Here is a 144,179-nt window from a genome sequence, read left to right as displayed (position 1 = left end):
CGATCTTCTAGCTTAGGGAGACTTCGCTTCTCCCAGAAGGCACCTGGAATATGCAAATTAGCCTCCTGAAGCTTGAATCCCTGGTTTGGTGATGCTTTCGAAGCAGCTGGTCCCGGCTGTACCCAACGATCTTCTAGCTTAGGGAGACTTCGCTTCTCCCAGAAGGCACCTGGAATATGCAAATTAGCCTCCTGAAGCTTGAATCCCTGGTTTGGTGATGCTTTCGAAGCAGCTGGTCCCGGCTGTACCCAACGATCTTCTAGCTTAGGGAGACTTCGCTTCTCCCAGAAGGCACCTGGAATATGCAAATTAGCCTCCTGAAGCTTGAATCCCTGGTTTGGTGATGCTTTCGAAGCAGCTGGTCCCGGCTGTACCCAACGATCTTCTAGCTTAGGGAGACTTCGCTTCTCCCAGAAGGCACCTGGAATATGCAAATTAGCCTCCTGAAGCTTGAATCCCTGGTTTGGTGATGCTTTCGAAGCAGCTGGTCCCGGCTGTACCCAACGATCTTCTAGCTTAGGGAGACTTCGCTTCTCCCAGAAGGCACCTGGAATATGCAAATTAGCCTCCTGAAGCTTGAATCCCTGGTTTGGTGATGCTTTCGAAGCAGCTGGTCCCGGCTGTACCCAACGATCTTCTAGCTTAGGGAGACTTCGCTTCTCCCAGAAGGCACCTGGAATATGCAAATTAGCCTCCTGAAGCTTGAATCCCTGGTTTGGTGATGCTTTCGAAGCAGCTGGTCCCGGCTGTACCCAACGATCTTCTAGCTTAGGGAGACTTCGCTTCTCCCAGAAGGCACCTGGAATATGCAAATTAGCCTCCTGAAGCTTGAATCCCTGGTTTGGTGATGCTTTCGAAGCAGCTGGTCCCGGCTGTACCCAACGATCTTCTAGCTTAGGGAGACTTCGCTTCTCCCAGAAGGCACCTGGAATATGCAAATTAGCCTCCTGAAGCTTGAATCCCTGGTTTGGTGATGCTTTCGAAGCAGCTGGTCCCGGCTGTACCCAACGATCTTCTAGCTTAGGGAGACTTCGCTTCTCCCAGAAGGCACCTGGAATATGCAAATTAGCCTCCTGAAGCTTGAATCCCTGGTTTGGTGATGCTTTCGAAGCAGCTGGTCCCGGCTGTACCCAACGATCTTCTAGCTTAGGGAGACTTCGCTTCTCCCAGAAGGCACCTGGAATATGCAAATTAGCCTCCTGAAGCTTGAATCCCTGGTTTGGTGATGCTTTCGAAGCAGCTGGTCCCGGCTGTACCCAACGATCTTCTAGCTTAGGGAGACTTCGCTTCTCCCAGAAGGCACCTGGAATATGCAAATTAGCCTCCTGAAGCTTGAATCCCTGGTTTGGTGATGCTTTCGAAGCAGCTGGTCCCGGCTGTACCCAACGATCTTCTAGCTTAGGGAGACTTCGCTTCTCCCAGAAGGCACCTGGAATATGCAAATTAGCCTCCTGAAGCTTGAATCCCTGGTTTGGTGATGCTTTCGAAGCAGCTGGTCCCGGCTGTACCCAACGATCTTCTAGCTTAGGGAGACTTCGCTTCTCCCAGAAGGCACCTGGAATATGCAAATTAGCCTCCTGAAGCTTGAATCCCTGGTTTGGTGATGCTTTCGAAGCAGCTGGTCCCGGCTGTACCCAACGATCTTCTAGCTTAGGGAGACTTCGCTTCTCCCAGAAGGCACCTGGAATATGCAAATTAGCCTCCTGAAGCTTGAATCCCTGGTTTGGTGATGCTTTCGAAGCAGCTGGTCCCGGCTGTACCCAACGATCTTCTAGCTTAGGGAGACTTCGCTTCTCCCGGAAGGCACCTGGAATATGCAAATTAGCCTCCTGAAGCTTGAATCCCTGGTTTGGTGATGCTTTCGAAGCAGCTGGTCCCGGCTGTACCCAACGATCTTCTAGCTTAGGGAGACTTCGCTTCTCCCGGAAGGCACCTGGAATATGCAAATTAGCCTCCTGAAGCTTGAATCCCTGGTTTGGTGATGCTTTCGAAGCAGCTGGTCCCGGCTGTACCCAACGATCTTCTAGCTTAGGGAGACTTCGCTTCTCCCAGAAGGCACCTGGAATATGCAAATTAGCCTCCTGAAGCTTGAATCCCTGGTTTGGTGATGCTTTCGAAGCAGCTGGTCCCGGCTGTACCCAACGATCTTCTAGCTTAGGGAGACTTCGCTTCTCCCAGAAGGCACCTGGAATATGCAAATTAGCCTCCTGAAGCTTGAATCCCTGGTTTGGTGATGCTTTCGAAGCAGCTGGTCCCGGCTGTACCCAACGATCTTCTAGCTTAGGGAGACTTCGCTTCTCCCAGAAGGCACCTGGAATATGCAAATTAGCCTCCTGAAGCTTGAATCCCTGGTTTGGTGATGCTTTCGAAGCAGCTGGTCCCGGCTGTACCCAACGATCTTCTAGCTTAGGGAGACTTCGCTTCTCCCAGAAGGCACCTGGAATATGCAAATTAGCCTCCTGAAGCTTGAATCCCTGGTTTGGTGATGCTTTCGAAGCAGCTGGTCCCGGCTGTACCCAACGATCTTCTAGCTTAGGGAGACTTCGCTTCTCCCAGAAGGCACCTGGAATATGCAAATTAGCCTCCTGAAGCTTGAATCCCTGGTTTGGTGATGCTTTCGAAGCAGCTGGTCCCGGCTGTACCCAACGATCTTCTAGCTTAGGGAGACTTCGCTTCTCCCAGAAGGCACCTGGAATATGCAAATTAGCCTCCTGAAGCTTGAATCCCTGGTTTGGTGATGCTTTCGAAGCAGCTGGTCCCGGCTGTACCCAACGATCTTCTAGCTTAGGGAGACTTCGCTTCTCCCGGAAGGCACCTGGAATATGCAAATTAGCCTCCTGAAGCTTGAATCCCTGGTTTGGTGATGCTTTCGAAGCAGCTGGTCCCGGCTGTACCCAACGATCTTCTAGCTTAGGGAGACTTCGCTTCTCCCGGAAGGCACCTGGAATATGCAAATTAGCCTCCTGAAGCTTGAATCCCTGGTTTGGTGATGCTTTCGAAGCAGCTGGTCCCGGCTGTACCCAACGATCTTCTAGCTTAGGGAGACTTCGCTTCTCCCAGAAGGCACCTGGAATATGCAAATTAGCCTCCTGAAGCTTGAATCCCTGGTTTGGTGATGCTTTCGAAGCAGCTGGTCCCGGCTGTACCCAACGATCTTCTAGCTTAGGGAGACTTCGCTTCTCCCAGAAGGCACCTGGAATATGCAAATTAGCCTCCTGAAGCTTGAATCCCTGGTTTGGTGATGCTTTCGAAGCAGCTGGTCCCGGCTGTACCCAACGATCTTCTAGCTTAGGGAGACTTCGCTTCTCCCAGAAGGCACCTGGAATATGCAAATTAGCCTCCTGAAGCTTGAATCCCTGGTTTGGTGATGCTTTCGAAGCAGCTGGTCCCGGCTGTACCCAACGATCTTCTAGCTTAGGGAGACTTCGCTTCTCCCAGAAGGCACCTGGAATATGCAAATTAGCCTCCTGAAGCTTGAATCCCTGGTTTGGTGATGCTTTCGAAGCAGCTGGTCCCGGCTGTACCCAACGATCTTCTAGCTTAGGGAGACTTCGCTTCTCCCAGAAGGCACCTGGAATATGCAAATTAGCCTCCTGAAGCTTGAATCCCTGGTTTGGTGATGCTTTCGAAGCAGCTGGTCCCGGCTGTACCCAACGATCTTCTAGCTTAGGGAGACTTCGCTTCTCCCAGAAGGCACCTGGAATATGCAAATTAGCCTCCTGAAGCTTGAATCCCTGGTTTGGTGATGCTTTCGAAGCAGCTGGTCCCGGCTGTACCCAACGATCTTCTAGCTTAGGGAGACTTCGCTTCTCCCAGAAGGCACCTGGAATATGCAAATTAGCCTCCTGAAGCTTGAATCCCTGGTTTGGTGATGCTTTCGAAGCAGCTGGTCCCGGCTGTACCCAACGATCTTCTAGCTTAGGGAGACTTCGCTTCTCCCAGAAGGCACCTGGAATATGCAAATTAGCCTCCTGAAGCTTGAATCCCTGGTTTGGTGATGCTTTCGAAGCAGCTGGTCCCGGCTGTACCCAACGATCTTCTAGCTTAGGGAGACTTCGCTTCTCCCAGAAGGCACCTGGAATATGCAAATTAGCCTCCTGAAGCTTGAATCCCTGGTTTGGTGATGCTTTCGAAGCAGCTGGTCCCGGCTGTACCCAACGATCTTCTAGCTTAGGGAGACTTCGCTTCTCCCAGAAGGCACCTGGAATATGCAAATTAGCCTCCTGAAGCTTGAATCCCTGGTTTGGTGATGCTTTCGAAGCAGCTGGTCCCGGCTGTACCCAACGATCTTCTAGCTTAGGGAGACTTCGCTTCTCCCAGAAGGCACCTGGAATATGCAAATTAGCCTCCTGAAGCTTGAATCCCTGGTTTGGTGATGCTTTCGAAGCAGCTGGTCCCGGCTGTACCCAACGATCTTCTAGCTTAGGGAGACTTCGCTTCTCCCAGAAGGCACCTGGAATATGCAAATTAGCCTCCTGAAGCTTGAATCCCTGGTTTGGTGATGCTTTCGAAGCAGCTGGTCCCGGCTGTACCCAACGATCTTCTAGCTTAGGGAGACTTCGCTTCTCCCAGAAGGCACCTGGAATATGCAAATTAGCCTCCTGAAGCTTGAATCCCTGGTTTGGTGATGCTTTCGAAGCAGCTGGTCCCGGCTGTACCCAACGATCTTCTAGCTTAGGGAGACTTCGCTTCTCCCAGAAGGCACCTGGAATATGCAAATTAGCCTCCTGAAGCTTGAATCCCTGGTTTGGTGATGCTTTCGAAGCAGCTGGTCCCGGCTGTACCCAACGATCTTCTAGCTTAGGGAGACTTCGCTTCTCCCAGAAGGCACCTGGAATATGCAAATTAGCCTCCTGAAGCTTGAATCCCTGGTTTGGTGATGCTTTCGAAGCAGCTGGTCCCGGCTGTACCCAACGATCTTCTAGCTTAGGGAGACTTCGCTTCTCCCAGAAGGCACCTGGAATATGCAAATTAGCCTCCTGAAGCTTGAATCCCTGGTTTGGTGATGCTTTCGAAGCAGCTGGTCCCGGCTGTACCCAACGATCTTCTAGCTTAGGGAGACTTCGCTTCTCCCAGAAGGCACCTGGAATATGCAAATTAGCCTCCTGAAGCTTGAATCCCTGGTTTGGTGATGCTTTCGAAGCAGCTGGTCCCGGCTGTACCCAACGATCTTCTAGCTTAGGGAGACTTCGCTTCTCCCAGAAGGCACCTGGAATATGCAAATTAGCCTCCTGAAGCTTGAATCCCTGGTTTGGTGATGCTTTCGAAGCAGCTGGTCCCGGCTGTACCCAACGATCTTCTAGCTTAGGGAGACTTCGCTTCTCCCAGAAGGCACCTGGAATATGCAAATTAGCCTCCTGAAGCTTGAATCCCTGGTTTGGTGATGCTTTCGAAGCAGCTGGTCCCGGCTGTACCCAACGATCTTCTAGCTTAGGGAGACTTCGCTTCTCCCAGAAGGCACCTGGAATATGCAAATTAGCCTCCTGAAGCTTGAATCCCTGGTTTGGTGATGCTTTCGAAGCAGCTGGTCCCGGCTGTACCCAACGATCTTCTAGCTTAGGGAGACTTCGCTTCTCCCAGAAGGCACCTGGAATATGCAAATTAGCCTCCTGAAGCTTGAATCCCTGGTTTGGTGATGCTTTCGAAGCAGCTGGTCCCGGCTGTACCCAACGATCTTCTAGCTTAGGGAGACTTCGCTTCTCCCAGAAGGCACCTGGAATATGCAAATTAGCCTCCTGAAGCTTGAATCCCTGGTTTGGTGATGCTTTCGAAGCAGCTGGTCCCGGCTGTACCCAACGATCTTCTAGCTTAGGGAGACTTCGCTTCTCCCAGAAGGCACCTGGAATATGCAAATTAGCCTCCTGAAGCTTGAATCCCTGGTTTGGTGATGCTTTCGAAGCAGCTGGTCCCGGCTGTACCCAACGATCTTCTAGCTTAGGGAGACTTCGCTTCTCCCAGAAGGCACCTGGAATATGCAAATTAGCCTCCTGAAGCTTGAATCCCTGGTTTGGTGATGCTTTCGAAGCAGCTGGTCCCGGCTGTACCCAACGATCTTCTAGCTTAGGGAGACTTCGCTTCTCCCAGAAGGCACCTGGAATATGCAAATTAGCCTCCTGAAGCTTGAATCCCTGGTTTGGTGATGCTTTCGAAGCAGCTGGTCCCGGCTGTACCCAACGATCTTCTAGCTTAGGGAGACTTCGCTTCTCCCAGAAGGCACCTGGAATATGCAAATTAGCCTCCTGAAGCTTGAATCCCTGGTTTGGTGATGCTTTCGAAGCAGCTGGTCCCGGCTGTACCCAACGATCTTCTAGCTTAGGGAGACTTCGCTTCTCCCAGAAGGCACCTGGAATATGCAAATTAGCCTCCTGAAGCTTGAATCCCTGGTTTGGTGATGCTTTCGAAGCAGCTGGTCCCGGCTGTACCCAACGATCTTCTAGCTTAGGGAGACTTCGCTTCTCCCAGAAGGCACCTGGAATATGCAAATTAGCCTCCTGAAGCTTGAATCCCTGGTTTGGTGATGCTTTCGAAGCAGCTGGTCCCGGCTGTACCCAACGATCTTCTAGCTTAGGGAGACTTCGCTTCTCCCAGAAGGCACCTGGAATATGCAAATTAGCCTCCTGAAGCTTGAATCCCTTTGTCTAAGTTCTGGGACCTTTACCTTCAAAGCGTTCTTTTTCTATAGTCTTGCCTATTTCCATCTTTTTCTTCTGTAGCCTGAACAAGTACTAAAGGTACCGTCACATTAAGCGACGCTGCAGCGATATAGACAACGATGCCGATCGCTGCAGCGTCGCTGTTTCGTCGCTGTGTGGTCGCTGGAGAGCTGTCAGACAGACAGCTCTTCAGCGACCAACGATGCCGAAGTCCCCGGGTAACCAGGGTAAACATCGGGTTACTAAGCGCAGGGCCGCGCTTAGTAACCCGATGTTTACCCTGGTTACCATTGTAAATGTAAAAAAAAAAACACTACATACTTACATTCCGGTGTCTGTCGCGTCCCCCGGCGTCAGCTTCCCTGCACTGTGTAAGCGCCGGCCATAAAGCAGAGCGGTGACATCACCGCTGTGCTACGCTTTACGGCCGGCCGGCGCTGACACAGTGCAGGGAAGCTGACGCCGGGGGACGCGACAGACACCGGAATGTAAGTATGTAGTGTTTGTTTTTTTTTTTTACATTTACAATGGTAACTAGGGTAAATATCGGGTTACTAAGCGCGGCCCTGTGCTTAGTAACCCGATGTTTACCCTGGTTACAAGTGAAGACATCGCTGGATCGGTGTCACACATGCCGATTCAGCGATGTCAGCGGGTGATCCAGCGACGAAATAAAGTTCTGGCCCTTCTGCTCCGACCAACGATCTCACAGCAGGATCCTGATCGCTGCTGCGTGTCAAACACAACGATATCGCTATCCAGGGCGCTGCAACATCACGGATCGCTATCGTTATCGTTCTAAAGTTGCTCAGTGTGAAGGTACCTTAACACTTTCTTTCTCAAGATATTTCTCTCTTCTTCGCGCATCTTGTTCTTTATCTACTGGACATTGTCTCCATTGTTTTATTTGTTCCTTCAGAAGATTTATCTGCATTTTCATGCCTTCTAATTGTTCCTCCTTCAACAGATTTTTTAATTGTAGGTTTTTCTTTCTGATCATCTATTTATTAGCTCCCCCTTCTGAGAGCTGAGTTATGTCTTCCTAAGATGTGGGTTCATATACACTGATTGTGTGTGCCTTGCATGAGAGATGTGCAGGTGGTTTACCTTTGCTTTATATAGTCTATAACACACCGCCATCATGCCGTCTGCTATCAATAGTCCTTTCACTGCATAAGCCTGCAGATGTTGTATACTCCACCAGCTTCTAAGGGAGAATGGCTACTTACATACATCTATATATATACAGTTAGGGCCAGAAATATTTGGACAGTGACACAAGTTTTGTTATTTTAGCTTTTCACAAAAACATGTTCAGAAATACAATTATATATATATAATATGGGCTGAAAGTGCACACTCCCAGCTGCAATATGATAGTTTCCACATCCAAATCGGAGAAAGGGTTTAGGAATCATAGCTCTGTAATGCATAGCGTCCTCTTTTTCAAGGGACCAAAAGTAATTGGACAATGGACTCTAAGGGCTGCAATTAACTCTGAAGGCGTCTCCCTCGTTAACCTGTAATCAATGAAGTAGTTAAAAGGTCAGGGGTGGATTCCAGGTGTGTGGTTTTGCATTTGGAAGCTGTTGCTGTGAGCAGACAACATGCGGTCAAAGGAACTTTCAATTGAGGTGAAGCAGAACATCCTGAGGCTGAAAAAAAAGAAAAAATCCATCAGAGAGATAGCAGACATGCTTGGAGTAGCAAAATCAACAGTTGGGTACATTCTGAGAAAAAAGGAATTGACTGGTGAGCTTGGGAACTCAAAAAGGCCTGGGCGTCCACGGATGACAACAGTGGTGGATGATCGCCGCATACTTAATTTGGTGAAGAAGAACCCGTTCACAACATCAACTGAAGTCCAGAACACTCTCAGTGAAGTAGGTGTATCTGTCTCTAAGTCAACAGTAAAGAGAAGACTCCATGACAGTAAATACAAAGGGTTCACATCTAGATGCAAACCATTCATCAATACCAAAAATAGACAGGCCAGAGTTAAATTTGCAGAAAAACACCTCAAGAAGCCAGCTCAGTTCTGGAAAAGTATTCTATGGACAGATGAGACAAAGATCAACCTGTACCAGAATGATGGGAAGAAAAAAGTTTGGAGAAGAAAGGGAACGGCACATGATCCAAGGCACACCACATCCTCTGTAAAACATGGTGGAGGCAACGTGATGGCATGGGCATGCATGGCTTTCAATGGCACTGGGTCACTTGTGTTTATTGATGATGACATAAGAGCAGACAAGAGTAGCCGGATGAATTCTGAAGTGTACCGGGATATACTTTCAGCCCAGATTCAGCCAAATGCTGCAAAGTTGATTGGACGGCGCTTCATAGTACAGATGGACAATGACCCCAAGCATACAGCCAAAGCTACCCAGGAGCTCATGAGTGCCAAAAAGTGGAACATTCTGCAATGGCCAAGTCAATCTCCAGATCTTAACCCAATTGAGCATGCATTTCACTTGCTCAAATCCAGATTTAAGACGGAAAGACCCACAAACAAGCAAGACCTGAAGGCTGCGGCTGTAAAGGCCTGGCAAAGCATTAAGAAGGAGGAAACCCAGCGTTTGGTGATGTCCATGGGTTCCAGACTTAAGGCAGTGATTGCCTCCAAAGGATTTGCAACAAAATATTGAAAATAAAAATATTTTGTTTGGGTTATGTTTATTTGTCCAATTACTTTTGACCTCCTAAAATGTGGAGTGTTTGTAAAGAAATGTGTACAATTCCTACATTTTCTATCAGATATTTTTGTTCAACCCTTCAAATTAAACGTTACAATCTGCACTTGAATTCTGTTGTAGAGGTTTCATTTCAAATCCAATGTGGTGGCATGCAGAGCCCAACTCGCGAAAATTGTGTCACTGTCCAAATATTTCTGGCCCTAACTGTAATTGTTTCCAGAGCAATACAAAGAAAAGAAAAAAACCCCGCACCGCTGCTATATAGTTGGATTCTAAAATAGCAACAACCCAAACTGATCAGAGAGCCAAATACCTTACGGGGTGCAGCTTCCAAAGTGCAACATAATAGTCCAACAAAAGAAGAAAAAAATGAAGTGCACTTACCCGTATATGCTGGTCACAATACTTTATTCGGACATAATACAAAAAGTGCAGGGAGGGATGTGAAAAAAACGGCCATTGTCCGCTTTTTTCACATCCCTCCCTGCACTTTTTGTATTATGTCCGAATAAAGTATTGTGACCAGCATATACGGGTAAGTGCACTTTATTTTTTTCTTCTTTTGTTGGACTATATACATAATTGTCTAAGGGTCACTTCCGTCTGTCTTTCTGTCTGTCTGTCACGGATATTCATTGGTCGCGGCCTCTGTTAGTCATGGAAATCCAAGTCACTGATTGGTCGTGGCAAAACAGCCATGACCAATCAGCGACGGGCACAATCCGGAAGAAAATGGCCGCTCCTTCCTCCCCGCAGTCAGTGCCCACTCCGTACTCCCCTCCGGTCAGCGCTCACACAGGGTTAATGGCAGCGTTAACCGCGGTGTAACGCACTCGGTTAACGCTGCTATTAACCCTGTGTGACCAACTTTTTACTATTTATGCTGCCTATGCAGCATGAATATTAAAAATATCTAATGTTAAAGATAATAAACAAAATAAAAAGTAGTTACATACTCCCCCTCCGGTGGCCCCCGGATCGAAGCGGCCGGTTACCGATGCTCCTCGCGACGCCCCGGTGACCGCTGCATGCATTGCAGTCTCGTGAGATAATGACGTGTGGTCTCGCGAGACCGCTACATCATCATCTCGCGAGACCGCAATGCAATCTTCAGACCGGAGCGCGCGAGGAGCATCGGTAACCGGCCGCTTTGATCCGGAGGCTCCGGAAGGTGAGTATTGTTATGAATAGGTAATGCAGAACCACAATGGACCTTGAAGTTCAGAGCACACAAAGTGACCTGACAATAAGCAAAAAACATAGGACGAGCTCTGAGACGTGGGAACTCTGCTGACCGCAATCCCTAATCCTATCACACCACACTAGAGGTAGCCGTGGATTGCGCCTAACGCTCCCTATGCAACTCGGCACAGCCTGAGAAACTAGCTAGGCCTGAGGATAGAAAAATAAGCCTACCTTGCCTCAGAGAAATTCCCCAAAGGAAAAGGCAGCCCCCCACATATAATGACTGTGAGTTAAGATGAAAGTACAAACACAGAGATGAAATAGATTTAGCAAAGCGAGGCCCGACTTACTGAATAGACCGAGGATAGGAAAGATAGCTTTGCGGTCAACACAAAAACTTACAAACAACCACGCAGAGGGGCAAAAAGACCCTCTGCACCGACTAACGGTACAGAGGTGCTCCCTCTGCGTCTCAGAGCTTCCAGCAAGCAAGAAAAACAAATTAAAGCAAGCTGGACAGAAAATATAGCAACAAAAGTAACACAAGCAGAACTTAGCTTATGCTGAGCAGACAGGCCACAGGAACGATCCAGGAGGAAGCAAGACCAATACTAGAACATTGACTGGAGGCCAGGATCAAAGCACTAGGTGGAGTTAAATAGAGCAGCACCTAACGACTTAACCTCATCACCTGAGGAAGGAAACTCAGAAGCCGCAGTACCACTTGTGACCACAGGAGGGAGCTTGATCACAGAATTCACAACAGAGTATGTAACTATTTTTTATTTTAATTCTTTTTTTAACAGGGATATGGTGCATACTACGTGACTGGCCAATATACTATGTGGCTGGCCAATATACTATGTGGCTGGGCAATATACTATGTGGCTGGGCAATATACTATGTGGCTGGGCAATACACTATGTGACTGGGCAATATACTATGTGACTGGGCAGTTTACTACGGTACGTGGCTGGGCAATATACTACGTGGCTGGGCAATATACTACGTGGCTGGGCAATATACTACGTGGCTGGGCAATATACTACGTGGCTGGGCAATATACTACGTGGCTGGGCAATATACTACGTGGCTGGGCAATATACTTCGTGGCTGGGCAATATACTATGTGGCTGGGCAATATACTATGTGACTGGGCAATATACTTCGTGGCTGGGCAATATACTATGTGGCTGGGCAATATACTATGTGGCTGGGCAATATACTGCGTGGCTGGGCAATATACTTCGTGGCTGGGCAATATACTATGTGGCTGGGCAATATACTTCGTGGCTGGGCAATATACTTCGTGGCTGGGCAATATAATATGTGGCTGGGCAATATACTATGTGACTGGGCATGGCTGGGCAATATACTACATGGGATGTGCAATATACTATGTGGACATACATATTCTAGAATACCCGATGCGTTAGAATCGGGCAACCATCTAGTCACTCAATAAAGCTGTATAGCAGCACAGAGGCTAGACGGCTCCATGTGTGCAGAACATACCAGACCTAATCCTCCTCCCTAGCATCTCCTTGGTATTGTGTGCTGAGTAATTCTAATATTTGGGCACTGTATCACTGTGTCCTATCTGAACTCTATAGCACTTTGACCCTGTTATGTGATTGATTTTTTCTGACATTATTTTTGGCCCTTTATGACCATATGTTTTGGAGAGTATTAGGGCAATTTTAGGGTATTTTCAAGCAAAAGAATTACAGAATTGCAAAAAAAAAAAAACTCTATGGCAGAGATCTGAGGCAGACCTAATTTCTGCCACATATTTGCTGTTTCTTTTTCCTTCTTATAGAAAGCGGGAAGGAGAATCTCCGCTAGGTATGGGAACAATGGTCTTGTAGGCCCATCTGTGATTTTCTCTCATGGCTCGCACAGACAGAAGAACACGAGAACGAAGCATTGTAATGCTAAAGACAAAGCCTGCTCATCCTGCCGAAATACAGCAGGATACCAGCCATTTTCCCTCCATGGGCTTTTGTCTGTATATACATTTTTGGCACCGAAAAAGAAGAGTTTTGCCAGAACAGACGTCTATTGTAGAGGCACCTGCCTTACTGCAGATGGGAGAAGATCCCATGGGCAGCTAATTTTTTTCAACTCCATATTTCTTGTTTTCTGCTCGAAAATAGTAATTAAGTACTTGCATGTAGGGATGGGCGGACTCATGAATGTCCGTCGGGTTTGGCCTAACTTAATAAAAAAGGTCGGTACGGGTGCCAGAATGGTACCCAAACTTGATCCAGAACCCAGACCCTATTCAAGTGAATGGGGGGCTCCCACGCTGTCATTTGTGTTGGAAACACCGGCTCTGATTGGTGGTAACCTTACTGGCGTTACCACCGGTCACAGCACTGCGGTTCCCATTCTGTCACACAGAGGACAGAGTGTGACCGGTGGTAAAAAGGTTACCACCACCAATCAGGCGTTGGCTGATTAGTCTGACCCTGCAGCCCTACTCTTCATCTTCTTATTAGCTTACATTTGGAAGTGAACTACATGGTGACCATACTGGTGGCTCTCCACGTCACCTGGTCCACAAGGGTCCACACCTGGAGCTGGACCACTGCATCAATTATATATCACACTGACATCTTTATTACTATGCACAGGTGCCGGCTGGTAAATACTCTCATCAGCGTCGCCTTTTCTCACTGCTATCAGCGAGACCAAGAGTACGCTGATGAGAGTAATGCTACACAGGATTTGTTTGTAGTCTTTAACTCTGGAAGCACAACGTCTGCATAAGAACTGCAGATACAAAAGGTAGGAGAATTTTAAGCAAGAGCAAAAAAAGAAGAAAGCAGATGCACTCACCAGATGCAGTTGCAAAGCGTCCTTTATTTCAGTGCCAACCGGCACATAATTCACGGCACGGGGGAGAGGGAAGTGGACAGGGAGAGTGTGACTGGTAAGACGACGGCCGTTTCGCGCTGCCTGAGAGCGCTTCTACCTGTCACACTCTCCCTGTCCACTTCCCTCTCCCCCGTGCCGTGAATTATGTGCCGGTTGGCACTGAAATAAAGGACGCTTTGCAACTGCATCTGGTGAGTGCATCTGCTTTCTTCTATTTTTGCTGGATTGTCATGGACTATTTTTTCGCAGATAGCACCTCCTGGTTCATTTCTTAGACTGCTATACACATCGTTGGTGTGCCACCGGTTTTCTCTAGTTTTAGGGCTGTGCCGCTCTCTTTCTCTTTTTGGTCCTCGAATTTTAAGCAAGACTATATGCAAAGGTCCATGAAACAAGGATGCAAACAATTTGCTTCCATTTTTCATCAGCATCTTACGGTTTGTTGCCAAATAAAAACATGTGACCTTTCAGGTGTCTTCTTATCGATTTTGAAGCAAATTGGATGCAATTAGAATGACACATAAGAAAAAAAATCACTCAAATTCTCTTGGATGGTAACACTCACCCTGATGAGTGAATGTAGCCAAAGGTCAAAGAGTGACATCTCTCCTTGTGGAGAGTGACATGTTTGACATGCCAGTGTAAGGAGACTTAGAGGCCATGCAATGGGCCTATAAATCTCCTTACACTAACATATCAGGCATGTCAGTCTCTACAAGGAGAGACATTTTCCCTTACAGCCCAGTCAGAGACCTCTAATATGGCTGAATCACATCTAATTGTGTAATAGTATGCAGGTACTGAGTGTGTCACCACGGAACAGACAGACCAACAGTTGAGGGGTTTATTAACAGGAATCAGGTTCTCCGCACAGGGAGGAAGCAGTAGAATATAACTAACAATAAAACAGTGCAAAAATATGGGAGTCAAACAGTGTAACAGAAGTAAGCAGGATTTCTTGAGAAAAGAACACTTATCAGTCTGATGAGGACTTGCTTGAAGGGTCATCTTCTCCCACGTAGGCACCGAGAAACAGCTGCACTTGTCGTCCCTCTGTTGTCCGTGGGCTGAGTAGTCTCTAGGAATCCGCTGCCTGGGGTTTTGATGTGGTATGCACAGTCTCTGAGTCTTTAGCTTTTACAGCACAGACTATCCTGGAGAAACGATGGTCAGTTTTATTATTAAGTCTCTTACCAAGAATCAAGGGCTCTGCACTGATACCGTGGGTACCAGGGGTTACAGTCCCTGCACTGATACCTTGGGTAGCTGGGGGTCACAGTCTCTGCACGGACCAATGTGAGCCTGATACCGTGAGTACCAGGGGTTACAGTCTCTGCACTGATACCGTGGGTGCCAGGGGGTCACAGTCTCTGCACGGACCAATGTCTCTGCATGGGTCTCAAAGCGCCCCTCTCCAGTCACAGGAGAGTCCGCTTTCATGTACTCACAAGATGCAGTCTTTCTGGGCAATCTCCCTGTATTTGTCCTCTGACCGGGAGCTCTCTCTCTCTCTCCCGGAGCGTGCTTTTCCCGCTCTCAGCCCGGCTTCCTTCCAGGCCCAGTCTCTTAAACCTGCACCCTGGGGAACCTGTAGCACAGCTCAATGGTTCCAGGCACGGAGCCGAGAAGGTAACCGCCCCCGGACTCTTCTTGTGCTTCACCTCCTTACAATTGCACAAAGGAGAGGCAACACCCCAAAACATGTGTCTGCAAATTGAGATACTGATTTGAGATATATCTTAAGATATGTGGCAAGGCTCGCTAATGGGTTGATATTGACTTTTAGGATTGCAATTTCCAATAGGTGGCTGTAAAATGGCCAAGAGCGGTAGTCATGAGCAGGCATACAAATGCTCACTCACATATAACAGAGCAATGCACCGGGGAGTGTAGAATGGGATAAAACCAAAATAAGAGGAGGGAAGGGAATTATTACACTAACAAACCCACGCAACAGTCATAGATAACTCTTCCAAACTCCTCATATAAGTACCAAAACCACCTCTTCTCCCAGCCATGCTGCATAAGCTATCTCTGACAATGTGTGTCAGTCAGGACCCATATTATATAGAGGATAGGAGTGGCTAACCAGGCTCAGCTGAGAGCTCAGACTCCCAGAGCTCCTAACATGGCCAATTAACCCCTGTTCTGCCAAAAGAAATAAACACTATTTAAAAAGAAGGTGAAGTGCTTCTTTTCAGCCCAGGAGTAGGAGCAATCAGACACTGTGGCCTTCTGGCTCCTCTCTGTTGTGGTAACCCATTGACATCAGTATTCAAGTTACTCAGTCCTATGTACTATACACTACTCATATTGAATGTTAACCCTTCATACTACTTAAACACTGCACCTTACCATAACACAATACATGTGTAAAAACGCACAGAGCCACTAAGCAGAAACTCCAAATTTTGTAGACGTTTTGAGTTTTTGAGCCCCCGGAATCTTCAACCAAGAGCCATCAGAGTTTTCTTTCACAAAATGACTTGAGATAAATGCCAATGGCATTTTTTTTTTTTTTTGCTGGAGCGGCATTTTTTCACTCCAAACCCTGACGTGGAGTAATGACACCAGACGGATCATGTGCACTGAATGGTTGATTTGACATTTTTGTGCTATTATGTCCATTTTCTTGGCATTTTTGCGATACTTACAGATTTCGGTAGCCTAAAAAAAAAGTTTTCTTTTTCTTTTATTTTTTTTTTCAATTAAAAAAAATTCTGACAGATACAGGTTTTGTGGCCGCATCTCCCGCTGCTGCCCGCATGTTCTTCGGCCATGTATCTGTTTATTTTCTCTCTGCGGGACTTGTATTTCTTTGCAGTCAGCAGTTTTAATACTGACAGATTTCAATTAATTTCATCTCCTCCCTTACCCCGGTCGTGCTTCCTCCACACGCACCGACTGCTGCCAGCGTTCAGGACATCCCAGAACATCGGCCCCCCCCGGAGCAAATAATATCAGGCTGGAACAAAAACACTGCAGCCTCCCATAGTTCACATCCTGTGAGGCCGCGGCTGCGGCACAATGGTGACACACAGAGCAACGTCACATACAAATCTCTTCATGTTTTTTCCCGTCATCTTTGATGAATAGCAATCACGTCAAACATCTGTCTGAACTTTTTTCATTTCTATTCCCCCAATAGATTCAAGCCAATGGCAGCCACATTAGTTGTCAACCACCTATTCCCGTAAACCAGTCGTAGGGCTATGTTCACACAACGTTTTTTAATGCGTTGAAAAAAATTCTCGTTTTTGGATGCGTTTTTCTTTTTCTCCGAAGTGGCGTTGAAGAATTCTGATTTCAAATTTTCTGCACCGAAAATGTCTTCATTTTTTATTTGACATCTGTTTTTATCGCTGAGTTTCTTGTCTCTTTTTGTTTTGTCATGTTTACACTAAATTTGTTTTTTATATTTCCTGATATTTGACCTTGATAAAGCAGTCATATAAGAATAATCTTTAGCATTTCTCTACCAAAATTTCTGTTTTTTTTTTTTGTTTTTTTTACAATTGTTTTTATCGTGTTTTTGATGCTGCAATTTTTGTCTCTTTTTGGTGTGTCATGTTTTAATTAAAGCTGCTTTGTTTTTTTTTTATACTTCCTGGTATTTTACTTTGACAAAACTTTTATACAGTCGTGTGTGGATTACAGGTGTTTTTTTGTGGATTTCCACACTGACAACACACATATGTTTTTTTACCCCCAGATTTTCTGCGTCTGATGCAATTTTATGGGAAAAATTTGCAAATAAACCTCAGTGTACCTGCCAGAGAAATTGATATGCACCGAAGATCAGTTTACGCAGTGTACAAAAGAGCTCTATAAATCCCATCCGCTGTTCTAGAACTGTAAGACACTGAAGTTTTTGTGCAGAGAAAATACCAAAAACTCATTGTGGTAAGTGTGATATTAAATTTTGAACTACTTCTAGAAAAATAGTGGGGTGCATTACACATTACACACGTAGTATGTACAAATACACATAACACATGCATATACATAGCCTTTTTTATACATTTGTTTAGATAACCAGACGGTTTTCTTTTTTCCATCTCCACATTTTGTTTTTACAGAGGTTTTATTGTTTTACGAGATGAGCTGCAATTTTTTTTTCAGCACCATTTTGCCAAACATGCATGTAATCGTTAGATATTCATTTTTGTTAGGCCGGTTTCACACGTCAGTGGCTCCGGTGCGTGAGGTGACAGTTTCCTCACGTACCGGAGACACTGACTCACGTAGACACATTGAAATAAATGTGTCTCTGCACATGTCAGCGTGTTTTCACGGACCGTGTGTCCGTGTGCAAAACACGGAGACATGTCAGTGTTCGTGGGAGCGCACGGATTACACGGACCCATTAAAGTCAATGGGTCCGTGTAAAACACGTACCGCACATGGATGCTGTCTGTGTGCAGTCCGTGTGCCGTGCAGGAGACAGCGCTACAGTAAGCGCTGTCCCCCCAGCCTGCTGCCATATCTTCTCTGCAGCAGCGTTCGCTGGATAAAAGATATGAAAAATCCTTTTTTTTTTTTCTTTTTTTAGTGTTTAAAATAAAGATCCCTGTCCCCAACCCCTCCCACCCCCTGTGCGCTCGCCCGCTGTTAATAAAATACTCACCCGGCTCCCTCGCAGCTTCCTCTCAGCGCCAGCTTCTCCTGTTTGAGCGGTCACGTGGTGCTGCCGATTACAGTCATGAATATGCGGCTCCACCTCCCAATTATTTGGACGTGTGAGACTGGCCTTATGGGCTTAACGAAGATAAAAAAAAAAAAAAACAATCAATCCAATTTTTTACTCAATCTACCCTTCAGCATAAATAATTTGTTCACTGAATTGCATGGGTTCTTACAATTACAGGGACATCAAATATCTTCATGTTATTTACTGGTTTGTGATGTTTATTTTTGTTTTTTTTAAGTGCATTGTAAAAATGAGATTTTATTTTGTGCTAGTACATTTTGCTTGCGAAAAATAAGATCTTTAGATCTTTAGGCAAAGAAAATTCTCTTATACTTAGAAAATACTGCCTGTGGCTCACTGTTAATGTTTCTGCCTACCATTCTTAGAGATTTTGAGTGGGCAAAACTAAGCTATCAGAAATCCAAATAATTTATTTACAACAAATAAATAAATGTATCTACCACACACGTGGATCAAGGATAATAATAATAATAATCTTTATTTTTATATAGCGCTAACATATTCCGCAGCGCTTTACAAGGATCATGGACCCACTGTGCCACGAGCCTGGATTACCTAGAAGGGGTGTGGCTAAGCGACTTCCTGGTTTTCACTAGAGTTCCTGATGGTGGAGTTAGGATTAAACTGCAGTCTCCTAGGCAGTCCCCTGTACTGCAGATGCTGACCCTAGGGGTTAGGATCGCAGACATGAACACCAGCTTGGAGTCACTGGCAGGACAGGATTCGGACACTGTTCAGACAACACGGGTTCTGGGTCATCGTGCAAGATGGACACTTACTCGGAGTCACTGGCAGGAGTGGTTTTGGATACTGGACCAGGCTCAGACAGTACGGACTCTGGAACAAAAACCAAGATAGACACTGGTGCTGGTTCAAGTACCTCCTGAACGGTTTATGGTACAGGTACTGCCGGTGCGGGTTCAGGTAACACTAGTGTGGCTTCAGGATTAGGTACCGCCGGAGCGGCCTCAGGTTCAAGTACCGCTGGTGTGGCTTCAGGCTCAGGTACTGCCGGAGTAAATTCAGGGTTCAGGTAATGCCGGAGTGGTGCCAAGTTCAAGTACAGCCAGAGCTGCTTCAGGGTTCAGGAACCACAGGTACAGCTTCAGGGTTAAGATACCACAGGTGTGGCTTCAGGGTTTAGGTACTGCAGGAGCGGCTTGAGGGTCCAGGTACCGCAGGTGCAGTTCCAGGGTTCAGGTACCGCAGGTGCAGCTTCAAGGTTCAGATACTGCAGGTGCAGTTTTAGGTTCAGGGGCCACCGATGTAGTTCCAGGTTTAAGGAACCACCAATGTGGTTTCAGGGTCAGGTATCACCGATGTGATTTCAGGTTCAGGGACTGCTGATGCAGTTTAAGGTTCATTACTAACTAACTCAAGGACAGGGACCTAGCAACATACTGGTTGGTCCCTACACACAGTAGGGAAACTACAGTGGTTGCTCAGGCACCTCCTAACTGGGGAGTGTGCCTTATATACTTGATGCCTCCCAGCTATTGGCTAAGGGGATTTCCAAAGTGGGGTCACTGCCCTTTAAAGAATCAGAGAGCACAAGCACTAGACATGCTGCCAGGAGACCTGCGTGGCTTTTGCAGTCCCAGAGCAGCAAAAAGCCAAGCAGGGAACGGAGACACTGCCGCGCGGCCGGGGCATGGGTATGTTGGTGTCCTTGCCAGAAGGAGGAACGCAGAACATGCAGGGATACCGACATTAACGTTATAGTATCTACTGAACAGAGAGAGAGACCGAGGGCCCTTTCTGCCTCCAATCTCCTGAGAATGACATTTAGATCATTAGGTAGAGAAAATTCTCTTATACTCAGCAATGCAACTTGCGTTAATTTTTCTGCTTGTCTTTCTTAGAGGTCCTGAGTGAGTAAAACTAAGCTACAAGAAAATCAAACAATTTATTAACAATAGATAAATTTATCTTAGCAGAGAGAGAGAAGCAGAGGGCCCCTTCCTCCTGCCAATTTCCTGAGAATACCATTTAGATCTTTAGGTAAAGAAAATTCTCTTATACTTAGACAATGTAGCCTCTGGCTCACTGTTAGTGTTTCTGCCTACAATTCTAAGAGGTCTTGAATGGGTAAAACTAACTTACAACTGAGAAACCATCAGTGAGTTTTTTATGTCTTTTTTTTTTTTTTTGCTCCTCTCTGCTGATTTATGACCACAGAGAGACAACATCAAAGTTGAATGTGCAGAGAAAGACATGTAAAAATTATCACATTATTAATGAAGCCCAACTGTAAAAATAATTTTTATAACTAAACATATGCAATTAAGCAAAAAAAAAAAATCCCAAAAGTGGAAAAATCCTTTAATGAGGGCTTGGAGGTTTTAGAAATTTAATATTTGGACTTTTGTCATTCCCGATTTCCATAGAGAGTTTATATATGGGATTACCACACCAGTAAAAACAAGAAAAATATTAATGTGGCTATGGAACTTTTTGAAAGCCTGTAAATTGCAAGATCCTCACTAGTATAACATTTAGGATCTCATGTGACCGGATGGCGTACGCATTGAGCGCCGTCTCTTCTGTCGCACGGCAACATGTCGGATACACCCCAGGACACATAGCAGGTTTATGCTATTTATTTCTACACTGTAGAAGACCCAGTAATTCGTAGCCTCCCTACCGCCTGACAAAACTGCAGAGGCTGTGAAACGCGCGTCGAGGTGCCAGCAGCAGTGCATAAGCTTTCCTCCATTATGACCACAGGTAATAGATCATTTATCTGACCTCGAAAACCAGCATTTATGATTGCTAAGGCCCTACTTTTTATGGTGCATTTGGCGCTTTATTTTCTGGCTTTATATTATGAGCCAGCAGCAATAACTTTGAAATATGAGGATGTACTTGCCTGCTGAATAGTTTCTGTATCACTTTTCCGTTTGACAAATGAACAGTTATTTTATGTACTATATTACTATGTCTCTAATATTTCAATAAAATTTTCTATTCTATATTATCTATATGTTCCTTCATGGTCGTTTATAGGTTATCTAACATTTAGGAAACGTCTAGTTTTTGGAGCGGAAAATCAGGGGAAAAGTTTTTGAGGACAATTTGTGAAGTTTCCGCTCAATTGCTATTCAGAAAACTCATTAAAAATACCCAGTGAACCCATTTAAAGGGGTTGTCGAGAATTGAACATGGTGATGATCTATTCTTAGGATTGATCATCAATTTCATGCCAGTGATGGTTTGACACGCGGCACCTCCGCTGATCAGCTGTTATAAGGGGGCACGGGCCAGAAAAACACAGTATACGGAATCGGGATAGCACAGCGCCGTTCACTTTGTAGTGGCCTTTTCTGGGTACTGCAGGTCAAATCCCTTTGAAGTGATTTCCTTCTTTTTAATTCAATCAATACTGGACAAAAAAACCCTTTTCCATATATAAGCATGGAGAAAGAAAGAATTCTAAAAGGGTTATCCCCTCCAAAAAAAATAAAAAATAAGTTAACCCCATGAGATAGGGATAATATGCTGATTGCTGGTGGTCTGACCAATGAGACCCCACCAATCAGCAAGTTTTCTGTTATCCTTTGGAAATAGAGACTAACTTGGTATTTTTTAGGAGTAACCCTTTAAATGTTGGCAAATGGCACCTGCAGAGCATTTCGTGTTTTTCTATGATGACTATCGTGCTGGGGGGCCGGCTTTTTGGAAGGTGCATGATGTAACCCAGGATTACTGATATCCAAAATGATCTTCAGAGGTGAAGAAACTCCTCCAGGTGCTGCATACAAAGGCTGTCAGTGCCCTGAAACGCGTCGACAGCAGGCAGGCGCAGCATATGGCATGTGCGGGAAACCCTATATGATACAATACCTATTCACTGGCCTTTAGAGCACAGCACCTGACATAATATATTCATAGCATTAAACCACCTGCAAACAATGGACACATTGATAACTAGAGTCAAGCCTTCAGAAGAACCTGATATTAATCCCTGGACAAATCCCTATTTTATAAGCAACCGCTTCTCAAATAGTCCAATATGTTGCAGTTGGCTTTCTTCACTGTTTCAAGGTGTGGTGGGTAATGAGGAGGAATCTTGCCTGACCCACATAAAGGAGCTGTATAGAAATGAAGAAAAAAAAAAAGTCTTTTTTTTTAGAAACAGCGCCACACCGGTCATGTGGATGTATCTGGTATTGCAACTCATCTACATTAAAGTGCAAAAGTCAGGGCTGCAAAATCACATAGAGCTTTTGGTGCTGTTTTTTGGAAAGTATTGATTTTTCCCCATCTTGTCATATGCTCAGGTTTTTTTAAAGTTTTTTTTTTTTTTATTAACTGCTTCAGGTTTCCAAAAACGACATTTTTCAGGCATTTTCTGCTCCATGTATTTTACTATACCAGGCAATGGGAACGCTCAAAAGCGTCCGGAAGACCACCGGATTTTCTTTTAGGAGCATTTTGCCATCGTCTTTGCTTGAAAGAATGATAGCGGTTCAATAGAGGTAAATAAAACGACAGTAAAAAAAAGACTTTACAAAAATCATGGGAAAACCCTCCCAATGAACCACCAGGAAAAGAGCCAAAAAGCAATATAAGGCCGGTTTCACACGTCAGTGGCTCCGGTACGTGAGGTGACACTTTTCTCACGTACCGGAGACACTGACTCACGTAGACACATTAAAATCAATGTGTCTCTGCACATGTCAGCGTGTTTTCACGGACCGTGTGTCCATGTGCAAAACACAGAGACATGTCAGTGTTCGTGGGAGCGCATGGATTACACGGACCCATTAAAGTCAACGCTGTCCGTGTGCAGTCCATGTGCCGTGCAGGAGACAGCGCTACAGTTAGCGCTGTCCCCCCAGCGTGGTGCTGAAGCCGCCATTCATATCTTCTCTGCAGCAGCGTTTGCTGGAGAGAAGATATGAAAAATCATTTTTTTTTCGTGTTTAAAATAAAGATCCCTGTCCCCACCCCCCTCCCACGACCTGTGCGCCCACCTGCTGTTACTAAAATACTCACCCGGCTCCCTTGCAGCTTCCTCTCAGCGCCAGCTTCTCCAGTATGAGCGGTCACGTGGTGCCGCCGATTACAGTCATGAATATGCGGCTCCACCTCCCATAGGGGTGGAGCCGCATATTCATGACTGTAATGGGCGGCACCACGTGACCGCTCATACAGGAGAAGGTGCGGCGCGGAGAGGACGCTTCGAGGGAGCCAGGTGAGTATTTTAGTAACAGCGGGCGGGCGCACAGGGGGTGGGAGGGGGGTGGGGACAGGGATCTTTATTTTAAACACGAAAAAACAAAAAAAGGATTTTTCATATCTTCTCTCCAGCAAACGCTGCTGCAGAGAAGATATGAATGGCGGCTTCAGCACCAGATGCAGGGGACAGCGCTTATCTCTAGCGCTGTCTCCCTCCTGCACGCTCCGTGTGGTACCCAGTCGGCACATGGGCGGCACACGGCTGCCGCACGTGTGCCACACGGATGGCCTACGTGAGCTCACAGACACATGGACACGGATAATTCCGGTACCGATTTTTCCGGTACCGGAATTATCTGGACATGTGAGACTGGCCTAAAAGACACTTCAGGAAGAAAAACTCCAGAATTTCTTGAAGAGGCTTCTGCTGGAAAAACCGACCAGTTCGCCTGAGTTTATTAAGAGATGTCATGTGCAAGAGTGAAATTGGATTTTTGTTTCTGTTTTGCAAGGGTTTTGCATATCTAGCCCAAGTTCTTACACCCAATATTACAATTAAAAACTTGTGAAGAAAAAAAAATTGCACCAAAAAAATTCATGGAGCAGCATCAGTAAAGGGTATGTGCACACAGAGGATTTTTATTGTTTTCCGAGCAGAAAATGGCTATGTGTACATGGCGTCGTTTTCAGGCGGTTTCTGCTGCAAAAACCAACTCAAAACCTGTTTCAAGGAAAATTTTTTCCAACTCCCCAAAAAACTTTTGTGTGAACCAATGTAAAGGAGTTGTTCATCCCTTAATGTTTTAAAAGTCCAAAAATTATAGTCCAAAAATTATTTTTTTTTAAAAACAAGTATAGTCCTTTATTAATCCCCTGCCTTTCCTCTTCTGTCTGTGCTCATGTTCCCCACTGGTCCCTTGTCTGAACTTCAAAATTGTGAAAATTTCAAAAATGGAAACTTATTTATTTTTTTCTATCAGGACAAATTACTGGATAATGAACTGATTGTATAATTATTTGTCAAAAGCTGATGATTTTATTTGGTATAATTAGCAGAACGCACAGCGGATGGTTGATCAGGTCTTGTGGCTACACAAAATATGGAGGGGAGCAGGAATGCAGTCGTTGTGTGTCCAGATGTCAGCATTTGGGGAAGTTTGTGAATAGCTCAGTGGTCAGCGGTCAGTGTCCACAAACAATACTTAACCGCTTCACCACTAATTAGACCATTGTATTGTAAAGGGGACAGAGGCGCATCCTTTTTTTTTCTCCGAAAAAGTGTGAGTTGACCATTATCCTGTAGCCTCAAGGGTCAAACCTCTTTTGTCCTAGAATCCCTAAAGAACCTCCCACCGGGTTCGGGTCGACAAGATTCTCAACTACGCCATAGAAAGCCGGTCAGAGAACCCATTATCGCATTATAGTATTTATGTATCAAATAGTCTACGTAAAAAAAGCACTGATTTTTTTATTTTTTATTTTTTTTCCCCTTCTTCCAAGAGCCGTAACTTTTATTTTTCCATCCCCTTAGTGGTATGAGGGCTTGTTTTTTTTTTTTGCAGGATGATTTGAACTTTTGCACGACCCCATTAATTTTATCATGTGATGCATTAGAAATTGAGAAAAAAATCCAAGGGCGTTGAAATTGCAAAATAAAAGTGCAATTTCACAATTGTTTTTGTTTTTCTTATTTACCATGTTCAATATACGGTAAAACTGGCCTGACAATATGATTCTACAAGTCGGTACGAGTACGCAGATACCAAACATGTATAGGTTTTTATCATTTAAGTGGTGAAGAAAAATTCCGGTAAAGAATAAAAAAAAGAAAAAATTTGCGTGTGTCGCAATTTTACAAGGCCGTTAATGTTTTCATTTTTTGGACTCTAGGGCTGGGTGAGGGCTTATTTTTTTGTGTTCTGAGCTGACGCTTTTATCGATACCATTTTGAGGTAGATGCGATGTTTTGATTGCCTCTTATTGCATTTTATTGCAATGTTGCGGCAGCCAAAAAAAACAACTATTTTTTGTTGTGCTCTTGGAAGAGAAACCGCCCATGTGCATGCAAAGTCCGGAGAGTTTTCAAAGCTGAAGACTCTTCGGGAAATTCTAGAGTTATTTGTTTTCCTGAAGCATCTTTTTGTTTTGTATTTTTCTGTCGTTTCCTGAACATTTTGCAGCCCCTTTTGGTTTGTGTTTTTCCGGGTTTTTTTTGTGAAGTTTTTTTTTACTGTCATTTTTTGAATAATGTAGAAACTGCTGGAGTGTTTTTAAAGCATAAACTATGGCAAAAGGCTCCAAAAAAAAAGTCTTCTTTTGAGCTTTGCATTGTAAAGAACAGAATGTTTTATGAGCAGAAGACTCCAGAAAAATGGATCGGTCACTTCTTTTAACCGATTGGTGTTTTTACCAGGAGCGAATAAAATATATTACAAATTCTTTTGTATGGATTTTTGGATAGGTTTTTCAGGCAGTTTTTCAGGAACCACCTGAAAAAGACATTTTTCCTAGACGAAACTGCTTCAGCAAAACGCAAAAATCCACCCGAACAACGAACATGTCAGATCTTTTACGGGTTTTCAGAGCACGTTTATTAGGCAATCCCACATGTGTTGTGAGTGTCGCGTGACTTGAGCATAGTATTCGAGCCCGACGAAATGCTCGATTAGCACCCGACCATGCTCGGAAAACGCCTTATCCGAGCATGTTGGCTCATCACTAATCGTTGCCTTTTATAAGGCCATGGCCATATTGCAGCCATGGTGAAAATCCCAAAAAAAAGTTTGTGCGTAAAATATGTGAACGCTGTCTCATCAGTTTAGGTAACGAGCACCAAACGACTTGTTGAAAAGTCTATCGTTATGGTCCATTTAAAGGGCGCGTCCATTACACAACACCAACCATGCCCCATAGACTTCATTATAGTCAACCTGATCTGATGGGCTCCGCTGGTGTCCATCTGGTAAAGAATCAAGCACCGTTGCTGCTTTCTGTTTCTTTGAGGGTCATTTTTCTTTAAAAAAAAATGCTGCACTTTTTGGGTTGAGCTTTTTTTTAGGAGCTTTTGAAACTCTTCAAATCCTCCACAAAAAATGCAAAACTCTTCAAAAACTTCTGCTCACTTGCAATGAGTCTTTTTGACTATTTTTTTTTTGAGTGTCAACTTCTAAATTATTTTTTTTATTTTCAGGATTTTTGACATTTCGAGAAGAATTTGGAATCCTCCCGATCAGTTTCCGCTCCAAAAACCTCAACAGGAAACCTTCTTGTGCGCGTAGCCTTTTAGAGCTATTTTGATGGGAATCTGCAACAAGGTAAGTAAGCAGCTAGCTTAATGTGAACTGGGTTTTACCTTTTACTGTATTTTTTTCCATAAAAAAATAATAATGGAAAAACTCAAGCATAAATCGGCCTGTGTGAACATAGCCGATTATTTAACAAAGTGTATTGGCAAATATTTTCTTATTAGAAAATTCTGTCGCAAATGCACTGGCCTTATAGACGGCTGAATGGATGAGATTTTTTTTTATGTACCCGGATGATTTCTTTAATGATTTTTGATGCACAAAACGCAATTTCACTAATCCCCCTTGATGCTCAAGATCTTTTCAGCTCATTCAGGTGAATTAATCCCATTAAGGGCCAGGACTATGTTGTAACACTGCACTTCTGATGCTATAAGTACAGTGCAGGGGTGCAGATGACACAGGAACAATCGGCACACAGGAGACATATGCGCAGGCTTTGTGCTACCTCCATTCTTATATTCTTATTCATTACAGCTGTCTCGGATGTTCCCCGCTCCTGTCTCTTTCCGCCTCTGCCTCTCACATGTTGCAGCTTTGTTTTCCCTCTATCTTCGCCCCCCTTTTCTCCCATCCTTTTCTGTCCTGTTTTGGCTTTTCTCTGTCACTTATGGACAAGTGGCTGCACCTGTGACTCCGAAAAAAGACATTTGTTTCCTAAAGCCCCCTCCCAGCACGACAGCGCTGATCGTATTTGCAGCAGGCGTGCAATTTGCTGTGTTTTTATTTTCCATCCAGGGAAGACAATTGATAAAGGACAGAAATTATATGCCGGATTTAGGATTTTTTTTTTTTTTTGGATGATGGGTTGGTGGGTCGTCGCTTATTTCTTTTACTGACTATTCCAAGAACATTTTATTTCGGATGGCTGCCAAAGACACAGAGGTCCCTATATAAAAATAACTAAATAATAAAAATAAATATATACATTCTAGAACGGAATCTATCTATCTGTCTATCTATCTATCTATCTATCTATCTATCTATCTATCTATCATAGAATGGTAGAGTTGGAAGGGACCTCCTGGGTCATCTGGTCCAACCCCCTGCTCTAAGCAGGATTCACTAAATCATCCCAGACAGATGTCTGTCCAGCCTCTGTTTGAAAACCTCCATTGAAGGAGAACTCACCACCTCGCATGGCCGCCTGTTCCACTCATTAATCACCCTAACTGTCAAACAGTTTTTTATAATATCTAATCTGTGTCTCCTCCCATTCAGTTTCATCCCATTGCTTCTAGTCTTTCCTTGTTCTAATGAGAATAAAGATGATCCTTCTACAATGTGACAGCCCTTGAGAGATTTCTAGACAGCTATTCAGTCTCCTCTGAGTCTTCTTTTTTACAAACTAAACATTCCCAAATCCTGTAACCGTTCCTCATAGGACATGGTTTGCAGACCGGTCACCATTCTGGTCGCTCTTCTCTGAACTTGCTCCAGTTTGTTGATGTCTTTTTTAAAATGTGGTGCCCAAAACTGGACACAGTATTCCAGGTGTGGTCTTGACCAAAGAGGAGTAGAGGGCAATAATGACTTCACGTGATCTAGACTGTATGCTTCTGTTAATACATCCCAGAATTGCATTTGCCTTTTTTTGCTGCTGCATCACACTGTTGACTCATGTTCAGTCTGTGATCTATTAGTATACCCAAGTCTTTTTCACATGTGCTGTCACTTAGCCCCATTCCCCCCATTCTGTATATGCTTTTTTCATTTTTATTGCCCAGATGTAGTACTTTGCATTTTTCCCTGTTAAAAACTATTCTGTTTGTTGCTACCCACTGCTCCAGTTTATTTATATCTTTTTGAATCCTCTCTCTTTTCTAGTATTAGCTATCCCTCCTAGCTTTCTGTCATCAGCAAATTTAATCAGTGTACCCTCAATTCCTTCATCTAAATCATTGATAAAAATGTTGAACAATACAGGGTCCAGGACAGAGGATGTGCAGCCATTTACGACCACTCTTTGGGGCCGATCACTAAGCCAGTTCTGAATCCACCTAACAGTTTCCTTATATACATAAATATATATTATAGGAAAAAGTGTATTGTAAATATATATATATATATATATATATATATATATATATACACTAAAATAATAAAGACTAAAGAAAAAAAAATATATACAGTAATAAAATAAAAATACTTATGTAGTAAATAATATATATATATATATATATATATATATATATATATATATATATATATATACATACAATGCCTACAAGTAGTATTCAACCCCCTGCAGATTTAGCAGGTTTAATAAGATGCAAATAAGTTAGAGCCTTCAAACTTCAAACAAGAGCAGGATTTATTAACAGATGCATAAATCTTACAAACCAAAAAGTTTTGTTGCTCAGTTAAATTTTTATAAATTTTAAACATAAAAGTGTGGGTCAATTATTATTCAACCCCTAGGTTTAATATTTTGTGGAATAACCTTTGTTTGCAATTACAGCTAATAATCGTCTTTTATAAGACCTGATCAGGCCGGCACAGGTCTCTGGAGTTATCTTGGCCCACTCCTCCATGCAGATCTTCTCCAAGTTATCTAGGTTCTTTGGGTGTCTCATGTGGACTTTAATCTTGAGCTCCTTCCACAAGTTTTCAATTGGGTTAAGGTCAGGAGACTGACTAGGCCACTGCAACACCTTGATTTTTTGCCTCTTGAACCAGGCCTTGGTTTTCTTGGCTGTGTGCTTTGGGTCGTTGTCTTGTTGGAAGATGAAATGATGACCCATCTTAAGATCCTTGATGCAGGAGCGGAGATTCTTGGCCAAAATCTCCAGGTAGGCCGTGCTATCCATCTTCCCATGGATGCGGACCAGATGGCCAGGCCCCTTGGCTGAGAAACAGCCCCACAGCATGATGCTGCCACCACCATGCTTGACTATAGGAATGGTATTCTTGGGGTCGTATGCAGTGCCATCCAGTCTCCAAACGTCACGTGTGTGGTTGGCACCAAAGATCTCGATCTTGGTCTCATCAGACCAGAGAACCTTGAACCAGTCAGTCTCAGAGTCCTCCAAGTGATCATGAGCAAACTGTAGACGAGCCTTGACATGACGCTTTGAAAGTAAAGGCCCCTTACGGGCTCGTCTGGAACGGAGACCATTGCGGTGGAGCACGTTACTTATGGTATTGACTGAAACCAATGTCCCCACTGCCATGAGATCTTCCCGGAGCTCCTTCCTTGTTGTCCTTGGGTTAGCCTTGACTCTTTGGACAAGCCTGGCCTCGGCACGGGAGGAAACTTTCAAAGGCTGTCCAGTCCGTGGAAGGCTAACAGTAGTTCCATAAGGCTTCCACTTCCGGATGATGCTCCCAACAGTGGAGACAGGTAGGCCCAACTCCTTGGAAAGGGTTTTGTACCCCTTGCCAGCCTTGTGACCCTCAACGATCTTGTCTCTGATGGCCTTGGAATGCTCCTTTGTCTTTCCCATGTTGACCATGTATGAGTGCTGTTCACAAGTTTGGGGAGGGTCTTAAATAGTCAGAAAAGGCTGGAAAAAGAGATAATTAATCCAAACATGTGAAGCTCATTGTTCTTTGTGCCTGAACTACTTCTTAATACTTTAGGGGAACCAAACAGAATTCTGGTGGGTTGAGGGGTTGAATAATAAATGACCCTCTGAAAAGACTTTTCACAATTTAAAAAAAAATAAACAAAGAAATAACATTCTTTTTTGCTGCAGTGCATTTCACACTTCCAGGCTGATCTACAGTCCAAATGTCACAATGCCAAGTTAATTCCAAATGTGTAAACCTGCTAAATCTGCAGGGGGCTGAATACTACTTGTAGGCACTGTATGTATATAGTAAAAACATAATTTATATACATATATACAATTTTAGTTTAGAAAAATATACCATATGCATATATATATATTGTTTTCTACTACATATATTTTTTATTATATATTATTATTTACTATATATTATTATTTACTGTATATACAGTATATATTTTTTGTTATATATACACCGTATATATTTTAATTTATTCTTTGTTCTGCAAGTTTGAACTTGTTTTGCCTGACTTTGTGTTTTAGATATGCCATTTTAGACTTTTCATTTTGGCTTTGAACCAAACACCAAATCACCAACATGCAAAACAAGGAGATGGAACGCCATGTCCCAAAGACACTTATTAACCTTTTCTGTTAAAATTGTATTAATATATATATATATATATATATATATAATGCATTTATGTATACTCTTACTTTTAACGATTTACTCTGTACTATTTTAGGTGAATTAATTTTAAAGTAATTTATTTTTTTAGTTATAATTAAAGTGAATAAATGCAGAAAATAAAAAAATTATTATTATTATTATTTTTTTTTTGGGGTCAGAATAAATAAAAAAATGCATGTAATAAAAAAGTGCCACATAAACAAGGCCCCTAATAATGACCCTAACCTTTATCTCCCCGGATCTAATATTGGGCAATTATATATTCTTTTTTTAAGACCCCTTTGTGGGTATGTATTATTGCATTGCCACCCATAGAATATCCTAATTTTTCATATTATGATGAGAAGAATACTCCGTCTGGAGCACGGCAGGAAAATTAGCCTATAATGGGGCGGCGGACTAGGCAATACTCTCTGGACAATTTTAGCCTTTGATCAGTATGAAAAGTCAAAAGTCATGACAACCATATTGTGCTTTGTAAAATATTGAATTAAAAAAAAAATAAAAAGGACAAAAAATAAAAAATAAATATTACAAACAGAAAATAGAACTTAAAAAAAAATACAAATGAAATTAAATTTATCATGGATTTCCATTATTATTATTACATTTTTCAAAATCTTTCAATAATATCTTTTTGAAAAAAATAAAAACTAACGATAAATACAAAATAATAATACAAAAATAAAAGTAATACAAAATATAAATATATATTAATAATAGTAACTCGCTATTCTATTCTCTTCAAGGTGATTATGAAAAAAATATTTTTCTTTCTACAACATCCACATTAGTGAATTTTAGATTTTATACCAAGTGGAAACCACAACACAGTGTTGGATCAGATACCGACAGAGCCCAGTGGAGTTTATTAATTTATGGGGATTTTATCAAATGCAACTGAGACTGATTCATTGTGGAATTCTTTAAAAAAAATCCAGATAAAAAAAAATGTAATCAAATCTGCAGCATCAGTCAATTTTTGTTGTGAATTTTTTTTTAAAAAACTTCATTGACTTTACCCATAAATTTGGTATCAAAGTTAATTAACTAAGCAAACAGGAAGTTTTCAAAACAAATACTGATTGCGGGACCTTGGCTGTGTTCACATCTTGGACAACCTGTTCTCAATCTGAGTGTTTGCCCCAGTTAAAATAAAAACACTTATAGTCTCTTCCCATGCCGGCGCTGATCTAGCTATGTTGACACTCGCGTTCCCGGGGCTCATATGATTTTGTTACATTGTGAGTCCTGCGCCCAATCAGCTCTGACTTTACTGTCCCCAATTTCGGAAGAATTAAACATCTGCAGCCCTGACTTCCTGTTGATGTTCGATTTGACCCAAGGCGGGGACAGTGAAGCCGGAGCTGATTGGGCGCGGGGCTCGTGTGACGTAACCATGTCACTTGAACACCAGTAGAACGAATGCCACTTGAATGGCTCTTTTGGCCAACAACCATCTTGGGCATCTTTCCTACATACAGTATCATAGAATGTTAGAGTTGGAAGGGACCTCCTGGGTCATCGTGTCCAACCCCCTGCTCAAGCAGGATTCACTAAACCATCTCAGACAGATGTCTGTCCCGCCTCGGTTTGAAGACTTCCATTGAAGGAGCACTCACTGCCTCTAGTGGCAACTAGTGATGAAAGAGTGTGCTCATTACTCGAGATTTCCGAGCATGCTTGGGTTTTCTCCGAGTATCTTGGGTGTGCTCGTATATTGTGTTTGAGTCCCCTCAGCTGCATGATTTGCAGCTGCTAGACAGTCCGAATACATGTGGGGATTCCTTAAAGAACAGGCGATCTCTGCATGTGTACAGGTTGTCTAACAGCCGTAAATCATGCAACTGCGGGGACACAAACATAATCTACGAGCATGCCCAAGATGCTCGGAGAACACTTGAGCATGCTCGGAAAACTCGAGTAATGAGCACACTCGCTCATCACTGGTGGCAACCTTCGTTCAGCAGATCGCTCCTGTGTTCCCTACGAAAGGTTGCCGCTGAAATCACCCATGCCTGATCACTGTCTCCCTCGACAATCAGTTGGCCCATGCCCTCATTCACATTGGACTGTTGGCCATACCGGTAGCATATTAGTACCGGTAGATATTAGTCTAATATCTATGGGCAGCTTTAAGCATCATTCACACATCCTTTCATTGTAGATATTAAAAAATGAACCAAACTCTTCCTAGATTCAATGTTCATCCATTTTTGGTACGTGTATCCATTTTTTACCTACAGTGTGTCATCTATTTTTTCTAGTTTCTGAAAAAATTTTAAAAATACAAAATTCTACTTCCTAAGAAGTAAAAAAAAATAGATGGCATATGAATGAAACCTGGATGTTGTCCATGTGGAGTCTTATTTATTCATGGACTTGTTGATTTGAATGGGCGAGTTTGAGCCATAACTTGGATCAAAAATGGACAGGTCTACATTTTTTTGTTGTTGTTGTTTTGGCAGACACTTGATCTGCTAAAAAACACGGACATGTGAACGGCTCTATAAACTATCATGGGTATGTTTTCTATCGGTGCAAAACTGGCAAAGGACACAGGCATGAAAGTGACGTCTTAATAAGATCTTAGGTTTCTAATTAATGTCAATTAAGACGTTCCAGGTAACCGCAAACTGAAATGCGAAAAGGTATTTATGACTGCCCAGATCTGAGAAGCTGTGTCAGAACAATGGCTAAAACTATCAGAAGCCAAGAAAGACAAGGAAGAAATGCAAAGGCTTTAACCATTAAACTTAAACAAAAGGACATCCAAATGTGGTCCTTTGTGACTGGGCCTCAGTGCTAAAGTGGTGCTCTACATAACAAAGCAGGGGTGCTGTCAGGCTTCATGCCATCCCAGTGTAAGAGATCCCATTGTATTACGCCTTCTGTGACATCCCATCCCCCTCTGTACCTTTTACAATAAGTGCTGCCTGAATTCCCTCCCATTGCATGATATATGGGGTTGTCACTCCTTGGCCAAATTAAGTAGCTGGGATTTTCTATGCCTCTGACACACTTCAGAACAAAGCAGTCTCCCCCCATTCTACCTTCTACAAGTTATTACTGTCTTTCCTGAAGGCTGTTGTCCTTCCATGCTCCCAAAGAGGCCCATCTGCTGTCAATAAGATCAGAAATGGCCTCCTACTCGCTCACAATTTTATGCATTGCCGGGTCAATCTTTGGTAACTGGCTAAGGCCAATAGTTTGGTCCTGGGAACACATTGTGGAGCATATGCAAAGTGTCCACTGCTTTTCACCTCCGGAAGATTGATGCACAATATGTTTCCTAAACTTTTCTTCTGAAGTGAGAATTTCTCTCAACCCACCAGTGTTCAACAGCCTGAAAATTTTTATAGAAGAGCAGGAGCTTAATTTAGGATGTTCAGAAACTAAATGTCCAAAATTTACAGCTTAGTGAAAAGAAAAATAATTATTATGTCGTTTTGTGTCTGCAGTTCCTGTGAACATCTATAATTATAGACCACAAACCACCCTTGGTACTTGCCCTTTCAGATAACAATCCTTTTTTATATACATAGATAGAAATACAAATTCAGGTACCCTATAGCAAAAATTTGAATTGGGGTCCTGCCATGGCTCCCCAATGGGTGTGGCAAAGGGCACCCCCATCTAACCGCCTAGATGTCATGGACGGTCGTTGTTCAACACAGTATCAAGGGGTTACATTTCTGCGATCAGGGCTAGCTTCCATCACAGAAGGTACTGGAAGGCATCTGCTGTGTAAAACAGCCAGCACCTGTTGAGTTTATGGAGCAGGCTTAGCCAGGAGTGGGATTCAAATTCTTAACAACTGCTTCCCAGTTTTTGTTCATAAACTATGCCCATTTTAAAGCCACACCCATTTCCTTGCACACTTTCCTCAACTACAAAATACAACTAACATGAGCTAAAAGTAAAAGCGCTTTCCAATTCTTGCCCTGCATTTACCTCCATGTAAAGCCTAATTGCCTCCTGACCACAAATCCTGGGCCCCTTGTTGTAATAATGTCCCCTATCCTGAACCTCTTCCTGTACTTATGTCCCTTCTTGGGCCCCATACAATGCCCCATCTTGGGCCCCATGCAATGTCCCATCATGGGCCCTATATAATCTCCCATCCTAGGCCCCAAATAATCTCCCATCCCAGGTGCCATATAATATCCCATTCTGGGCCCTTTTTAATCTCCCATCCTTGGCCCAAAATAATCTCCCATTCTGGGCCCTATATAATTTCCCATCCTGGGTGCCATATAATCTCCCATCCTGGGTGCCATATAATCTCTCATTCTGGGCCCCATATATTTTCCCATGCTTGGCTCCATATAATCTCCCATCCTGGGCCCTATATAATCTTCCATCGTAGGCACCATAGAGTCATACAATGTTAGAGTTGGAAGGGACCTCAAGAGTCATCGTGTCCAACCCCCTGCTCAATGCAGGATTTATTAAACCATCTCAGACGGATAGACAATTGTCCAGCCTCTGTTGAAGACTTCCATTGAAGGAGAACTCACCACCTCTCGTGGCAGCCTGTTCCACTCATTGATCACCCTTACTATCAAAAAGTGTTTTCTAATATCTAATCTGTCTTCTCCCTTTCAGTTTCATTCCATTGCTTCTCGTGTTTCCATGTGCAAATGAGAATAAGGATGATCCCTCTACACTGTGACATCCCTTCAGATATCTGTAGACAGCTATTAAGGCTCCTCTTAGCTTCTTTTTTGCGAGCATAATATTCCCAGATTCTTCAACCATTCCTCATATGACATTCTTTTCAGTCCGCTCACCATCCTGGTAGATCTTATCTGAATTTGCTCCAGTTTTTCAATGTATTTTTTAAAATGTGGCACCCAAAACTGACACAGTATTCTAGATGAGGCCTGACCAAGGAGGAGTAGAAAGGATAATTACTTAATGTGATCTAGACTCTATGTTTCTCATAATACATCCTAGAACTGTATTTGCCTTTTTGCTGCTGCATCACACTGTTGACTTGTGTGTAGTCTGTGATTTATTATCATACCCAAGTCTTTTTCACATGTGCTGTTACTTAGTTCTATTCCTCCCATTTTATAGAAGTAATTTTTCTTGCCCACATGTAGAATATTGCATTTCTCCCTGTTGAACATCATTCTATTATTCACTGTCCATTGTTCAAGCTTATCTAGATCCTTCTGAATCCTTTCTCTGTCTTTACGTGTATTAGCTATCCCTCGTCTGCAAATTTGATTAGATTACTTTCAGTTCCCTTACCTAGATCATTTATAAAAATGTTGAATAACACTGGGGTCAGAACATAGCTTTGTGGTTTCCCACTTGAAACACTCTTCCAATTGATTGTGCAACCATTTATTACCACTCTTTCAGTACGATCACTCAGCCAGTTATGAATCCACTTAACTATAGCCTTTGTCAATCCAATACTTTTTCATTTTTCAATAAGGATAGTATGAGATACTTTATCAAATGCTTTGCTGAAGTCGAGATGTACTATATCTACCACATATCCCCTGATCCACCCAGTCAGCGATTCCATCAAAGAAGGAAACTAGATTAGTCTGGCATGACATGTCTGCTACAAACTCAAGCTGGCTCTATTTAATTACTGTATTCTTATCCAAGTACTTACCTACATGCTGTTTAATAATTTGCTCAAATATCTTTCCTGGTATAGAAGTAAGGCTCACTGGCCTGTAATTTCCTGGCTCCATCTTCTTTGCTTTTTTGAAGATAGGGAAATTTACCCTTCTCCAATCTCCTGGGACATCCCCTGTTCCCCAGGATTGATCAAAGATTCTGGCTACTGGTCCTGCAATTTCCTCTGCTATCTCTTTCAGTAGTCTAGGATGTAATTCATCTGGACCAGGAGATTCCAAATCATTTAAATTAGACAAGTGTTCCCTCGCCATCTCTCTGTTTATGGATAGTGTGGATTCTTTTATTCCTTCAATGGCACTGTGAAGATTAGTTGATGTTACAATTGCTTTCTTAGAGAACATACATGCAAAATAGGAATTAAAATTTTCAGCTTTCTCATCATTTTTGACCCTCATTTTGATAATTTCCTATCCTGGTCCTCATATAATCTCACATCCTGAGCCCCCATATAATCTTACATCCTGTGCTCCATATAATCTCACATCCTGGGCCCCATAAGTCTCGCATTGATTCTGCAATGATTTAAAATATAAAAAGTTCTTCTTACCTGTCCACAGTCCAGCATCGGCTTCTTTCTTCCTACTTTATTTGTGGTGCCAACGCTCCGGCGCATGGTGGTGAGTCTGACATCATACTCTGGCGTCATGTATGCTGATGTCAGCTGCTGCTGAGTTGGTGGCTATTTTAACTCTTGCAGTGCAGGAAGGGCTTCCTGCACTGCAATATGTTCACTGAATGCGTATTCGATGATGCATTAATTTGAAACTAGCGGGATGGCCCTCGGAGCCGATCGAAGCACTGCATCCTGCCGGCTTGGAGAACTAGCTGCAATTTTAATGTTCGATTCCCCCGAACCAGTGGGAACTGGCTCAATCCCACCCTTGGGCTTAGCTCTTGAGCCAACTTTCTACAAATCCTGCAGACTTCTGAAACACACATACAGCAGATATTGGGAGAAGTGGGCGAATTCCAAGCAAGGGGAAGGCAATTCACCACCAGGCAAATCCAGCTCACTGGCTTCAGGTGCCTTTTATCTGTTCACTACCATTTCTGGACATATAATTGAAAGGTGCCATTCAAAACTACAACTCATCCCACAAAAAAACAGGCTCTCATATGGCTGTGTTGACTGAAAAATGAAAAAGTCATGGCTCTTGTAAGAAAGGGAGGGAAAAATGAAAAATTGCCATGTTGACAAGTTAAAAATAAATGTCTGCAAGGGTCCATTTTAAAAAGGTCTACAAGGTCATAATGGTCCCACAAAAGCAAGTGTCGTAACGAGAACATTTGTGCAACTTGTCTACAGTACGTCTATGGAAGTCAAGTTGTGTTTGGTTTTGGACCAAAAATCCAACAATATGGAATTTTCTGGAATTGCCCCATTCAAAGTCGTGGTAGGTCCCAGGTTGCAAAGCTTCCCAATTGCAGCGGTGGTAGGTCACTTGGTTACAAAATTACTCAATAGAATTCATATCACTGTGTATCACTAAAAATATCAGTTTTGGGCAGTTGCTTAGCTATAAGGGTGCAGAGGTAGCAATGTCCCCATGTCTTGATGTCTAATGGGACCCAAAAAGTCCTTTGAGACATATGGAGACATTGGTATTAGAAATTACACATGGTAGGTATGTCATTTTATAGATTTTGCATTGGTTCAGAAGCTACACTTCAAGAATCTCCTAATATTTTATTATTTATTCCATGGCGCTTTACATGTGAGGAGGGGTATACATAATAAAAACAAGTACAATAATCTTAATCAATACAAGTCATGACTGGTACATAAGGAGAGAGGACCCTGCCCGCGAGGGCTCACAATATATATATTAATAAAATATTATTTGAGGGACATATTAACTTATTAATACTGTTTTTTTAATTGCTGATTTCCCCTGTAGCTTTGTCTGGTATATTAGCCCCAGTTACAGGGAAATTCAGCCTTTGGCTGCATAGCAGCGCAAACTGGATCTCCTAGGACCCAGCAGCTCTTGTTCCTTCCCTACACCCAGTGATCATATGATACGGAGGTAGAAACATGGTCAGCGCTATTGCTTTCTAATCTGTATGCATAAGTGCTAGTTCAGCTTGTGTGAACCGTGATCGCGATGGAAAGCATGATAATAAACCATCAAATATAAAATCTCAGATACAGATACCATAATAATAGTCCTCGGAAACCATCCAAAAACTACTTGGGATAATACCCTGTAAAGCTTCCCAATAGCATAGAATACATGACTTGAAGCATAAAAATCACAAAAAAGGTGATACTGGCCCCCCGAGGAAGCCAAAAGCAAATCGCACGTCGGGGCGAGTGTGTGAACCTATGAAAAAGGATATGGGTAAGTATATATAATTGGAACACTTCTTCTTCTTGCATGAAGGGTTTCTTACTATGCGGTCTGAGACCGGTTTTGAATTGAGGGATATGTGTTTCCCCATACCCATGTGTTAGTAGGGGACTGTAGCCGCTTTGGATATTATGCACTGGCACTTTATTATTGTAATATTGCTGGTTATATTGAAAAAATCTTCCTCTGCTCGATTACTTCTGTGCCCATACCCTGTTTCTGTGGTGCAACACATTCTTTCATGGGTGCACCTGTACCGTGTATTCAAATGGCTCTGTTTGTGATACTATAATATTCTATAATAATAAACCATGTCTGATTTTTTGTGAGTAGTCCGGCTGTGTCCCTGCATCCACAGCTGCACAATCTTATGTAAGCTACTTACTCGGCATTGATATTTTAGAATGTCAGTGCAGATCAGGTTCGTACATAGAAATAATGGGGCCCATAGCAGAAGTTATAATTGCCCACCGCCCCCCCTCAAAAAATAAATATATTTGGCGGGGACACAGAAGAGCATATCTCAACTTTGCAGTTCTTACAAAGTAATTTTCCCCCTACTGAAGCCCTAGATTCCCCTTTCGTTGCATCAATATTGCAAAATGCCAACCAAAGTACCCCCCAAACACAGTATGATACCTCCATAGTGAATTTCTCCACAGCACCCGCCACACACACAGCATGATGAACCTTCTGTACCCTACTGACCCAACTCAACTTCCTCAGCAAAATTATGGTGACCCCAACAGAGTATAATCCCACAACTGTGACCCCCCACATAGCCCTCTATGCAGTATAATGGGCCTATATATAGCATAATGGTGCCACACCTCACAACACTGTATAATGACCCCCACTAGCCAAACAGTGTAATGACCCCCAACCAGCCCTCCATACAGATGATGGAGCCCACACAAACCTTCACACTGTATAATTTCTTGCATACAGTATAGTGGCCCCACATAGCCCTCCGTAAAGTATAAATGCTTTCACATAGCCCTTCAAATATTAAAATGGCCCCACATAGCGCTCCAAATATTAGAATGGCACCCACATAGCCCTCTATAAAGTATAATGGGCTCTATAGTCCTTCATATAGTATACTGAGCCTCATAATCCTCCATATAGTATAATGCACTCCCAATAGTCCTCCATACAGTATAACACAACCCACAGTCCTTCATATAGTATAATGCACTCCCCATAGTCCTACATAAAGTAAATAGGTAAATTGAGATCAGTAGGGAAAGATTAGCTCTTTAGACGAAGACTAGATCATGTTCCTTCCCTCTGTTCTTTCCATTGCCTCAGTGAAACTTGATGAACATGTCTTTTTTAAACTGATTCGTAACTGTAGCGCACCGCATTCCGGTAGCCACTGCGGAGACACTAGTCTCCTTCTATGCCGTAGCACACGACATAACAGTGTAGGTCCTGGCTAGGTGTGTATACTTGTACTGTGAGGGCATCACACCTGTGCAGGTCGCATTTAGTCGGTGGTGTGGCTGGCCAGGACCATGTGTTTTACAGTTCAATGAGAGAGACTCCTGTCTCGTCAGTCACTTCTCTTCAGGATCACACTATCCCTCTTCCTTAGTCTCCTCTCACTTAGTGTCACCCTTCTATGTAGCTCTGCTCACTTTACTCTCCAAACCCTATCTAACTAACAAGAACTCTATCACTTTCCTTAGCACTAATCCTGTCCCATTATGGGCTACTTCCAAACATTATGTCTGCCTACCCCTATACTATATAATACACTATAATACCTTACATTATCACATCCGACATTATACATTGCTTACAATACTACTACATACTGTACAAAACCACATAATTCTTATGACACAATATACATACTAAAACACATGGCATAATACACATTACAAAGCGATTGGTGCCTTCAGGGGCAGGAATGTGACAGCACAGTCCACCATCCTTACATAACTACAGAAAAGAAAATTAATTTTAATGCAACGAATGAGGCAAATAAAAGGCTTGAAAAAATGTAACACCTTAACGTCAATTTGTGGAAAGAATTACATAAGATAAGAAAGGATGACCTACTTTGTAGGATACCTACTTAAGGGTAAGACAATGGTGGTACCAAGACCTACCACACAGAAATTTACGTCTACAAGGGCAGCATTTGTCTCTTCCTCTTCTGATGTCATCCCTCGTTTTTGCCTATTATCCCACAAAAATATGGCAGAACGAATTCTGTACTTTTTCAGCATCCCCACAGCTCAATAGCTCTGGCCTATGGACCTTTGAGGGCAACACAACTTTCAGCCCATTTAGAGAAAAAGCAAACTGAACAGCCAGACATTTCTGGGCGAGAGAGGAGAAAGGAGGCTTAAATACGCTTGTCGAGGTACAAAACCTCGCTTAAAAGAAAATTAAAAGTTTTTTAAGTTGCTGTCTGGTTTTCATTAGAGTGAACGTTTTGTCCAGGACCCGGAGAGAAAAGAAGGGGTTTACAAAAGAGGCCGGTGGGGAAGCGTGTCAGTGTCATTACTCTTCCCCCTTGCTCGGATTAGGACTGCTGTCCTGTGCCCCTTTGAACAGATGCAAATATCCATTGAGGGCGAACTCAACAGTTCAGACAGACAGGACCAAAGCAAGGAAGCGTGGAAGAAACATTCTCTTTATTTTTCTAATTTCTCCTTTCTTAAATAGCCCTAATCCAATTTTGTTTGTGTTCTGTCTTGGCTCACTCTACCATCATCATCTGCTATGGATACTGCTTTGGTCTTCACGCCTCGCTTAACCCTTCCAAGACGGACTGTACAATTCAGCTCTGCGCTAATAAATAAATGCATAGATTACAAAGGGATTACTTCTCTTTTTTTGTGGCAAATAAAACTTTTTAAAATGCAGTGATTTACAAAAACAAGTAAAGAATTTTGAACCTCAAATTTTTTTCCTACTTTTTTTGATACTTGAATAACCTTTTATATACAATTACTTAAATTTTCGACTCTTTCAATTACTTGCGTCGAGAACCGATCCAACCACTTTTTTGACCCTTGAAATGTAACTGGAAAAAAAAATGACATGATCACATACTGTTTATCCCAATAGGCAGATAAACTGGCCATAGATATTTGAGGGAAATCTGCCAATCCAAGAACAATTGCTCGTTCACACAAAGTTTCTTTCAGCTTCAGCCAAAAGATCGGCGCCCTATACCAGTGTTTTGCACCTGCACTCCTCAAGCGCTTGCAACCGGTCAAATTTTAAGGATATCCCATAGAGCGAGCACCTGTGCTAGCTATAGATGTATTGACACCGATACCGAATACTCTTCCCAATCCTCATTGACCTGTTGTGGGTACTTGAAGATATCATTTGGGAAACACAGTCATATACTAAGTAGCTGACTCAAAAAGTATTGTTTGCTTGTCTAAATGCATTTGTCTCCAGCCAAAAGTCTGAAACCGACCTAGCGTATCCAATGAATTAGTGGATATTCAAAGACCCTGATCTTTCCTTATCCACATCTGTTAGGTTTTGGTCTCAAAAATGGTGATTCACCAGAAGATGCTAGCAGAATTTGAATAAATTAGTTAATACGGTACTTGGGTTTGGATCATTTCAATAATCAAGGTTGGTCCAAAGCTAGGTATTGAATAAAAGATTGTCCCAACTCCATATCCTTCCGTATTTAGATTGACCGAGCATGGAAGTTATTTCCGTATGAAGATAAGTGGTGGCCAGAAATCTCTTACTTATGTCCTAAGAATATGAAAAGTCTGAATGAGTTAAAGGCCAAGAAATATTTAAATAGGACCAGTCACCAGGTCAAAAGTGGACAGTTTGTTATCTTACATTATTCCTGCTTCTCACCTGAGTATTCCGGTTTTTGTTTTTTGCAAATGCCCCATACGTTTCCGGAGATATGAGCAAGAAGGCATTGCTCACTGGGTAATAAAACAGAGCAGCCTAAAGACACACCCCAGAGGATCCGGTAAGCCATCCCCCTTGCAACTAACCATTAAAGTTTTCACTAAGAAAAGTCCATATCTCTGGAAGAGTATGACGTATTTAAAAGATGTAAAAACCGGAACACTCAGGTGAGAAGTGGAATAAAACAACAGCAAAACTGTGTTGCCTCAGTGGATAGCGGCTTGTTTGAGACCATGGATATAATACAATCAGTAAAATTTCCAGGTCCATAATGACTCAAGTAGACCCGCTTTAGATAAAAATCTAATTCTAATTCTGTTCATATGCTCTATTATTTTTGAGGTCTGTATAGACGCACACAGTGCATCACCTCACCAGGGAAGTACATACAATTGGTGCAACCTGTGTAGCTACGCAAGGGCCCAAGAGTTAAGGGGAGCCATTTACACCTTCAAAGAAGGTGAAATTATGCATTATAATAAACTTTTGCACTCAAAGGGCCCATATATTGACCCTTACCCATTGCAAAAGACTCCTTCACAACTGAAGCTCCCAATATTCCCCCTAATACGATAAATTACATGCTTATGCTAATCAAGGAGTCTTGTAATTGCCACCTCAATGCCCAGCTTTGTCATCTTTCAAGAGTGTAATCTTAGTGGTGAGGCAAGGACAAATTGCTATTTCAAAAAAAATTGGCAGGAATTAGCCACAATTGTCCTCAAACCTTAGGAAACCAACAACATGCTAATACCTGCATATATATGATATGCAGTAGAGGGGAGGTGTCATCAAGAAATACATCTAACCCTGTAGGATGCAGTGGGTATGTACTCTTTATCGAAAAGTTCTTCTATGCACATTATGTGTAGCCATATGGTTATAGGAGAAGAGCTATGAGCAAATCAGCAAGGAAATGACTGGACAAGGTCTTCTAATTGATGAATATTTCACTGGCAACAAAGACACAGCTTGTACATAGTTTGGTCTCTTCTATGGTAACATTTTTTATTTTGACTGCCTTCTGCTTGGTCTCAAGCCATAACTACTTGATGGATGAATGATGTGTAGGAGGACTGATCTTGTGTAAGCCTAGGTAGGTCCACCAGGGTCTTCTCCGTTATCTTGACAGTATCAAGCAATTGGGTTGCTTGTCTTCCTCTTTGCCTCCTATTCTTCGGACCATGATATCCTTCTCCAAGTGATTGCAGTAACATTTGGATGCAAAATCTGGATGATAAAGAAACAAGACAGAAGAAGAATAGACAACTTCAAAATTTGGTGCTGTCAGGATGAACAAATAAATTAATTTGGGAACAAATCAAGCTAGACATGTCACTCGAAGCAAGGATCATCAAGCTACAACTTGCCTTCTTTGGACACATCATATGGAGAGAGCAATCACTGGAGAAGGAGATCATGGTGAGAACAATAGAAGGAGCAAGGTGAAGAGGAGACCAGCAAGGCAATGTTGGAGAAGACCCTGGTGGACCTATCTAGATTTGCACAAGATCAATCTTCCTAGAGATCGTTCATCTATTCAGTCGCCAGTCGAGATATATACTGCTCAAAAAAGAAAGGGAACACTTAAGCAACACAATGTAAATCCAAGTCAATCACACTTCTGTGAAATCAACCTGTCCAGTTATGAAGCAACACTTATTGTGAATCAATTTCTAGTGCTGTTGTGCAAATGGAATAGGCAATACCTATAAAGGAGTGGTTCTGCAGGTGATGGCCACAGACCATTTCTCTGTTCTCATCCTTTTTGGCTGTTATTTTGATCACTTTTGCATTTTTGTCATTGCTCTCACCCCTAGAGGTACTGTACAGTAGCAGGAGGTGGTGTCTACAACCCACAGAAGTTGCTCAAGTAGTGCAGCTCATCCAGGATGGCACATTTCTGCAAGCTGTTGCAAGAAGGGTAGCTATGTCTGTTAGCACAGTGTCCAGAGCATTGAGCAGAAACCATGAGACAAACCAGTATACCAGAAGACGTGGAGGGGGTCGTAGGAGGGCAACAACCCAGCAGCTGGACTGCTATCTCCTCCTTTGTGCAAGGAGGAACAGGATGAGCAGTGCCAGAGCTCTGCAAAATGAACTCCAGCAGGCCACTAACATTCATGTGTCCATTCAAACTGTCAGAAACAGACTCCATGAGATTGGTATGAGTGACCGACGTCCACAAGCGGGTGCTGTGCTTACAGTCCAACATCGTGCAGGGCGATTGGCATTTGCCAGAGAACACCAAGATTGGCAGATTCGACCCTTGCACCCTGTGCTCTTCACAGATGAAAGCAGGTTCACACTGAGCACATGACAGACGTGAGAGAGTCTGGAGGCGCCGTGGAGAGCGATCTGCTGCCTGCAACATCCTCTGCATGACCGGTTTGGCAGTGGGTTAGTAATGGTGTGGGGAGGTATTTCTTTGGAGGGCCACACAGCCCTCTATATGTTATCCAGAGGTAGCCTGATTGCCGTTAGTTCCCGGGATGAGATCCTCGCAACCATTGTGAGACCATATGCAGGGGCAGTGGTGTTATGATTAGGTAATTCAGTACTACAATGGACATAGAAGACAGAGCACATACAGTGACCTGACAATAACCCAAAAACATAGAACGAGCTCTGAGACATGGGAACTCTGCTGACCGCAATCCCTAATCCTCTCCAACCACACTAGAGGCAGCCGTGGATTGCGCCTAACGCTCCCTATGCAACTCGGCACAGCCTGAGAAACTAGCTAGCCTGAAGATAGAAAATAAGCCTACCTTGCCTCAGAGAAATACCCCAAAGGAAAAGGCAGCCCCCCACATATAATGACTGTGAGTTAAGATGAAAAGACAAACGTAGAGATGAAATAGATTTAGCAAAGTGAGGCCCGACTTACTGAACAGAGCGAGGATAGGAAAGGTAACTTTGCGGTCAACACAAAACCCTACAAACAACCACGCAAAGGGGGCAAAAAGACCCTCCGTACCGACTAACGGCACGGAGGTACACCCTCTGCGTCCCAGAGCTTCCAGCAAGCAAGAAAAACAAATAAACAAGCTGGACAGAAAAAACAGCAAACAAAAATAACACAAGAGCAACTTAGCTATGCAGAGCAGCAGGCCACAGGAACGATCCAGGAGGAAACAAGTCCAATACTAGAACATTGACTGGAGGCCAGGATCAAAGCACTAGGTGGAGTTAAATAGAGCAGCACCTAACGACTTCACCACATCACCTGAGGAAGGAAACTCAGAAGCCGCAGTACCACTTTCCTCCACCAACGGAAGCTCATAGAGAGAATCAGCCGAAGTACCACTTGTGACCACAGGAGGGAGCTCTGCCATAGAATTCACAACAGTACCCCCCCCTTGAGGAGGGGTCACCGTACCCTCACCAGAGCCCCCAGGACGACCAGGATGAGCCATATGAAAGGCACGAACAAGATCGGGAGCATGGACATCAGAGGCAAAGACCCAGGAATTATCTTCCTGAGCATAACCCTCCCACTTAACCAGATACTGGAGTTTCCGTCTTGAAATGCGAGAATCCAAAATCTTCTCCACTATATACTCCAACTCCCCCTCCACCAAAACCGGGGCAGGAGGATCAACAGATGGAACCATAGGTGCCACGTATCTCCGCAACAATGACCTATGGAATACGTTATGGATGGAAAAAGAATCTGGAAGGGTCAAACGAAAAGACACAGGATTAAGAACCTCAGAAATCCTATACGGACCAATGAAACGAGGTTTAAACTTAGGAGAGGAAACCTTCATAGGAATATGACGAGAAGACAACCAAACCAAATCCCCAACACGAAGTCGGGGACCCACACAGCATCTGCGATTAGCAAAACGTTGAGCCTTATCCTGGGACAAGGTCAAATTGTCCACTACATGAGTCCAAATCTGCTGCAACCTGTCCACCACAGTATCCACACCAGGACAGTCCGAAGACTCAACCTGCCCTGAAGAGAAACGAGGATGGAACCCAGAGTTGCAGAAAAACGGCGAAACCAAGGTAGCCGAGCTGGCCCGATTATTAAGGGCGAACTCAGCCAAAGGCAAAAAGGACACCCAGTCATCCTGATCAGCAGAAACAAAGCATCTCAGATATGTTTCCAAAGTCTGATTGGTTCGTTCGGTCTGGCCATTAGTCTGAGGATGGAAAGCCGAGGAAAAAGACAAGTCAATGCCCATCCTAGCACAAAAGGCTCGCCAAAACCTCGAAACAAACTGGGAACCTCTGTCAGAAACGATATTCTCTGGAATGCCATGTAAACGAACCACATGCTGGAAGAACAATGGCACCAAATCAGAGGAGGAAGGTAATTTAGACAAGGGTACCAAATGGACCATCTTAGAGAAGCGATCACAAACTACCCAAATGACCGACATTTTTTGAGAGACAGGAAGATCTGAAATAAAATCCATAGAGAAATGTGTCCAAGGCCTCTTCGGGATCGGCAAGGGCAAAAGCAACCCACTGGCACGAGAACAGCAGGGCTTAGCCCGAGCAAAAATCCCACAGAACTGCACAAAAGAATGCACATCCCGCGACAGAGATGGCCACCAAAAGGATCTAGCCACCAACTCTCTGGTACCAAAGATTCCAGGATGACCAGCCAACACCGAACAATGAAGTTCAGAGATAACTCTATTCGTCCACCTATCAGGGACAAACAGTTTCTCCGCTGGGCAACGATCAGGTTTATTAGCCTGAAATTTTTGCAGCACCCGCCGCAAATCAGGGGAGATGGCAGACACAATTACTCCCTCTTTGAGAATACCCGCCGGCTCAGACAAACCCGGAGAGTCGGGCACAAAACTCCTAGACAGGGCATCCGCCTTCACATTTTTAGAGCCCGGAAGGTACGAAATCACAAAGTCAAAATGGGCGAAAAACAGCGACCAGCGAGCCTGTCTAGGATTCAACCGCTTGGCAGACTCGAGATAAGTCAAGTTCTTATGATCAGTCAAGACCACCACGCGATGCTTAGCTCCCTCAAGCCAATGACGCCACTCCTCGAATGCCCACTTCATGGCCAGCAACTCTCGATTACCAACATCATAATTTCACTCAGCAGGCGAAAACTTCCTGGAAAAGAAGGCGCATGGTTTCATCACCGAGCGATCAGAACTTCTCTGCGACAAAACAGCCCCCGCTCCAATCTCAGAAGCATCAACCTCGACCTGGTTCGGAAGCAAAACATCTGGCTGACACAACACAGGGGCAGAAGAAAAACGACGCTTCAACTCTTGAAAAGCTTCCACAGCAGCAGAAGACCAATTGACCACATCAGCACCCTTCTTAGTCAAATCGGTCAATGGTTTAGCAATACTAGAAAAATTGCAGATGAAGCGACGATAAAAATTAGCAAAGCCCAGGAACTTTTGCAGACTTTTCAGAGATGTCGGCTGAGTCCAATCATGGATGGCTTGGACCTTAACAGGATCCATCTCGATAGTAGAAGGGGAAAAGATGAACCCCAAAAATGAAACCTTCTGCACACCAAAGAGACACTTTGATCCCTTCACAAACAAAGAATTAGCACGCAGGACCTGAAACACCGTTCTGACCTGCTTCACATGAGACTCCCAATCATCCGAGAAGATCAAAATGTCATCTAAGTACACAATCAGGAATTTATCCAGGTACTCTCGGAAGATGTCATGCATAAAGGACTGAAACACTGATGGAGCATTGGCAAGTCCGAATGGCATTACTAGGTATTCAAAATGGCCCTCGGGCGTATTAAATGCAGTTTTCCATTCATCGCCTCGCTTAATACGCACAAGATTATATGCACCACGAAGATCTATCTTGGTGAACCAACTAGCCCCCTTAATCCGAGCAAACAAATTAGATAACAGCGGCAAGGGATACTGAAATTTAACCGTGATCTTATTTAGAAGGCGGTAATCTATACAAGGTCTCAGCGAACCATCCTTTTTGGCCACAAAAAAGAACCCCGCTCCCAATGGCGAAGATGACGGGCGAATATGCCCCTTCTCCAAGGACTCCTTCACATAACTCCACATAGCGGCGTGCTCAGGCACAGATAAATTAAACAGTCGACCTTTTGGGAATTTACTACCAGGAATCAAATCGATAGCACAATCACAATCCCTATGCGGAGGTAGGGTATCGGACTTGGGCTCATCAAATACATCCCGGTAATCAGACAAGAATTCTGGGACCTCAGAAGGAGTGGATGACGAAATAGACAGAAATGGGACATCATCATGTACCCCCTGACAACCCCAGCTGGACACAGACATGGATTTCCAATCTAATACTGGATTATGGACTTGTAGCCATGGCAACCCCAACACGACCACATCATGCAGATTATGCAACACCAGAAAGCGAATAACCTCCTGATGTGCAGGAGCCATGCACATGGTCAGCTGGGTCCAGTACTGAGGCTTATTCTTGGCCAAAGGCGTAGCATCAATTCCTTTCAATGGAATAGGATACTGCAAGGGCTCCAAGAAAAACCCACAACGCCTAGCATACTCCAAGTCCATCAAATTCAGAGCAGCGCCTGAATCCACAAATGCCATGACAGAATAAGATGACAAAGAACAGATCAAGGTAACGGACAAAAGAAATTTTGACTGTACCGTACCAATGGTGGCAGACCTAGCGAACCGCTTAGTGCGCTTAGGACAATCAGAGATAGCATGAGTGGAATCACCACAGTAGAAACACAGCCCATTCTGACGTCTGTGTTCTTTCCGTTCAACTCTGGTCAAAGTCCTATCGCACTGCATAGGCTCAGGTTTAAGCTCAGGTAATACCGCCAAATGGTGCACAGATTTACGCTCACGCAAGCGTCGACCGATCTGAATGGCCAAAGACATAGACTCATTCAGACCAGCAGGCATAGGAAATCCCACCATGACATCCTTAAGGGCTTCAGAGAGACCCTTTCTGAAAATAGCTGCGAGCGCACCTTCATTCCATTGAGTGAGCACGGACCACTTTCTAAATTTCTGACAATATACCTCTATCTCATCCTGACCCTGACACAGAGTCAGTAACTTTTTCTCTGCCTGATCCACTGAATTAGGTTCATCGTACAGCAATCCGAGCGCCAGGAAAAACGCATCAATATTACATAATGCAGGATCTCCTGGCGCAAGAGAAAATGCCCAGTCCTGAGGGTCGCCACGTAAAAAAGAAATAATGATCCTGACTTGTTGAACTGGGTCACCAGAGTAGCGAGGTTTCAAAGCCAGAAATAGTTTACAATTATTTTTGAAACTCAGAAATTTAGTTCTATCTCCAAAAAACAAATCAGGAATAGGAATTCTTGGTTCTAACATAGAATTCTGAACCACAAAGTCTTGAATATTTTGTACTCTTGCCGTGAGCTGATCCACACATGAAGACAGACCTTTAATGTCCATCGCTACACCTGTGTCCTGAACCACCCAAATGTCTAGGGAAAAAAAAATGGTCTCAGGTCTTCTTTTTTCCCTCTATTGAGAATCATTAGTACTTTGGGCCTCCAGTACTGTTATGATTAGGTAATTCAGTACTACAATGGACATAGAAGACAGAGCACATACAGTGACCTGACAATAACCCAAAAACATAGAACGAGCTCTGAGACGTGGGAACTCTGCTGACCGCAATCCCTAATCCTCTCCAACCACACTAGAGGCAGCCATGGATTGCGCCTAACGCTCCCTATGCAACTCGGCACAGCCTGAGAAACTAGCTAGCCTGAAGATAGAAAATAAGCCTACCTTGCCTCAGAGAAATACCCCAAAGGAAAAGGCAGCCCCCCACATATAATGACTGTGAGTTAAGATGAAAAGACAAACGGAGAGATGAAATAGATTTAGCAAAGTGAGGCCCGACTTACTGAACAGAGCGAGGATAGGAAAGGTAACTTTGCGGTCAACACAAAACCCTACAAACAACCACGCAAAGGGGGCAAAAAGACCCTCCGTACCGACTAACTGCACGGAGGTACACCCTCTGCGTCCCAGAGCTTCCAGCAAGCAAGAAAAACAAATAAACAAGCTGGACAGAAAAAACAGCAAACAAAAATAACACAAGAGCAACTTAGCTATGCAGAGCAGCAGGCCACAGGAATGATCCAGGAGGAAACAAGTCCAATACTAGAACATTGACTGGAGGCCAGGATCAAAGCACTAGGTGGAGTTAAATAGAGCAGCACCTAACGACTTCACCACATCACCTGAGGAAGGAAACTCAGAAGCCGCAGTACCACTTTCCTCCACCAACGGAAGCTCATAGAGAGAATCAGCCGAAGTACCACTTGTGACCACAGGAGGGAGCTCTGCCACAGAATTCACAACACAGTGGGCCCTGGGTTCCCTATGATGCATGACAATGTTAGATCTCGTGGCTGAAGTGTGTCAGCAGTTCCTGCATGATGAAGGCATTGATACTATGGACTGTTCTGCCCATTCCCCAACCTGAGTCCAATCAAGCACATCTGGGAGATCATATCTCTTTATATCCACCAATGCCACATTGCACCACAGACTGTCCAGGAGTTGACTGATGCTTTAATCCAGGCCTGGGAGGAGATCCCTCAGGAGAACATCCACCGCCTCATCAGGACGATGCTCAGGCATTGTAGGGAGGTCACACAGGCACATGGAGGCCACACACAATACTGAGCATCATTTCCTTGTCTTAAGGCATTTCCACTGAAGTTGGATAAACCTGTAATTTAATTTTCCACTTCGAATTTGGCATATTAATTTTTATTTACATTGATCATTTTTTTGGTTTTGTTGTTCTCAACACATTCCACTATAATGATTAAAGATTTGCAACTGGAATATTTCATTTACTGATATCTAGGATGTGGTATTTTAGTGATCTCTTTAATTTTTTTTGAGCAGGGTATATATAAAGCATAGCCATATTTATTACATGCTCAATACTCTCTTTAGTAATCAATAATATAATGTTAAAAGTTACTTTTATAGTATCATCATTACGTTTCCATGGATGCCTTCCTAGAAGGGTCAATGTTTACTGAAAGCTATTCATCGGCTCAGATGGGCAGGTTGCTCCCTCTATGCAATTTTATCAAGATGGGATAATTATGACAAGGTATTCCGTTGCACCCTACAAGCACGGCACAATGAATATCAATACAGTCTTGTCTGAAGACTCGGCTGAAAGAAGCTGTTGATCAACCCATTGGAGAGGGATAAAGGTTTATACAACACACAATTGGCCACTATACAAGACATTCACTCACTGTACAATATACGGCTTGGACCGTGCACCACTTGTCATTGGCCCAAAAACAAATCCAACTCCATTAGGGACAAACCACAGAGGTAACCCACCACACTCTGATGTGCTTTGCATCTCCTCTGGATAGAAGCTACTTTGCATATCTAAAGTCTCCAGAACCTCATCCCTGCTATTAGTGGCCTGCAGGCCATCTCCCTTAATCCTCCTTTGGCTAATTCAAGCACAAAAAGCCTCTGATTTACACAACAATACCTTGGCACACTCTTCGCTGCTCTCCTGCCGGGAGAATTGTGCCTCTACGAACAATGTGTCATTTTAGAACTAAAAAGAAATCACAATTTCTCCACTGGGCCAGCTGCCACTGAAAATGCTAATTATCTACCCTCCCTCCTCCACCATCTCTCCAAGTGCCTGCACCAGACAAGCAGGTGAGGGGGCACCGACACCCCTCCTCTGTGGATTGCTACCCTCTTGTCTGGTTAATCACTGTCTATAAAGTGTCTAGAATCATATGGTTACATGGTAAAGGAAATATTTCATGAGCAGAAACTAATATTATTTGCATACCATGCATAATATAATCATAGTAAGATAGACTTTCGCTATTTCATTCATGATTGGACGCTATTTTTTTAGATAATTTAAGAAAAGATCTGCCATAACGACGTTGGGTCAATATGAGTTTTTGGACAAAAAAATTGACACTCTTGTTGAAGTGGCCATCGTTTCGTCCAAATATTAGAATTAGAGCGTTGTTGAAAAAGGTAAAAAAAAATATTTTTAATAAGTAATATAGTAATTTAAGTAATTTTTAGTGTCTCGTTGGCTAAAAGAGTAGAGTTTATTAGTAAAAAAAAATTAAAAAAATTAGGCTTAAAATGAAAAATTTTAAGAAATTTGAGTCGATTCAGAGGCACTATTTCAATGAAAGAACAATTACTGAGCTGTGGCTTCAGCTTTACAGTTATGGCCATATTAAAAGCCCTTGATACAAATATTAGTTCTGATTTACACTCTTCCATCCAAATAAAACTCTCATTAAAGTAGCCATTAAAATTTGAGGGTTCATAGAAAGTGATTTATTTATTTAACGGCCTTCGGTACGGTCTGGAGCCATGGCGATTTGATAGATAAACTCTCTTTACGAAGATCGATCTTCCACGTGTCTAGATAGGTCCACCAGGGTCTTCTGCACCATTATCTTGGTAGTATCTAGCCATCCGGTTCCTGATCTTCCTTTTCGCCTTGTTCCATCTATTCTTACCAGGGTCTTCTCCGCCATTATCTTGATAATATCAAGCCATCGGGTTGCTGATCTTCCTTTTCATCTTGTTCATCTGTTCTTCTGACCATGATGTCCTTCTCCAGTGGATCATGAATAATCAGATTTAAAAACTTTGGCGTCACCTATGATCTTATCTTCTATGTCGTTCTCTTAGGTTTATTATGGTTCTTTTTAAATAATACATTGAAATCTTAACTGGTTTATATTGATCAATTTTGATCTAGGCCAAATACATTTTTCATTTTCTTATAAGTTTATTGACTCTCTTCTTTGAGAAGACCACATCCCTAGAAGACCATTTTTAAAGTTCAATTTTAAAAGGTTTTCGGAGAGAGGTTCCATTGTCATTGCTACATATAAACGATGCAAAAAAAAGAAAGAAAGGAAAAAAATAAACAGAACCCGGGTACATGTTGTATTTGGACATGAGATACTGTTACATCTTTTTCATCCACGATTATCTCTCGTGCATGAAAGGACAATGAACTGCAAATGTCAAGTTTTGACAAAAGAAGGAGTCAACTTTGTCCTAAGAAGATCAAGATTTAGGAAAGGATAATACCATCAAACCATCCTGATCCCATACTTCCTGCCATCTGTAAAAGATAAAACGGGTCGTAAAGTGAGTTTGCATTTTAAGGTTTTGCGCCCAATCAGACCAAAGTCTAATGGGACGTTAATCCGAGCTGCCAATTTTACAAGGAGACAGTGAAGCAAGAAGAGAAATTTTGTTTTTATTTATTTATTTATTTTTAACAAAAATGGTTCTACTAAGGCAAAACAAAACCTATCATCGAAACTATGGATTTTTTCAATTATTTTTCATTAATTTGATATTTATTTTCCTATTTATTAAATGTGAGTTTGTATTTCTTTTCCGAGTCTTTAAATTTTGCACTTTTTTTGTTATAGTCAATAATGTGCCTGGGGTGCTACATAATTATGATGGATGTTAAATGCAGTGGCTGTGAAATTTCAAGACAAGATCGCATTAAATGTTACTGCAGAAATTAAATGGAACATTTTTTGATTGTTTATCATTTTGACACACATCTTTACATCTATAACGAATTAGATCCCATTCTAAAAATGTAGTTTTTGTTTTTTTATGGCTTTACTTACAGATCTATAGACTTATTTTGAAATTATTTAATAACAAATTTGACACTTTATATACTTTGATCCAAATTCTTCGTTTGCATATTTTTAAGGTTACGTTTCCTGTTTTGTCTCACGATATTCTTTAATAGTGTTGCACTAAATTCTTTAAAATGATGCACATGGTTAATGAATTTTGTGCAAAATAAAAAATGCTCTTTATGTTTGTCTTGGACATGTTTTGCGACTTCTTATCTCAAAAGTTGCACATTCCATTGAACGGCAGAAAATTTATATTCAAATATTTGTCGTGCATCAAATCTTCCTGAAAGCTCTTTACCTCTAGTCTTTGCCTTAATGAAAGCTCTTTACCTTTAGTCTTCACCTTCCTGAATGTTCTTTACCTCTAGTCTTTGCCTTTCTGAAAGCGCTTTACATTTAGTCTTCACCTTCCTGAAACTTCTTTACCTCTAGTCTTTGCCTTTCTGAAAGCGCTTTACATTTAGTCTTCACCTTCCTGAAACTTCTTTACCTCTAGTCTTTGTCTTCCTGAAAGTGTTTTACCTTTAGTCTTCACCTTCCTGAATGTTCTTTACCTATAGTCTTTGTCTTCCTGAAAGTGTTTTACCTTTAGTCTTCACCTTCCTGAATGTTCTTTACCTCTAGTCTTTGTCTTCCTGAAAGTGTTTTACCTTTAGTCTTCACCTTCCTGAATGTTCTTTACCTCTAGTCTTTGTCTTCCTGAAAGTGCTTTACCTTTAGGCTGTGTTCACACGTTGCTGTTTTTTCGCGGTTTTTCCCGATAAAAACGCTATAAAACCGCAAAAATACCGCATACAATAAGCATCCCATCATTTAGAATGAATTCCGCATGTTTTGTGCACATGATGCGTTTTTTTCCGCAAAAAAACGCATACCGCACAAAATCCGGACATGCTCTATCTTTTTGCGTTTTTTTTTGCGGATTTCCCACTCCAAAATGCATAGGGAAGTGTCCGGAAAAAACCGCGGCAAAAACGCGTCAAAACCGTGGCAAAAACGCGTCAAAACCGCGGCAAAAATACATGCGGTTTTCTTGCGGATTTCTTGCAGAAAATGTCCGGAATTCTCAGGAATTTTCTGCAAGAAATCCTGAACGTGTGCACATAGCCTTAGTTTTCACCTTCCTGAATGTTCTTTACCTCTAGTCTTTGCCTTCCTGAAAGCGCTTTACCTTTAGACTTTACCTTCCTGAATGTTCTTTACCTATAGTCTTTGCCTTCCTGAAAACGCTTTACTTTAGTCTTCACCTTCCTGAATGTTCTTTACCTCTAGTCTTTGCCTTCCTGAAAGCGCTTTACCTTTAGACTTTACCTTCCTGAATGTTCTTTACCTATAGTCTTTGCCTTCCTGAAAACGCTTTACTTTAGTCTTCACCTTCCTGAATGTTCTTTACCTCTAGTCTTTGCCTTCCTGAAAGCGCTTTACCTTTAGTCTTCACGTTCCTAAATGTTCTTTACCTCTAGTCTTTGTCTTCCTGAAAGTGCTTTACCTTTAGTCTTTACCTTCCTGAATGTTCTTTACCTCTAGTCTTTGCCTTCCTGAAAATGCTTTACCTTTAGTCTTCACCTTCCTGAATGTTCTTTACCCCTAGTCTTTGCCTTCCTGAAACATTTTTACCTCTAATCTTAGCCTTCCTGAAAGCGCTTTACCTTTAGTCTTCACCTTCCTGAATGTTCTTTACCTTTTGTCTTTGCCTTCCTGAAAGCGCTTTACCTCTAGTCTTTGCCTTCCTGAAAAGTTCTTTACCTCTAAAAAAAGGTTTTATCTATCTTCTAAGCAAATTTCATATCCTCATGTCATGATTAAAATAATTCTGTATTTATTTTGTAGCAGAGGCGTAGCTAGAGCTTTTGCCGCCCGGGGCTGTTCCCGAGTTTGGCGCCCCCCCCCCCTCCCCCGGCTCAATACACACAAAGGTTACCAAAAATGGTTTTCCTGTTTTGTAGAACTTAAAATGGGCCTAATGGTGTCACCCCCACATGCCAAACCTGTGACTTAATACCACCACACCATGACCAGGCCACATAGTGACCGAATAATACTACATACAAGGGACAAATACCACAACACCATTTCCAGACCACATATTACCACCACATAGTGACTGAATACTACAATACTGAGCAGTAATAAAAAAAACAAAACACAATACTATCACCATAAGTGCCAGTATTCACAGGAGATCTGTACTTAGTATGCAGTGTCTGTGTAGAGGTAATACAGAGATCACTGGTGACATTATACACAGGACCTCTATATAGTATACAGTGTATAGTGTCAGTGTATAGGTAACACTGACTCACCAGTGACGTCTCTAGGTGAAGTCCTTCATCTTTCATCCAGCACAGACCGCCATCATTCCTTCCAGCCAGGACTCGTTTCTGCAGGAAATAACACAGTTATCTCGAACACATTACTTAATTTTTCACAACTTCTACATTACATCACATGAAGAAAAAAAGGTGATATAGTGTCACTCTGCACAGTAACAGGACCGCCCCCCCATTTAAAACAGTATACTCAAAAAATAAAATAAATACATCACTGCAGTAATAATATCCCTTAATTAGCCCCTATGGTAACACTATTCCCCACCCTGGCCCCGTTTATCTCATTCCTGGCTCCAGCCATATGTTCTCGCATCCTGCCCTCATGAGTATCCATTCTACCCCATATGATCTCCCCATCCTGCCCCACCAGCCTCCATCGTATCCGTCCTGCCCCATGATCCAATCCTGCCCCGTGTCTCCAATCATGCCCCGTATCTACATTCTGCCCATGCCTCAAGTCCTGCCCCCAGTGTGTCCAGCAATCTGCCCCAGTGTGTCCAGCATATTACCCCCATGTTGTCCAGCAATCTGCCCCAGTGTGTCCAGCATATTACCCCCAGTGTGTCCAGCAATCTGCCCCAGTATGTCCAGCACTGCCCCCAGTGTGTCCAGCAATCTGCCCCAGTGTGTCCAGCAGTCTGCCCCAGTGTGTCCAGCATATTACCCCCAGTGTGTCCAGCATATTACCCCCAGTGTCCAGCATTGCCCCAGTGTGTCCAGCATATTACCCCCAGTGTGTCCAGCAATCTGCCCCAGTGTCCAGCATTGCCCCAGTGTGTCCAGAAGTCTGCCCCAGGGTCTCCAGCATTGCCTCAATGTGTCCAGAAATCTGCCCCAGGGTCTCCAGTATTGCCCCAGTGTGTCCAGCAATCTGCCCCATGGTCTCCTGTATTGCCCCAGCGTGTCCAGCATTCTGCTCCATGGTCTCCAGTATTGCCCCAGTGTGTCCAGCATTCTGCCCCATGGTCTCCAGTATTCAGTGTGTCCAGCAATCTGCCCCATAGTCTCCTTTATTGCCCCAGTGTGTCCAGCATTCTGCCCCATAGTCTCCAGTATTGCCCCAGTGTGTCCAGCAATCTGCCCCATGGTCTCCAGTATTGCCCCAGTGTGTCCAGCAATCTGCCCCATAGTCTCCTGTATTGCCCCAGTGTGTCCAGCAATCTGCCCCATGGTCTCCAGTATTGCCCCAGTGTGTCCAGCATTCTGCCCCATGGTCTCCTGTATTGCCCCAGTGTGTCCAGCATTCTGCCCCATGGTCTCCAGTATTGCCCCAGTGTGTCCAGCAATCTGCCCCATGGTCTCCAGTATTGCCCCAGTGTGTCCAGCAATCTGCCCCATGGTCTCCAGTATTGCCCCAGTGTGTCCAGCATTGCCCCCAGACAGAGTCAGACATAAAGAAAAAAAAAAAAGTAAAATCCTCACCTCTCCCGTTCCTAGCGCAGGTCCGGTGCAGTCAGCGTCTCTCCGGCTCTGCGACGCTCAGGACAGAGAGGCTGAGCGGTGCGCACAGTAGTGACGTCATCGCGCCCTCTGCCCTGAGACGTCGCAGAGTCAGAGGACGCTGCAGCTGCCACAGGAACCAGGAGAGGTGAGTATTAGAGCGGGGGGCGGGGGCCCGGGGGTTGGGGGAGCCTGGTCGTGGCGGCGGACGGGGCCGCCCGAAGATTTAAAGGGGCGTCTTTTTTTTTTTTTTTTCTTCTCTTTCTCCTCCTGCAGCGCCGGACGCCCCCCCTCCCCCCGCATTGTGCCGCCCGGGGCGGACCGCCCCCCCTGCACCCCCCTTCCTACGCCACTGTTTTGTAGGTCATTATTTGTATTTATATCACATCAGTTCACTCCACACACTTCTTTTCTTGTCTAATGGTATCCGTCGATGTTTTTGTGCTAATTTTTTCAAAATGACGCACGTTGTACATGAATATTACACAAAATCTAAAATGCTCTCTATTTTCGTCTTTTGCCTTTTTAAGTGCGAAAGTTGCATTGCTTTTTAAAATATTTTCAAAAAATGTTTTTTTTTTCGAAAGTACATAGCATCAATCCAGGGAGGAACTGGAGTACATTTCTGGAAAAAAACGTGCCACATCTTAACAAATCAGTAATGATAGATCGACCAAAAACATCTAGAAAACCCAAACATTGCCCACATTGACAAACTTTAAAAAAGGAGGCAAATGCATATACTGTAAAATGTAAAATAGACTTTTTTTTAAACTTGTGTATGCAAAAAGAAGAATAAGCGTAAATGGAAGATACCTAAAACTATCTACCATCTCTGTCAACCAATGGGAAATTTCACATATGCTAAATTGATGTCACTTCTACATAATTTCCTTTTCATTTTAATACCAGACGGGGATGGATAGAAAATGTCCTACATGTGCAGACCTATTAGCTGACAACTAATACCATCTGGCGTGTTTATGGTGGAATCTGGTTGACCATCTGTTTTTTTGCCTAGTCTAAATCTAGCCATGTACAGAAGTTCGCTATCAAACAGCAAACCTCTCTGTCGAATAGGCAAAGTCGTGTCAACAGGAAACTAAAGCAGCTGCTGGACACTTTGGGCACCGCCTATCATGTATAGAATCAAAAAGATCTGTTTAGGTTAGTTCCAACCCATCAGATACTTGTCCCTGGTTTCCCCCAATCTGCTGTCTGTATGTCTTATAGACTACAAAATACTATGCTTGCTTTTGATCATTGATGTTAAAGGGGTTGTCCAGGACTTTAACAGTGATGGCCTATCCATAGGATAGGTCATAAGTGTCTGATCGGTGGTGGTGCGACACCTGGCACCTCCACCAATCAGCTGTTCCTGGCATCCAGAACTGCTCAGTTACAGAACTACACAGCCATCGGAGCCAGTTACTGTGTAACCAACCACAATTTATTTGAGAAGTGGCAGATATACAGTACCCAGCGGTGGCCACTGTACAGTCTATGGAGCTGGGCTATGTACTTCTGTAACCTTGCAGTTCCGGCTGCCAGGAACAGCTGATCGGTGGTGGTGCCAGATGTTGCACCCCCCATCCATCAAACACTGATGACCTTTGCTAAGGATATGCCATCAATGTTAAAGTTAAAGTCCTAAACAACCCCTTTAATAGTATAAATGAATTGGTCTATAAACTCCAGAGCTAATGACCATGCGCTTATCATTCCCAGCCAGGGCCGTCTGCGTGCCTGTGGTCAACAGAATCCCAATGGGCCCCCCTTGCTGTCTACCTGTTTTTATTTTTTGGTCAGGAGTTGTATCTTTTTTTTCAAGACAAGCTGTAGTTTTGGTACTAAACTGATATTCATAGTCCTTTTTTATTCCTTTTTTTTCCATTTTTGGGAAAGGAAGTGTCCAAAAAGCAGTAATTCTGCCATTTTTTTGTTTTTGCTTTGACCATGAGGGATAAGTATGATGATATTTTATTATTTCGGATAGTTATGCATACGGCAATATCAAACATATATTTTTTACATTTTACTAACCTTCCTTGAAATATTGGGTGAACTTTTTACTGTTTCTTTTACCTTTTTTTTAACCTGTGATCGCTTGTACACAGTAGTATTGTAATATAGATCTGTGTTGTAAAATTTCCATTCTCCAATGAAGTCCGGCTCAGGTACAGATATGACATACTAGGCTACCATGACAATGCCATCAGCATCCCATTTCCAACTTCGTAAATGCCGCTGTCACAATTGACAATAGCATCTAAAGGATTACCATCGGAGCTAGCTCACAGAATTTGGGATCAGGCTGTATAATGCAGCTGGCATCCATGCTGTATGGAGCAGGCTCCGCTCCTGAGCATAGGGCTGAGTGGGCCCACGGCACATGCTTGGGTTCACTGGATGCCGGTCCTGTTCCCAGCCTCATTTAGGCTACCTGAACGTGCATTTAATGCCATATACACATGGATAAGTAGACGTTTGGTACATGTTGCCCCACTTATCTAAATGTACTTCATAGTAACGGGTTGGTAAAATAGTTTGACCTCCATTAATGCTCTCATGGAGTTTTAGAGCACCCAGCGGAATATATAGTAGTGACAACCCCATTGTGAGCTGCCATATTGTCACCCAATTTTTCAAAAAACAGCTAGAACTAAGAAGGAAGTAATGGCCAACTCATCGTTGTCGTTTTTTTCTCCAAATTCTTCAAAATGTTGCACGCTGTTCATGAACTTTTTGCAAAATCAAAAAATCTTTTGATATTTATCTTCAGCTTTATTTTATGACTTCTTATATCAAAAAATCAAGAAGAACAGCATCCAATCTGGGTGAAAAAACAAAACAAAAATACCTCTTTATTTTGGCATAATGCGACGTTTCAACCATGTAGGTCTTTTTCAACCATATGCTTGAAAAAGACCGACAATTGGTCGAAACGTCACATTATGGCAAAATAAAGATTTGTTTCTATTTTTTTCACCTGGATTGGATGCTGTTCTTCTTGAATTTCTGGTATACACTTTTCCTGTTGGGTCCTATGGATTCTGAACGTGCATTCTGATATCTGAAGTGCTGTCGGCTGTTGCTATTGTATTTTTTTAAATCAAAAAGTCACACGCTCGGCTAAATTGGCGCAAACAAAAAAAAAATACGTAAAATCACTCTGGCGAAGGACTTGGAGTATATTCATGCAAATATAACACTTTTAAAAAAAATCACAATTGATGAATTATCCAAAATCATCTGAAAACCCCAAACAGGAAAGAACATAAACATAAACTTTAAAAATAGAGAAATTTAAAAGAGTAAGAAGCAAAGGAAAAACTGGTGAAAAAACACCCCAAAAAAGCACAAATGCAATAATGAATAGGGCACTAAGTATCTAACTAAAGGCCAGAAGAAGACGACTTGTGATTTATGTTCTGTAAAAAAAATAAGAGACCTTATCATACAGATCTAATCTCCACATTAGCTCACATTTGATGACATGTATCCGCCTCTTCCCTCCACATCTCTCCCCATTTCTGCCTCGGGTCACTTTTTTCTTACTTGAAGCGTCATTTCTTTCTCATTTCCTTGACACCTGGAGTCTTCTTACCAGGAGTTTAACATCTCCAAGAACCGAGGGATGATGGATGGGAATGATTCATTCGGTGCTTGTGGTTACATAATGCACTGATGTTACATTATGAAATCGCAGGTGTGGATCATGAAAACACAAGTGGTAGCTGGCCGTAAAATTATATGTATTGTAAAACTATATAACTTTTATCTTTCGCATGTTTAATATCCCTTTCTGGGAAAACTGGTCAACTACAAATCTGTACCATTAGTCCATTACCATATTTATTTCTATCCTAAATTAAGGGTAATTTTAAAACCTCACCAGAAAGACCCCAAGAGAGTTCTATTCAGTTTTCTTAAAACGAAAATCAGAAAAAGATTCAATATGCACATATGGCCCACAGCTATGTGCACAAAGAGTATATCGAGGAAGTTTTGGAGGAAAAACTGAGCGGAAACTAAGAGGAAATGCTTTAAATCCTCCTCAAAATTGCAAAACTCTTCAAAAACTTGGAGGTTCTGCTCAGTTTCCTCAAATAAAATGAACTCCACAAAAAGACTCCGTGTGCACATAGCCATTGAGCGGAAACTGAGAAGAAGCGCTCCAAATTTTTGTCCAAATTTCAAAGCTCCACAAAACCTATGAGTTTCCGCTCAAAGTTTCTGCTCCAAAAACTCATCAAAAAGTCTCACCAAAGCTGCTTCGAAGAGTTTTAAAGTGTTTTTCAGTGTTTTGAAACCATTTTTTTTGCAGCCTTCTGGTTGGACAATACTTAGTCTGGATGGATTCCATTAGGAACCACTTCAAAGAAGTGGCATGAACGTTCTTTTTTTTTTCCAATAGCGTTTTTCAAAATCTGAAATAAAAATATGAACAAAGTGGTTGTGCAATAGGAAAGAATAGGAAGAGTCTTTGGAAGAATTTTGGATGAATTTTTCAGGCACCGAATTCCTCCTTTTTGACTGCATAGTCACGAAGGGCTTGCTACATGTCAACAATCCAGCAATAACTTCATCCTTGCGATTCTTTTTCGGGGCGATAGTAAGATCAGGTCCTATACATATATAGCAACTCGTCTAATTGACATTCATAGCTACGTATATATGTGACAGGAGGTGGAACTGATGCGAGCAAGAAAATGGAAGGGCGGCACGCTTGGGACAAAATGATGGACAGCTGACAAAGGGAGGGCTGTGACAAACCTTTTTTTTCCTGGCAAACTATCCAAATAGGGATCACACGTGGTCACGTGGATTATCTGTAGTTTTCCTCATGAATTGGTATGACTCCAGTAATTATACGCTTGTAATATACAAAAAAAAATGGGAGCGAATAATTTTTCTATATTTTTTTTCAAAATTTTTTTTCAATGTTTTTTGTGTGCCAAAAAAATGTATTAAAATTAATCCCTCTTTTTTTCCCCAACAATATGGGACAATTGGCAGTGACTGGGTTAATGCAAGTTCTCACCACCCCTCCTTCTTCCTTCACACAGACTCCATAATGTCTCAGGTCTGGATATTGTCACTTGCTACAGTGGCCAGATGGCTCAGCAGCTATATGGGGACATACCCAAGCCAAACCAAGGCTTATGCCTGCTTCACTGGTACATTTTCCCAAGGGAAAACTTTTTTTTCTGCCAACCCTAATTCAAATTCACAGGGTTATCTGCCAATCGTAAATTTTGGGCATCTGTTTAATTCGAGATAGACGTACCCAACCTCTACCAAAAAAAAAACCTACCCCAACAGTACGATAATGCATTGTTCTATCCATCCAGTCCAGGTTGATCATTAAAAATATTATTGGAAAGAAATAAAAATGGAATTTATTACAATTTATTACTACCCCAAAATTTTCACAAAATTTATCATTTACCTACGTTCCTCTTGTCGTGCATCTCGTTTAAGAATTCCCTTTTAGAATCTGCCGCCATCTGTCCACTTCACCAATTGCTTACCTTTCCCTTTCATTAGAGGACTCATCTTCTGTCTCTCCTGCTCACACAATGCACCATAGTGGGCTATATCGGAAGATTATGCCATTGCATTGTCTACCCCCCTTGGAAAAAAAAAGAGTAGCATTTGGCACAACGTAGAGAGGTAATTGCAAGGACGAAAGAAAATTATGAGATTAGGCTTCTGCTGTTTATCAATATTTTTTTTACTTTTCTTTGGAAATCAGACATGAATATAATGACTTACTGACTGGTAAAACTAATCAATTATACACCAGTAGATGAGAAATGATTATTTCTACAAACGTGTAATTGGTGGACGACCGGTGTTTTGGGAACAATCCCAAACAATGAAGAAAATAATCTAGTTGTACAAAATAGAATCATCGTAAAGAAAGTATGAAAAAAATTCAGCTACAATGCAAAAATGTCATAAATAATCACTATACGTGGAGACCTGGCGATAAAAGATAGTGATTATAACCAACCTTAAAGAGATTGGGAGTCTATTTTGGTTGTATTTTAAGTGATTAAATAACTTGTTCTAATTGATTTTATTTAAAAAAAAAAGTTGTTTTTTTTTTTACTAAAATCAGGGAAATAAGAAAAATCTCAAAATCACATACAGAAAACAGCAGTGGCCAATGCCAAAAACCTGACCCCATTAGTGTTTGCACTAGCAAATTATATATATATGTATTGTAATAGTGTAGATTTCAGATATAAGTTCAATTTTTACGGCTTAAGTCCAAATAAATGTGATCACAATATATAAAAAAAATATTATAATAAATTTCATTCTAATTAATAATATAAAAAATAAGTCTTATACATTATAATATATTTTATATTATTATCATTAATATTATTAATATACACTTTGTGCTATTACATGGTTTATTACTATTAATTTTCTGATTATTATCATCATCATATTTTATATTAATACAAAATAACATAAAAACAATAATTAAAAATAATATAAAATATAATTATAATAAAATGTAATAATAGTAATAATGTGCATTTTAATATTAGTATTATTACGCACATTATTTTATATTATTATTGATATTTTTATACATTTAATATTATTTTTGTCTAATATTATTATACAGTTCCAGATTATTTTTATTATTATTATTATTATTATTATTATTATTATTTATTTTATAATATTACCCCATTCGTGGTTAATTTAAAATATATATTTATATATTCCTAAAATATATCAATAAACACCTAATAACCACCATGAATTAATATTGAATATTAATTCTATTGCCGCCTATAACAACATCAAACGCAAAACCTGTGAAATTTCTAGAAATTATCCAACAATATTTTAAAAGTCCTATTTTGTTTTTTTTTTGTTCTCAGTTTTGAATTACCAGCCTTTGGTTGTTATCCCATTTCTATTTCTAAATTACACTGCATTGGAAGAATATAAAAGGTTGATGATATTTTTTTTAAATTATAATTTACATTAACATTTATTTGTTCTATTGCTAGAATTCTACGGATCACAATAAAATTTTGCTGCATTTTTTAAATATTCTATTTTGTAGAAATTTACTGCCAAAAAAATTAAAAATAGAAACTTCTATTCCTTTTGCTTAATTCCTTTTTTATGTAAATCTATTTAAGATAATTAAAGGAAAGTTTTAAAAACAAAAATCTTGCGAAAAACTATAAGACTTTTTTTTCCCAGGTTAAAAAAAAGAAATAATTAGAAGGACAGATTGTGTATGGAAAGATTACAGTAACCAGTCTAGAAAAAGGGTTGGTTCCTGGCACTGTGCAGATGCTCTGGGGTCTTTGTGTTATGGCTGTAAGAAAATACCTCTCAGACTATTTTGTGGTGTATGTCTTTAAGTTGTTGGGTGGTGAAGATTCTCCTTTCTTCGGAAGGTATAGTTCACCCAAGTGATCCTTATCGGTGGACATTTTTCCATGTCCCTCGGTGACTGGTAATAAAGTAGTAGGTCCTATTCAGTTGGGACTCATTGAGCCCTCATTGTTCGAGGCTGCTCGGTGTAGTACCCACCGGTTACACTGTAGAAAGAAATAATGCTGCGAACAGGTGTGTGTTTTATAGATAATGGCTAATGTTTCACCCTACGCTTCATCTTTCTTGTGATATATATGTAATTATATATGCCCAGGCTGGCCAGTTCAGCACCACCAGGCCTTTTATTTTTTTTATTTTTTTTTTTTTGGGGGGGGGGGGGGGGTTTGACGGCATAGTTGCATTCCCTATCCGCCATCCACCTGCTTAGCTTCTCTACCTCCCCCTCCATCTGCTGAATGGCAGGATGGAGTGGGGGCAGGGTTCATTAGCTTTCTCCAATGTCTCATGCATCAGCAAGCTCCATTACACAGTCAGTCTATGGGGGAAGGGGCGGGGGTTGGGGGGGCTTTGTTGTGACAGAATAAAACCCCTTTCACAGCTGTTCAAACCTCGAAGAGCTCCAGGCAAAAAATGTGGGATGAGGCCGAAAAAAGACTAGGAGAACTCTGGCAGAAAGCTTTCAACATAGAGAACTGGAGCCGAACTGCAGCCAAAAAAAAAACTGAAAAGGTGCTGTCTCTACCAGGAGGAAGCTGTTCCTAGTGGAGGAGTCGGAATTAGAACAAAATTGCCATACATTTTTGCAATTTTTTTTCTTTTATTTTGCTAAGAAAAAAAAAAAGATAAAAAAATAAAAGTAAATAATAAAAAAAAGTAAAAATATTGAAAAATATTTAAAAAATAATAAAATAAAAAAAAGTTAAAAAGATTGAAAAATAAATAAAAAATAAAGTAAAAAAAGAAAAATATTTTTTTTAAATAAAGAAAAAAATAAAAAGTAAATAAGATTGACAAATATTTTAAGAAGTAATAAAATAAAAAAATTGAAAAATGTTAAAACAAATCAAAAAAATCTGAAAAATATTACAAATTGAGTCCTCAGTGGTTGATACTTTTTAATGGCTAATTGAAAAGATGGTAACAAATAGAAATATTTTGAAGACAACTCAGGACTCTTCATCGGGCAAAGTATTTGCTAATATTTATTTTTCAGAACAAGGGGATGAAGGTACCAACCATAATGTGAAATTCTTTCTTTGGTGCATGAGATTTTTAAAGAAATATTCTTAAAATTCTCACACTTTTTAATGATAATGGTTATTAATAGCGATGGTGTGAATCCATTTGAAGGAAGAGGTCCAGCGGCCACGTCTGTAATCATTGAATCATATAATGTTAGAGTTGGAAGGGACCTCAAGGGTCATTGTGTCCAACCCCCTGCTCAATGCAGAAGTCACTAAACCATCTCAGACAGATGTCTGTCCAGCCTCTGTTTGAAGACTTCCATTGAAGGAGAACTCGCACCTCTCGTGGCAGCTTGTTCCACTTATTGATCACCCTCACTGTCAAAAAGTGTTTTCCAATATCTAATCTGTATCTTCTTCTTTTCAGTTTCATTCCATTGCTTGTCATGTTTCCATGGGCAAATGATAATAATGATGATCCCTCTACACTGTGACAGCCCTTCAGATATTTGTAGACATCTATTAAGTCTCCTGTTAGCCTTCTTTTTTGCAAGCTAAACATTCCCAGGTCCTTTTATTGTTCCTCGTAGGACATACTTTGCAGTCCGATTACCATCCTGGTTGCTCTTCCATGAACTTGCTTCAGTTTTTCAATGTCTTTTTTAAGATGTGGTGCACAGAACTGGACACAGTGTTCCAGATGAGGCCTGACCAAGGAAAAGTGGAGGGGAATAATTACATCACAGTGATCTAGACTCTATGGTTCTCTTAATACATCCTAGAACTGTGTTTGCCTTTTTTGCTGCTGCATCACACTGTTGACTCATGTGTCTGTAATCTAATAGTATACCCAAGTATTTTCACACATGCTGTTGCTTAGTTCTATTCCTCCTGTTCTGTAGACATATTTTTTTTCTTGCCCAGATGTAGATTCTAAAACTGTAGTAATGGAAGAACGCGTATTTTTGTTTAAAAAATGTTTTAGCCCAGTCCTGCTAAGCGACTCAAGAGGGAATTCACACTAGTGGAAGCCCCAAAAGTTTATAATGTTTTGCAAATATTAAGGATGATGGTAAATAAGAAATCATAGATGTAATGGACTATTTTTTAAATCGTTACAAAACATTTTTTTGTTTTGGCAAAGCAGCAATAAAATCCGCCAAAATGTTTTTTTTTTGCGAACCCCAGCCCCAAGAAAGTTCCAAAGAATTAATAAGAACAGTTATAAATCAATGTGAAACAGCAGGGATAGACCTATACACTATGGTCCTTGAAAAGCTAATAACAAACACCATGGTGTCCAAAAAGACCCAGGGTGGCAGAACAAGTTTGGACTTTTCTATTCTTCCTCCATCCATTGTTACATCTTTGTCAGCATTTTTCCCAGTATAATCAAGAGTGGAATCCCATTGTTGATGGCACAGCTGAGCCTACTAATACTTTAGAGAATATAGGGGGTGCTCACTGTGCATACGAGGTGGTGCTCCAAGGTATTAGTTAGCAATAAATAACAAAAAAGCTTGGGCACTCAAATGAAAATTTACTGTCCAATGTAGACCAATGAGGCAAATGCCCCCACCATACAAAAAAGAAAAAAAAAAAGGATGACCAGATTCAAAGACAGATTAACCTTCACAACGTTTCGGCACGAACATGCCTTTCTCAAGCTGAATCTGCTGTAGAAGGGGGTCAAAGGTAATAGGACCTGGTCTCCTTTCATGCCTGAATGGTGTGGGGGCGCCAACCACAAGCAGGTTCAGCTTGAGAAAGGCATGTTCTTGCCGAAACGTTGCGAAAGTTAATCTGTCTTTCAATCTGGTCATCCTGTATTTTTTCTTTGCTGCATGGTGGTGGCATTTGCCTCATTAGTCAACATTGGACAATAAATTTTCATTTGAGTGCCAAAGCTTTTTTGAGCCTACTAATAGGTATTTTTGCCTTTTTGAAGGGCCTTGGTAAGCAGCACAAGTCTTTCACCACCTGCCAATGGCGGATCTCAAAGTAACACATATTCGAGCTTCTCTCCTGCATGATATAATCAGTCAATCTGTATGAGCAATGGAAGGACTCATGCAGACATCTGTGCAAATCGGCCCAAGCATGGACCGCAATAACTGACTAGCAGTGGATCTCCCAACAAGAGCGTCACAGGCTCATAGATATATATGAAGCTGTCACGCTCAGATTACGAGACCTGCGGTCAGTCCCTGAATTACAACAAATCCAAGGAATGTCCATGATCTCTGCCATGGTAGTGTACTGTGTAGTTGAGTCAGAACATATGCCATCATTTCGCAAAAGGTAGCACAATCCACGTAGCATTGAAGCAATTGTGGTAAGCTTGGACAGTGGTAGTTAAATATCCATACAAATAGATGGCTGGATGCATGTTTAATGGGCACACATAGTGGCGGACATACCCTTGGCACAACCTTTGCCTACAAAGAGGGCCAAGAATGAAAGGAGCTCACTTCCACCTCCAAAGCAGGAAGCAGCTCCAGTCACAGACAAATAAAGGGGTAGATTATGATGAGCTATTGTACTACATAGGACTCATATACTTTTCTTGCACAGTTGCCCTCTTATGACTCTGTGTGCCCCAGGGCACACATATGGCTCATTGATGAAGAGAGAAGAAGATAAAGCAGCAGATGAGGATGATGAATGTGATCGTCACAGTGACCAGACACTACTTGAGGATACAGCCTGGCTACCAAAAAGAGGATCATGTGGAGAAAGGGAGGACAGCTTCAGTCTTGCTGGTCAGTTTGCTTTCCCCATGTTAGCAACTGATACAGTTTAATGTGCAGAGCCATAATTCCAGGTCGACTTATGCCAGGACATCCACAACTTATTTTTCTATTGTAGAGACTGCATGCTACAATTGATTGGTCCGTTGGCAATGTCTAAAAGAATTCCCATATCTGAGATAACCGCACATAAGATTACCACCATCATGAATAACATCACAGCTTTCAGGCACTGTTGAACTTCCTTCACCAAAATTTTTCTTAATAGACCGCACAAGTAGCAGATCTGCCTCCGGAAGGTCTTTTGGCCAGACATTGATTCAACTCTTCATTACTGTTCCACCACCCTCCTCTTCTGATGATGTCCCCTCCTCAATACCTCTATATATTTTTGAGAGAGGATGATTGTGACTGATGGAGTCACTGTCAGAGGTAACATCATTCTGTTGAGAATGAGAAGAGTGTTGTGCCATAAGTTTCATAATGTCCTTATCTTCTGTTCCACTAATAGGCTACCCAGAGGCAAAGAAGGTCAATTGTGACCTATGTTTGGTAGTGCTACTGCCTAGATGACTGGTGCCAGTGGTGGTGGTCCGGATCCCACATTCTTTTTGCCAGATGCTGTGGTAAGGGATATGTTTTGTTTTATATTACCCCATCCATTGGCATTCCAACAGTGTTTCTTACTGTTCCAAAGACATACTGATAGGGAATTTAGATTGTGAGCCCCATCGGGGACAGCGATGATAATATGTGCAAACTGTAAAGCGCTGCGGAATATGTTAGCGCTATATAAAAATAAAGATTATTATTTATTTTTAACTTCAATAAAATTAACTCATGTAACTATTTTCAACCACAACCTTCCAAAAACGACTGATCAAAAAATGCAAAGTGTATGTATGTAAAACGACAGCAGCAACAGGCAGCAGTATTGGTCTGGTATGTAAGGACATCAAAATAGACATGTATAACAATTGTTTAAAAACTAAGTATAGTAGTTTGTGCCTCACACACTTTGTCTGGCAGACAATGAGTTTTGTCCATTCTTTATTTTTCTAACAACATTGTAGGCTTGCATGTGCATGAAGAATGAAAAAAACCTTCTGTATTTGAAAGGCAAAAAGCACTAGCCTCCAGAGTCCCTATAAAGGTTATTATCACTCTTGTGATCAATGACCGCTGCTTAGGCTACTTTCACACATCAGGTTATTGTTTCAGGCAGAATCCGGCTAGTGTTGCAAAAAAACGGATCCGTTGCAAATAGTGAAAAAACTGATGCAACGGATCTGTTTTTCTGCCAGATCCAGTTTTTTATTTTTAACATGGAGTTACAGTGACATCCTTGGAAAAAAAAGATGAAGAGAGACCAGAATGGAAAATGTGCATGATTTCAATGGGAAATGCTTGGAAAACCAGATCCAGAGGCCGGATTTATCGTTTCACATCTCCGTTTCACACGTTTTTGGCTGGCTCCGTCACTGTCCGCTTTTTTCGCCGGACAAAAAACGTTCCTCTGGACGTTTTCTCCATCCGCCGAAACGACAACTTGGACGGATCCGGAAAAAAACGGATGAAACGTCTAGCCATCAGGCGCAATCCGGTGCTAATACAACTCAATGAGAAAAGATTCGGCGTAAAAAAAACAAACTTGTGCCTGAAACAAAAAACCTGATGTGTGAAAGTAGCCTTACAGCTCTCTTCTCTCTCTGTCCCTATCAATTGCATCTCTGTATTATCCTCCAGTCTTTACATACTCCCCAAATCTTCTTCACTACTGCTGTTATAGAACACAATTTGTTGTTTTTGTCCACTCTATTATGGCTTTATTTCTATCTATTTTGCTAAGCTGTGAGCTATGACATCCTCTCACTATCCAGATTCTCCCCAAAATGGCTACTGCATTCACTGCCTTTGCTTTTATATGAAGTAAAAATGGACCGGTCATATGGAGCGCAGGTGACACAGTTCAGCTGGTATTAAAAAGTCTTCATTTAATATTTCCACAACGCGTTTCAACGGAATAGTTCCGTCTTCTTCAGGTGGCACTTATCAACTGCAGCTAACTGCCACCTGAAGAAGACGGAACTATTCCGTTGAAACACGTTGTGGAAATAGTAAGTGAAGACTTTTTGATACAAGCTGAACTGTGTCGTTTGCGCTCCATATGACCAGTCCATTTTTACTTCATCCAGTCTTATCCTCTTCTGAGGCATCCGGCCGGAGCTGTAGCGTGCTATCTGCACTAAAAAACTCCCATCACCAGCTTGGCACTCATGTGAAGCCGCCTATTCTGACTCTGTTCACAATTTGCTTTTATGTAGACTATGATAGTTCCTTCTGATTGGCTGTGCTATACAATGCAATGGATGGAAAGTATTATAGAGAAGTCCACCCGACTGCGCCCAAAGTTCATGTGAGCCTTCTGATGTTTAGGCAATTTGCATATGATTTATTCAAATTCCCAAAAATTCAACACACATTCTATTTTCACCAGATCGATTCACTATTCTCTAGTACCTTGTCTTAGGTAAGGCCAGTGTCGGAGAAAAGGGCTTGGCCCTAGAGTACTTTGCATTACTGTGTTCGTTGGAGAGAACCTAGGAGGTCCCATAAATTGGGGGGATTTAATATCTCTTGTGAGTGTACAGCCTACTACGTAAAGTGTCGGATTGCAATATTGGTGGACTGAGCAAAGTGTTAGACCACAACATCGGTCATTGCAGTGATGACTTACCCTTCTGTGGTGCTGTGCTTTAGAATTCGGGAAGCAGTACTTTGGTCCTGTGGAGAGAAGCCCTTTGGTCCATAAGAGTCTATAGCAGAAGTCTGGCTGCCATATACTCCTAAAACATGACTTGGAAGCACAGCCCCGTAACATGCAGAGAATCATAGTTGAGCAAAAATATTGCGAGTTTTGGTGTGTTTAACCCACCTCCTCCCACATTTTGAAAAGTGGGCAGAGTTTCAGAGTTTGACGGGGAAGGCGCATGGCTGAGCAATTAATCATAATTTCCAGAGAAGTCATGAATTAATTTTCCCCCTAATATGGGGCAATTAGCATCTGCTTCATGGGGTATTTGCCTCCAGACACTATCTTACAGCGACCATCTAATTATTGATATATGTTCCCCACAGACCAAATAAGTGAATCGAGCACAGTCTGGCCCATACCACCAAAAAGCCTTCGTCAACTCGTGATTTGTTGCTTCATAGTTTGCTGCTTAGACACCTTGCTTTAACAGCACCATCCCTATTTCTTTCCAACCTACACAAATTGCCCATGTAGTAAAAATAATCACTTATGTGACACCCTGGAAAACAATAAATCCATCTTCATGCCTCAACATAGAAATGATAACCACCTTGGCATCCATCACGTAGTCAGAGTGCCCAGCTTTGTGCTCTAGCAAAGTAATAATTGCCAACTTGTTTAGCCCTCAACAGTAATAACTTCCCCTTTCTGACACCATGCCAAGCAAAATACCGACTTTCGGGCCCCCTTAAAGTTCATGGTGCCTCTAAAAAATAATAAAACTTATATTACCTGCCCCATAATGGGCTGAGGCATCTTTATAAGGCACCGCATTACTGCAGAGAGAAAATACCTGTGTAATATGTCATGTGATGAAGCAAACCCCATTTTGATATCTCACAAATGGGCAAACAAAATAAATGGTGGGGCCGTAGAATGCAGAGATATTCACATTTATTTCCTCTGGAGCACAGTATGTGAAATCTCTGCTTGTAGTCTAGATCCCATAGCTACCCTGATTCTGCCACTTTTTTCAGTTTTGCCCTGCGTCACTTCATTGCAGAGATATTTGTATTTGTTGCTTATGTGAAATCTCTGCTTGTAGTCTAAGTGGACTTTTAATCAGAGTCTTCTCTGGGGTCATGTGCTTTCACTCCTCCCTCTTAGTCTTCTTTCACACTTCCGTCGGTACAGGGCCGTCGCTAAGTGTCAGCTCAACGTACAGACGGACGTTGTGCAAATTCTGCACAACGTGGGCAGCGGACGCAGTTTTTCAACGCGTCCGCTGCCCACTGTAAAGTCCCAGGGAGGACGGGGTGGAGTTCTGGCCGCGTATGCGCGGTAGGAAATGCAGGACACAACGTACGAAAAACGTTCCCTTGAATGTTTTTTTTATACGACAGCCCGCCAAATACCGACACATCCAGTGCACGACGTATGGAACTTGTGTCCATACGTCGCGATGCGTCGGTAATACAAGTCTATGTGCAAAAAACGCATCCTGCGGACAACTTTGCAGGATGCGTTTTTTTCCACAGAACGATGCATTGCGACAGCCCCTAAACGGCGGAAGTGTGAAAGAAGCCTAAGATGCTGCGATTCACAGCTCAGCAGCATCTGAGACTGCTAGGTCAGCTGCTGAGCTATGGTTGGCAGCATTTGGGAAGGAGGAGTGAAAACACATGCCCCCAGAGAAGACTCTGAAGAAACGCTCAGTTACACTACAAGCAGAGATTTCATATACTATGCTCCAAAAGAAACAAATGCGAATATCTCTGCAGTGGAGCAACGCAGAGCAAAACCAAAAAAAGCAGCAGAATCAGGCAGAGCTCTGGGATATAGACTGCAAGCTGAGATTTCACATACTGCTCTCCAAAAGCATCGCATGTGCATATCTCTGCAATGGAGCGACACAGAGAAAAACCAAAAAAGCATCAGAATCAGGCAGAGCTCAGGAGTTTTTAAAAGATATTTAACTAAATTTTTCTAGAACTAGTGACAGGTCACCTTTAAGTGGCCTGTTGGGAATATTTGCACCCACAGGCTTCAAATTACACCAGCGCTTCTAAACATGTCACTGATTTTCCAATTTTCAGTATTTTACTGCCAAAATCAGAACTTTAGGAGGTGGGATGTGTACTGTATGCACTTCCACATTGTTGTGTTTTCCCTTCACCATAATGGGAACCAGGTACAGTCACTAATTGTATTCATGCTGAACTTTTCTGCACAACTGCTGAACTTTTAACCTCCTAAGAGCGCTGTTTGGCGGTTATAGTTATACGACTGCCACAGTAACAATATAATAGCAATGTCTCCATTACATCAGAAGTGACTGACATTTTAATGTGATGAACCAATAAAATATGAAGAACGTACGCCTGGTTTTCATTCAGTCATAGATTAAAAGATCTACCTTTTAAGTACAGTAATATGGGGCTATAGAAATGAAAGGAGCACCAAACTTTTGCCCACTTCACGACATCCGATGTGCATAAACAGAACGTGTCGGATTCGGGTGTACAGAGCGGGCTCAGGAGCTGCACCCGCTTTAGACATGGCAGGCATCAGCTGTGCTTTATACTTTTCGATTGCTGCTGTTTAACCCTTTAAAAGCCGCTATAATTTTCTGATGGCAGCATTAATAAGTGGCGTGATCCGCCTGATGTGCAGATTTGGGCGTCCATCGTCATTAACCTCTTTGAGCGATGCAATGGAGTGCTGATGCTGCTGAACGTCCCTGCTGTTGCCATCTTGGTACACCTGAGATGATAGAACCCGTAGATGTTCGGGTTTGATGGGTTCAGCCAGACATTTTAAATAGACCTGTTTGAGAAAGGAACTTGACCGTAACTTGACCACAGACTCAATATAAGTCAATGGGGACTTGAACTTCAGTGTTGTAAAATAGTAGAAGTAAGGGGCTGCGAAAGGAAGAAAAATGGAAGTAACAGCAGGACAATTGCCCTTGAAGCAAAAGAAGAAAGGGAAATGACTTAAATGGGTTCTGTCACCATAGCAATCATGGTAAAATAGGGAGCAAATGAATAATATAAAAAATCTAACAGTGCCCTCAGAGAGACTGAGGCTTGCTACCGGCAGTCCAGTTAAAAATTTAACCCACAGAGCATGTTTCCACATTTCCAACACAGAAGCTGAGAACAAATTTCACCCACAGAGCATGTTTCCACATTTCCAACACAGACGCTGAGAACAAATTTCACACCTAGACAATGTGGCACAGTACCACCACAGACAGGGATGCAGAGTATACACAGCGGTTTAAAGGCACCGTACTCCCACAGATTTGGGATTAAAAAAATACACATAGCTGCTTTTTGTACAGTACCCCCACATATGATGATTACAAAGTTCACCCACAGACCATGTTTTCACATTTTTACCCTACAGATGTTGATAACAAATTTCACACCCAGACAAAATTGCACATTACCCCCATTGACAGGGTTGCAGAGTACACACAGTGGCTAAAAGGCACAGTACTCCCACAGATCTGGGTTAAAGAATACACACAGCGGCTTATGGCACAGTACCGTCACAGGCATGGCTCCATAAGAGTAGAAAAATATGTTTCGACCACATCACTTCCATCGACACAGTTGAAGATTATAAAAAAATTAGGGGTACGCGCTGTACTATCACAGACATGGATGCAGAGTACACTTAGAGGGTTTTTGGGAAAACTGCGTACATGCAACACCTAATACTGTCCCTCACAACATCTGCGCCCTGTCCCTACGCTAAGCAGAGCAGAAATAAATAATAAGGATCCTGCTATGAGGCCTATGCATTGGTGGTGAAGTGATGTTGTTCTGCAGAGCGACTCAGCCATGCGTGCTGCAGCTGAATCTCCAGTATTGCCTGATGCTGCTCGCACAGTCTCTCCAGCATATGCAAGGTGGATTTCCATCTTGTTGGTATGTTGCATTTCAGCCGGTGAGCGGGAAGTCAGACAGGTGAGTAGCAGCTTTCAGCAGCAGCTCTGACATGTGTGGCAAGTTTTTTTTAGGAAGTTCTGCACCAACAAATTCAGAATATGCGCTAGGCAAGGGATGTTCATCAAACCGGCTAGGCTCAGAGCTGCTACGAGATTTTGCCCGTTATCGCACACCAACAGGCCGGGCTTGAGGTTCACCGGCACCAACCACTCATCTGTCTGCAATTTGATCCCTGTCCAGTCCAGAAAATGTATTTCTTTGGCTTACAAATGGCAACAAGACAGCTGATGCCAATTATTTATCTCCCAGACTACTAGAAAACACACACTGGTTTAGAAAAAATATTTATTTGCCCTAGAAATGGCAATGAGATGGCTGATGACAATTATTTATTTTCAAAAGTGCTAGAAAACACACACCGATTTGAAAAAAATATTTCTTTGTCCTATAAATGGCAATGAGATGGCTGATGCCAATTATTTATTTCCCAGACTTCTAGAAAACACACACCGGTTCAGAAAAATTATTTATTTGGCCTACAAATGGCAATGAGACAGCTGAGTACACACTGAGTACACACAGTGGCATGAAGGCACAGTACTCCAACAGATATGGGTTGCAGAGGACACACAGCTGCTTTTTTTTTTTTTTACAGAGTGCACAGATAGACTCTGTCCCTCACTCCAATTGCATCCTATCCCTAAAGTAATAAGATCAGAATGGCAGCAGCACTCAAGATAGGGCCTTTATACAGGCCAGGTCGCGTGGTGCACCAGACATGCCAAAAAAACAATGATAAAGCACATTCTTTGGATCACAAGACTGTTCACATCCCCTTTACAACTATTTGACTTGTCACATTGACTCTAATGTCTTTAAGAACCATCATTTGTAGGTATGTGCTCCCATGATGGGTTTCCAAACAGAGAGCTTTGTCCCATTTGGATATGTCACTGTTTTGTGTGTCCCGCACAAGCATGCCAAACCAACATATAGTGTGAACAGACCACAAGGGATAGGACTCAGATCCATTCTAACGGATCACTACTGGACATGTGAACATAGCCTTAGCTGATTATCTTCTGTGTAGTGCCAGTGCCACCTTGGTGAATCCTCAAACGGGGTGTGCTGCTGATAACATGATGCTGGATGGGGACAGGTTGATTGTATCAGTGATCGTTCTTTCTTCATTGTTGTCCTGTGTCTACAGGTCGGTAAACAGATGCTCATGGACTTGTATGTAGTCGATCGACCCTTGTTAAAGGTGCACTGACGGGCCAAAATAGGGCACATCAAAAGGCATAATAAGAGAAAGTTGCAAACAACCTCTTCATGGAAACAGAGGACAGGAACTCTTGGAGATAGCAATCTAAAAAGTCAATAGGGCTTTGCCACATGACATAAAGTACCGTCACATTAAGCGACGCTGCAGCGATATAGACAACGATGTCGATCGCTGCAGCGTCGCTGTTTCGTTGCTGTGTGGTCGCTGGAGAGCTGTCACACAGACAGCTCTCCAGCGACCAACGATACCAAAGTCCCCGGGTAACCAGGGTAAACATCGGGTTACTAAGCGCAGGGCCGCGCTTAGTAACCCGATGTTTACCCTGGTTACCATTGTAAATGTAAAAAAAAACAAACACTACATACTTACATTCCGGTGTCTGTCCCCCGCCTTCAGCTTCCCTGCACTGTGTAAGCGCCGGCCGTAAAGCAGAGCGGTGACGTCACCGCTGTGCTCTGCTTTACGGCCGGCAGGCGCTGACACAGTGCAAGGAAGCTGACGCTGAGGGACGCGACAGACATCGGAATGTAAGTATGTAGTGTTTTTTTTTTTTTACATTTACAATGGTAACCAGGGTAAATATCGGGGTACTAAGCGCGGCCCTGCGCTTAGTAACCCGATGTTTACCCTGGTTACAAGTGAAGACATCGCTGAATCGGCGTCACACACGCCGATTCAGCGATGTCAGTGGGTGATCCAGCGACGAAATAAGGTGCTGGCCTTCTAGCTCCGACTAGCGATATCACAGCAGGATCCTGATCGCTGCTGCGTGTCAAACACAACGATATCGCTATCCAGGACGCTGCAACGTCACGGATCGCTATCGTTATCGTTCTAAAGTCGCTCAGTGTGAAGGTCCCTTTAAGATAAAAACAAACAAACCAGAACCTCTACTTGAAGAAGTGTTCTGGAATGTTTGCCACTCATCAGTGACTAGCAGGATATTGAATTTATCTGGGTGATAGAAACATCGGTACTGTATCTCAGGATGGGTCATCGATTTCTACAACAGGCATTGAGATTGGGGCACTGTGCCTAGCACTGTTACAATGGCATCATGCTTGGCATTGTTATGGAGCATTCTGGCCACTGCTCTCATGCTAGGACGGCACCATTCATGAACTTACGGCTACAGGGGTCCTGGGTGTTGCACCTGCACGCGTTAAGATATTGAAAAAAGCAGTGGCCAATTTCTTTAAGTTACTTCTTCCAAAACAATGAAACATGGTGAAAAAACTGCTCCATGTGGAAAAATAGTGCAATTTGGTTTTTTTGCAGAATAGAAAACATTGAGACCTCCAGTATTAGGGTTTAGTCCCAAAAATCTTTAACTACTAGTGATGAACAAATATACACTGTGTGCAGAATTATTAGGCAAGTTGTATTTTGATCACACGATACTTTTTATACATGTTGTCCTACTCCAAGCTGTTCAGGCTTGAGAGCCAACTACCAATTAAGTAAATCAGGTGATGTGCATCTCTGTAATGAGGAGGGGTGTTGCCTAATGACATCAAAACCCTATATAAGGTGTGCTTAATTATTAGGCAACTTCCTTTCCTTTGGCAAAATGGGTCAGAAGAGAAATTTGACGGCTCTAAAAAGTCCAAAATTGTGAGATGTCTTGCAGAGGGATGCAGCAGTCTTGAAATTGCCAAACTTTTGAAGCGTGATCACCGAACAATTAAGCGTTTCATGGCAAGTAGCCAACAGGGTCACAAGAAACGTGTTGGGCAAAAAAAAGCGCAAAATAACTGCCCATGAATTGAGAAAAATCAAGAGTGAAGGTGCCAAGATGCCATTTGCCACCAGTTTTGCCATATTTCAGAGCTGCAACGTTACTGGAGTAACAAAAAGCACAAGGTGTGCAATACTCAGGGACATGGCCAAGGTGGGGAAGTCTGAAAAACGACCACCATTGAACAAGAAACATAAGATAAAACGTCAAGACTGGGCCAAGAAATATCTTAAGACTGACTTTTCAAAGATTTTATGGACTGATGAAATGAGAGTGACTCTTGATGGGCCAGGTGGATGGGCCAGAGGCTGGATCAGTAAAGGGCAAAGAGCTCAACTCCGACTCAGACGCCAGCAAGGTGGAGGTGGGGGACTGGTATGGGCTGGTATCATCAAAGATGAACTTGTGGGACCTTTTCGGGTTGAGGATGCAGTGAAGCTCAACTCCCAGACCTACTGCCAGTTTCTGGAAGACAACTTCAAACAGTGGTACAGGAAGAAGTCGGTATCGTTCAAGAAAAGCATAATTTTCATGCAGGACAATGCTCCATCACATGCCTCCAACTACTCCACAGCGTGGCTGGTCAGTAAAGGTCTCAAAGAAGAAAAAATAATGACATGGCCCCCTTGTTCACCTGATCTGAACCCCATAGAGAACCTGTGGTCCCTCATAAAATGTGAGATCTACAGGGAGGGAAAACAGTCCACCTCTCGGAACAGTGTCTGGGAGGCTGTGGTGGCTGCTGCACGCAATGGTGATCGTAAACAGATCAAGCAACTGACAGAATCTATGGATGGAGGCTGCTGAGTGTCATCATAAAGAAAGGGGGCTATATTGGGCAATAATTTTGGGGGGTTTTGTTTTTGCATGTCAGAAATGTTTATTTCTAAATTTTGTGTAGTGATATTGGTTTATCTGGTGAAAATAAACAAGTGAGATGGGAATATATTTGGTTTTTATTAAGTTGCCTAATAATTCTGCACAGTAATAGTTACCTGCACAAACAGGTATCCTCCTAAGATAGCCAAATCTAAAAAACCCACTCCAACTTCCAAAAATATTAAGCTTTGATATTTATGAGTCTTTTGGGTTGAATCCTCTAAAATACAACTTGCCTAATAATTCTGCACACAGTGTACTCGTTACTTGAGATTTCCCGAGCACGCTCGGGGGTCCTCCGAGTATTTTTTTTAGTGCTCGGAGATTTAGTTTTCATCGCCGCAGCTGAATGATTTACATCTGTTAGCCAGCATAAGTACATGTGGGGGTTGCCTTGTTGCTAGGGAATCCCCACATGTACTTATGCTGGCTAACAGATGCAAATCATTCAGCTGCGGCGATGAAAACTAAATCTCCGAGCACTAAAAAATACTCGGAGGACCCCCGAGCGTGCTCGGGAAATCTCGAGTAAGGAGTATATTTGCTCATCACTATTAACTACAAATCTGCCAGAAATATTCTCCTTTACGGCACATTAGTAAATTGCTGATTCCCGTATAGGTTTTATGTTGCCTCCGGGTGGAGCCTCGCTTTTTTGATGACTTTGTCTTTTTATTCCACTAGGACACAATGTTCTAGAAACTGTTTTTCTTTTTTTTTTTTATCTCTAGATTCACTATTGGCGTCGCACTGCACAGATAAGAGCTACACAGCAGCGTCCTGTGGTCCTTCGCTTCCCAAAATGGAAACAACATTCTGAGACTTTTTAGTGCCCCTTTTGATATATTATGTATTCATAGCACATACTAGGGCTGATAAAAATGCCCTTCGATGCCTGAAAATAAAATATCTAAATAATAAAAAAAAAATAAAGAAAAGCTTTTCTAGTAATAAATATGCATTTTTTTTTTACAATTTTTCATATTGTGCCACTGGCACAATTTTTTAATTTCTTTTTTTAACATGCCAACTGTTTTTTTTCTCCCCAATATTAGATTGACTGAGGATACCACAGATAGTAGAGGGATCGTCTAACTTACAGCCCCAGTCAAAAGTTTGGACACATCTGTTTATACAAAGATTTTTCTTGCTCATATTGAAAGGTGCACAATGTAAATTCAGGCTGTACGCAGCAAAAGCATGAAGCAACACATATGGAAACAACTAGAGATGAGCGGATTTGTGGATGTTCGGGTTCTCCGGGTTCGACCTACATACAGTAAAAAGTTTTTTTTTCAGGTTTGAACTTGACCTTGACCCTGGTTCTTGTTCGAACTTGACCTTGACCCAGGACCCGAACCTAAAGGGGAACCAAACTTCGGTGCTTTAAAATGGTCATAGTCAAGGCTAGGGGGCTGCAAAAGGTAGCTAAATGGGGGTAAGATGAGGACAATTGCCCCGCAAACAAATGTGGATAGGAAAATGACTTAAAATAACTCAGAATAATAGAACAAGAAAAAATAATAGTTTTGCAATCTTGAACCAGCAGTCATGTCGGGGAGTCAGGGAAATTTAGGAGTCGGCGGTTTGGCTTACCAACTCCACAGCCCGCCTGCGTAATTTTGTAGGCACGAGCACCATTTGGATGAATGGTGAGGCCAGAACAAGTAGAGGGGGTTTTAGATTGGTTGGCTGAGAATGCCTTCAGTTCCTTTACTTTGTCTTCCACCCGGTCTCGTGCTGAAAGAGCAGATTTTGCAACTGCGGCCCATGGGCATCTGTGTTCCACCTCACCCCCTTGCAAATCAGGCAAGCAGTCTGACTCCCAAGTCATGTAGCAGTCGAGTCTGCTTTTTGATGACCCTGCCGGGTGGGGTTCCATGGGCCATCCACCTGGACTTGGCCAACAATTCAAAGAGATATGGTGCACTGATGCCTAATCACTTGTTCTGTTGGAGTATGAGTATGTGGGAAGGGTAGTCCAAATGGTCAGCAGACCACCGCAGCACATATCTGATAATGATGAAACACAGGTGCCAACTACTGGAGCTTCCTGCTGTTTGTACACCGGCAAGGAGGACAGGGGCGAGGACTGGGTGGAATATCATGTGGAGGATTATTATTAGTAATTTTTTAGAGCACCATTGATTCCACGGTGCTGTACATAAGGAGGGGCTACATAATCAACAGAAATAGAAATTACAATGAACAAACTAATAATGACAGACAGGTACACAGAGGAGAGGACCCTGCCCTTGGGGGCATAAGGTACCGTCACACTTTAGCGACGCTGCAGCGATACCGACAACGATCCGGATCGCTGCAGCGTCGCTGTTTGGTCGCTGGAGAGCTGTCACACAGACAGCTCTCCAGCGACCAACGATCCCGAGGTCCCCGGTAACCAGGGTAAACATCGGGTTACTAAGCGCAGGGCCGCGCTTAGTAACCCGATGTTTACCCTGGTTACCATCGTTAAAGTAAAAAAAACAAACGCTACATACTTACCTACCGCTGTCTGTCCCCGGCGCTGGGCTTCTCTGCTCTGGCTGTGAGCACAGCGGCCGGAAAGCAGAGCAGTGACGTCACCGCTCTGCTTTCCGGCTGCCCGCCGCTCACAGCCAGACCAGAGAAGCAGAGCGCCGGGGACAGACAGCGGTAGGTAAGTATGTAGCGTTTGTTTTTTTTACTTTAACGATGGTAACCAGGGTAAACATCGGGTTACTACGCGCGGCCCTGCGCTTAGTAACCCGATGATTACCCTGGTTACCAGCGAAGACATCGCTGAATCGGCGTCACACACGCCGATTCAGCGATGTCAGCGGGACCTCAACGATCAAAAAATGGCCCAGGCCATTCCGACACGAGCAGCGATCTCACAGCAGGGGCCTGATCGCTGCTACGTGTCACACATAGCGAGATCGCTACTGAGATCGCTGTTGCGTCACAAAACTTGTGACTCAGCAGCGATCTCGCTATGTGTGACGGGGCCTTTAGAGTCTACAGGATAGTGGGGAAGGGGACAATAGGTTCGGGGGCAACAGCAGCTTCTGGTGGTGGTGAGTTGACAGTGGGGTCATTGCAGGTTGTAAGCTGTTCTGAAGACATGGGATTTCAAGATCTGCTTGACATTTCCTAATATAATGAATAATCATATGTGTTGGGCCACAGCATTTTACATGATGGGGGGAAACTGGGAAGAAGTCTTGCAGGCAATTGGATGAGGAAGGTATGATTGTGATAGAGAGAAGGAGGTCTTGGGAGGACCTGAGAGATTACTGGTGGGAGATATTGGGAGACTAGTTCAGAGATATATGGTGTGAGACAGATTATGCACGGCTTTGTAGGTCAGCGTTACTAGCTTGAAGTGGACAAGTTGTCAAAATGGGAGACAATGAAGGGATTAGCAGAGGGGAGAAGTAGAAGAGTAGGGAGGACAGAAGTGGATTAGTAGGGCAGCAGAGTTAATGACAGCCTGGAGAGGTGTGATGGGTGATAATGAGGTTCCAGACCCCACATGGAGTCAAGGCCATCCTAGTGATGTGGACAGTTCAGAGGAAGAGATGTTGGTCATGATGCCCCATTGGCTCAGCAAAAGAGAGAACAGGGTGCAAAAGAACTGATGTCAGCCCCTAGCCATTAAGTTGGCTCCTACAGAGCACGGCGGCCAGCCTCTAGATATTACGTCAGCAGCTACAAAGCGCTGAGGCCATCCCCAAGTCATTAAAGTGGCTGCTACTGCACACTGCGGCCGGCCCTTAGCTATTACATCAGCTGTCTCTGTCCATGTTACCTTCTCCTCCTTCTACGCTTCCTCCATCGTCTCCTCATCTGATCAGAAAGTGTGGGCTGTCTATGTGTGCTTTTGGCGTTCTCATCCTGCTGCTGCTCGCCTGTCTGTGCTGCAGCTTCATTCTGCCTCCCAAAGATCGCAGTAGGGCTCGGCGCACATTTATCCTGCGCTCTTTGCTGCGCACTTATGCCAGGGTTTCCGTGTAAATCTCTGAAATGCGTGAATCAGGCAGAACCCCCAGCAGAAGATTCCGTATAATGAGGCAGATGAAGGCCCTCTGACCTGTGATCCGGTGGTGTTCATCTTTTTAGGATTGCGTAAAAGTGCTGTCGGCCACAGTTTTGTACGCTTCTGAAAAGGACACCATTGAACAGAGGCCAGATGGAGTCCAGAGTAACTCTGCTGCCTCATTATAGTGAATGGATCCTTCAGGGGTTTCATATAAATCATGTCACTTGGAGATTTATATGGAAACCCCAAAGTAAGTGCTCAACGTAGAGTGCCGGATAAATGTGATCCCAAACGTTATGTAAAATGTTCCCAATAAAAGCTTCAACTCAATCCACAAAAAAAGCAAGCCCTCACTCAGGTCTGTCATCTGTTCACGGAAATATAGGGGGCTTGCACATTACTGGTAGCACAAAGGCTCTGGAAAAGTGAAATGGCTCCTCACCTGCCAAAAGAAATTCAAATTCTGCGGTCCCAAATCCAAATGTCCCCCTCCCTTCCGAGCCCCACAGTGTACCTAAACCACATGTAGCGTCCACATGTTTGGCATGAGAGCCCGCCTAACTTACGGGAGCATGTCTCCAGAAGAACAGGCTGGGCATAACATACTGGTGACGGCGATGTACTGGTCACTACAACGGCAGTTTGAAATTTTTACTCGGCAAAATTCATTGCTGCTTGTTTCTGGAAAATACCCATGGAGTCAAAATCGTCACTACACCTGTAGATAGGGGGATTCTTTTCTTCTTCAAAAATTCGTCACATTTTTCACCGGCGCCCATTGGACTCAAGTTACACCATCGACCACAGAACTTCACTGTGGGCGCGACTCTGTTTTGATTGGCCAGCAGAGGAGAAAAAGCAAAACGCCCAAAGAGAAGTTTTGGTGTATATGACCAGTTGGTTAAAGGGAAAATTTGTATTTTTATTTCCGAAGTAGAGGGGAGGCATAGTTTTGGAACGGAGGGGTGCAGAAGGAAAAGAAAAATTGTTCCAGAATCAGAGAAACAGCAGCAATTGGAGGAGATGCTCTGTTTAAATTAGAAAGTCAACTGCCGCACAGTAAAATACAATCTACTGTTCACTGTTATCAGCCATTTGTGGCTTGGATGAGTTTGATCTTCAATAATAAAAATAACTTTTTTTTAGTTTTGAATATGTCTACATGTGACTTGGATTAGCAGATTTTTCTTTAAGGTGCTGCTGTATGAACTGATAATTTCAGGCTTCATATCCCTTTAAGACTTCCGGGTGCGTTCACTTTCCTAGGACAGTGGCCTGTTTGTACATAGGTCAGCAGACAGTGTGACTGGGTGTCCTGTCTGTTTGACAATAGACAAGTTTGTTTAGTGTGACTCAACCATGGGAGATAAGGAACTTTCACACTGACAGGTGCAGTCTACTGAGCTGTGTATTATCCCCATAGAAAACGTCTAGCTTACATGATCATAAGAAATATTGGGTTTGATTTATTGTGGGGACTTGTAAGTGATTTTTCTTTTCTGCTAGCATTAGTTGACAGTTTGGCGAAAAATTAATCAAAATGTTGCATGCAGTCATTAAGTTTCTATATACTGTTTCTGGCTTTTTAGCTCCAAAAGTCTCAAGTTTTGATTGATTATAGCAAAAATTATGCCAAAATTTTGTCCATACCTAAAATCACTCCGGGGAGGTGGGTGAGGGGGTTGGAATACATTTTTGCCAAATTTTGCCAACAGTCCCAGTTTAGCGGGGTATTACCAGTGAGCAACTAAAAAACTTGTGTCACAAGTTCAAAATTTTTTGAGAATTCAGTACTAATAGTACATTCTGAGATACAGACATCAATATTTAATACGTGAGAGTCTGACCCTGCTCCAGAGAGGGCCATGTTCTCATCATTGTTGAACCAAGCGCGGTGCCTGGCGCTGCAGATTCCTAGGGTTTAGTCCTATTTCAGTGAGCTACAGCCACAACAGCATGTACAAAGCAAAAAGTATGTGATGCTAGTTGACATGCTGTTTCTCACTAGTCATACAGCAACATATTATGGCAGAAAGGTCAATTCTGTCACTGCTCTTACCGTAAATAATCTCCACCTGTGTGATGATTCAGAAACCTTCCTACCTCTAAGGGTGCTTTCACATTGTGTTCTGTGGCCCCGTCGGGGCTTAAAACAGAACCCCCAGCAAAAGGTGAATCAGACGTATGCACCGACGGGGCTATAGACATAGATAATGATGATGGCAGAGCAAACGTGTTTTGTGGACTCTCTTAGTGAAGTGCCTAGTGAAGGTCAAGATCAGGGGTGGTGGGATGCTAGCGGCAGCATGGGCCAACCTTTTGAGGCAGTGGGAGGCCAAATACAGTTCCCTGATGGACATTCCAACAGGATCTGGAGGCCAGGTACCAAGGAGTGGGTCTGATCTTCTTACATCACGAGGTCGGAGGGTGTGGAATTACGTGGAGGGCAAATGGCCATTCTCAGGAGCACTGCCGAAATGAACAACGAATCCCTGAGGTTGATGGAGTCAGTGGGCTTGTAGGTAGTCCAGGATTAATGGGTAACAGGACTGAAGAGGGCTTGTACTAAGAAGGATTTGCTGTTCCCAAAACCCACCTGTACCGACCTGTGGAACTTGGACTGTTTAGTAAATGTTTGACTGTTACAAAGAACCTGGTGCCTCATTGTGTGTGGCAGCTCCTCCTGAGGACCGAAGCCTATGTGGCACCCCTGGGGTCCAGTCGCCACAGAGGTACTGCACCTCATCCAGAGGTGTGGTATCCCACTCTCAGGTAAGGAGGGGGAACTACCCAGGACTCTGACACTCGCACCCAATACACACCATTTTAGTCAGGGCACCTAGGCATACCCTTAGGGAGGAAGGCCTCATCCCAGGTTGGATAGGGCTGGTTGGTAGGAGTGGGTGGGGTAGGTAGGAAAAAGGGGAGGAGCTTATAAGGCGGCAAAGACAGTGCACTAGAGCAGTTGGACCTGAGAGACCAAAGGGAGATGAGTAAAGAACGTGACTGAGAAGAGAAGTGTGAGGGAGAGTAAGAAGGAAGCTCCCGGGAGAACAGAAGGGGTCCTAGGGGCACAGGAAGTGCAGAAGCCACCTTTGGGGCTCGCATCCATGCCGACCGTAGTCAGGTGGAAAGACCAGGTCGTAGTCAGGGGACTGGCACCAACTTAGTGGAGAACTGCAAGTTTAGCTAAGAAACCGAAGGCTGTGGCTTCTGCAAGAGTCACAGCCACATCCACCCAAATTTTGCCAAAAAGGCAGCCGTATAGAATCCAGGGGACTTAGAGGACGTCACCCGACCAGGTTCGTGGCTGCTGGCTTGGGACACTGTAGGTAAGGCGCTTGGCAGGAGAAGTGGAAGCCAGTGTAGTGAGACGGCCACAGAAAGGCATATGAAAGGTGTCCTGGAAAGGTGCATCTCAATTTACCTGGGAGTTTGCTGGACCACAGACCCGGAGGACATAGCACACCCAGCTGGGTGCCATAAAGAACTGTGAGTAGAAGTCTGGAAACTGCACCTTTCTGTGTCTTTGCGTTATTCCTACCAAACTTGCCCGGCATAACCACCACCGCCATCTTATATCTCAACACTACATCTGCCCTGGGGTTATCTCTACCCATGGAGAGCTGCACCATCTTTGCTGCGCTACCATCACTCCAGAGGATCTGACCGCAGCGTCGGCTATTATAGCCGAACACCACGGGTGGCGTCACGAATATTTCCCCCAACTCTTATACCACAAAACAAATACAATTTATTATTATATGGACGCCCGGGGGTACGGACCGGGTCACTGCTGCCGTGACCTTCCACTTTAAGAACTGCTGTGTCGGGCCGAGTACCCCACGGCTCCATGGGGTGCTCCACCTGGAGACAGCAGAGATCTGCGGCCTACAAGTGGGTGTGATGCACCCCACATCCTACAGCACGCTGAGACTGGGATACCCCTTGTCTGTAAAGTGCCAGAGCGAAACCTGACATCAGCTCGGTCGCGATTACCGCCCGGCAGCTCTTTACAACTGCAGAACAGTATTGATCTTATATGGGCGTCACTCAACTGCTTGATGAATATTCTCATAATTTACAAGAATCAATACATTATCCCATAATTTAATTACTAGCCTCCAGTAGGATTTAGAACCATAAGAATATATGGCACAGATTATTAGATTTGGCCCGGCAGGGTTGTAGTAGTCTGGTGGCGTTATCATATATTACGCCCCCCACCTGTCCTAGGTGACAGGCTCAGTAACAGTACACCTCACTGGGAGCCTTTGTAACCAGTTAGAAGCACTTCATTTGGTTGTTTTTTAAGTAAGCAGTAACTAGCAGCTATGGCGTTTTACAGCTTTTACCTATAAATCTAATCTTCGAGGGTCAGAAAGTCACTAGAAATAGTCGGCAGGCTTTATTTTGCTTGACATGGAAACTGCATAATTAAATCAGAAACTTCTGAAGATATTCTCCCTGGTGAGTTCTCATTATAAAGCCACCGACACCTGTGGTCAAAGGCACATCTGTCATGCAGAGAGCACGGACTAGGGAGCTGTAACAGTGGCAAGCGAGGGAGCAGTTGTGGCTAGGGATGTTAGCATGTTATGGCAACAGAACGACTGGTCAATTAGGCAATGTCTACGAGTAAATTATATCTGAGGGGCACGTACACATTAGATGGCCATCTAAGGGATCATTCAGCCAACAGTCATCTCAGCAAACTCTCCCAAACGCAGGAGCGCTCGTTCGTCCGAGCGCTCCTGTGCTCTCTATGAGAATTCCACCGACTGACATGTTGACCGTCGGCGTATCTAAGGCTGGTTTCACACTTGCGTTTTAAAACGCAGCGTTTTTAACGCAAACGCATTTGATGCAAAAACGCGTTTAAATGCGTTTAAACGCATGCGTTTTTTGCGTTTAAACGCGTTTAGACGCGTTTTTTCCTGCGTTTGCGTTTTTGAAACGCATAATGAGAAGTGTATGACAGCTGCCAATCATCAAAATCAACTAGAAAACCCACTATAAACATAAATACTTAGGGTTAGGGTTAGGATTCCTAGTAACCCTAGGGATACTAACCCTAACCCTAACACAAACTCTAACCCTAACACAAACCCTAACCCTAGGGATCCTAACCCTAACCCTAACACAAACCCTAACCCTAACCCTAGGGATCCTAACCCTAACCCTAACACAAACCCTAACCCTAACACAAACTCTAACCCTAACCCAAACTCTAACCCAAACTGTAAAACAAACTCTAACCCAAACTCTAACACAAACCCTAACCCTAGGGATCCTAACCCTAACACAAACCCTAACCCTAACCCTAACACAAACCCTAACCCTAACCCTAGGGATCCTAACCCTAACCCTAACACAAACCCTAACCCTAACACAAACCCTAACCCTAACACAAACTCTAACCCTAACACAAACCCTAACCCTAACCCTAGGGATCCTAACCCTAACACAAACCCTAACCCTAACCCTACCACAAACCCTAACCCTAATACAAACTCTAACCCTAACCCTAAAACACAAACTCTAACCCTAGGGATCCTAACCCTAACACAAACCCTAACTCTAACCGTAACCCTAACCCTAAGGGATCCTAACCCTAACCCTAAGGGTTAGGGTTAGGATCCCTAGGGTTAGGGTTAGGGCTAGGGTTAGGGTTAGGGCTAGGGTTAGGGTTACAGTTTGGGTTATTGTTTGTGTTAAAGTTTGTGTGAGAGTTTGTGTTACAGTTTGTGTTACAGTTTGTGTTACAGTTTGTGTTACACTTTGTGTTAGAGTTTGTGTTAGAGTTTGTGTTAGAGTTTGTGTTAGAGTTTGTGTTACAGTTTGTGTTACAGTTTGTGTTTTAGGGTTAGGGTTAGGATTTGTGTTAGGGTTAGGGTTAGGATCCCTAGGGTTAGGGTTAGGGCTAGGGTTAGGGCTAGGGTTAGGGTTTGTGTTAGGGTTAGGATCCCTAGGGTTAGGGTTAGGATTTGTGTTAGGGTTACGATCCCTAGGGTTAGGGTTAGGGCTAGGGTTTGTGTTAGGGTTAGGGTTTGGGTTAGGATCCCTAGGGTTAGGGTTTGTGTTAGGGTTAGGGTTTGTGTTAGGGTTAGGATCCCTAGGGTTAGGGTTAGGGTTTGTGTTAGGGTTAGGGTTAGGGTTAGGATCCCTAGGGTTAGGGTTTGTGTTAGGGTTAGGGTTTGTGTTAGGGTTAGGGTTAGGATCCCTAGTGTTAAAGTTAGAGTTTGTGTTAGAGTTTGTGTTAGAGTTTGTGTTAGAGTTTGTGTTAGAGTTTGTGTTTTAGGGTTAGGGTTAGGGTTTGTGTTAGGGTTAGGATCCCTAGGGTTAGGGTTAGGGCTAGGGTTAGGGTTAGGGTTTGTGTTAGGGTTAGGGTTTGTGTTAGGGTTAGGATCCCTAGGGTTAGGGTTTGTGTTAGGGTTAGGGTTTGTGTTAGGGTTAGGATCCCTATGGTTAGGGTTTGTGTTAGGGTTAGGGCTAGGGTTAGGTTTAGGATCCGTAGGGTTAGGGTTAGGGTTAGAGTTTGTGTTACAGTTTGTATTACAGTTTGTGTTTTAGGGTTAGGGTTAGGGTTTGTGTTAGGGTTAGGATCCCTAGGGTTAGGGTTAGAGTTTGTGTTACAGTTTGTGTTACAGTTTGTGTTAGAGTTTGTGTTACCGTTTGTGTTACAGTTTGGGTTAGAGTTTGTGTTTTAGGGTTAGGGTTGGGGGATGGCTTATAAGTGTGTATTCTTGTGTTTTTCTATAAAAACGCATGCAAACGCATGTGCTTAAAAACGCATGCGTTTACATAGACATCAATAGGTTTTTTTACCGCGAAAAAATGCATGCGTTTTTTTTGCGGCAAAAAAAGCCGCTAAACGCCGCTAAAATTACTACATGCTGCATTTCTGCAACAAAACGCAGGCAGAGAAAAAACGCATGCGTTGCAAAAACGCGTCAAAACGCATGCAAAAAAAGCATGCATGTTAAGTATAGGGAAAAAAAACGCATGCGTTTTTTTTGCATTTTTTACCGCAAAAACGCAAAAAAAAACGCAAATGTGAAACCACCCTAAGGGAGAATAATGCAATCGGTAGTCCAAAGTCAGGCATGCCTGGTTGACATCACTTCTGAGTAGAGGCGTAACGATCACGGGGTGGAGCGACGAAAGGACCTGAGCAGGAGGTGGTCCCACTGACACAGCGTCTACTTCAGCGGCAGGGAAGGGGCCCATGATGAGGAGAATTATACAAGGAAGGGTCCAGGATTGGGGGGCATTATACAAATAAGGGGTCCAGGATGGGTGCGTTACACAAGGAATGGGCCTGGATGGGGGGTATTATACAAGGAAGGAGCCCATGATTGAGAACATTACACCAGTAAGGGTCTCAGAATGGTGAGTCATGGAAGTGGCCCAGGATGGGGACATTTTACCAGCATGGAGGACATTGTTAGAGGAAGGGGCCCAGGATGAGGGACTTTATTACAGGAAGGGGTCCGGGATTAGGGACATTATAACAGTGAAAAGCCCAGGACAGGGGATATTGTACCTCAAAGGGGCCCGGAATTAGGTACATTTTAACAGTAAGAGGCCCAGGAAAGGGGATATTATAACAGGATGGGGGCATTATACTAGTAAGGGGTTTAGAATGAGAGACAATATTACAGGGGGCCACGATAGGAATATTATTACAGGAAACAGCCAGGATCTACAAGGACGCATGCATCTGACAAACATGCAAGTAGGGGCAAAGGTCCAAATTTTGCACTGGGGTCCATTGGACTATTGCTCCCAACAAACATTTGTCCGGTGCCCCCATAAACATTAGAGTGTCGGTTGAACCCATCAATATCAGTGTGTTTTGGCTGACATAAGTTTGATGTGTATAGTCAGCTTAAAGGGAACCCGTCACCTGAATTTGGCGGGACCGGTTTTGGGTCATATGGGTGGAGTTTTCGGGTGTTTGATTCACCCTTTCCTTACCCGCTGGCTGCATGCTGGCTGCCATATTGGATTGAAGTTCATTCTCTGTCCTTTGTAGTACACGCCTGCGCAAGGTAATCTTGCCTTGCGCAGGCGTGTACTACGGAGGACAGAGAACGAACTTCAATCCAATATTGCGGCCAGCATGCAGCCAGTGGGTAAGGGTGAATCAAACACCCGAAAACTCCGCCCATATGACCCAAAACCAGTCCCGCCAAATTCAGGTGACAGGTTCCCTTTAAGACTGGGACAATAAAATGGTGGTGACTGTTCTGGGTTTCTCATCCATGGCTACAGTATAAACTGCAAGAGATGAACCAACAAAACCTGTACTGGAATGACTCCTTCGGAGGGCACATAAAGTTTGGCAGTTCTTAATAAAGCGCAATCAAACAAAAGAGTCAACAGTGGGAAGATATGGAAATGTCCAATAGTGCAACAGAACTTAGAACCTCTCGTGGTTGGTCTCCCCAACTAAGAACAGCTTGGAAACCAGATTCAACCTCCCTCTACCACATGCTCAGTCTTTGGGCATGGCCACTTCTCATCCAAGCTTCGTAGCCCTCAAAGGAAATCATCCACTTTTTGACCAAGCCAACAGTCCAACATGACTACTTATCAGCTCTATTTAAATTGTGGGATCACTGTCTAGACATGTAAAACACCTAATGCTAATGACCCATGAAGAGTAAAGTAGGCATGGATACTGTCAGGCAGGTCAAAAAGTTAGGCAGCTTGCTCCAAATTTTACGTATGCACCTTTTTCTTGCACTCCTCCAACTCGTGCAGTGGGATGTACCATGATGAAGCCGTGCGGAGTACACATCCCTCGACTACGCATGCTCGGTGGAGTACAAGGCAATGGCACATGTGTAAAATTGATGGAGACTACAACGGCCGGGAGTCAAAAATGGAAGTGAGGAATCTGAAACCAAACTGCTTGACTACTTCATACACAGTTAACGCCCACTTGACTATTCATAAATCATTAGCATATCCAGCAAACTATTTTAAAAATTTATTTTGAAAAGATTGTCAGTACGCACAATAAAATATAGTCACGTCATTGGTGTAAAAATGATCCAACAAATTCCCTTTAATAAGTACATCTTCTTTCGTGACAAACATTTCTTTGGGGGTTTTCTGGTTTTGGGAAAACCCATGTCTCTCAGCTGCACACAATTTAAAAAAAACAAATAAAGCTTTTTTCAACCTCTCAGGGTCCAGCGATGGGCTTCCAACACTACTCCTGGTGTGTCTGTTATTATCTGCATGACTGATGTCATGATGACAGCGCTGCAATCAATCAGTGAGCTCAATTATTAATGTCACCGCTGCAGACACTATGAAATATCAGAACTAGAAGTGGAGATTCAGCGCTGGACCAAGGGATGGTGAGTGCTGCGTACTTTCTTTTTTAAAATACACTACGCCAATGAAGGACAGATGTTTTCCAAAATCAAACCCTTTTAAATAGTTATAGCAGGAGACTTGTTCAGCTCCTTCCATCTAGTCACATTCCCCCTTTTGCCCCTGTCGTCCCCTTTCTTTGCTTTTCACGCTAATGAAGAAGCTAATAAATATGGTTGTAAAGTGCAATGATGTCTTCACAATGAATCTATCCTGGAGGGATATCTTACGACATGCTTCATCCTGATTCATTTTCTATAAAGGGGAAAATATTCACCTCTAAATCTGCCTGTATGGGCTTGAAATGGCTGAAAATTGGTAAACACAAATCGCCTTATGTTAGACCAATAAAAAAGACCAACATACAAGAGGAGTGTGCGAGGGCTCGGCATCTCCCTTTACAGAAATTCAATACTCCCTGGCTTCTCCTAAAAGCAATAAATAGTTACATGCTGTGGTTAGAGCCGGAGCCTCCCCTAAATCACTCATTCCCTCTCCTGCTCTAAAACAATACACTCAATAAAAACCTGCTGAAAAAAAAAAGAAGAAATAAAAAACAATTATCAAAAAAGTCAGTGGAATAATATTGTGCACTGCAGGACACGGCCGTACTGGACCCCCGACTGTACAACGCTGGCCCTATAAAATTTCCAGTACCAAGAGAGGGGTTTCTGTATCTGTGTGTATAAGCCAGCTTAAAACTGGCCAAGAATGTGTGCGGCATGGAAGGGTATCTCAAAAAACACACACCTTCACTCTCATAACTCCCCAAGTTTGCATAGAAGCATCCCCTTTAAAAAGAAGAGGCCATTATAAAATGTCCTATTATTTAAATCAAGCTTTCGTGTGTAATATATTAAATATGTTTTTTTTTCTTATCACTAAATAATAAAAAAACAAAATCTTAGCAATTTTCACTCTGATGACTACGTTTGATGTTAGACTCCTACTTCCTGTTGGACACATGCACATTAACAGCAATAGCCTGAATGGGACCTTATTTGTTTTCATAGAAGCATTATATTAGCATGCACTAATTTAGCCAAAGGTCACTGAGAATGGAGAGGGGGGAGGTGAGCTGTGACATCACCTATTGTGAATGGTGGATCCTGTGTTATTTACTGTATATAGAGGTGTTATCAGTCATTGTACAGGAAGAGGAGGAGGAGGTGAGCTGTGACATCACCAATTGTGAATGGTGAATCCTGTGTTATCTACTGTATATAGAGGTGTTATCGGTCATTGTACAGGAGGAGGAGGTGAGCTGTGATATCACCTATTGTGAATGGTGGATCCTGTGTTATCTACTGTATATAGAGGTGTTATCAATCATTGTACAGGAAGAGGAGGAGGAGGTGAGCTGTGACATCACCTATTGTGAATGGTGAATCCTGTGTTATCTGCTGTATATAGAGATGTTATCGGTCATTGTACAGGAGGAGGAGGTGAGCTGTGATATCACCTATTGTGAATGGTGGATCCTGTGTTATCTACTGTATATAGAGGTGTTATCGGTCATTGTACAAGAGGAGGAGGTCAGCTGTGATATCACCTATTGTGAATGGTGGATCCTGTGTTATCTGTTGTGAATTCCGCTCTTGGGCTCCCTCCGGTGGTTGTAAGTGGCACTTTTGTGAGTTCTGCTCTTGGGCTCCCTCCGGTGGTTTTAAGTGGAATGGCTGCTCCTTGGATTTAGCAGTCAGCAGCTGCTTCCACTAATTGTCTATTCTGCTCGGCTATTTAGCCTGGCTCTCCCCTTCAGCTTGTGCCACTTGTCAATGGTTCCTGGTTGGATTCACATCTCTCTTGGTTTTCCCTGATATCCTGACCAGTTCAGCAAAGATAAGTCCTTGCTTGCTCTTTTCTGTCCACATGTTGTGGACTTCATTGTTCGGTACATTCTATGTTTTTGTCCAGCTTGTCAGTATGGATTAATTCAGTTAAGCTGGAAGCTCTGGGAAGCAGATTTACCCTCCACACCTTTAGTCAGGTGTGGAGATTTTTGTAAACTCTGTGTGGATTTTTTGTAGTTTTTATACTGACCGCACAGTATCCTGTCCTGTCCTATCTATCTGGCTAGTATGGCCTCCTATGCTAAAATCTGATTTCATTTCTTTGTATGCTATTTCCCTCTCCTCTCACCGTCAATATTTGTGGGGGGCTATCTTTCCTTTGGGGATTTTGTCTGAGGCAAGATAGGTTTCCTGTTTCTGTCTTTAGGGGAAGTTAGATCTTAGGCTGTGCCGAGGGGTCTAGGGAGTGTCAGGTACCCCCCACGGCTATTTCTAGTTGTGCTGCTAGGTTCAGGGTTTGCGGTCAGTACAGATACCACCTCCTTCAGAGCTCGTCCCATGTTGCTCCTAAACCACCAGATCATAAGTTATCTACTGTATATAGAGGTGTTATCAATCATTGTACAGGAGGAGGTGAGCTGTGACATCACCTATTGTGAATGGTGGATCCTGTGTTATCTACTGTATATAGAGGTGTTATCAATCATTGTACAGGAAGAGGTGAGCTGTGACATCACCTGTTGTGAATGGTGGATCCTGTGTTATCTACTGTATATAGAGGTGTTATCAGTCATTGTACAGGAGGAGGAGGTGAGCTGTGACATCACCTATTGTGAATGGTGGATCCTGTGTTATCTACGGTATATAGAGCTGTTATCAGTCATTGTACAGGAGGAGGTGAGCTGTGACATCACCTATTGTGAATGGTGGATCCTGTATTATCTACTGCATATAGAAGTGTTATCAGTCATTGTATAGGAGGAGGAGGTGAGCTGTGACATCACCTATTGTGAATGGTGGATCCTGTGTTATCTACTGTATATAGAGCTGTTATCAGTCATTGTACAGGAGGAGGTGAGCTGTGACATCACCTATTGTGAATGGTGGATCCTGTATTATCTACTGCATAAAGAGGTGTTATCAGTCATTGTACAGGAGGAGGAGGTGAGCTGTGACATCACCTATTGTGAATGGTGGATCCTGTGTTATCTACTGTATATAGAGGTGTTATCAGTCATTGTACAGGAGGAGGAGGTGAGCTGTGACATCACCTATTGTGAATGGTGGATCCTGTGTTATCTACTGTATATAGAGCTGTTATCAGTCATTGTACAGGAGGAGGTGAGCTGTGACATCACCTATTGTGAATGGTGGATCCTGTATTATCTACTGCATATAGAGGTGTTATCAGTCATTGTACAGGAGGAGGAGGTGAGCTGTGACATCACCTATTGTGAATGGTGGATCCTGTGTTATCTACTGTATATAGAGGTGTTATCAGTCATTGTACAGGAGGAGGAAGAGGTGAGCTGTGACATCACCTATTGTGAATGGTGGATTCTGTGTTATCTACTGTATATAGAGCTGTTGTCAGTCATTGTACAGGAGGAGGTGAGCTGTGACATCATCTATTGTGAATAGTGGATCTTGTGTTATCTGCTGTATATAGAGGTGTTATCAGTCATTGTACAGGAGGAGGAGGTGAGCTGTGACATCACCTATTGTGAATGGTGGATTCTGTGTTATCCACTGTATATAGAGGTGTTATCAGTCATTGTACATGAGGAGGAGGTGAGCTGTGACATCACCTATTGTGAATGGTGGATTCTGTGTTATCCATGGTATATAGAGGTGTTATCAGTCATTGTACAGGAGTAGGAGGTGAGCTGTGACATCACCTATTGTGAATGGTGAATCCTATGTTATCTACTGTATATAGAGCTGTTATCAGTCATTGTACAGGAGGAGGTGAGCTGTGACATCACCTATTGTGAATGGTGGATCCTGTATTATCTACTGCATATAGAGGTGTTATCAGTCATTGTTCAGGAGGAGGAGGTGAGCTGTGACATCACCTATTGTGAATGGTGGGCATGTGTTATCTACTGTATATAGAGGTGTTATCAGCCATTGTAGAGGAGGAGGAGGAGGCGAGCTGTGACATCACCTATTGTGAATGGTGGATTCTGTGTTATCTACTGTATATAGAGGTGTTATCAGTGATTGTACAGGAGGAGGAGGTGAGCTGTGACATCACCTATTGTGAATGGTGGATTCTGTGTTATCCATGGTATATAGAGGTGTTATCAGTCATTGTACAGGAGGAGGAGGAGGTGAGCTGTGACATCACCTATTGTGAATGGTGGATCCTGTGTTATCTACTGTATATAGAGGTGTTACCAGTCATTGTACAGGAGGAGGTGAGCTGTGACATCACCTATGGTGAATGGTGGATCATGTATTATCTACTGTGTATAGAGGTGTTATCAGTCTTTGTGATCCCGTTGTGTTAACAATGAAACAGCCAAAAGCTTTTTCATAACAACACAATGTATAAATCTAGTATGAGCCCTAGTGGCCAATGTGAAAATTGCAAGATTTCTATCTTTTTTCATATAGTCATATTGAAAAAAAATATTTTTTATAAATACATTTAACATAATGCATGAAGAATAGTTAGTGTTAGGGCTAGTGATAGCACAAAGGTTAAGGGTAGTATTAATTACAGGAATAGGACAAAGGCTAGGGGCTAGGTTTAGGACAAAGGCTAGGGCTAGTGTTAAATACAGGGATAGGACAAAGGTTAGGGCTAGTGTTAGTGCTAATGATTGTATAAAGGTTAGGGCAAGGGTTAGGCTTCGGGCTACATTTAGCGATGGGGCTAGGGTTAGGAATTAGGGTTGGGCTACTGTAATTGAAAAAAATTATAAAAATATAATTGAAAAAAATACAAAAAAAGAAAACAATGTACAACTTGGGGGATAAGGGGTTCAACAATGGACTGTTGGATGGGACCACATGGAGTACTAATAGTCCACAAGTTATGGGGACACAATATTTGGCTTTCCCCTGTCACACTGCACCACTGAGCCATAGAACGTGGTCTATGGGAAATAAAATGGACATTACATGTTACGACAGTTTAGACATTCCACAGCCCTGATACATAAAATCCGTGACTCTACATCTTTCTGCCAAGTAAAATGCATTGAAATATTTCTTATTACGATTCTATTGTAAAATCCAGACTGAAAGAAGGATTGATAAGATAGTAAGATGGCTGGTAGCCTACATACACACCGTAAAGATTAAACCGGGTAAACAAGTGGTGAGAGGCTTCATGTTACCGGCCGGGTACACGAGACTTGGGACTGAATTCATGTGCAGAGAAAATTACGTTTACTTCTTTTTATACAGATTTGCATGAATGAGGTTCATAAAGAACCATAGTACGACCATGTCAATCCTATATCACATAGACCTTGATATGTCTCGAGCTGTAATGGCAGGACATGTCGCTTCTATCGGGCCATTGGAGAGAGAAGAAGCAGGTCTAGTTGGCCCTACCGCCGTTGCTATTCGGTACTAAGAACCTGTACACATCATCTAACGTGTATAGAGGCTTCTCCACTCTCCTCCAAAAAGATGACAGAGTTTAGGATTGGGTGGTTTGGATTAAATCACCCATCCATTTTGTCATCCATGTAGATAAACTGTTGCCAGATGATCCGTCAAATTGTTACTCTCTTCTCCCCATAGAGAACACATGAGCTTTCTTCCAAGCATTCATGCTCACCCACCTTTCCAATCCATTGAAGAAGAGAACGATGCCCTGAACCTTGGGTTTTTCATTAATTCATCTTTGAAGTTAATGGAGAGAGGCATATAAGTTTCCAACGGGGCAATAAGGGACCCCATTCTTGAGATTGGTATGGGACCTCGATTTGAGATGCACATGTATCAAACATTTCTGACATTTTTTTGGGACGTACCATCAGTGTCCAATAGAGAATCACTCCCTTTAACCATTGGACCAGCAGCAACTCTCCATGAAAGTTTTTTTGGCATTGCAGCCCTGAGTTTCCAAAATTTAGCTGGAGAAAATGTCTAGAAATAATACAGTCTGTGATTCTAAAGTAGTGGTTGGAGGTTAGCGTGACATTTCATCTGTCATGTCCAATTTTCAATACTTTAACAATTGTGCAAAACAAGATGCAAATAGATTTTCCAGCTGTAGTTCCAAAGACCACAAAGTGCTCATGCGTCTTGGAACCAGTTTGCTCGAACTACTCTTTTATTTCAGATCACATCAACGACATTGCATTTTCTAACATTAACGAACAAAGGGAATATCTCAAAATACAAAAGATATAAAAAAAAATTCTGAGTTTATTTTCTGATTTTATTGTTTTTTTAATTCTATTTTCTTTACAAATTATCTCAGCTAAACTGCTGCTACAGTAGCTTTGATTTTGTTATGCATCTGTGCTTTGCTTTCCTTATCCCGGTCCGCTAAAATATCTTGTGCTCCACGTCGGGCTCTGCATGTAGCCCGGCGTGTTCCCATGTGTTGTATTTCCTAGGCTCATATAAGGCACATACTTGTGCCTTGGTATTAAGACTTACTAGGAACTCTTTTGGTTGCCTGTGCACATTTCCTGTCCACAGTTCAGTACGTCTCCTGGCTGCCTGTAGCTTCCAGTCCATGAGTTACTTGTCTGCAGCTTCCAGGACATCTCCTGTCCACATGTGTCTTCCAGAAATTTATTAAGACTTTTAGTTTTCCTTTACTTCGTATCTGCCTGCGACTTCCAGGACATTTCATGTCCGCTTGTGGGGCGCCTGCTAGGACCATGGGATACTTGGTACCAGGTCGGCACAGTTCTTAAATGGGAAATCACGGCAGCGTTGACCCGGTCTGTGACCCTGGGTGTCCAGTTAAAGGGGATGAATGGACGTGGAAATGAAGTCTAATGTAGTAATGTTCGTGACGCCACCTGTGGTACTCGGCCAGGGATGCCCGACGCTGCTTAAAGGGGTCCACTGGGACTGATGGTAATGCAGCTTAGATGGTTTCAATCCCCACAGGTGGAGCGGAGGCCCCAGGGCTACCAGGACCGTCTATGAGGGGTTGTAGATGTTAGGGTGCAGGAAATAATTGGAGGACACAGGATTTGCAGTCTCTTTACCTTTTACTGGTGCAATTGCAGTCCAGAGCACAGGTTACAGGTGATCTTTGAAATCTGGGCAGCCTGGAAGCGGTTCGGAATGCCCCTAGCCAGGTGGGGTTGGAAGCCTTCCTTTCTACGCTGAATTTTGGGTTCTTGATGCATTAGCTTTCCTCAAGTCCCTCTCTCAATCTGTCCCTCAGGTGGAACACTACCCACATGGCAGGCAGCTCTAGCCTTTTTACAGGCTCTCTCGTGGTGACTCCGGGCTCTAATCTGCTGCTGTGCCTTCGGGTGTCTGTCGTGGCCAGGAGACCTGCAATCTTCTGCCCTTCAGTTTCTGCTGTGGGGCATACAGTTCCCACACAACCTTGGACCCCGGTGTCCGGTTTCTTGCGCTTAATCCTGGGGGTGAGCTCAATCGCAGCTCCATTCTCAGTTTCTCTCTCCTAACGTGCCTCCTCTCCCTTCACTGTCTCACACAGACTGACTCTAATTCCTCCTCCAGACCAGAACTTATAGGGAAGCTACCCTGAAACTGGGTCTAAAGCTCCCCTTTCTGTCCTGAAGTCAGGAAAGTGTTGTATGCTAGTGTTAACTGTTAAGGGAACTCCATTTCGCTTTCCGGCATGGCATTACCCTCCCAGGAGGCAGGTAATACCACTGTGGCATTCCTGGGGTGCCACACTTGCAGCTTTAAGGACTTTATTATGACTGTTTTTGCATTTGCTATGTGCCAGCCTGCAACTTCCAAGACGTTTCCTGTCAGTCTGCGTCTTCCAGGACATCTCCTGGCCATTAGCGACTTTGAGGACTTTATTAAGACTTTTGTTTGCCTTTGTTATGTCAGCCTGCAACTTCCAGGACATCTTCTGTCTGCTTGCAGCTTCCAGGATTTTATTAAGACTTTTTGTTTTCTTTTGCTATGTGTCCACCTGCGGCTTTCAGGATACACCCACCTGCTGCACCAACAATCGTGGCTCGTGCACAGACCCGGACCTTCGGTTTAGAGAATCCACATCACCCAGCGAACCCACATAATGTAACAGATTTTCTTTACTGCAAGCACCTATGCATAGAAAAATATGTCAACATAGTATATTGACTCTTATGTAAAACATGTGAGCATGCTCAGTAAAATGTGCAGAGATCACTATTCAGAGAGAATAGAAGAGTAACTTCCAAGGAGACTGACCTGTGTGTCTTCCATTTGCTGCACATGGACTAATTTTTGCGTGTTTATTTAAATGGAATAGTTATCTGAGAGCTTAGCCCTAGTTTGTTTGTTCCTTCACATAATGTAAATTGTTATTTTGTGCTGCGTACATTGTGCTGTCTTCTTTGAAGATGACGGGTTGCATCTGGCATTGGGTTTGAATGCTGGTGCTGACTGCAACGACAATCTTCTTGACTGTTGACAGCAGAGGGAGATACAGATAGTCGAGTAGACCTAGGAAGAGTTCAGGCTTTTTAGGGGCATAGGCAAGGCAACGCTGATGGTGTGCGGCATTCAGGAGTAGATTTTGCACCGACAAGGCAAAGTGTTGATGGTCCACCTAGGGTACCTTTTGTAGATGTGGTTGACCTGTAAGCAAGTTGAACCCAAATCCTGTGCCTTCCGGGAGGATTGCTGTGTGCTGGTTTGGACAAGTGATGCTATGTGTGATTCAGTTCTGAGGAACTTGGTCTTTGAAAGACAATTGGTACAGGCAATTCACTGACTATAGTCCAGTATTTCTGGAGCAAATGGTAAACTAAATACTGCGATGGTGTAATGCTGGTGGGCGTGAATCCACTGCTCCACAGTCCAGGCATATCCTGGAGGGGCGTGACTAGATGTCTAATGTGTCTTCACTAGAGCCCCTTGTGGTGAGGATAGGCTGCACAGCCAGTAGAAACTGGATACCACTCTAGGGCAGTCTCTTGGACTGTAGCAGCTGATGGAAGGGTTGAAGGTGTGGGTACGAGGTAGAGCAGGGCAAGATAAAGACTTGGTCAGACAGTCCGAGATCGACAATCGGTAAATGAGCCAGGTTAATAATGGGAGAAACAAAACATACGCAAGCAGGGCACTAGCGGAACAAACTGACTAGGAACCAACGTTCAGGCCAGGAGTGGTGGAAGGAGCTGTTTAATACAGAGCCTGCTGGCACAGGATAAGCTGGGGAACCTAATCTCCCCAGGACACAGCAGGGTTAAATTCCTGCAGAGACCTGCCAGACCCCTCTAAAGCCGAATGGAAACCACACGCAGGTGCAGCAGTACTGAGGAGTGCTGCAAGAGGCAAAACTCAGTGTGCCAAGCTGATGCAAGGAGACACCACTTGTGAGTAGGGTGGTGCTGAGGAGGCGTGCGAGTTACCGCAATAACAGATTGTTTGTAGACACTGGGGACTTGGGAGGTTCATCAAAACAGGAGGGTGGATTGCAGTCCTCTGTGCAGGTAGTGGCAGCAGTGGGATTTGGCTGAGTGTTTGGTCCACCTGGGTGGGGTTAGGGGAATCTGTCATTGTGGAAAAAATGGTAGCCTGGAGGAAACCGAAAAGGGAAACCAGTGCACAGTTGAAACCAAGGGGGAGAATAATTGAGGAGCTGTGGAAAAGACCTGGTTACTTAAAGACCTAGTTACTTAGAGACCTGAGTTACGGCCCAGAAAATAATTTGTGTGGTATGATAGAATAAATATTGGTTTTGGATAGTCTGCTGGGAATAGAGAATGAGGCGCCCTGTGTGCAGGGTCATGATAAGGAGACAAGACTTGTGGATGTGAACCCTCTGAATAGGGATCTGAGATAAGAGGTCATGCAGTGATTTAATTACTTGGCTAATTAGTCAACACACAGTAAAGGTACCTTCACACATAACGATATTGTTAACGATATCGTTGCTATTTGTGACGTAGCAACGATATCGTTAATGAAATCGTTCTGTGTGACAGCGACCAACGATCAGGCCCCTGCTGGGAGATCGTTGGTCGCTGAATAAAGTCCAGAACTTTATTTCGTCGCTGGACTCCTGCTGACATCGCTGGATCGGCGTGTGTGACACCGATCCAGCGATGTCTTCACTGGTAACCAGGGTAAACATCGGGTAACTAAGCGCAGGGCCGCGCTTAGTAACCCGATGTTTACCCTGGATACCATGCTAAAAGTAAAAAAAAAACAAACACTAGATACTTACCTAACGCTGTCTGTCCTCCAGCGCTGTGCTCTGCACTCCTCCTGTACTGTCTGTGAGCCGGAAAGCAGAGCGGTGACGTCACCGCTGTGCTTTCCGGCTCTCAGCCAGTACAGGAGGAGAGCAGAGAAGCAGAGCGCAGCGCTGGAGGACAGACAGCTGTAGGTAAGTATCTAGTGTTTTTTTTTTTTTTACTTTTAGCATGGTATCCAGGGTAAACATCGGGTTACTAAGCGCGGCCCTGCGCTTAGTTACCCGATATTTACCCTGGTTACCGGCATCGTTGGTCGCTGGAGAGCGGTCTGTGTGACAGCTCTCCAGCGACCAAACAGCGACGCTGCAGCGATCCGAATCGTTGTCGGTATCGCTGCAGCGTCGCTTAATGTGAAGGGGCCTTAAGTAAAGGTACCGTCACACATAACGATATCGTTAACGATATCGTTGCAACGTCACGCTTTTGATGACGTAGCAACGATCCCGCTAACGATCTCGTTATGTGTGACAGCGACCAACGATCAGGCCCCTGCTGGGAGATTGTTGGTCGTTGGGGAATGATCAGGACCATTTTTTGGTCGCTGATCACCAGATGTCATCACTGGATTGGCGTGTGTGACACCGATCCAGCGATGTGTTCACTTGTAACCAGGGTAAATATCGGGTTACTAAGCGCAGGGCCGCGCTTAGTAACCCAATATTTACCCTGGTTACCATTGTAAAAGTAAAAAAAAAAAACACTACATACTCACATCCTGATGTCTGTCACGTCCCCCGGCGTCCACTGTGTCAGCGCCGGCCGTAAAGCAGAGCACAGCAGTGATGTCACCGCTGTGCTCTGCTTTACGGCCGGCGCTGACACAGTCAGTGCAGGGAAACTCTCGGCAGCAGCGCGTGCATTAGCAGCGCTCTTGCCGAAAGCAGTTTTAACCCTGTGGACGCCGGCGGGGGACGTGCCAGACATCAGAATGTGAGTATGTAGTGTTTTTTTTTTTACTTTTACAATGGTAACCAGGGTAAATATCGGGTTACTAAGCGCGGCCCTGCTCCTAAGCGACCACACAACGACTTACCAACGATCACGGCCAGGTCGTATCGCTGGTTGTGATCGTTGGTAAATCATTTAGTGTAAAGGTACCTTAACTGTGCCATCATTTGTGTATTAACCCCTTAATGACCGCCAATCCCTCTTTTAACTGACCTGAGATATAAGGGAATAGCCTCCCCATACAGGTGACAATCCAGCAGCTTTCGGCTGTGCACTATAGCTGACAACTTGCTGTGTCAGCCACGATCAGTGTTGGCACCGTCCAAATCTGTTTAACCCCTTAGATGCTGCTGTCAATAGTGACTACATCATATAGATGGTTAACAGAGTGTGGGGGCTTCCTTTTTATCCCAAATGTCACCTTGGTCTCATGATTGTGTGGTCCTGACGTTTGCCATGGCAGTTCACGGCCAAATATCGGCCTTAGAGTCTCCTGACTACAGCGGCCTGTTTAAAAGTCAGCGACATTTAGGTGGTAAAAATACATTTTTTTTCATTCCTGTCATGCCACTTTGCAGTAATTCCTGAAAATCGCCCGAACAGTTAATAAACTACCTGACAGCAGTTTTCAGTATGTCAGGGGGTGCTGCTTTTAAAATGGTATCACTTTTGGGGTTTTTGCAATATATCGGACCCCCAGTGTCACATCAAACCTGGATTGGTCCCTAAAAAAATAATTTTGTAAATTTCCTTGGAAAAAAAAGGAAAAATTACTCTTACATTTTTAAACCTCCTAAAATGATAACAAAATAAAATAACATTTTACAAATGGTGCTGATGTAAATCAGACACCAGGGTAAATGTTATTTATTAATATTTTGCCATGGTATGACTATCTGGATTAAAGGCATAATCATTCGAAGTTTGAAAATTGCAATTATTTTTTTTTTAATTTTTCTCAAATTTCTGATATTTTTTATAAATAAACACGAAACATATCAACCTAAATTTACCATTATCATAAAGTATAATGCGTCACAAAAAAAGTCAATCTCCAAATCAATAGGATTTGTTGAAGCGTTTCAGAGTTATTACCACATAAAATGACATTGGTCAGATTTCAAAACTATTTGGCTCCGTCACTAAGGGGTTGAAATTGCGAAAAATTTGTACCAACCCCAACTAGAGGGTAAGGGTATGTTCACACGTTCCTGATTTCCATCCTTTTTTTTTTCAGGACTGTTTTTTAAAGAACTGCAGCTCTTGGCAGAAAACGCAGGTCCTTTTTTTGGTCCTTTTTTTGTCCTTTTTTGATGCGTTTTTTGATGCGTTTTTTTGATCCTTTTTTTGATCCTTTTTTTTATGCAGTTTTCTATGCAGAGTCTGTGTGTTTTCTAGGAAGTTTTTTAGGGTTAAAATGGCTGAAAATACCCTAACCCTACCCCTAACCCTAACCCTACCCCTAACCCTACCCCTACCCCTACCCCTAACCCTACCCCTAACCCTAACCCTACCCCTAACCCTACCCCTAACCCTAACCCTACCCCTATTCTAACCTTAGTGGAAAAAAAAAATTCTTAATTTTTTTTTATTGTCCCTACTAGGGTTGAGCGAAACGGGTCGTTCATTTTCAAAAGTCGCCGACTTTTGGCAAAGTCGGGTTTCATGAAACCCGATCCGACCCCTGTGCGGGGTCGGCCATGCGGTACGCGACTTTCGCGCCAAAGTCGCGTTTCAATGACACGAAAAGCGCCATTTCTCAGCCAATGAAGGTAAACGCAGAGTGTGGGCAGCGTGATGACATAGGTCCTGGTCCCCACCATCTTAGAGAAGGGCATTGCAGTGATTGGCTTGCTGTCTGCGGCGTCACAGGGGCTATAAAGGGGCGTTCCCGCCGACCGCCATGTTACTGCTGCTGATCTGAGCTTAGGGAGAGGTTGCCGCCGCTTCGTCAGAAGCAGGGATAGCGTTAGGCAGGGTCCATTAACCACCAAACCGCTTGTGCTGTAGCGATTTCCACTGCCCAACACCACCTTCGGTGTGCAGGGACAGTGGAAGCTACATTTTTTTTTTTTCCCCTCAGCGCTGTAGCTCATTGGGCTGCCCTAGAAGGCTCCCTGATAGCTGCATTGCTGTGTGTATGCCGCTGTGCAAACCAACTGCTTTTTTCAAAGCACAAATCCTCTTGTTCCTTCCTTTCTGCACAGCTATCTTTTTTGTTTGTCCACACTTTTTATTTAATTTGTGCATCAGTCCACTCCTTATTGCTGCCTGCCATACCTGGCTGAGATTACTGCAGGGAGATAGTAATTGTTGGACACTCCCTGTTTTTTTTTTTTTCTTTTTTTTTTTTTTGTGGGAGATTAAGATTGACATTTCTGCTAGAGTGCCATCCCTGTGTGTGCCATCTCTCAGTCAGTGGGCCATAGAAAGCCTATTTATTTTTTTGCTTGATTTGGGTTCTAAAATCTACCTGAAAAAATCACTACATCAATCAGTGGGAGAAAAATATTGGCCTCAGGGCTTGTGTGCCACTCCTGACTCCTGTGTGCATCATCACTCACTCAGTGGGCCATAGAAAGCCTATTTTTTTTTTTTTTGCTTTATTTGGGTTCTAAATTCTACCTGAAAAAATCAATAAATCAATCAGTGGGAGATTAATATTGGCCTTTGGGCTTGTGTGCCAGTCCTAAGCGTGCCATCTCTCTCTCTCAAATAGTGGGCCATAGAAAGCCTATTTATTATTTTTTTTATTGGGTTTATAAATTTTCCCTGAAAAAAAAAAAAAGTGGGAGATTAATATTGGCCTCTGGGCTTGTGTGCCACTCCTGAGCGTGCCATCTCTCTCACAAATAGTGGGCCATAGAAAGCCTATTTATTTTTTTGGTTGATTTGGGTTCTAAATTCTACCTGAAAAAATCAATAAATCAATCAGTGGGAGATAAATATTGGCCTCTGGGCTTGTGTGCCACTCCTGACTCCTGTGTGCGTCATCTCTCACTCAGTGGGCCATAGAAAGCCTATTTTTTGTTTTATTTGTTTTATAAATTCTCCCTGAAAAAATCATTTTTTTTTCTTTGGTTTCTAAATTCTTCCTGAAAAAATCATTTTTTTTTATTATTTTTTTTTTCTAAAGTCTCCCTGGAAAAAAAAAAAAAAATCAAATCAGTGGGAGATTAATATTTACATTTGTGCTTCAGTGACAGTCCTGCGTGTGTGGCATCTCTCTCATTTGTTGCCACCAACAACAGAGTGTGTAACATTGTGCCTGATTTTCGTTGTGGTCTCACTCACCTGTAAAGGGGTAGCTAAATCATACTGAAGTTATAGCTCACCGTGTAAGTTGTGTGACAGCAACAAATACCGTTAGTTTGGTTACGTTTTTAAAACAATGAGGAAGTCTGGTGGAAGAGGTCGTGGCCGGGGGCGTTCATTGTCAGCTGGTAATGAGGGTAGTGGTAGTGGTGGAGCATCAGCTGGTCGTGGGAAAAAAAATATTGCACCTAAGTCTGGAGCTGTGGAGCCAGGTTCGTCGTCTGGCTACACAAGACCTCGAACGCTCCCTTTTCTGGGAGTAGGAAAACCGCTTTTAAAGCCGGAGCAGCAAGAGCAAGTTTTGGCTTATCTTGCTGACTCAGCCTCTAGCTCTTTTGCCTCCTCTCGTGAAACTGGTAAATGTCAAAGCAGCGCGTCGTTAGTGGATGTTCACGGTCAAGGACAAGTCGCTTCCTTGTCTTCTTCAGCAAAAACAACAACAGAGAAGAATGCAGCAGGCGACACAACGGGTTACTCCATGGAGCTCTTTACACATACCGTCCCTGGCTTAGAAAGTGAAGCAGTTAACAGTCCATGCCCATTACAAGTTGAATCTGACATGGAGTGCACTGATGCACAGCCACAGCCAGACTACTATGCTGGTCCTTTCACTCAGACCACAACATTGCCCTCGCAGGGTAATGATCAAGAATCAGACCCTGATGAGACTATGTTGCCCCATCACGAACGCTATACCACCGACCGACACGGTGACACAGACGAAGTTGCACACGAGCTACAAGAAGAGGTAATAGATGACCCAGTTCTTGACCCCGATTGGCAGCCATTGGGGGAACAGGGTGCAGGCGGCAGCAGTTCTGAAGCGGAGGAGGAGGGGCCGCAGCAGGCATCAACATCGCAACAGGTTCCATCTGCCGGGCCCGTATCTTGCCCAAAACGCGTGGCAAAGCCAAAACCTGTTGGAGGACAGCGTGGCCATCCGGTTAAAGCTCAGTCTGCAATGCCTGAAAAGGTATCCGATGCTAGAAAGAGTGCAGTCTGGCATTTTTTTAAACAACATCCAATTGATCAGCGCAAAGTCATCTGTCAAAAATGTTCAACTACCTTAAGCAGAGGACAGAATCTGAAAAGTCTCAATACAAGTTGCATGCATAGACATTTAACCACCATGCATTTGCAAGCCTGGACTAACTACCAAACGTCCCTTAAGGTTGTAGCACCCTCGGCCAATGAAGCTAGTCAGCAACGCAACATCCCTTCCGGCAGTGTAGGGCCACCATTTTCCGCACCACCTGCAGTATCTGTGCAGGTTTCTTTGCCAGGCCAAAGCAGTCAGGGTCAGGGAATCACCAGTTTCGTAGTAGGAAACACTGCATCTAGGGCACCGGCGGCAACAATACCATCTCCCACCGTCTCTCAGTCTGCCATGTCCACCGGCACCCCCGCTAGTTCCACGATCTCCAGCTCTCCAGTCCAGCTCACCCTACATGAGACTATGGTTAGAAAAAGGAAGTACTTAGCCTCGCATCCGCGTACACAGGGTTTGAACGCCCACATAGCTAGACTAATCTCGTTAGAGATGATGCCCTACCGGTTAGTTGAAAGCGAAGCTTTCAAAGCCCTGATGGACTACGCTGTACCACGCTACGAGCTACCCAGTCGACACTTTTTTTCCAGAAAAGCCATCCCAGCCCTCCACCAGCATGTTAAAGAGCGCATCGTCCATGCACTCAGGCAATCTGTGAGCACAAAGGTGCACCTGACAACAGATGCATGGACCAGTAGGCATGGCCATGGACGTTACGTGTCCATCACGGCACACTGGGTGAATGTTGTGGATGCAGGGTCCACAGGGGACAGCAAGTTTGGGACAGTTCTGCCTAGCCCACGGTCTAGGAAACAGTTGGCTGTAGCCGTTCGCACCCCCTCCTCCTCCTCTTCGTCCTCCTGCAGAAGCGAGAGCTCGTCCACAGACCGCAGTCGCACAACCACTCCATCCGCAGCTGCCACTGTTGCACACCAGGTCTCCCATTATGGGGCAGCTACTGGCAAACGTCAGCAGGCTGTATTGGCTATGAAGTGTTTGGGCGACAACAGACACACCGCGGAAGTTCTGTCCGAGTTCTTGCAGAAAGAAACGCAGTCGTGGCTGGGCACTGTAGATCTTGAGGCAGGCAAGGTAGTGAGTGATAACGGAAGGAATTTCATGGCTGCCATCTCCCTTTCCCAACTGAAACACATTCCTTGCCTGGCTCACACCTTAAACCTGGTGGTGCAGTGCTTCCTGAAAAGTTATCCGGGGTTATCCGACCTGCTCCTCAAAGTGCGTGGACTTTGCTCACATATCCGCCGTTCGCCCGTACACTCCAGCCGTATGCAGACCTATCAGCGTTCTTTGAACCTTCCCCAGCATCGCCTAATCATAGACGTTGCAACAAGGTGGAACTCAACACTGCACATGCTTCAGAGACTGTGCGAACAGAGGCGGGCTGTTATGTTTTTGTGGGAGGATACATATACACGGGCAGGCAGTAGGATGGCAGACATGGAGTTGTCAGGTGTGCAGTGGTCGAAGATTCAAGACATGTGTCAAGTCCTTCAGTGTTTTGAGGAATGCACACGGCTGGTTATTGCAGACAACGCCATAATAAGCATGAGCATCCCCCTAATGCGTCTGCTGATGCAAAGTTTGACGCACATAAAGGATCAGGCGTCTGCAGCTGAGGAAGAGGAAAGCCTTGATGACAGTCAGCCATTGTCTGGCCAGGGCAGTGTACAGGACGAGTTAGCGGGCGAAGAGGAGGAGGAGGACGAGGAGGATGATGGGGATGATTATATTTTTAATGAGGAAGCTTTTCCGGGGCCACTGGAAATTGGTGGCGCGGCAAGGCCGGGTTCTGGTTTTTGGAGGGACACAAGTGACGTGGATTTGCCTGAAACTGCCCCTCAACCAAGCACAACCGCAGATTTGAGAACTGGAACTTTGGCCCACATGGCGGATTATGCCTTACGTATCCTCAAAAGGGACACACGCATAACTAAAATGATAAACGATGACGATTACTGGTTGGCCTGCCTCCTTGATCCTCGCTATAAAGGCAAATTGCAAAATATAATGCCACATGAGAACTTGGAACTAATATTAGCAACCAAACAATCAACTCTTGTTGACCGTTTGCTTCTGGCATTCCCTGCACACAGCGCCCGTGATCGTTCTCACACGAGCTGCAGGGGCCAGCAGACCAGAGGAGTTAGAGGGGCAGAAATCAGAAGTGGCGTTGGCCAGAGGGGTTTTCTGACCAGGTTGTGGAGTGATTTTGCTATGACCGCAGACAGGACAGGTACTGCAGCATCAATTCAAAGTGACAGGAGACAACATTTGTCCAGTATGGTTACAAACTATTTTTCATCCCTTATCGATGTTCTCCCTCAACCGTCATTCCCATTTGATTACTGGGCATCAAAATTAGACACCTGGCCAGAATTGGCAGAATATGCATTGCAGGAGCTTGCTTGCCCGGCAGCTAGTGTCCTATCAGAAAGAGTATTCAGTGCTGCAGGTTCAATACTAACAGAAAAAAGGACTCGTCTGGCTACCCAAAATGTAGATGATCTAACCTTCATTAAAATGAACCACAACTGGATTTCGAAATCTTTTGCCCCACCTTGCCCGGCTGACGCCTAGCTTTCCTATGAAAAGGTCTTGCCTGTGGACTATTCTGAATGACTTTTCCAATCTCGTAATTTTCTGCACCTGATTGTCCAGCATACGATATGTTTACACCTCACTAAATGGCCAAACTCCCCACACGGGGCCGTGGTATCGACACTTGGCGCCAGCACCCGTAAGAGTGCTGTTTGTCTGAAGAGGTGGGTGTGCCCGCTTTTGGTCGACGGCACTGACACTGGGTCCCTCCTAGTACAATAAAGTGTCTCTGGCGGTGGTGGTGCGCACCCAACGTCAGACACACCGTTGTAATATGAGGGGCCCTGGGCCTGTACCGCCGGCCACAAGACAGTTTCCCCCCCCCAGCTCAAACAGTGCTCTACCACTTGCAAAATTATCTCACAGCTCCACCAATGTTTAGTCTATGCGCTGACATCCTTCAATGCCTGCCACTGACAATACCATTGTATTGACATTTTTGTTATGTTAGGCCTTCGAAGCCTGTCTGCGGTCACTCCTTCCACTATGCCTCCACTGACCACACCACTGCTGCCCGTGTACCCCTGGAACCAATTTAAAATTGCCTACAGCCATGTGTTATTATTTTAGGCCTTCGATGCCTGTCTGCGGTCACTCCTTACAATATGCCTCCACTGACCACACCACTGCTGCCCGTGTACCCCTGGAACCAATTTAAAATTGCCTACAGCCAGCCCAATTTTTTTATTTTAGGCCTTCGATGCCTGTCTGCGGTCCGTTCTTTCTACTACTACTACACTGACCAGGCCACTGCTGCCCGTGTTCCCCTGGAACCAATTTAAAATTGCCTACAGCCATGTGTTATTATTTTAGGCCTTCGATGCCTGTCTGCGGTCACTCCTTCCACTAGGCCTCCACTGACCACACCACTGCTGCCCGTGTACCCCTGGAACCAATTTAACATTGCCTACAGCCAGCCCAATTTTTTTATTTTAGGCCTTCGATGCCTGTCTGCGGTCCGTTCTTTCTACTACTACTACACTGACCAGGCCACTGCTGCCCGTGTACCCCTGGAACCAATTTAAAATTGCCTACAGCCATGTGTTATTATTTTAGGCCTTCGATGCCTGTCTGCGGTCACTCCTTCCACTAGGCCTCCACTGACCACACCACTGCTGCCCGTGTACCCCTGGAACCAATTTAAAATTGCCTACAGCCAGCCCAATTTTTTTATTTTAGGCCTTGGATGCCTGTCTGCGGTCCGTTCTTTCTACTACTACTACACTGACCAGGCCACTGCTGCCCGTGTTCCACTGGAACCAATTTAAAATTGCCTACAGCCATGTGTTATTATTTTAGGCCTTCGATGCCTGTCTGCGGTCACTCCTTCCACTAGGCCTCCACTGACCACACCACTGCTGCCCGTGTACCCCTGGAACCTATTTATAATTGCATAGAGCATCCTTTTTTTAATAGTAGGCGTAAAAAGTCTGTCTGCGGTTCACTATTGAAATTGTCCTCCACTGCCCAGAGCACTACAGCTTGTGTACCCCTGTAACTTTTTTCTGCTGCAGTGAGCCACATTTTTGGTTTGAGTCCTACTACCTGTGTCTGTCTGCGCCACTCAATTCAGCTGTGTTCCTTTGAAAAAAGCTGAGCGTCAATAGTCTTGTTTTCAGCCTCTAGGAATTTTAAAACTGCATTGGGTGTACAACTTTGGTAGGGCCTACTAACGGTGTCTGCCTCCCCAAGGTGTTCCCCAGGTTTCCTCTCCATTGCTTCAATCTTCATGCTCTCGTTTAGTAGTTGTTGGAAACTACGCTGCATTAGGCCTACAAATTGGGTATGGGGTGTAGAGAGATGGTGTGTTCCACTCCAAGGTGTTCCCCAGGTTTCCTCGCCATTGCTTCGATCTTCATGCTCTCGTTTAGTAGTTGTAGAAAACTACACTGCATTAGGCCTACAAATTGGGTATGGGGTGTAGAGAGATGGTGTGTTCCACTCCAAGGTGTTCCCCAGGTTTCGTCCACATTGCTTTGGTCTTCCGACTCTCGTTTAGTAGTTGTAGAAAACTACACTGCATTAGGCCTACAAATTGGGTATGGGGTGTAGAGAGACGGTGTGTTACACTCCAAGGTGTTCCCCAGGTTTCGTCCACATTGCTTCGATCTTCCGACTCTCGTTTAGTAGTTGTTGAAAACTACACTGCATTAGGCCTACAAATTGGGTATGGGGTGTAGAGAGATGGTGTGTTCCACTCCAAGGTGTTCTCCAGGTTGCCTTTCCTGAACTTCGATCTTCATGCTCTCGTTTAGTAGTTGTTGGAAACTACGCTGCATTAGTCCTACAAATTGGGTATGGGGTGTAGAGAGATGGTGTGTTCCACTCCAAGGTGTTCTCCAGGTTGCCTTTCCTGAGCTTCCATCTTCATGCTCTCGTTTAGTAGTTGTTGGAAACTACGCTGCATTAGGCCTACAAATTGGGTATGGGGTGTAGAGAGATGGTGTGTTCCACTCCAAGGTGTTCCCCAGGTTTCATCGCCATTGCTTCGATCTTCATGCTCTCGTTTAGTAGTTGTTGGAAACTACGCTGCATTAGGCCTACAAATTGGGTATGGGGTGTAGAGAGATGGTGTGTTCCACTCCAAGGTGTTCCCCAGGTTTCCTCTCCATTGCTTCGATCTTCATGCTCTCGTTTAGTAGTTGTTGGAAACTACGCTGCATTAGGCCTACAAATTGGGTATGGGGTGTAGAGAGATGGTGTGTTCCACTCCAAGGTGTTCTCCAGGTTGCCTTTCCTGAGCTTCGATCTTCATGCTCTCGTTTAGTAGTTGTTGGAAACTACGCTGCATTAGGCCTACAAATTGGGTATGGGGTGTAGAGAGATGGTGTGTTCCACTCCAAGGTGTTCCCCAGGTTTCCTCTCCATTGCTTCGATCTTCATGCTCTCGTTTAGTAGTTGTACAAAACTACACTGCATTAGGCCTACAAATTGGGTATGGGGTGTAGAGAGATGGTGTGTTCCACTCCAAGGTGTTCCCCAGGTTTCGTCCACATTGCTTCGGTCTTCCGACTCTCGTTTAGTAGTTGTAGAAAACTACACTGCATTAGGCCTACAAATTGGGTATGGGGTGTAGAGAGACGGTGTGTTACGCTCCAAGGTGTTCCCCAGGTTTCGTCCACATTGCTTCGATCTTCCGACTCTCGTTTAGTAGTTGTTGAAAACTACACTGCATTAGGCCTACAAATTGGGTATGGGGTGTAGAGAGATGGTGTGTTCCACTCCAAGGTGTTCTCCAGGTTGCCTTTCCTGAGCTTTGATCTTCATGCTCTCGTTTAGTAGTTGTTGGAAACTACGCTGCATTAGGCCTACAAATTGGGTATGGGGTGTAGAGAGATGGTGTGTTCCACTCCAAGGTGTTCCCCAGGTTTCCTCTCCATTGCTTCGATCTTCATGCTCTCGTTTAGTAGTTGTTGGAAACTACGCTGCATTAGGCCTACAAATTGGGTATGGGGTGTAGAGAGATGGTGTGTTCCACTCCAAGGTGTTCCCCAGGTTTCCTCTCCATTGCTTCGATCTTCATGCTCTCGTTTAGTAGTTGTAGAAAACTACACTGCATTAGGCCTACAAATTGGGTATGTGGTGTAGAGAGATGGTGTGTTCCACTCCAAGGTGTTCCCCAGGTTTCCTCGCCATTGCTTCGATCTTCATGCTCTCGTTTAGTAGTTGTTGGAAACTACGCTGCATTAGGCCTACAAATTGGGTATGGGGTGTAGAGAGATGGTGTGTTCCACTCCAAGGTGTTCTCCAGGTTGCCTTTCCTGAGCTTCGATCTTCATGCTCTCGTTTAGTAGTTGTTGGAAACTACGCTGCATTAGTCCTACAAATTGGGTATGGGGTGTAGAGAGATGGTGTGTTCCACTCCAAGGTGTTCTCCAGGTTGCATGTCCTGAGCTTCAATCTTCATGCTCTCGTTTAGTAGTTGTTGGAAACTACGCTGCATTAGGCCTACAAATTGGGTATGGGGTGTAGAGAGATGGTGTGTTCCACTCCAAGGTGTTCCCCAGGTTTCATCGCCATTGCTTCGATCTTCATGCTCTCGTTTAGTAGTTGTTGGAAACTACGCTGCATTAGGCCTACAAATTGGGTATGGGGTGTAGAGAGATGGTGTGTTCCACTCCAAGGTGTTCCCCAGGTTTCCTCTCCATTGCTTCGATCTTCATGCTCTCGTTTAGTAGTTGTTGGAAACTACGCTGCATTAGGCCTACAAATTGGGTATGGGGTGTAGAGAGATGGTGTGTTCCACTCCAAGGTGTTCTCCAGGTTGCCTTTCCTGAGCTTCGATCTTCATGCTCTCGTTTAGTAGTTGTTGGAAACTACGCTGCATTAGGCCTACAAATTGGGTATGGGGTGTAGAGAGATGGTGTGTTCCACTCCAAGGTGTTCCCCAGGTTTCCTCTCCATTGCTTCGATCTTCATGCTCTCGTTTAGTAGTTGTACAAAACTACACTGCATTAGGCCTACAAATTGGGTATGGGGTGTAGAGAGATGGTGTGTTCCACTCCAAGGTGTTCCCCAGGTTTCGTCCACATTGCTTCGGTCTTCCGACTCTCGTTTAGTAGTTGTAGAAAACTACACTGCATTAGGCCTACAAATTGGGTATGGGGTGTAGAGAGACGGTGTGTTACACTCCAAGGTGTTCCCCAGGTTTTGTCCACATTGCTTCGATCTTCCGACTCTCGTTTAGTAGTTGTTGAAAACTACACTGCATTAGGCCTACAAATTGGGTATGGGGTGTAGAGAGATGGTGTGTTACACTCCAAGGTGTTCTCCAGGTTGCCTTTCCTGAACTTCTATCTTCAGGCTCTCATTAAATTGTAGTTAAATGGAACAACTGCATTTGGCGTACTAGTTGGTTTGGGGCCTACTATCGGTGTCTGCCACTCCTTGCTGTTCTCCTGGTTTCCTGTCCTGAAATTCCATTTTCAGGCTCTTGTTAAGTAGTTGTTAATGTTAGACTGCATTTGGCCTACTAGTTGGGTTGGGGCCTACTATCGGTGTCTGCCACTCCTTGCTGTTCTCCTCAACTGAACAAAGCTGGGCCGCCTGTTTACTACGGTTGCCAATTTTGAACTGCATGTCGACTACTTACTGATTTGGGCCTACTCTCTGTGTCAGCCTCTCATTCCAGTTGTCCTCCACTGCAATGCCCCCTGGTTAGTCCTGTGTTACCAATTTTGAACTGCATTTAGCCCACTTTATTCTTTGGGCCTATATCTGTGTTTCCTCCTCATCCTGCCCATTGCCCAGCCAGTGATAGATGAGTCTGCTGGTACATTGACCCATAACGCAAAATTCCCCGTGCACGCTACACAGCAAGATTGTGACCCTGCTGAAAGTCAGGTTGCTCTTCCCGCATACCATACCACCTTACACGGGGACAAAGAGGAAGGTGCAGATGAAAGTGCAGGTTCCTTCATCAGGTGGGGGGAGGAATACTAGTTGGCGACGTCACTGGCACAGGGCCTCTCATAGTACGCAAAAGTTTTGCTGCCGGTGGGAGGCGCCCCCGCCGTGCAAACACACCGCTGTACTTTGAGTGGCCCTGTGCCAGTGCCAATGCCAACAAGTGGGCCCCCCCTGCTTGCTCAGGATCACAGCACTTGCAAAGTTGAAATACTTACCTCTCCCTGCTCCACTGCCGTGACGTGGTCCAGATTTACTGGGCCCACTAATTACTTGAACCAGCCCTACCCCCCACAACTTTAGCCAAATGACCCCCAATTTCAAATGCCTTCCAATTATTATAAGGTAAATTATGATTGACAAGCTTCTGTAACAAGAATGGATGTTTTTGACATTAAAATGGGCAGTGTAGGTGTTTTCCTGGCCTCCACTCACTGCCGACTATGCTCCCCCATTGACTTGCATTGGGTTTCGTGTTTCGGGCGATACCCGACTTTTCGCCATAATCGGCCGATTCCACTCGACTCGACTTCTAAGATAGTCAGGTTTCGCGAAACACGGCTCGACTCTAAAAAGGTCAAGGTCGCTCAACCCTAGTCCCTACCTATGGGGGTGACAAAGGGGGGGGGGGTGTCATTTACTATTTTTTTTTATTTTGATCACTGAGATAGATTATATCTCAGTGATCAAAATGCACTTTGGAACGAATCTGCCAGCCGGCAGATTCGGCGGGCGCACTACGCATGCGCCCGCCATTTTGCAAGATGGCGGCGCCCAGGGAGAAGACGGCCGGACGGACACCGGGACGCCGGGTAAGTATAAGGGGGGGAGATTAGGGCACGGGGGGGGCATCGGAGCACTGGGAGGGGGGCCATCGGAGCACGGGGCGGTGGGATTGGAGCACGGGGGGGGGCATCGGAGCACAGGGGGGCAGCCACACTCCACCCACGCACTTCCGCCCGCTTCCCCGCACTTCCTGCTGCAGCGGTTCTGCACCACAAACCGCAGTAAAACCCGCAGATATTTTTTTCATCTGCGGGTTTTACTGCGGGTTTGACCTCACAATGGAGGTCAATGGGTGCAGAACCTGGTACTTCTTTTTTCCCGCAGCTATTCAGCGTGGCTTTTTTTTGATTTTCCGCATTGTGGGCACAGCAGTTCCTGTTTTCCATAGGGTACAATGTAATGTACCCTGCATGGAAAACAGCTGCGGACCCGCAGCGGGAAAATCGCGGCAATTCCGCATGAAAAAAAGGATCGTGTGAACATGGCCTTACACTCTCATGAGAAATACATGATCGTAGCCAGGTCATGCATTGGCAGTCCAATCTCGAGTCGATGTGAACGGACGGCGGAATGAGACCTTAGAATAAAGAAGTTAACGGGTAATGCTAAAAAGTGACAATTGACATCCATAAGATTCTGTACGATTTCAGCTGTAAGATCTGCAGAAGTGTGAATGCAGCTCTGAATTATTACACAAGCCCGTAAATCGGGATCAGGATAAGTAATGCATATACAAAGCTGCTTTTATGTAGTGGAATTCTAGAATGAATTAGTGAATATTTCAAGGCTTTGAAACAGAGAACAACGGAAACTTCAGTTCTTCTCTACCTGACCAGAGTGCCAGCGATACAGCAGCTCCTAAATCCTCGGGATTACTCACTTAATATTCTCATTTTAAGGCAAGTATTCCTGCAGTACTTGATCCTGGAGATCTACGCTCGAGCATTCATAAAATTAAAAAAAATGCTGGGCTCTGTCACCTCAGACGACCAGAACAGCAACGCTTGAAAAAAAATAAGAAGCTGAAAGCCTGCGGTTGAAGGAACATTCTTGCAGCCACACCTCGGAGCACCATGAAGTATTTCAGTTGGCGCAGGGCTACGCAGAGCAGTCAGGCTTCATCCCAGCAGGGATCCGTGCATTCATATTGCTGCGGAGAGCTGGGACCATAATGTTAGCGTTCAGTGCCAGTGACCTGGAAACCCAAAGTGAGCAAAAAAGACAATATGACACATCCATAACGCAAGACCGGATGAAGAATTTCTATACAATGGAGACTTAACCTCACAGAAAACCAACTAAACTCCAAACTAGAATCCTACTTGCTCCATCGCATTGGTCTTCTGCTGCGTCAGGTTGTTGTATGTTAGGAGTCGTAGTTTCGAAAAACAAAATCTGGCAAAGCGACAGGTTGCGTGCCACTGTTAAAAGGGACAACTTGATTTTTTTTTTTCTGGATTATAAATAAAAAATTGCAGACAATTTTTTTACATTTATTTACGGACACATTAGAAAACCATATTATATCATTATTTTTTTTTCCTCTTTTTCCTTTTTTTTCTTTCATTTTTACAGTTGGGTTGCATTCAAAATTTTGCATCCTTTACCTTCTGTAGCCTTGGTCTATTGCTGGCTGCGGAATGCGCTATCAGCGAAAGCATCAGCGAGCTGTAGTGACGGTTTGACGGAAGTTTGTAACTCCCGATTTTATGACCACAGATCACATCAAAGTTGAATGTGGCAGTGAAACAATATAACCTGTAAACGTAAACGGTTCTAAATTGTTAGTAAAACCCGATGGTAAAAATGATTTTTAGGCCCAAATGCATGTAGGGTCAAAGATCTATACATGGAAAAGGTCATCTGTTTTAGGGTCTATAGATGGGTCATTTGGGTTCTGGTCTGTAAACAGAGGGGGCTGATTTGGAGGGCTGTAAACAGGGGATGGCTGGTCTGGGGTCTGTGAAAAGGTCATTTGGGGACTGGTCTGTAAACAGATGGGGATGATCTGGGGGTTTTAGAAGGGTCGTTTGGGGCCTGGGCTCTGTAGAAGGGTTGTTTGGGTTCTTCTGGCCTGTACACAGTGGGGCTGTTCCGGGGTCTGTAGACAAGTTATTCTGGTCTAGGCTGTAAAAAGAGAAGGGCTCCTTTGGGGTTTGTAGAAGGGTCGTTTGGGTTCTTCCTGCCTGTAAACAGTGAGGGCTGGTCCCGGGTCTGTAGACAAATTCGTCTGGCCTGTAAAAAGAGGGACTGATCTGGGGGACTGTTAAAAGAGAAGGGCTCGTCTGGGGTCTGTAGAAGGGTCGCTTGGGCTCTTCTGGCCTGTAAACAGTGAGGGCTGGTCTGGGGTCTGTAGACAACTTCTTGTGGTCTGGTCTGTAAACAGAGGGACTGATCTGGGGGGCTGTTAAATGGGAAGGGCTAGTCTGTGGTTTGTAGAAGGGTTGTTTGGGTTCTTCTGGTCTGTAAACAGAGGGAGCTGATCTGGGGTCTGTAAAGGTACCGTCACACTTAGCGACGCTGCAGCGATACCGACAACGATCCGGATCGCTGCAGCGTCGCTGTTTGGTCGCTGGAGAGCTGTCACACAGACAGCTCTCCAGCGACCAACGATCCCGAGGTCCCCGGTAACCAGGGTAAACATCGGGTAACTAAGCGCAGGGCCGCGCTTAGTAACCCGATGTTTACCCTGGTTACCAGCGTAAAAAAACAAACAGTACATACTTACATTCAGCTGTCTGTCCCTTGCCGTCTGGTTCCTGCACTGACTGCTGGCCGTAAAGTGAAAGTGAAAGCACAGCACAGCAGTGAGTCACACAGCGGTGACTCACCGCTGTGGCTGTGCTCTGCTTTCACTTTACGGCCAGCAGTCAGTGCAGGAACCAGACGGCAAGGGACAGACAGCTGAATGTAAGTATGTACTGTTTGTTTTTTTACGCTGGTAACCAGGGTAAACATCGGGTTACTAAGCGCGGCCCTGCGCTTAGTTACCCGATGTTTACCCTGGTTACCAGCGAAGACATCGCTGAATCGGTGTCACACACGCCGATTCAGCGATGTCTGCGGGGAGTCCAGCGACCAAATAAAGTTCTGGACTTTCTTCCCCGACCAGCAACAGCACAGCAGGGGCCTGATCGTTGCTGCCTGTCACACTGGACGATATCGCTAGCGAGGACGCTGCAACGTCACGGATCGCTAGCGATATCGCCTAGTGTGACGGTACCTTAAGTGGTGTGCTCATTTAGGGCCATAAACAAGGGTATGTTCTGGGGTCTATAAACAGAGATTTTTTTTTATCTAGGGTTTATAAATACGGTAGGTGAAGTCTTGTCTGGGGTCTTTTCTTATAAATGCTCACTCTCCATTATCAGCCCGTGTTAAAGGGCATTTAAGGATCCTTGTATAAAGGCAGATAAATTGCCCACAATATCATCAATCACTAATGCAGGAAGCCAAACGTGGCTCATTGTATAAGTGGCAATCATCGTGAGTTGGCAAGTTATATGGGACAAACGATCATTCCTACAATTGTTCACTATGTACAATTTTCATGGGGATGTCTGTATAAAAGATGCACTTAGCTGACAAATTATCACCTGATCATTTATGGTCTGACTGCTAGGAAGGTTTAACCGGGAAGTGTTGCTATTGATTTTATAGGATCTTAACACTGTTAACACCTTGAAGTAGAAACAGTTAGTGGAACACAATACCAATAAAATAAAGGTAAACATTTTCCTGCAGCAAGGATATGCACTTTATATGTACAACAATGTCATATATTGCCTTCATTTGTGCCTATTTCCTATTTCTATCTATGTTGGTGAAAAATCGGTGGGTGAATTCTAATAGGTTCACTGGTAACACAATCACCAGGAAATCATACAAGATGGACATTTGGGTCCAGACCCATTTTGAGAAGAATATCTAGGGTAATGAACAGAAGCAGCAGTGCCAGGCAAGCTAATGCAGGAACTAGGTGCCAGTTTTAGGTAGACCACTCAGCGTGGGATGCATGTGATACCACCTCATGTCATGACAGAATGTTGTAACAGACAGTTGTGACTGTTGTCGCATTGTAACCATATGGAATAGAAAACACTTTCCCATTCTGCACATCATCAGCTCCGCTGTCTCCATCGTGCGAACTAGTCAAATTGAAAATGCTAGACAGGATGCGATGATAACAAATTTTCTTTGGATCATTTCGTACCACTGCTTCCATAAATCTGAAAGTACGGGACGGGATGTGAGATACAAGCGTGATACACTGTCGTATGTTTGGAACTAGTTTTATTTTCCATCAGAAATCATTAATGTACAATGTTTCTTTCCTACAGCTCCTGATGGGTGAGCATCTAGAATCCTGGATGTTGTCATCCTAACTGAATATGAAAAAAATATTGGCACACCTACAGGAGCTTTTCTGACAACCCCATTTTACATCCGTAGACATTAAAAGGGTTGTCCAATACTAGGGCAATCCATTCTTGAACTAAATTTTTGGCCTCAATAAAATAAACAAACCAACTGTCACGGGGTTACCTCGACAGGGAGGAGCTAGAAGACCGCAGCGTCTGATTGCTCCTACTCCTGCGCTCAATAGAAGCACTACCCCTTCTTATTAAACGGTGTAAATTTATTTTGGCATTGCAGAGGTTAATTTGCTCTGCTGACTGCTCCTGGAGCTATGGCTTTCCGCTGTGCACTGTTAGCCACTCCTATCCCCTATGTAATCTGGGTTCTGACTTAAGGTACCGTCACACTGAGCAACCTTTGAACGATATCGCTAGCGATCCGTGACGTTGCAGCGTCCTGGATAGCGATATCGTTGTGTTTGACACGCAGCAGCGATCAGGATCCTGCTGTGACATCGCTGGTCGCAGCTAGAAGTCCAGAACTTTATTTTGTCGTCAGGTCACCCGCTGTCATCGCTGAATCGGCGTGTGTGACGCCGATCCAGAGATGAGTCCCCGGGTAACCAGGGTAAACATCGGGTTACTAAGCGCAGGGCCGCGCTTAGTAACCCAATATTTACCCTGGTTACCATTGTAAAAGTAAAAAAAAAAAAACACTACATACTTACATTCCGGTGTCTGTCACGTCCCTCGCCGTCAGCTTCCCGCACTGACTGAGCGCCGGCCGTAAAGCACAGCGGTGACGTCACCGCTGTGCTCTGCTTTACACAGTTGATCAGTGGAAAGTTGATCAGTGTGAAGGTACCTTTACACACATCGTCAGAGTTAGCTTACGCTGCATGGCTGAGAGGATAGTAGTTGGTGGTTATGAGAGTGGGCATTCAGTGGATTTATTTGCAACTGTTGCTAGGTTTTGTGAGTGTAATAATTCCCTTTCTTCTCCTACTTTGGATTTACCCCATCCTCCACTTCCCGATTTATTCCTCTGTTATATGTGAGTGTACATTTCTATGCTTGATATATTCCGTTTCCCCTATTCATGTTACCTTGTTTGTCTGGCTGGTGTACTGCTACTCCCCTCTTTCCTGGGGAGGAAGGAGAAGGAGGGTGTATTCAGGAGCTAAGGCAAGGTACGTGGCCCTGGCATCTTCACCTTCAGAAGTAACCTGGGGAACGCGGCGAACTAGGGCGCCCCATAGTGTTAGGGACAGGGAAGGAGCCCATGGTCCCGGGTCACCATCAACAGAGTTGTGACACATATACTCACCTGCCATGCCGGCTTCATTCCAGCGGTGTCAGCACTTGCGGTCTCGTGGCTGTGATGTGGTGGAATGACACTTGGTGCCTGGCGTCCAATCAGTGCTGGTGTCACTGTCTCTACCTTCTGTGTAAGTGAACATGTAGAGGAAATCCGAGATCAGCTGCAGCTCAGACTTCTGCTTCATGTTCAGTTCGTACGAATGCGGGGACAGTGACACCAGCACTGATTTGACGCTGGGCACCAAATGTCATTCCACCGCATCACTGCCCTCTGCTCCTCAGCACTCGGCCCCTCGCTCTGTAACATAACGTGGTCTCCACTTCATGGTCGAGTTGCTACGGTTCCTTCCACTTCTCAATAATATCACTCACAGGGGATGGGGGAAGATTAAGGAGGAAAAAATGTCATGAAAGGACTTGTTTCCCCGGCGGCTCTTATTATAGGACTGTGCTGGTATCACTGAGCTCTGGGCCTGGGGCCGGTTGTTATACACTGGGGGTAATGGGGATGAAGGTAAAACCTGAATTCAATGAATACAAAGTGTGAGTCAGTGCTGTTCTTAATATAGGCTACATACGTGTATCTAAATGTAGTTAGATCTTCATAAAACTTCACATTATAAATCTATGTTCTTATATTAATAAAATGCTAAACCAAGAAATGATTGATAAAAAATCAATAAAAAATGAAAACTCTATCCTGTTTTAGTCTGAAGGATCCTGAAACTACAAGTAATATGACAAAGAAGCAAAGGACCTTGGTTTCCTCTATGGCTCAGGTTGTGTCCCTGAATTAATGGAGGTGTGAAATGGTTGGATTTCCAATAGAGAAGGCACCGATGGTTTATTACCATCTCTGCCTTCTTGATAATTGTGTACACAGTGCTGAATAAGTGCTGTGCTAACAGTATAGGAATCACTGACAAGTGCTGAATCCTCCAATCCCAGTGATTATCTGATCACTGTTTGCTGGGAGAGCAGGAACTGCTGGGTGTTAGCAGCAGAAGCCGACATTTTCCTCTGTAACTGGGACTAATATATCAACCAGTTACAGGGGAAATCAGCAATATAAAAATGTATTTAAATGTTCAAATGCCCCAACATCTTTTCTGATCTTATAGGGAGGGGCAGAATGTGTGAAAAAATGAAAACAAAAACAGAAAAATAATAGAAAAGAGTAGTTTTTTTTTTTTTTTTAAGGAAACCCACCAATAGTTGAAATCAATGTTTCTATCCGCACCCCTATAAAAAAAAAAAAACAACGTCTGAAACATAAAAATAATAGTCGTGAAAAGGGGAACGCAATTTATTTATTTTTTTAATGATCCTGAAAAATTGTGAAAAGTATCTCTTTTTATATTTTTACAATTGTATGGAAAAGCAAATAGAATATAAAAAACACATAAAAATGGGCCCCAATTAACATGAAAAAAGAGAAAGAAATTAGTTCAATATTGGAATGAGAAAACCTTCTAAAATAGCATGAACTAAAAAAAAAATGTAAAACAAAATATAAAAATAAAAAATGACAAAAATAATGGAATTAAGTGGAAAAAAAAGGCAATAATTATTTCAATATTGGAAAAAGAAAACCTAAAACCGTAATGGAAAAAAAATATGTAACTGATCATGAATGAGGGAAAATGACCTGGGCTTGAACTGGTTAAATCATATGGATATCATAAAGGGATCTCTGACGTTCAGGGTCCCCAGTGGCAGTACTGGCCTGGTGGTGTTGGTCTATCCATTACATAGTCATCCATTTATTGAATGGTTTGTGAATTAAAAACCCTGATTGCCGGAGGCTTCAGGAGCCAGAGCCATGGGGCGGCCGCTTTTTGAGAATTCATGAGACAGAAGATGGATCCTTCAATGAGTAAATATAGGTGAAGAACAAATGTATGCGCCCTGCATTGTCCCAGATGTGTATGGACTAAGTGATACATTAGTGATACATCCTGCAAATTAGAACAAAACATACGGTAAATGGAAAAAAGGAAGAAGAAATAATAAACCAGAGAATTATTACCACTCTACAACAATGCTGTGCATACAGGACCTCAATCTGGTGCACGAGCCGAGGAAAAAGGCAATTAAGTGTCCTGAGCAAGGTCAAATAGAGGTGAAGATGGAATTAAACCATGACTGCGCCACATACACTCCGCGCCTACCGTATATTCATTAACGTAAGCGGGTAAATGTGATAACGGCGGGGGATATTTATAATAGATAGATATATACAGTGGGGCAAAAAAGTATTTAGTCAGTCAGCAATAGTGCAAGTTCCACCACTTAAAAAGATGAGAGGCGTCTGTAATTTACATCATAGGTAGACCTCAACTATGGGAGACAAACTGAGAAAAAAAAAATCCAGAATATCACATTGTCTGTTTTTTTATCATTTTATTTGCATATTATGGTGGAAAATAAGTATTTGGTCAGAAACAAACAATCAAGATTTCTGGCTCTCACAGACCTGTAACTTCTTCTTTAAGAGTCTCCTCTTTCCTCCACTCATTACCTGTAGTAATGGCACCTGTTTAAACTTGTTATCAGTATAAAAAGACACCTGTGCACACCCTCAAACAGTCTGACTCCAAACTCCACTATGGTGAAGACCAAAGAGCTGTCAAAGGACACCAGAAACAAAATTGTAGCCCTGCACCAGGCTGGGAAGACTGAATCTGCAATAGCCAACCAGCTTGGAGTGAAGAAATCAACAGTGGGAGCAATAATTAGAAAATGGAAGACATACAAGACCACTGATAATCTCCCTCGATCTGAGGCTCCACGCAAAATCCCAGCATGTGGGGTCAGAATGATCACAAGAACGGTGAGCAAAAATCCCAGAACCACGCGGGGGGACCAAGTGAATGAACTGCAGAGAGCTGGGACCAATGTAACAAGGCCTACCATAAGTAGCACACTACGCCACCATGGATTCAGATCCTGCAGTGCCAGACGTGTCCCACTGCTTAAGCCAGTACATGTCCGGGCCCGTCTGAAGTTTGCTAGAGAGCATTTGGATGATCCAGAGGAGTGTTGGGAGAATGTCCTATGGTCTGATGAAACCAAACTGGAACTGTTTGGTAGAAACACAACTTGTCGTGTTTGGAGGAAAAAGAATACTGAGTTGCATCCATCAAACACCATACCTACTGTAAAGCATGGTGGTGGAAACATCATGCTTTGGGGCTGTTTCTCTGCAAAGGGGCCAGGACGACTGATCCGGGTACATGAAAGAATGAATGGGGCCATGTATCGTGAGATTTTGAGTGCAAACCTCCTTCCATCAGCAAGGGCACTGAAGATGAAACGTGGCTGGGTCCTTCAACATGGCAATGATCCAAAGCACACCGCCAGGGCAACGAAGGAGTGGCTTCGTAAGAAGCATTTCAAGGTCCTGGAGTGGCCTAGCCAGTCTCCAGATCTCAACCCTATAGAAAACCTTTGGAGGGAGTTGAAAGTTTGTGTTGCCAAGCGAAATGCCAAAAACATCACTGCTCTAGAGGAGATCTGCATGGAGCAATGGGCCAACATACCAACAACAGTGTGTGGCAACCTTGTGAAGACTTACAGAAAACATTTGACCTCTGTCATTGCCAACAAAGGATATATTACAAAGTATTGAGATAAAATTTTGTTTCTGACCAAATACTTATTTTCCACCATAATATGCAAATAAAATGATAAAAAAACAGACAATGTGATTTTCTGGATTTTTTTTTCTCAGTTTGTCTCCCATAGTTGAGGTCTACCTATGATGTAAATTACAGACGCCTCTCATCTTTTTAAGTGGTGGAACTTGCACTATTGCTGACTGACTAAATACTTTTTTGCCCCACTGTAGATAATAGATAGATAGATGATAGATAGAAGATAGATAGAAGACAGATAAATGGATAGGTAGAAAATAAATATATAGATAATAAATAAACAAATGGATAATTGATAGATGGATAGATAAAAGATAAATAGACAGATACAGTAGATGATAGATAGATAATATAATGATAGGTAATAGATATATAATAGATAGGTATAGATAATAGATAGATGTATAATATATTGATAGGTAATAGATAGATGATAGATATATATAATAAATGATTGATAGATAGATGGATAGATAGATAGGTAAATAGATAGAAACAAGGTTTACACCACGATCGGTAAATTACCACCATCGGCTACATTTGCTGATTAGGTAACATTTAACAGCCTGCTTAGACATATTTGTTAAAATATCCAATACAATTTAAGTATATTTTTATTTATTTTTCAATTTCTAAAATGACCAATAATATCATATACAAGATATCAGACACAAGATTTCCACCACATAGTGACCTATAATACCACATACAAGGAACAAATACCACCACACCAAGACCAGACCACATATTACCACCACATGGTGACTGAATACTACTATACTGATCATTAATAAAAAAAAATCACAATACTAACACTAAGTGCCATACACAGGAGATCTGTACTTAGTATGCAGTGTCAATGTACAGGTAATACAGTGATCACCAGTAACAATATACACAGGAGCTCTGTATATAGTGTCAGTGTAAAGGTAATACAGTGATCACCGGAGACATTGTACACAAGACCACTGTATACACTGCCACTGGTGGCATTGTACACGGGAACTATGTATATAGTGTAAGTGTACAGATAACATACGGACTGACCAGTGACGTCTCTAGGTGAAGTCCTTCATCTTTGCTTTTCATCTTCATCCAGCACAGACCGCCATCACGTCTTCCAGCCAGGGCTCGTCTCTGCAGGAAATAACACAGTTTTCTAGAGCTCCGCTTGCAGAACACATTACTTAATTTTTCCCAACTTCTACACTACACCAGATGAAGAAAAAAAGGCGACAGTGTCGCTCTGCACAGTAACAAGACTGCTCCCCCACATTTAAAACAGTATCCTCAAAAAAATTAAAATACATACATCACTGCAGTAATAATATCCCTTAATTATCCCCTATGGTAATCATATCCCCATCCCGGCGCCATGTATCTTGTTCCTTGCTCCAGCCATATATTCTCCCATCCTCCCCTCATGAGTATCCATTCTGCCCCCACATGATCTCCCCATCCTGCCCCATCTGTTCCATGATCCTGCCCCATCTGTCTCCATCGTATCCATCCTGCCCCATGATTCTGCACCATGTGTCTCCATCCTGCCCCATCTCTCTCCATCCTGCTCCATGAGTGACCCTGCCCCATCTGTCTCCATCCTGCCCCATGACCCTGCCCCATCTGTCTCCATCCTACCCCATGACCCTGCCCCATCTGTCTCCATCCTGCCCCATATTCCTGCCCATTTGTCTCCCAAACTGCCTCCTTTGTGTCTCCCATCCTGCCCCTTGTGTCTCCCATCCTGCCCCAAGTGTTTACATCTTGCCCCGGTGTCTCCAATCCTTCCCCCGTGTCCTGTTAGACACAGGCCCCCAGTCACCACTCGCCTTCCCTCATCAGCCACACACATGCTACCAGACGCAGCTACGGTGAGCAAGCTAAAGCCTCACCGGAGAGACTAGCTCGCCCACCGCCTCACCCTGCTCCTCCGGTCCGCCTGCTGCCTGCTCTTCCGGTCCGTGTCCACCTGCCACCTCGTCCGCCCGCCGCCCACACGTGACACACCCCATTCTGCTGTCCGGAATGAGGAAGTGCAATCAGCATGTGCGTGTGACGTCAGGACCATGATTCACCCGGGCCGGCCGCACCTTAAAGGTACAGTGCTTACTTCCATTCGCCGGATGCAACAACACTGTAGGTGTATCTTTAAATCACCACAGTGTTATGCATCGGGTGTTCGGCAGCTTGCCTTGAACAAAATGTCTGGGTGGGCCTGATCATGACCAGAAGCAAAGAGAAAAGAGAGGGGAGTCCGAGCGGACCGGGCTGCCCTTTTTGCATCTGATCACTGGGTCTCATTTTTTTTTTTTATATATAGCGCTAACATATTCCGCAGCGCTTTACAGTTTTGCACACATTATCATCACTGTCCCCGATGGGGCTCACAATCTAGACGTCTCATACAGTAGTAAGGGCAGTAATGCCCTGATGGCGGCCCTGGTTGATCATGCTGTACGCCTGGGCTGTCCTTGTTTTCGGCAGCACATGTGCTGCTTAGAACAATAATCCTTTAAAGGGACTCTGTCACCTGAATTTGGAGGGAACAATCTTCAACCATAGGGGCGGGGTTTTCGGGTGTTTAATTCACCCTTTCCTTACCCGCTGGCTGCATGCTGGCTGCAATATTGGATTGAAGTTCATTCTCTGTCCTCCGTAGTACATTTATCTTGGCCAAAATCGTCCCATCCAAATTGTAGAGATGTAAATATTTACATGTATAGAATGGCTACACTTTCCTATATTCCGATGCTGGTAATCACGTAACAAGCCAATTTAGTAATAAATGATGCGTTAGTCATATATATTTTTTATTTTGGAGGTGGATTCTGCACATTTCTGGTGGGATTCTCATAGTTGTGGGATTGTTCCTGTTGCATTATGGTCTTATTATGACACTGTGATGGGAGCAGCAGCCATTATTCCTCCATGTGTCTTAGGAGAAACTACACCATTCGTGTTCTTCATGCTCCTTAAATAGCCTGCTCTAAGCATAGTTGGTATAACTTCCCACCTCTGCTTGCTGTCTCATCTGCTGCAATAGACTCTTATGGTATAACTTCCCACCTCTGCTTGCTGTCTCATCTGCTGCAATAGACTCTTATGGTATAACCTCCCATGCTTGCTGTCTGCTGTGTCATCTGCTGCTTCACCATCTAGAAACATATTTTAATGTGTCTGCTAATTCATTGGTATGATTCATTTGGTGCATTGTACTTAGAACTCACTGTTGCATATCCATGACTGGGATCAGTGTAGATCTTATCTGGTGGAAGGTGTGGTGTCAAAATAGATGTTGCCAGGCTGAATGTCTTTGATCATCTAAAAAAAAATCCCTGGTGTGCTGGCCCCAGCTGCCAAATTATCCTCAACCAGTTCCCACAATCCATCTCTTCTGACCCAGCAGTCTTGACTATAAATTTAGAAACATCCTTAGGGGTGCACGCATGTGGGGGTGCACGCAAGTGTCCCAGAAGCAAAGCGTCACGGAGCTAAGCGTCGTGATAAAGCAGTTATTCCATGGCAGTTAGGGCAGGAGTCAGGTAACCCACACTCTGCTCTCCCCTCTATCCATGTGCTTTATTCCTATCCTCCTATGTTCCCTTGCAATCCACTTACACCGACCAATCCCCCTCCATCACAACTCATATATATCAGCTCCTTTCTCCTTCCCTCTCCCATGTACAGCACCCATGCACTTCTCACCTTCCTGAAAAACCTCAGTCCATCTTGCCCAAACACTCTGCACAAGAAAACTTCATACACTTCCAAAAACTACTTGCTTTTGATCTTCCTACTCCTACTAATTTCAGGGGACATCTCTCCCAACCCCGGTCCACCATCCACCAACCTCAACCCATACCCTACCTCACATAGAAACCTTAATATTCTAGTCTACTCCCGCCTTACCCGTTACCTCTCCATTCACTCCCTCCTAGACCCTTCACAGTTTGGTTTCCGCCCCCTACATTCGACAGAAACTGCACTCATCAAAGTGACCAATGACCTTCTGACAGCAAAACGTAACGGTGACCACCCTCTGCTCATTCTTCTCAACCTTTCTGCAGCTTTTGACACTTGACGACCCTCTCCTACTCTCTAGGCTCCAGTCACTTGGCATTAAGGACACTGCTCTCTCCTGGTTCTCTTCCTATCTTTCTGACCGCTCCTTCAGTGTTTTGTTCTCTGGCTCCACTTCATCTCCTCTTCCTCTCACTGTTGGGGTACCTCAGGGCTCAGTCCTTGGCCCCCTTCTCTTCTCCCTCTACACGGCCCCAATTGGACAGACCATCAGCAGATTTGGCTTTCAGTATCATCTTTATGCTGATGACACACAACTATACACGTCGTCCCCTGACCTTACCCCGCTGTACTACAGAACACCACTGACTGTCTGTCCGCAGTCTCCAACATCATGTCCGCTCTCTATCTGAAACTCAACCTCTCCAAAACTGAACTTCTTCTGCTCCTGCCATCTACTAACCTTCCTAAATCTGACATTTCCCTCTCCGTGGGTGGCACCATAATAACACCCCGGCAGCAGGTGCGCTGTCTGGCGTTACCTTTGACTCCGATCTCTCCTTCACATCCCATATACAATCTCTTGCCCGCTCGTGCCGCTTACACCTAAAGAACATCTCTAGAATCCGCCCTTTTCTCACCATGAAAACAACAAAAACCCTCACTGTTGCCCTGATCCACTCCCGCCTGGACTACTGCAATGCTCTATTAATTGTCCTCCCCCTCACTCGACTTTCCCCTCTCCAGTCCATCCTTAAAGGGAACCTGTCACCCCGTTTTTTGAGATTGAGCTATAAATACTGTTAAATAGGGCCTGCGCTGTGTGTTCCTATAGTGTATGTAGTGTACCCCGATTCCCCATGTATGCTGAGAAATAACTTACCAAAGTCGCCGTTTTCGCCTGTCAATCAGGCTGGTCAGGTCGGGAGGGCGTGGTGACATCGCTGGTTCTTCCTCAGCTTTACGTTGGTGGCGTAGTGGCGTAGTGGTGAACAAGCAGCGCGCGATCTGCGCTGTAATCCCTTGCATCGGTGGGGGCGGCCATCTTCCTGGGGCCGCGCGTGCGCAGATCGAGTGCTCTGCTGCACGGGGCTTCAGGAAAATGGCCGCGGGATGCCGCGCGTGCGCATTAGAGATCGCGGCGGCCATTTTCCCAAAGCCGAGATGCAAACTCACCACTACGCCACTACGCCACCAACGTAAAGCTGAGGAAGAACCAGCGATGTCACCACGCCCTCCCGACCTGACCAGCCTGATTGACAGGCGAAAACGGCGACTTTGGTAAGTTATTTCTCAGCATACATGGGGAATCGGGGTACACTACATACACTATAGGAACACACAGCGCAGGCCCTATTTAACAGTATTTATAGCTCAATCTCAAAAAACGGGGTGACAGGTTCCCTTTAATGCAGCAGCCAGGGTCATCCATCTGGCTAATCATTACTCAGATGCATCCGCTCTGCCCATTCATTATAGAACCCAATTCAAAGTACTTGTTGTCACCCACAGTGCGGCACCCCCTTACATCTCCTCCCTCATTTCTGTTTATCGGCCTAACCGACCGCTGCGCTCTGCAAAAGACTTTCGATTAACCTCTGCACTAATCCTTACCTCCCACTCCCGACTACAAGACTTCTCCCGTGCTGCGCCAATCCTCTGGAATGCTCTACCCCAAGAAATTAGGACCATCCACAATTTGCATAGTTTTAGGCGCTCGCTCAAAACACATTTGTTCAGAGCGGCCTACCATGTTCACTAATCACTCATTTTATGTTTGTGTGTGTGTGTAGCCCATTCACTATCCCCCACCCCCTGAAGATGGCTGGACCATCATTGTAAATACACCATTGTAAATACACACCTGTACTTTGTATCTCCCCCACCTCATTGTAGATTGTAAGCTCTCACGAGCAGGGGCGGCTTATTTTGCTTTATTGTATTGTTATTGTTGTTACTTATGACTGTTGTGATTGAAACTGTTAAACTGTAAAGCGCTGTTTAATATGTTGGCGCTATATAAATAAAGATTATTATTATTATAGCTGAAGTTTTGGCTTTGATGGGAAAAACCTTTCCAGTGCAATAGTTCCCATGCTGGCAAATATCTATGTGGGGCTCAGAAGGTCGCCCCAATTAACGACTACCGGTGCATCGGCCAAACTCTTAATCCACAAGCCCAGCCTAACACATGGCAAAGCCCAATTATTCCCAAATGTTTCTCCTATCGTGCTGCCGTTCCCAGCGAACCTGTTATTACTCCCACGCTCACCATTAGATGCTTATCGTATATGGACAGCTGGTCCAGTGCCGCAGCGCCGTTCTTTAGTGCCCCCTTAGCACGAAGCCATAAAACTGAATAGCAATACAGGGATGAGTGGGGGCTGAGGAAGATGTAATGGTGGGGGGGGGGGGATTGGATGAGGGGTATGCAGCGGGTTCCAAAAAAAAAAAAAAAAAAAACTGATCCACAATAGGCGCCACAGGCGGCCAGCTGTCTGATTGATTTGTTCTTTCACTGAAACGCTACATAATGTATGCACCCCCTCAACCCATTCAAGCCCTGCCAAAATGGAAAAAGATGCACATATGTGGACCTAACGAAGGGGTTAAAATAAAGACAAAGCCATTTAAAAAAAAAAAAAAAGCCATGTCATGATTCAGCTTGGAGGACTCAGCTGCTCCAATGTTTATAAACAATGGAGCCGGGGCGTCATGTGTTAGTAAAGACACCGGCTTCACGAGGACTTGTCTGCCAAAAAAAAAAAAAAAAAAAATCACAATGTTATTTGTGGTTTATATTAAGGGCACATCCCTAAAAGGGATCAATGACAAACTCAGCTCTGCTATCTGCGTCCTTTATCCGGCTCATGGGGTGCTGTCTTGGGTTACTAATGGAATGGGATGGAAATGAAAACCCCTAATAATTATTAGTTATTTTGCTATAGGATAGAATCCATTTTTCCCTATTAAAAAAAACGGCCCCCGATCTTGCAAAATGAAATTGAGGATATTGATTATTGCAATGTAGCAGAGCTGAACTTGTAACATCAATATGGCCGGGGTCAGATCCCTACAAAGTCAACACTGACACCAGTTGCGTTTTTTTTCACGTACGCGTTTTATACAGGAGGTCTTATCGGTGGTACAATCTTATTGCTGCAGTTATTTTTTTTTTGAGACAAAGTCAGCTCTGCTACATATAGACTTGTCCATGAACAATTATTTATTCCGGATGGGATCTGAATTGATGTCATATTTTATCCATCAGCAGCAAATAACTAGAAGGGTCCTTAGATTTAGGAAACAATGAACAGAATGTTTTGTGCTCAGAAAAAAAAAAACTGACACGGGAGCAAAAATTTATATTATTGCACCTGATATTATTGTACCTGATAGTATTGCACCTTATATTACTGCACCTTATACATTGTCTAAAGTCAGATCAGAGGGAATAAATGACAATTGTGGCTCCGCTTCCCCCCCAAAAAATTGAAATAATGAAACGACAACAGCATTTAGGTATAAAAGTCATATAGTTTACTTTTCTCATATAGCAATATTCTGTACATGTGTTTGCAAAACGTCATAGAAAACTGTACATGCATAGTTATAGGAAAAAAAAAAAAATACTTTTTATCTCTCCAAAAGGAGACATACGTATAGCCTCTGGAACCGTTTCCTAGCCAGTATTAAGGCTTAACATTGGAGTACTTCCAACATGTTATATAAATATATAACTTATTTTAATGTTTTCTTATGTTACATAGTTGCTGTACAATAATGGTGGAATATATATCGAAATATTTATAAAAATAAAAGAAAAAAAAACAGTGCAAAAAAACCCAACATGAATACACAAACAAGAATGCTACATAAAGAGAAAAACACAAAAACGCCTGTACACGTCTATCGGTTTGCATAAGCTAAACCAGGGGTTTATCGTCCCTTAGCTCTTTCCCTGTGCTGCTCAACTACAACTCCCAATAGCTAAAAAAAAAAACAAAAATAAAAAAAAATAAACAAAACTGGGTTGTAGTGTGGCAGAACCTGGAAAGCCGAAGGGTGAAAAGTCCCAAGCTACATTCACAGCACTGACACAAGACAGGAAAGATGGGACACCACCCTGCCAGCTTGGCATTCTCCCCTTTAGCAAGAAAAAAAAAAATAAAAGAGCCAGTACAGACATCCAAGTGTGCGGATAGAGTGCGTGCAATATTAGGAAGTCCTCATCCCCTTGTGGATTTTTTTTTTTTTTTGACACGTCCACATCCAAGGCTGGCGAATTGAGACGATGCAAAATCTTAGAATTCTGGGGTTAAGTCTTGCACGTAGACTTCTTTTCCCCCCCTTCATTCCTTGGGCTGGTAAGGGATTTGTTTCTTCAAGTCCTTGATTATTAAAGAAAAAAAAAAAAAAGACCTAAAAATTTAAAGAAAAAAACAATTATTATACAACCCAAAGACACGGTGGTGCTCAGTTACAGGGAGAGGTTAGTGGCGCACAGCTGAGCCCCCCTCCCTTCTTCTTCCATAGCTCTCAGCCATTAGAAGACCCTGCCCTTGTTTATCTTGTGAGCAGTCTCTCCCCCTCCCCCACCTTCTTCCCCTCTCCTAACCCCCCTTTCCCGCCAGTACAGCTTGTTTTGCAACTTTTTTTTTTTTCTTTTCGTTAAAGAACTTTCCAAGGAGGAGCTAACAGAGATTGAGTAACACTGCCTGGAAAAAAAAAAACACCCTATCATGTGCACAGTCACCAACTCCCACTTTCTACAACCAAAACAACCTCAGGAACACAACTGTGCACTTCTGCAATTTGCTTACAACCTACTCTCTCCACCCTCCCCACCCGAAAGAAAAAAAAAAGAAAAAAAAAAGAAACTTAACTGTCCTTAGGTCACATTAGTCATAAACAACCCAAGATGGAAAGAATAAAAAAGAACAACACCCCAAAAATGGAGAGAATAAAAACACAACCCAAGATGGAAAGAATTAAAAAAACAAACAAAAAAAAACCAACAACCCAATAAATGGAGAGAATATAAACAACCCAAGATGGAAAGAATAAAAAACCAGCAACCCAAAAATGGAGAGAATGAAAACAACCCAAGATGGAAAGAAGAAGAACAACAACCCAAGATGGAAAGAAGAAGAACAACAACCCAAGATGGAAAGAAGAAGAACAACAACCCAAGATGGAAAGAAGAAGAACAACAACCCAAGATGGAAAGAAGAAGAACAACAACCCAAGATGGAAAGAAGAAGAACAACAATAACAACCCAAGATGGAATGAAGAACAATAACCCAAGATGGAATGAAGAACAATAACCCAAGATGGAAAGAAGAAGAACAACCAGCCAAGATGGAATGAAGAAGAACAACCCAAGATGGAAAGAAGAAGAACAACAAACTAAAATGGAGACAAAAAACAACAACAACCCAAGATGGAGAGAATTAAAAAAAAAACAACTCACCAAGATATTCATCTGATCTTTTTCCTAGGGGTCTGCTCCAAAGTGCAAAAAGGGTGGTGGGCAACTTTCAGGTTGTCAGCCTTAGGGGCTTGTATTCTCTTCCTCTTGGGGAAGTAATCTAAAGCAAAGAAGGGAATGACAAGGTTAGAGGAGAGGAAGGAGTAATGATAAAGGATGATACATCTCAGGTGAACACAAGGGTGGTCCAGGATACCATGTTGCTGTTGTGCCAGCTCGTAGTAAAGCATTGACTAGTGGAGCTTACCAGTAATGGAAGTGCTGATCTCCCTCTTTTTGAGAAGGGATGAAGTGGAGGTCTTAGATGGCCCTTTAACTCCTTGGCATTTCTTGACAGCCTTGTCTGCGTTCTCCTTTGCGCACTCCTTTTTCTCCTGCACGGTCTCAGCTGGTGACTCCTCCGCTGTTGGCACCAGGAGCCTAATACTTGGTTGCCTGGCACTGTCAGGGCACAGTTTGCTCTCCCTGTAAAAACTTGGCATTTCTGTGCTCTCCAAAGGCTCCCAACAAAAAGTCCCCTTTAGTGGTGTCCCAGAATCAAAATCAAAGTTCCACCTTTGACAGTCAGACGCTTGGATCTCCTTGAGCTGCCTCTTCAGCTCAGATCTCAGCTCGTCGTGATCGATGGGGCCAAACAAACTTCTGCAAACCACCCTTCCGCTGGCACCCACGATGCCCATCCTGGGCAGCAGTAAGGCTGGCATGCTGTCCTCCTGCAGGGCAAGGTTTGCCATCGCTGGTGTTGATGTTTACTAGTCAGCAGTAGTAGTAAGTGTAAAGGCTTGAGTGCTCTCTGGATATGTCTGGGCAGGGATTGGGAAGCTTATATAGAAAGGGAGCAGGAGTGGAGGCGAGGAGGAGGCAGAGAAGAAGAGGAGGAGATTGGTAGTGACTAGAGGAAAACACTCTGATGACTGGGCAGGGACTGGAGGGAGGAGGTCTGGCTGGAGAGCTCCTTTCTTTACCTTTTAGGTTTCCAACAAGGGTGGAGTTCCAGATCAGGTTAAAAAAAAAAAAAAAATAAAAAAAAAAAACAACTATTTCCCCTCCTCCCTTGCAATCCATTGCCAACTCTACTCCCCATTCACTATGCAGAAGGAGGAAGGCTCCCAAGTCAAGGGGGCTGCAACATGGAGAGAAGAGGGGGGTAGTAACATTGACTTATACACTGTAAGTGATATTTTCTCCTTTGTCTCCTCTCCTACCCTGCATTATTCCATCTTCCTGAGTGCATCAGATTCTATCCCCCTGTGGATTTCACTCTATTTAACCCATTCTGCTGCAGGGCTTAATAAAGAACTAAGATTATTCCCTGCTGATAGAAAAATGCTGTAGACAATTATAGGAAAGGGGGGAGAAAAAAAAAAACAGATGGTGCCCAGTGCATAAGAATAAAATCCTGGACCCTATAAATTGGACAGTCAGGTGTCTCCCTTTTATATATGTGTAGGTTAGGGATCATTAATTGTATCATCTGAGCAACATCCTCTCTATTTACACAAACTAGATGTTTATTTACAAAAACAGAAATGTAGCAGAGCGGAGTTTGTCATTGTTGGGTGATACATTGTTTCTGCGGAATGAGAACTGTTGAGATCATGCAGCTCAGATCTGTGTAATTGCACAGGTTTATAGAAAGTACAAAGGTTTTTCGTGACAAATGGTGCTATAAAAATTAATAATAATTAATAATAATAAATGAGCACGATGGGTTTTGATTAAAAAATTATATCGCACCCTAAAAACTCGTTATGAAGCCTGTTTATATATTTATAAAACATTGTTTACCAAGTGGAGACAAACAAAAAATGGGGAGAAAAAGGCGGCTTGGGGCGATATGGTGATTTTTGGCCGCGGCGTGGAGGTTATAATGCAAAGGATTGGGGTCTGCAGGGGGGAAGGGATTCACAGTCCAAACCATGTAACTGCAAAAAAAAAAATTAAATATAAAATAAAAATCACAACACAAACATTGACAATTTGATCCGGAACGGTATTTTTTTTTTTTTGCATGCCGGAAAAATCATTATAGACGTCTGAGGACGGGGTATCAATGTTTGAATGACGACCCCATCTTTTCTAACAAGTAATCTAGTTATATAAGCCAACTGGGCGTGGTCATTGGTAGCAAATTAAGAACCACGCCCACTTGGCTAAACAAATTGATGAAAAGGTCATATCTCCGAAAGGAAAAACATCACCGGATTCAGGAGAACGGTGGCAAGCAAAAAACATAAATAAAAAATAAATTATATAAATTATAAATAAATTATATATATATATAGATATCTAAAAATCAAACTGCTTCAATTTGCATTGGAGAAAGCACAAAATCACACATGCAAATGCCATCAAACATCTTTTCTTCTGACTCTGCATTGCGTTGTTCCTCCGTTATTATTATTCCTGGAAACGCATGAATAAATTGACAAGTGGGTGTAACCAATTTGGATGGCGTCTCTGCCCAGTGTGACTTAGAAGGGACACATCCTTCTGGACTGGATGAGGCGGAAGACGAGGGCGGACACCCGTGAGCTGCATAGACACTCACTTCTGCAATCTTTCCACCATGTCTGCGGACTTGCCCAGGCACCTCTCTCTGTTACAGCCGCGGGGACTCAAACACATTTTTCGAGCACGCTGAAGAGACACGGTTAGCACCCGAGCATGCTCAGATAACACCTTCTCCCAGCACATTCGCTCATCACTAGTGGCCAAATCTCAGCAATGGATAGGCACAGGAACAAAAAAAAACCTCTATACTTTAGGAGAATGGCGGCATTTCAAGCTTGCGCTGGGACAGCACACAGACTCCATATAAATGTAGTCAATGGGTGGAAGAGCTTTTATTACGACTCTGCATTGTGCTGTTCCTCTGTTATTCTTCCTGGAAATGTATGACTAAACTGACAACTGTCAGTCCACCTCTTTTTTTTTTTTTTTTAATTGGCAAGTGGGTGTTGCCAATTCCCAGCTCCACAGACAAATATTACACTAGTCCTTTTTAAAAGTGCCAACATGTGGCATCATCTGGAGAGATTTTATTGTATGGATTTACTGTGAAATGTTCCAGTTGATTTTTATTAAACATTTATAATTTTATGTCCCCCATTCAGGTCGTGTAAAGCCATCAGCTGTACCTAGAAGTCTTACAGTGGACCCCACAGATAATCTAGTGACTTATTATATATATATATATATATATATATATATATACATATATATATATATATATATATATATATACATATACACATATATATATATATATATATATATATACATATATATATATACATACTATTTTTTCTTTTTTAATGAAATATATATTAAATTAAATATAATTATTTAACAATAAATACAATGACATTTGATATAGATAAAGATTAAATATTTATAATAAAAATAAAATAAAAATATATGAGATATTTATATATTTATAATACAAATGAAACATATATATATTTATAAATGAAATGTATAATAAAATAATTCAACAAAACAAATGAAATGTTTGATTAAAAAAATGAAGTATTTAAAATTAAAAAAAAAATTATAATAAAAATGAAATACGGTAAATAAAAATATTTGAAAAATTATAAATAAAATTAAATAAAATAAATTTATAATAAAAACTAAATATTTTGAATGAAAAATAAAATGAAATAGTAGTTAGAAAAAAAATAGTAAAAATAAAAAAAGGAAACATATTTAGAGTAAAATATAAAATGAAGTATTTAAAAAAAAAAAGAAATTTATAATAAAAATGAAAATACAGTAAATAAAAATGAAATATTTGAAAAATATAAATAAAATGAAATAAAAAAATTAAATTTATAATAAAAACAAAATATTTTTAAATGAAAAATAAAATGAAATAGTAGTTAGAAAAAAAAATAGTAAAAATAAAAAACAGGAAACTTATTTAGAGTAAAATATAAAATGAAGTATTTATAATTAAAAAAAAATAAATAAAATGAAATAATAAAGCGGCAACGGAAAATCCAGTAACTGTGTAGGGCCTCATCATCTGAATACATGATCACGTGTACCTTACAGGCCCCTTTTTTCTGTATTTTCCCATTTGTGTGACTAAGGGTATGTGCACACGTCAGGATTTTTAGCATTTTTTTTGCGGAATTTCGCCATAAAAACGCTATAAATCCGGTAAAAAAAACCGCTAACATTATGCATCCTATCTTTTAGAATGCATTCCGCATTTTTTGTGCAGATGTTAGCGTTTTTTTTCCGCAAAAAAAAACGCATCCCGCAAAAAATCCGGACATGCTCTATCTTTTTCCGGATTTTTTGCAGATTTCCTATCAAAAAGGTCATTCAGGAAAAAAAAAAAAAAACGCAAAAAATCCGCAAAAAATCCGCGCAAAAAACGCGAGAAATCCGCGCGAAAAAAGCACGCGGATTTCTTGCAGAATACTCAGGATTTTGTCAGGAAAAAATCCTGACGTGTGCACATACCCTAATGATGGCGGGGGCTCAGCGGTGGCCCTTAGATGGCCATGTCTAGTTATTATAATACATATACAGGCCCCGCTCTTGGGTGGAGGAGGCTGCGGTGTAATTGGAAGCCTGCAGAAGACAGCACGTTCCTGCAGCCCAATGCGTGTGTATGGGGAGGAGAGGAGGAATAAAGAGGGGGTAATGAGCTGGAAAGAGGATATCTGGCTAAGAAAGCCCCAAAAAAGGCCCATTTGGCAATGTTTGCCCATAGGGAACCAATGAGGAGAGTCGCCCACCCAATCCCCCCATAACTTACCGGTTGCATATTAAGCCAAGGTGGTTATGGTTTATAATATTGGGTCACCAAATACCAACCCTGACTTTTTTTTTTTCACCCTTTCACCCCTGACAAAGATTTACGAGAGGTTCCTATGACCTGCAATAGACATTTAACCCAGGGGTTTTTGGAAGCTTTTAGGGTTGCCCTCTGTGGCAGATGGACAGGGGACAATACAGGATTGAGATGACCTCCTCCTCCCCCCCCCCACTACCATGACACACCCGGATTTCTGAAGAATACCACAGCTGATTGCCCATGGTGGTGGTGACCTGATGGTCATCGCACCATTTGACAGCTCCAATACAACTTACTTAGTTTATTGCGGTTTAATCAATGCGATACGTAAGAATGGAAAGCGAGGGTCAGTTATATAGATGCCCCTGCTGTGCCCTGTGGTCAACTCCGTAGGGTGATTGTTAGGCGAATTTTTAAAAAAAATTATATTTCATTTTTTTTGTATTTTTATTTTTTTCTGTTAATAATAATTTTTTTTTTATATATCTGATCTCAAATTTGAGCTTATACAAAAAGAACGCCCAGGGCTGCGATCATAAAAATATTTATTCCATCAGTATAGTAGTATGCATAAAAGACTAGCTCTTAAAGGGCTAGTCATTACTGGTCGTGGACTATCCCTCTTAAATGCCCCCAATGTGCTGAATGAAATAAAAAAAAAAAAATAATAATAATAGTCAAAATAAAAATGCTATAAAATAATCATAATAATAATAATAATAAGAAGAAAAAAAATAAAAAAAATGTTTAATATAAAATAAGTCATAAAATAAAAATTATAAAATAATAATCATAATAATAATAAAATAATGTAAAATAATAATATAAAATAATAAAGTCCTAAAATAAAAATATAAAATAATCATAATAAAAATAATAAAATGTTAATATAAAATAAGTCATAAAATAAAAATATAAACTAATAATAATCATAATAATAATAATAAAATAATAATATAAAATAATAAAGTCATAAAATAAAAATATAAACTAATCATAATAAAAATAATAAAATGTTAAAAGGTCATTAAATAAAAATATAAAATAATCATAATAAAATAATGTAAAATAATAAATATTACATAATTATAGTCATAAAATAAAAATAATATAAAATAATAAGGTAAATAATATATAATAATATAAAATTATATATAACAATAATGCATACTTACTTCCTGTGGCTGCTGATCGGTTGCAGATTTCACGCTACCATCAGAACCAGGGCTATGCTTTTATTTAAAGGGATTATCCACTACTCGGACCTTCGCAAATACTATATTCCCCCAATGTAAAATAAAATCACCTTGTTCTCGTCTCCGGTGCTGGAGCCATGCACATGTCCGGCTTGGTCAAAAGTTAAAAAAAAAAAATTGCAGCATATACGATAATCAATATCTGATTATTACGTTGCACTCGGCCATTCATGTCTATGGAGGGGAAAAATCAATAAAAATCGGACACATTCTTGGAGAAAATCAGATTACACTGATCAACCTGATCTCATAGTGTAAAGGTACCGTCACATTTAGCGATGCTGCAGCGATCTAGACAACGATCCTGATCGCTGCAGCGTCGCTGTGTGGTCGCTGGAGAGCTGTCACACAGACAGCTCTCCAGCGACCAACTATGCGAAGTCCCCTGGTAACCAGGGTAAACAGCGGGTTACTAAGCGCAGGGCCGCGCTTAGTAACCTGATGTTTACCCTGGTTACCAGTGCTAATGTAAAAAAAACAAACACTACATACTTACATTCCGGTGTCTGTCCCCCGGCGCTGTGCTTCTCTGCACTGTGAGCGCCGGCCGGCCGGAAAGCAGAGCACAGCGGTGACGTCACCCCTGTGCTTTCTGGCTGGCGCTCACAGTCAGTGCAGAGAAGCAGAATGCTGGGGGACAGACACCGGAATGTAAGTATGTAGTGTTTGTTTTTTTTACGTTTACGCTGGTAACCAGGGTAAACAGCAGGTTACTAAGCGCGGCCCTGCGCTTAGTAACCCGATGTTTACCCTGGTTACCAGTGAAGACATCGCTGAATCGGCGTGACACACGCCGATTCAGCGATGTCAGCGGGTGATCCAGCAACGAAATAAAGTTCTGGACTTTCTGCTCCGACCAGCGATCTCACAGCAGGATCCAGATCGCTGCTGCGTGTCAAACACAACGATATCGCCATCCAGGACGCTGCAACGTCACGGATCGCTATCGTTATCGTTGTTAAGTTGTTCAGTGTGAAGGTACCTTAAGTCACACATTCGAATTGATTTTATCAGATGAGAGAAAAACGGACGTGTGACCCCCGGCCTGAGGCAGCGTTTACTAGAGCGTATGTCCTGGTCCATATATACAGACCACAAGGCTGGAAGTTTGGGTCAGGAGTCTCCCCGGTGTCTCCGGACACCGCGGTCTGTATATACGGACCATGAAATACACACTTGTGAATCTGGTGTAAACACGTGCTCTTTTTAACAAAGGAAAAAAAAATGGAAAAAATGCCAGAAATTACCTGAAGAAAATTCCATGCCTAGACCATGCTGCAATAAAAAAACACACATATGTACATATAAAATACAAATTTTTTAAGTAAAACTGTATAAGAAATATAAAAACTATTCGCGCCTTATGCAAAATATTTTCCAATTGACTTACAGCAAAACATCTGATGACAGGAGGGTTTTTTGTTGTATTATTTTTTTTCTTC

General features: G+C 43.3%; 1 protein-coding gene and 1 long non-coding RNA gene across 3 annotated transcripts; both read right to left on the bottom strand.

Annotated features, from left to right (window-relative positions):
• Positions 1–43,671: 43,671 nt before the first annotated feature.
• Positions 43,672–129,135, bottom strand: LOC138651501 (uncharacterized). 2 transcript variants are annotated; one of them, XR_011315502.1, is made up of 3 exons: positions 129,049–129,135; positions 128,204–128,293; positions 43,672–43,968 (listed from the first exon to the last, which is right to left on the bottom strand). It is a non-coding gene; the product is annotated as an uncharacterized lncRNA (long non-coding RNA). The 2 variants fall into 2 exon arrangements; XR_011315501.1 differs by lacking the exon at positions 43,672–43,968 and adding an exon at positions 125,239–125,458.
• A 5,558-nt stretch (positions 129,136–134,693) lies between these two features.
• On the bottom strand, positions 134,694–137,500 carry LOC138651950 (cyclin-dependent kinase inhibitor 1B-like). Its single transcript, XM_069742594.1, has 3 exons — positions 136,916–137,500; positions 136,651–136,768; positions 134,694–135,598 (listed from the first exon to the last, which is right to left on the bottom strand). The coding sequence occupies exons 1-2, from the start codon at positions 137,400–137,402 to the stop codon at positions 136,659–136,661; spliced, it is 597 nt and encodes a 198-aa protein (XP_069598695.1). The 5' UTR covers positions 137,403–137,500; the 3' UTR covers positions 134,694–135,598; positions 136,651–136,658.
• Between the last annotated feature and the right edge of the window lie 6,679 nt (positions 137,501–144,179).

Source organism: Ranitomeya imitator, chromosome 10 (assembly GCF_032444005.1).
Source record: "Ranitomeya imitator isolate aRanImi1 chromosome 10, aRanImi1.pri, whole genome shotgun sequence".
Classification (NCBI taxonomy): Eukaryota; Metazoa; Chordata; class Amphibia; order Anura; family Dendrobatidae; genus Ranitomeya; species Ranitomeya imitator.
The sequence above is the reverse complement of the archived record's forward strand: the minus strand, read 5'-3'. Positions and strand labels throughout refer to the sequence as shown.

Excerpts from the sequence above, each read along its gene's own strand:
- LOC138651950 (XM_069742594.1), bottom strand. The coding sequence starts at position 137,402 with ATGGCAAACCTTGCCCTGCAGGAGGACAGCATGCCAGCCTTACTGCTG. Across the intron at positions 136,769-136,915 it reads GATCAGCACTTCCATTACTG|ATTACTTCCCCAAGAGGAAG; the intron begins GTAAGCTCCACT and ends TCTTTGCTTTAG.